This window comes from Cavia porcellus, unplaced genomic scaffold (assembly GCF_034190915.1).
Source record: "Cavia porcellus strain 051 isolate PalLab524CR breed Dunkin Hartley unplaced genomic scaffold, mCavPor4.1 scaffold_35, whole genome shotgun sequence".
NCBI lineage: Eukaryota > Metazoa > Chordata > Mammalia > Rodentia > Caviidae > Cavia > Cavia porcellus.
This window is the reverse complement of record NW_026947518.1, coordinates 11,920,408-12,064,586: the sequence shown is the minus strand read 5'-3', so window position 1 is coordinate 12,064,586 and position 144,179 is coordinate 11,920,408.

Genomic DNA, 144,179 nt, shown 5'->3' with positions numbered 1-144,179 from the left:
AACCTAACCTACATTGCCACTGCGTCTGTCCTGACCTAAACGTGCTGACCACCATGTGGTGCTTTTCTACATCCTACATTGCCACTCACTGCCTATCCGAATTCAGGCCCTCCGATTCAAACCACCCCGTGATGTTTTTCTCACTCCTACTTGTGTATGGCTTGTTAGAAATGCTTATAATGCGCCCCACCCCGTGATGTTTTTCAGAAACTTATCCTACATTGCCACTGCATGTTTCCTGACATCCCCATGTTGCGCACCCCGTGGTGCTTTACTCTATTCTTCATTGCCACTCACTGCCTATTCTAATTCAGGCCCTCCAATTCACACTACGCCATGCTGTTTTTCTCACTCCTACTTGTGAATGGCCTGTTACAATCCCTTACAATGCGCACCACTCCGCAATGTTTTTCAGAAACCTATCCTACATTGCACTTCTTGTTTCCTGACCTCCCCATGCTGACCACCAAGTGGTGATTTTCTCCTTCCTAAATTGCCACTCACTGAGTATCCTAATTTAGGCCCTCATTCACACCACACCGTGATGTTGTTCTCACTCGTATTAATGAATGGCCTGTTAGAAACCCTTACAATGCGTCCCACCCCGCGATATTTATCAGAAACCTATCCTACATTGCCACTGCATCTGTCCTGACCTCCCATGCTGACCACCTTGTGGTGCTTTTCTCCATTCTACATTGCCACTCACTGCCTCTCCGAATTCAGGCCCTCCGATTCACACCAGCCCGTGATGTTGTTCTCACTCCTACTAGTGAATGGCCTGATAGAAAACCTTGCAATGCTCACCACCCCGCGATGTTTTTCATAAACCTATCCTACATTGCCACTGCATGTTTCCTGACCTCCCCAGGCAGACCACCCTGTGGTGCTTTTCTCCAACCTACATTGCGACTCACTGCCTATTCTAATTCAGGCCTACGATTCACACCACCCTGTGATGTTGTTCTCACTCCTTCTAGGGATGGCCTGTTAGAAAACCTTACAATGCGCACCACCCTGCGATGTTTTTCAGAAACGTATCCCACATTGCCACTGCATGTTTCATTACCTCCCCATGCTGACAAACCCGTGGTGCTCTTCTCCATTCTACATTGCCAATCACTGTCTATGCTGATTAAGGCCCACGGATTCACACCACATCATGATGTATTTCTCATTCCTACTAGTGAATGGCCTGTTAGAAACCCTTACTATGCTCACCACCCCGCGATGTTTTTCAGAAACCTATCCTACATTGCCACTGCATGTTTCCTGAGCTTTCCATGCTGACCTCCCCATGGTGCTTTTCTATATCCTACAATGCCACTCACTGCCTATCATGATTCAGGCCATCCGATTCACACCACCCCGTGATGATTTTCTCACTCCTACTAGTGAATGACCTGTTAGAAACCCTTACAATGCTCACCAGCCCGTGATGTTTATCAGAAACCTCTCCTTCATTGCCACTGCATGTTTCCTGACCTCAACGTGCTAACCACCCTGTGGTGCTTTTCTCCTATTTACATTACCACTCACTGCCTACACTGATTCAGGCCCTCCGATTCACACCATATCATGATGTGTTTTTCACTCCTACTAGTGAATGGCCTGTTAGAAATCCTGACAATGCGCACCACCCCGCGATGTTTTTCAGAAACCTATCATACATTGCCACTGCATGTTTCATTACCTCCCCATGCTGACAAACCCATGGTGCTTTTCTCCATCCTACATTGCGACTCACTGCCTATACTGATTCAGGCGCTGCGATTCTCAGCACCCCTGATGTTTTTCTCACTGCTACTATTGAATGCCATGTTAGAAACCCTTACAATGCGCACCGCCTCGCAATGATTTTCAAAACCTATCCTACATTGCCACAGCATGTTTCCTGACCTCCCCATGCTGACCACACTTTGGTGCTTTCCTCCCTCCTAAAATGCCACTCACTGCCTAACCTAATTCAGAACCTCCGATTCACACCACCCCGTGATGTTTTTCCCACTCCTACTAGTGAATGGCCTGTTAGAAACCCTTACAATGCGCACTACCCCGTGATGTTTTTCAGAAACCTATCATACATTGCCACTGCACGTTTCCTGACCTCCCCATCCTGACCTCCCCGTTCTGCTTTTCTCCATTCTACACGGCCACTCACTGTCTATGCTGATTCAGGCCCTCGGATTCACAACACATCATGATGTATTTCTCACTCCTACTAGTGAATGGCCTGTTAGAAACCCTTACAATGCGCACCACACCGCGATGTTTTTCAGAAACCTAACATACATTGCCACTGCGTCTGTCCTGACCTCAACGTGCTGACCACCATGTGGTGCTTTTCTACATCCTACATTGCCACTCACTGCCTATCCGAATTCAGGCCCTCCGATTCACACCACCCCGTGATGTTTTTCTCACTCCTACTTGTGAATGGCTTGTTAGAAATGCTTATAATGCGCCCCACCCCGTGATGTTTTTCAGAAACTTATCCTACATTGCCACTGCATGTTTCCTGAACTCCCCATGTTGCGCACCCCGTGGTGCTTTTCTCTATTCTTCATTGCCACTCACTGCCTATTCTAATTCAGGCCCTCCGATTCACACTACGCCGTGCTGTTGTTCTCACTCGTATTAATGAATGGCCTGTTAGAAACCCTTACAATGCGTCCCACCCCGCGATATTTATCAGAAACCTATCCTACATTGCCACTGCATCTGTCCTGACCTCCCCATGCTGACCACCTTGTGGTGCTTTTCTCCATTCTACATTGCCACTCACTGCCTCTCCGAATTCAGGCCCTCCGATTCACACCAGCCCGTGATGTTGTTCTCACTCCTACTAGTGAATGGCCTGATAGAAAACCTTGCAATGCTCACCACCCCGCGATGTTTTTCATAAACCTATCCTACATTGCCACTGCATGTTTCCTGACCTCCCCAGGCAGACCACCCTGTGGTGCTTTTCTCCAACCTACATTGCGACTCACTGCCTATTCTAATTCAGGCCTACGATTCACACCACCCTGTGATGTTGTTCTCACTCCTTCTAGGGATGGCCTGTTAGAAAACCTTACAATGCGCACCACCCTGCGATGTTTTTCAGAAACGTATCCTACATTGCCACTGCATGTTTCATTACCTCCCCATGCTGACAAACCCGTGGTGCTCTTCTCCATTCTACATTGCCAATCACTGTCTATGCTGATTAAGGCCCACGGATTCACACCACATCATGATGTATTTCTCATTCCTACTAGTGAATGGCCTGTTAGAAACCCTTACTATGCGCACCACCCCGCGATGTTTTTCAGAAACCTATCCTACATTGCCACTGCATGTTTCCTGAGCTTTCCATGCTGACCTCCCCATGGTGCTTTTCTATATCCTACAATGCCACTCACTGCCTATCATGATTCAGGCCATCCGATTCACACCACCCCGTGATGATTTTCTCGCTCCTACTAGTGAATGACCTGTTAGAAACCCTTACAATGGTCACCAGCCCGTGATGTTTATCAGAAACCTCTCCTTCATTGCCACTGCATGTTTCCTGACCTCAACGTGCTAACCACCCTGTGGTGCTTTTCTCCTATTTACATTACCACTCACTGCCTACACTGATTCAGGCCCTCCGATTCACACCATATCATGATGTGTTTTTCACTCCTACTAGTGAATGGCCTGTTAGAAATCCTGACAATGCGCACCACCCCGCGATGTTTTTCAGAAACCTATCATACATTGCCACTGCATGTTTCATTACCTCCCCATGCTGACAAACCCATGGTGCTTTTCTCCATCCTACATTGCGACTCACTGCCTATACTGATTCAGGCGCTGCGATTCTCAGCACCCCTGATGTTTTTCTCACTGCTACTATTGAATGCCATGTTAGAAACCCTTACAATGCGCACCGCCCCGCAATGATTTTCAAAACCTATCCTACATTGCCACAGCATGTTTCCTGACCTCCCCATGCTGACCACCCTTTGGTGCTTTCCTCCCTCCTAAAATGCCACTCACTGCCTAACCTAATTCAGAACCTCCGATTCACACCACCCCGTGATATTTTTCCCACTCCTACTAGTGAATGGCCTGTTAGAAACCCTTACAATGCGCACTACCCCGTGATGTTTTTCAGAAACCTATCATACATTGCCACTGCACGTTTCCTGACCTCCCCATCCTGACCTCCCCATTCTGCTTTTCTCCATTCTACACGGCCACTCACTGTCTATGCTGATTCAGGCCCTCGGATTCACAACACATCATGATGTATTTCTCACTCCTACTAGTGAATGGCCTGTTAGAAACCCTTACAATGCGCACCACACCGCGATGTTTTTCAGAAACCTAACCTACATTGCCACTGCGTCTGTCCTGACCTCAACGTGCTGACCACCATGTGGTGCTTTTCTACATCCTACATTGCCACTGACTGCCTATCCGAATTCAGGCCCTCCGATTCACACCACCCCGTGATGTTTTTCTCACTCCTACTTGTGTATGGCTTGTTAGAAATGCTTATAATGCGCCCCACCCCGTGATGTTTTTCAGAAACTTATCCTACTTTGCCACTGCATGTTTCCTGACCTCCCCATGTTGCGCACCCCGTGGTGCTTTTCTCTATTCTTCATTGCCACTCACTGCCTATTCTAATTCAGGCCCTCCGATTCACACTACGCCGTGCTGTTGTTCTCACTCCTACTAGTGAATGGCCTGTTACAATCCCTTACAATGCGCACCACTCCGCAATGTTTTTCAGAAACCTATCCTACATTGCACTTCTTGTTTCCTGACCTCCCCATGCTGACCACCAAGTGGTGATTTTCTCCTTCCTACATTGCCACTCACTGAGTATCCTAATTTAGGCCCTCATTCACACCACACCGTGATGTTGTTCTCACTCGTATTAATGAATGGCCTGTTAGAAACCCTTACAATGCGTCCCACCCCGCGATATTTATCAGAAACCTATCCTACATTGCCACTGCATCTGTCCTGACCTCCCCATGCTGACCACCTTGTGGTGCTTTTCTCCATTCTACATTGCCACTCACTGCCTCTCCGAATTCAGGCCCTCCGATTCACACCAGCCCGTGATGTTGTTCTCACTCCTACTAGTGAATGGCCTGATAGAAAACCTTGCAATGCTCACCACCCCGCGATGTTTTTCATAAACCTATCCTACATTGCCACTGCATGTTTCCTGACCTCCCCAGGCAGACCACCCTGTGGTGCTTTTCTCCAACCTACATTGCGACTCACTGCCTATTCTAATTCAGGCCTACGATTCACACCACCCTGTGATGTTGTTCTCACTCCTTCTAGGGATGGCCTGTTAGAAAACCTTACAATGCGCACCACCCTGCGATGTTTTTCAGAAACGTATCCTACATTGCCACTGCATGTTTCATTACCTCCCCATGCTGACAAACCCGTGGTGCTCTTCTCCATTCTACATTGCCAATCACTGTCTATGCTGATTAAGGCCCACGGATTCACACCACATCATGATGTATTTCTCATTCCTACTAGTGAATGGCCTGTTAGAAACCCTTACTATGCGCACCACCCCGCGATGTTTTTCAGAAACCTATCCTACATTGCCACTGCATGTTTCCTGAGCTTTCCATGCTGACCTCCCCATGGTGCTTTTCTATATCCTACAATGCCACTCACTGCCTATCATGATTCAGGCCATCCGATTCACACCACCCCGTGATGATTTTCTCGCTCCTACTAGTGAATGACCTGTTAGAAACCCTTACAATGGTCACCAGCCCGTGATGTTTATCAGAAACCTCTCCTTCATTGCCACTGCATGTTTTCTGACCTCAACGTGCTAACCACCCTGTGGTGCTTTTCTCCTATTTACATTACCACTCACTGCCTACACTGATTCAGGCCCTCCGATTCACACCATATCATGATGTGTTTTTCACTCCTACTAGTGAATGGCCTGTTAGAAATCCTGACAATGCGCACCACCCCGCGATGTTTTTCAGAAACCTATCATACATTGCCACTGCATGTTTCATTACCTCCCCATGCTGACAAACCCATGGTGCTTTTCTCCATCCTACATTGCGACTCACTGCCTATACTGATTCAGGCGCTGCGATTCTCAGCACCCCTGATGTTTTTCTCACTGCTACTATTGAATGCCATGTTAGAAACCCTTACAATGCGCACCGCCCCGCAATGATTTTCAAAACCTATCCTACATTGCCACAGCATGTTTCCTGACCTCCCCATGCTGACCACCCTTTGGTGCTTTCCTCCCTCCTAAAATGCCACTCACTGCCTAACCTAATTCAGAACCTCCGATTCACACCACCCCGTGATGTTTTTCCCACTCCTACTAGTGAATGGCCTGTTAGAAACCCTTACAATGCGCACTACCCCGTGATGTTTTTCAGAAACCTATCATACATTGCCACTGCACGTTTCCTGACCTCCCCATCCTGACCTCCCCGTTCTGCTTTTCTCCATTCTACACGGCCACTCACTGTCTATGCTGATTCAGGCCCTCGGATTCACAACACATCATGATGTATTTCTCACTCCTACTAGTGAATGGCCTGTTAGAAACCCTTACAATGCGCACCACACCGCGATGTTTTTCAGAAACCTAACCTACATTGCCACTGCGTCTGTCCTGACCTCAACGTGCTGACCACCATGTGGTGCTTTTCTACATCCTACATTGCCACTCACTGCCTATCCGAATTCAGGCCCTCCGATTCACACCACCCCGTGATGTTTTTCTCACTCCTACTTGTGAATGGCTTGTTAGAAATGCTTATAATGCGCCCCACCCCGTGATGTTTTTCAGAAACTTATCCTACATTGCCACTGCATGTTTCCTGACCTCCCCATGTTGCGCACCCCGTGGTGCTTTTCTCTATTCTTCATTGCCACTCACTGCCTATTCTAATTCAGGCCCTCCGATTCACACTACGCCGTGCTGTTGTTCTCACTCCTACTAGTGAATGGCCTGTTACAATCCCTTACAATGCGCACCACTCCGCAATGTTTTTCAGAAACCTATCCTACATTGCACTTCTTGTTTCCTGACCTCCCCATGCTGACCACCAAGTGGTGATTTTCTCCTTCCTACATTGCCACTCACTGAGTATCCTAATTTAGGCCCTCATTCACACCACACCGTGATGTTGTTCTCACTCGTATTAATGAATGGCCTGTTAGAAACCCTTACAATGCGTCCCACCCCGCGATATTTATCAGAAACCTATCCTACATTGCCACTGCATCTGTCCTGACCTCCCCATGCTGACCACCTTGTGGTGCTTTTCTCCATTCTACATTGCCACTCACTGCCTCTCCGAATTCAGGCCCTCCGATTCACACCAGCCCGTGATGTTGTTCTCACTCCTACTAGTGAATGGCCTGATAGAAAACCTTGCAATGCTCACCACCCCGCGATGTTTTTCATAAACCTATCCTACATTGCCACTGCATGTTTCCTGACCTCCCCAGGCAGACCACCCTGTGGTGCTTTTCTCCAACCTACATTGCGACTCACTGCCTATTCTAATTCAGGCCTACGATTCACACCACCCTGTGATGTTGTTCTCACTCCTTCTAGGGATGGCCTGTTAGAAAACCTTACAATGCGCACCACCCTGCGATGTTTTTCAGAAACGTATCCTACATTGCCACTGCATGTTTCATTACCTCCCCATGCTGACAAACCCGTGGTGCTCTTCTCCATTCTACATTGCCAATCACTGTCTATGCTGATTAAGGCCCACGGATTCACACCACATCATGATGTATTTCTCATTCCTACTAGTGAATGGCCTGTTAGAAACCCTTACTATGCGCACCACCCCGCGATGTTTTTCAGAAACCTATCCTACATTGCCACTGCATGTTTCCTGAGCTTTCCATGCTGACCTCCCCATGGTGCTTTTCTATATCCTACAATGCCACTCACTGCCTATCATGATTCAGGCCATCCGATTCACACCACCCCGTGATGATTTTCTCGCTCCTACTAGTGAATGACCTGTTAGAAACCCTTACAATGGTCACCAGCCCGTGATGTTTATCAGAAACCTCTCCTTCATTGCCACTGCATGTTTCCTGACCTCAACGTGCTAACCACCCTGTGGTGCTTTTCTCCTATTTACATTACCACTCACTGCCTACACTGATTCAGGCCCTCCGATTCACACCATATCATGATGTGTTTTTCACTCCTACTAGTGAATGGCCTGTTAGAAATCCTGACAATGCGCACCACCCCGCGATGTTTTTCAGAAACCTATCATACATTGCCACTGCATGTTTCATTACCTCCCCATGCTGACAAACCCATGGTGCTTTTCTCCATCCTACATTGCGACTCACTGCCTATACTGATTCAGGCGCTGCGATTCTCAGCACCCCTGATGTTTTTCTCACTGCTACTATTGAATGCCATGTTAGAAACCCTTACAATGCGCACCGCCCCGCAATGATTTTCAAAACCTATCCTACATTGCCACAGCATGTTTCCTGACCTCCCCATGCTGACCACCCTTTGGTGCTTTCCTCCCTCCTAAAATGCCACTCACTGCCTAACCTAATTCAGAACCTCCGATTCACACCACCCCGTGATGTTTTTCCCACTCCTACTAGTGAATGGCCTGTTAGAAACCCTTACAATGCGCACTACCCCGTGATGTTTTTCAGAAACCTATCATACATTGCCACTGCACGTTTCCTGACCTCCCCATCCTGACCTCCCCGTTCTGCTTTTCTCCATTCTACACGGCCACTCACTGTCTATGCTGATTCAGGCCCTCGGATTCACAACACATCATGATGTATTTCTCACTCCTACTAGTGAATGGCCTGTTAGAAACCCTTACAATGCGCACCACACCGCGATGTTTTTCAGAAACCTAACCTACATTGCCACTGCGTCTGTCCTGACCTCAACGTGCTGACCACCATGTGGTGCTTTTCTACATCCTACATTGCCACTCACTGCCTATCCGAATTCAGGCCCTCCGATTCACACCACCCCGTGATGTTTTTCTCACTCCTACTTGTGAATGGCTTGTTAGAAATGCTTATAATGCGCCCCACCCCGTGATGTTTTTCAGAAACTTATCCTACATTGCCACTGCATGTTTCCTGACCTCCCCATGTTGCGCACCCCGTGGTGCTTTTCTCTATTCTTCATTGCCACTCACTGCCTATTCTAATTCAGGCCCTCCGATTCACACTACGCCGTGCTGTTGTTCTCACTCCTACTAGTGAATGGCCTGTTACAATCCCTTACAATGCGCACCACTCCGCAATGTTTTTCAGAAACCTATCCTACATTGCACTTCTTGTTTCCTGACCTCCCCATGCTGACCACCAAGTGGTGATTTTCTCCTTCCTACATTGCCACTCACTGAGTATCCTAATTTAGGCCCTCATTCACACCACACCGTGATGTTGTTCTCACTCGTATTAATGAATGGCCTGTTAGAAACCCTTACAATGCGTCCCACCCCGCGATATTTATCAGAAACCTATCCTACATTGCCACTGCATCTGTCCTGACCTCCCCATGCTGACCACCTTGTGGTGCTTTTCTCCATTCTACATTGCCACTCACTGCCTCTCCGAATTCAGGCCCTCCGATTCACACCAGCCCGTGATGTTGTTCTCACTCCTACTAGTGAATGGCCTGATAGAAAACCTTGCAATGCTCACCACCCCGCGATGTTTTTCATAAACCTATCCTACATTGCCACTGCATGTTTCCTGACCTCCCCAGGCAGACCACCCTGTGGTGCTTTTCTCCAACCTACATTGCGACTCACTGCCTATTCTAATTCAGGCCTACGATTCACACCACCCTGTGATGTTGTTCTCACTCCTTCTAGGGATGGCCTGTTAGAAAACCTTACAATGCGCACCACCCTGCGATGTTTTTCAGAAACGTATCCTACATTGCCACTGCATGTTTCATTACCTCCCCATGCTGACAAACCCGTGGTGCTCTTCTCCATTCTACATTGCCAATCACTGTCTATGCTGATTAAGGCCCACGGATTCACACCACATCATGATGTATTTCTCATTCCTACTAGTGAATGGCCTGTTAGAAACCCTTACTATGCGCACCACCCCGCGATGTTTTTCAGAAACCTATCCTACATTGCCACTGCATGTTTCCTGAGCTTTCCATGCTGACCTCCCCATGGTGCTTTTCTATATCCTACAATGCCACTCACTGCCTATCATGATTCAGGCCATCCGATTCACACCACCCCGTGATGATTTTCTCGCTCCTACTAGTGAATGACCTGTTAGAAACCCTTACAATGGTCACCAGCCCGTGATGTTTATCAGAAACCTCTCCTTCATTGCCACTGCATGTTTCCTGACCTCAACGTGCTAACCACCCTGTGGTGCTTTTCTCCTATTTACATTACCACTCACTGCCTACACTGATTCAGGCCCTCCGATTCACACCATATCATGATGTGTTTTTCACTCCTACTAGTGAATGGCCTGTTAGAAATCCTGACAATGCGCACCACCCCGCGATGTTTTTCAGAAACCTATCATACATTGCCACTGCATGTTTCATTACCTCCCCATGCTGACAAACCCATGGTGCTTTTCTCCATCCTACATTGCGACTCACTGCCTATACTGATTCAGGCGCTGCGATTCTCAGCACCCCTGATGTTTTTCTCACTGCTACTATTGAATGCCATGTTAGAAACCCTTACAATGCGCACCGCCCCGCAATGATTTTCAAAACCTATCCTACATTGCCACAGCATGTTTCCTGACCTCCCCATGCTGACCACCCTTTGGTGCTTTCCTCCCTCCTAAAATGCCACTCACTGCCTAACCTAATTCAGAACCTCCGATTCACACCACCCCGTGATGTTTTTCCCACTCCTACTAGTGAATGGCCTGTTAGAAACCCTTACAATGCGCACTACCCCGTGATGTTTTTCAGAAACCTATCATACATTGCCACTGCACGTTTCCTGACCTCCCCATCCTGACCTCCCCGTTCTGCTTTTCTCCATTCTACACGGCCACTCACTGTCTATGCTGATTCAGGCCCTCGGATTCACAACACATCATGATGTATTTCTCACTCCTACTAGTGAATGGCCTGTTAGAAACCCTTACAATGCGCACCACACCGCGATGTTTTTCAGAAACCTAACCTACATTGCCACTGCGTCTGTCCTGACCTCAACGTGCTGACCACCATGTGGTGCTTTTCTACATCCTACATTGCCACTCACTGCCTATCCGAATTCAGGCCCTCCGATTCACACCACCCCGTGATGTTTTTCTCACTCCTACTTGTGAATGGCTTGTTAGAAATGCTTATAATGCGCCCCACCCCGTGATGTTTTTCAGAAACTTATCCTACATTGCCACTGCATGTTTCCTGACCTCCCCATGTTGCGCACCCCGTGGTGCTTTTCTCTATTCTTCATTGCCACTCACTGCCTATTCTATTTCAGGCCCTCCGATTCACACTACGCCGTGCTGTTGTTCTCACTCCTACTAGTGAATGGCCTGTTACAATCCCTTACAATGCGCACCACTCCGCAATGTTTTTCAGAAACCTATCCTACATTGCACTTCTTGTTTCCTGACCTCCCCATGCTGACCACCAAGTGGTGATTTTCTCCTTCCTACATTGCCACTCACTGAGTATCCTAATTTAGGCCCTCATTCACACCACACCGTGATGTTGTTCTCACTCGTATTAATGAATGGCCTGTTAGAAACCCTTACAATGCGTCCCACCCCGCGATATTTATCAGAAACCTATCCTACATTGCCACTGCATCTGTCCTGACCTCCCCATGCTGACCACCTTGTGGTGCTTTTCTCCATTCTACATTGCCACTCACTGCCTCTCCGAATTCAGGCCCTCCGATTCACACCAGCCCGTGATGTTGTTCTCACTCCTACTAGTGAATGGCCTGATAGAAAACCTTGCAATGCTCACCACCCCGCGATGTTTTTCATAAACCTATCCTACATTGCCACTGCATGTTTCCTGACCTCCCCAGGCAGACCACCCTGTGGTGCTTTTCTCCAACCTACATTGCGACTCCCTGCCTATTCTAATTCAGGCCTACGATTCACACCACCCTGTGATGTTGTTCTCACTCCTTCTAGGGATGGCCTGTTAGAAAACCTTACAATGCGCACCACCCTGCGATGTTTTTCAGAAACGTATCCTACATTGCCACTGCATGTTTCATTACCTCCCCATGCTGACAAACCCGTGGTGCTCTTCTCCATTCTACATTGCCAATCACTGTCTATGCTGATTAAGGCCCACGGATTCACACCACATCATGATGTATTTCTCATTCCTACTAGTGAATGGCCTGTTAGAAACCCTTACTATGCGCACCACCCCGCGATGTTTTTCAGAAACCTATCCTACATTGCCACTGCATGTTTCCTGAGCTTTCCATGCTGACCTCCCCATGGTGCTTTTCTATATCCTACAATGCCACTCACTGCCTATCATGATTCAGGCCATCCGATTCACACCACCCCGTGATGATTTTCTCGCTCCTACTAGTGAATGACCTGTTAGAAACCCTTACAATGGTCACCAGCCCGTGATGTTTATCAGAAACCTCTCCTTCATTGCCACTGCATGTTTCCTGACCTCAACGTGCTAACCACCCTGTGGTGCTTTTCTCCTATTTACATTACCACTCACTGCCTACACTGATTCAGGCCCTCCGATTCACACCATATCATGATGTGTTTTTCACTCCTACTAGTGAATGGCCTGTTAGAAATCCTGACAATGCGCACCACCCCGCGATGTTTTTCAGAAACCTATCATACATTGCCACTGCATGTTTCATTACCTCCCCATGCTGACAAACCCATGGTGCTTTTCTCCATCCTACATTGCGACTCACTGCCTATACTGATTCAGGCGCTGCGATTCTCAGCACCCCTGATGTTTTTCTCACTGCTACTATTGAATGCCATGTTAGAAACCCTTACAATGCGCACCGCCCCGCAATGATTTTCAAAACCTATCCTACATTGCCACAGCATGTTTCCTGACCTCCCCATGCTGACCACCCTTTGGTGCTTTCCTCCATCATAAAATGCCACTCACTGCCTAACCTAATTCAGAACCTCCGATTCACACCACCCCGTGATGTTTTTCCCACTCCTACTAGTGAATGGCCTGTTAGAAACCCTTACAATGCGCACTACCCCGTGATGTTTTTCAGAAACCTATCATACATTGCCACTGCACGTTTCCTGACCTCCCCATCCTGACCTCCCCGTTCTGCTTTTCTCCATTCTACACGGCCACTCACTGTCTATGCTGATTCAGGCCCTCGGATTCACAACACATCATGATGTATTTCTCACTCCTACTAGTGAATGGCCTGTTAGAAACCCTTACAATGCGCACCACACCGCGATGTTTTTCAGAAACCTAACCTACATTGCCACTGCGTCTGTCCTGACCTCAACGTGCTGACCACCATGTGGTGCTTTTCTACATCCTACATTGCCACTCACTGCCTATCTGAATTCAGGCCCTCCGATTCACACCACCCCGTGATGTTTTTCTCACTCCTACTTGTGAATGGCTTGTTAGAAATGCTTATAATGCGCCCCACCCCGTGATGTTTTTCAGAAACTTATCCTACTTTGCCACTGCATGTTTCCTGACCTCCCCATGTTGCGCACCCCGTGGTGCTTTTCTCTATTCTTCATTGCCACTCACTGCCTATTCTAATTCAGGCCCTCCGATTCACACTACGCCGTGCTGTTGTTCTCACTCCTACTAGTGAATGGCCTGTTACAATCCCTTACAATGCGCACCACTCCGCAATGTTTTTCAGAAACCTATCCTACATTGCACTTCTTGTTTCCTGACCTCCCCATGCTGACCACCAAGTGGTGATTTTCTCCTTCCTACATTGCCACTCACTGAGTATCCTAATTTAGGCCCTCATTCACACCACACCGTGATGTTGTTCTCACTAGTATTAATGAATGGCCTGTTAGAAACCCTTACAATGCGTCCCACCCCGCGATATTTATCAGAAACCTATCCTACATTGCCACTGCATCTGTCCTGACCTCCCCATGCTGACCACCTTGTGGTGCTTTTCTCCATTCTACATTGCCACTCACTGCCTCTCCGAATTCAGGCCCTCCGATTCACACCAGCCCGTGATGTTGTTCTCACTCCTACTAGTGAATGGCCTGATAGAAAACCTTGCAATGCTCACCACCCCGCGATGTTTTTCATAAACCTATCCTACATTGCCACTGCATGTTTCCTGACCTCCCCAGGCAGACCACCCTGTGGTGCTTTTCTCCAACCTACATTGCGACTCCCTGCCTATTCTAATTCAGGCCTACGATTCACACCACCCTGTGATGTTGTTCTCACTCCTTCTAGGGATGGCCTGTTAGAAAACCTTACAATGCGCACCACCCTGCGATGTTTTTCAGAAACGTATCCTACATTGCCACTGCATGTTTCATTACCTCCCCATGCTGACAAACCCGTGGTGCTCTTCTCCATTCTACATTGCCAATCACTGTCTATGCTGATTAAGGCCCACAGATTCACACCACATCATGATGTATTTCTCATTCCTACTAGTGAATGGCCTGTTAGAAACCCTTACTATGCGCACCACCCCGCGATGTTTTTCAGAAACCTATCCTACATTGCCACTGCATGTTTCCTGAGCTTTCCATGCTGACCTCCCCATGGTGCTTTTCTATATCCTACAATGCCACTCACTGCCTATCATGATTCAGGCCATCCGATTCACACCACCCCGTGATGATTTTCTCGCTCCTACTAGTGAATGACCTGTTAGAAACCCTTACAATGGTCACCAGCCCGTGATGTTTATCAGAAACCTCTCCTTCATTGCCACTGCATGTTTCCTGACCTCAACGTGCTAACCACCCTGTGGTGCTTTTCTCCTATTTACATTACCACTCACTGCCTACACTGATTCAGGCCCTCCGATTCACACCATATCATGATGTGTTTTTCACTCCTACTAGTGAATGGCCTGTTAGAAATCCTGACAATGCGCACCACCCCGCGATGTTTTTCAGAAACCTATCATACATTGCCACTGCATGTTTCATTACCTCCCCATGCTGACAAACCCATGGTGCTTTTCTCCATCCTACATTGCGACTCACTGCCTATACTGATTCAGGCGCTGCGATTCTCAGCACCCCTGATGTTTTTCTCACTGCTACTATTGAATGCCATGTTAGAAACCCTTACAATGCGCACCGCCCCGCAATGATTTTCAAAACCTATCCTACATTGCCACAGCATGTTTCCTGACCTCCCCATGCTGACCACCCTTTGGTGCTTTCCTCCCTCCTAAAATGCCACTCACTGCCTAACCTAATTCAGAACCTCCGATTCACACCACCCCGTGATGTTTTTCCCACTCCTACTAGTGAATGGCCTGTTAGAAACCCTTACAATGCGCACTACCCCGTGATGTTTTTCAGAAACCTATCATACATTGCCACTGCACGTTTCCTGACCTCCCCATCCTGACCTCCCCGTTCTGCTTTTCTCCATTCTACACGGCCACTCACTGTCTATGCTGATTCAGGCCCTCGGATTCACAACACATCATGATGTATTTCTCACTCCTACTAGTGAATGGCCTGTTAGAAACCCTTACAATGCGCACCACACCGCGATGTTTTTCAGAAACCTAACCTACATTGCCACTGCGTCTGTCCTGACCTCAACGTGCTGACCACCATGTGGTGCTTTTCTACATCCTACATTGCCACTCACTGCCTATCCGAATTCAGGCCCTCCGATTCACACCACCCCGTGATGTTTTTCTCACTCCTACTTGTGTATGGCTTGTTAGAAATGCTTATAATGCGCCCCACCCCGTGATGTTTTTCAGAAACTTATCCTACTTTGCCACTGCATGTTTCCTGACCTCCCCATGTTGCGCACGCCGTGGTGCTTTTCTCTATTCTTCGTTGCCACTCACTGCCTATTCTAATTCAGGCCCTCCGATTCACACTACGCCGTGCTGTTGTTCTCACTCCTACTAGTGAATGGCCTGTTACAATCCCTTACAATGCGCACCACTCCGCAATGTTTTTCAGAAACCTATCCTACATTGCACTTCTTGTTTCCTGACCTCCCCATGCTGACCACCAAGTGGTGATTTTCTCCTTCCTACATTGCCACTCACTGAGTATCCTAATTTAGGCCCTCATTCACACCACACCGTGATGTTGTTCTCACTCGTATTAATGAATGGCCTGTTAGAAACCCTTACAATGCGTCCCACCCCGCGATATTTATCAGAAACCTATCCTACATTGCCACTGCATCTGTCCTGACCTCCCCATGCTGACCACCTTGTGGTGCTTTTCTCCATTCTACATTGCCACTCACTGCCTCTCCGAATTCAGGCCCTCCGATTCACACCAGCCCGTGATGTTGTTCTCACTCCTACTAGTGAATGGCCTGATAGAAAACCTTGCAATGCTCACCACCCCGCGATGTTTTTCATAAACCTATCCTACATTGCCACTGCATGTTTCCTGACCTCCCCAGGCAGACCACCCTGTGGTGCTTTTCTCCAACCTACATTGCGACTCACTGCCTATTCTAATTCAGGCCTACGATTCACACCACCCTGTGATGTTGTTCTCACTCCTTCTAGGGATGGCCTGTTAGAAAACCTTACAATGCGCACCACCCTGCGATGTTTTTCAGAAACGTATCCTACATTGCCACTGCATGTTTCATTACCTCCCCATGCTGACAAACCCGTGGTGCTCTTCTCCATTCTACATTGCCAATCACTGTCTATGCTGATTAAGGCCCACGGATTCACACCACATCATGATGTATTTCTCATTCCTACTAGTGAATGGCCTGTTAGAAACCCTTACTATGCGCACCACCCCGCGATGTTTTTCAGAAACCTATCCTACATTGCCACTGCATGTTTCCTGAGCTTTCCATGCTGACCTCCCCATGGTGCTTTTCTATATCCTTCAATGCCACTCACTGCCTATCATGATTCAGGCCATCCGATTCACACCACCCCGTGATGATTTTCTCGCTCCTACTAGTGAATGACCTGTTAGAAACCCTTACAATGGTCACCAGCCCGTGATGTTTATCAGAAACCTCTCCTTCATTGCCACTGCATGTTTCCTGACCTCAACGTGCTAACCACCCTGTGGTGCTTTTCTCCTATTTACATTACCACTCACTGCCTACACTGATTCAGGCCCTCCGATTCACACCATATCATGATGTGTTTTTCACTCCTACTAGTGAATGGCCTGTTAGAAATCCTGACAATGCGCACCACCCCGCGATGTTTTTCAGAAACCTATCATACATTGCCACTGCATGTTTCATTACCTCCCCATGCTGACAAACCCATGGTGCTTTTCTCCATCCTACATTGCGACTCACTGCCTATACTGATTCAGGCGCTGCGATTCTCAGCACCCCTGATGTTTTTCTCACTGCTACTATTGAATGCCATGTTAGAAACCCTTACAATGCGCACCGCCCCGCAATGATTTTCAAAACCTATCCTACATTGCCACAGCATGTTTCCTGACCTCCCCATACTGACCACCCTTTGGTGCTTTCCTCCATCCTAAAATGCCACTCACTGCCTAACCTAATTCAGAACCTCCGATTCACACCACCCCGTGATGTTTTTCCCACTCCTACTAGTGAATGGCCTGTTAGAAACCCTTACAATGCGCACTACCCCGCGATGATTTTCAGAAACCTATCATACATTGCCACTGCATGTTTCCTGACCTCCCCATCCTGACCTCCCCGTTCTGCTTTTCTCCATTCTACATGGCCACTCACTGTCTGGGATGATTCAGGCCCTCGGATTCACAACACATCATGATGTATTTCTCACTCCTATTAGGGAATGCCCTGTTAGAAACCCTTACAATGCGCACCACACCGTGATGTTTTTCAGAAACCTAACCTACATTGCCACTGCGTCTGTCCTGACCTCAACGTGCTGACCACCCTGTGGTGCTTTTCTACATCCTACATTGCCACTCACTGACAATTCGAATTCAGGCCCTCTGATTCACACCACCCCGTGATGTTTTTCTCACTCCTACTTGTAAATGGCTTGTTAGAAATGCTTATAATGCGCCCCACCCTGTGATGTTTTTCAGAAACTTATCCTACATTGCCACTGCATGTTTCCTGACCTCCCAATGTTGCCCACCCCGTGGTGCTTTTCTCTATTCTTCATTGCCACTCACTGCCTATTCTAATTCAGGCCCTCCGATTCACACTATGCCGTGCTGTTGTTCTCACTCCTACTAGTGAATGGCCTGTTACAATCCCTTACAATGCGCACCACTCCGCAATGTTTTTCAGAAACCTATCCTACATTGCACTTCTTGTTTCCTAACCTCCCCATGCTGACCACCAAGTGGTGATTTTCTCCTTCCTACATTGCCACTCACTGTGTATCCTAATTTAGGCCCTCATTCACACCACCCCGTGATGTTGTTCTCACTCGTATTAATGAATTGCCTGTTAGAAACCCTTACAATGCGTCCCACCCCGCGATGTTAATTAGAAACCTATCCTACATTGCCATTGCATCTGTCCTGACCTCCCCATGCTGACCACCTTGTTGTGCTTTTCTCCATTCTACATTGCCACTCACTGCCTATCTGAATTCAGGCCCTCCGATTCACACCAGCCCGTGATGTTGTTCTCACTCCTACTAGTGAATGTAATGTAACACACATCCATACAATGCGCACCACCACGTGATGTTTTTCTCACTCCTACTAGTGAATGTAATGTAACACACACCCATACAATGCGCAACACCCCGTGAAATTTTTCATAAACCTATCCTACATATCCACTGCATGTTTCCTGACCTCCCCATCCTGAACACCCCATTGTGCTTTTCTCAATTCTACATTGCCACTCACTGTCTATGCTGATTCAGGTCCTCCGATTCACACCACATCGTGATGTATTTCTCACTCCTACTAGTGAATCGCCTGTTAGAAAACCTTACAATACGCACCACCCCGCGATGTTTTTCCGAAACCTATCCTACATTGCCACTGCATGTTTCCTGAACTCTCCATGCTGACCTAACCATGGTGCTTTTCTACATCCTACATTGCCACTCACTGCCTATCCTGATTCAGGCCATCCGATTCACACCACCCCGTGATGTTTTTCTCAGTCTTACTTGTGAATGGCTTGTTAGAAACGCTTATAATGCGCACCACCACGGAATGTTTTCAGAAACCTATCCTCCATTGCCACTTCCTGTTTCCTGACCTCTGCATCCTGATCACCCCGTGGTGCTTTTCTCCATTTTACATTGCCACTCGCAGCCTATCCTGATTCAGGCCCTCCGATTCACACCACAAAGTGATGTTTGTTTCACTTCTACAATTTAATGGCCTGTTAGAAACCATTACAATGCGCACCAACCTGCCACGTTTATCAGAAACATATCCTACATTGCCACTGCATGTTTCATTACTTCCCCATGCTGACAAACCCGTGGTTCTTTTCTCTATCCTACATTGCCATTTACTGCCTATCCTAATTCAGGCCCTCCAATTCACACTACCCCGTGATGTTGTTCTCACTCCTACTAGTGAATGGCCTATTAGATACACTTACAATGCACACCACCCTGCCATGTTTATCAGAAACCTATCCTAAATTGCCACTGCCTGTTTCCATACCTCCCCATGCTGACAAACACGTGGTGCTTTTCTCCATCCTACATTGCCACACACTGCCTATCCTAATTCAGGCCCTCTGATTCACACCAGCCCATGATGTTTTTCTCACTCCAACTTGTGAATGGCTTGTTAGAAACGCTTACAATGCACACCACCCCGTGATGTTTTTCAGAAACCTATCCTACATAGCCAATGCATGTTTCCTGACCTCCCCATGTTGCCCACCCCGTGGTGCTTTTCTCCATTCTTCATTGCCACTTACAGCCTATCCAAATTAAGGCCCTCCGTTTCACACCACCCATGCTATTGTTCTCACTCCTACTAGTGAATGGCCTGTTACAAACCCTTACAATGCGCACAACCCCGCGATGTTTTTCAGAAACCTATCCTACATTGCCACTGCATGTTTCCTGACCTCCCCATTCTGACCACCCCATGATGCTTTTCTCCATTTACATTGCCACTCACTGCCTATCCTGACTCTGGCCCTCCGATTCACACCACAGCATGATGTTTTTTTCACTCCTACTAGTGAATGGCCTGTTAGATACCCTTACAATGCGCACCACCCCGTGACGTTTTTCAGAAACCTGTTCTACATTGCCACTGCATGTTTCCTGACCTCCCCATACTGACCACCCCTTGGTGCTTTTCTCCATTTTACATTGCCACACACTGCCTATCCAGATTCAGGTCCTCCAATTCACATCATGCCGTGATGTATTTTTCACTTCTAATAGTCTATGGCCTGTTAGAAACACTTACAATGCACACCAACCCGCGATGTTTTTCAGAAACCTATCCTACATTGCAAAAGCATGTTTCCTGATCCACCCCATGCTGACCACCCCATGGTGCTTCTCTCCATCCTACATTGACAGTCACTGCCAATCCTGATTCAGGCATTCCGATTCACACCATCCCGTGATGATTTTCTCATTCCTACTAGTGAATGGGCTGTTAGAAACCCTTACAATGCTCACCAACCCGCGATGTTTTTCAGAAACCTATCCTACATTGCCACTGCATGTTTCCTTACCTCACCATGCTGACCTGCCCATGGTGCTTTTCTCCATCCTACATTCACACTCACTCCCTATCCTGATTCAGGCCCTCCGATTCACACCACGCCATGATTTTTTTCTCACTCCCACTTGTGAATGTCTTGTTAGAAACGCTTACAATGACACCACGCCGTGATGTTTTTCATAAACCTATCCTACATTGACACTTCATGTTTCCTGACCTCCCCATCCTGACCACCCCGTTGTGCTTTTCTCCATTCTACATTGTCACTCACTGTCTTTGCTGATTCAGGCCCTCGGATTCACACCACATCATGATGTATTTCTCACTCCTACTAGTGAATGGCCTGTTAGAAACCCTTACGATGCGCACCACCCCGCGATGTTTTTCAGAAACCTATCCTACATTGCCACTGCATGTTTCCTGAACTCTCCATGCTGACCTCCCCATGGTGCTTTTCTACATCCTACATTGCCACTCACTGCCTATCCTGATTCAAGCCATCCGATTCACACCACCCCGTGATGTTTTTCTCACTCCTACTAGTGAATGGCCTGTTAGAAACTCTTACAATGCGCACTTCACCACGATGTTTTTCAGAAACCTATCATACATTGCCACTGAATGTTTCCTGACCTCCTCATCCTGACCTCCCCGATCTGCTTATCTCCATTCTACATGGCCACTCACTGTCTGGGATCATTCAGGCCCTCGGATTCACAACACATCATGATGTATTTCTCACTCCTACTAGTGAATGGCCTGTTAGAAACCCTTACAATGCACACCACACCACGATGTTTTTCAGAAACATAACCTACATTGCCACTGCGTCTGTCCTCACCTCAACGTGCTGACCACCCTGTGGTGCTTTTCTACATCCTACATTGCCACTCACTGCCTACCCGATTCAGGCTCTGCGATTCACACCACCCCGTGATGTTTTTCTCAGTCCTACTTGTGAATGGCTTGTTAGAAACGCTTATTATGCGCACCACCACGGAATGTTTTTCAGAAACCTATCCTCCATTGCCACTTCATGTTTCCTGACCTCTGCATGCTGACCACCCCGTGGTGCTTTTCTCCATTTTACATTGCCACTCACAGCCTATCCTGATTCAGGCCCTCTGATTCACACCACTCGGTGATGTTTTTTTCACTCCTACTATTGAATGGCCTGTTAGAAACCATTACAATGGGCACCAACCTGCGATGCTTGTGAGATACCTATCCTACATTGCCACTGCATGTTTCCTTATCTCCCCATGCTGACCACCCCATGGTGCTTTTCTCCATCCTACATTGACACTCACTCCCTATCCTGATTCAGGCCCTCCGATTCACACCACGCCGTGATGTTTTTCTCAGTCCTACTTGTGAATGGCTTGTTAGAAACGCTTATAATGCGCACCACCACGGAATGTTTTTCAGAAACCTATCCTCCATTGCCACTTCATGTTTCCTGACCTCTGCATGCTGACCACCCCGTGGTGCTTTTCTCCATTTTACATTGCCACTCACAGACTATCCTGATTCAGGCCCTCCGATTCACACCACCCGGTGATGTTTTTTTCACTCCTACTATTGAATGGCCTGTTAGAAACCATTACAATGCGCACCAACCTGCGATGCTTGTGAGATACCTATCCTACATTGCCACTGCATGTTTCCTTATCTCCCCATGCTGACCACCCCATGGTGCTTTTCTCCATCCTACATTGACACTCACTCCCTATCCTGATTCAGACCCTCCGATTGACACCACGCCGTGATGTTTTTCTCACTCCCACTTGTGAATGGCTTGTTAGAAACCCTTACGATTACACCACACCGTGATCTTTTTCAGTAACCTATCCTACATTGCCACTGCATGTTTCCTGACCTCCCCATGTTGCCCGTCCTGGTGCTTTTCTCCATTCTCCATTCCCACTCACTGCCTATCCTTATTCAGGTCATCCGTATCACACCAGCTCGTGCTGTTGTTCTCACTCCTACTAGTGCATGGCCTGTTACAAACCCTTACAATGCGCACCACCCCGCGATGTTTTTTACAAACCTATACTACATTGCCACTGCATGTTTCCTGACCTCACCATGCTGACTGCCCGGTGGTGCTTTTCTCCATCCTACATTGCCCCTCACTGCCTATCCTGATTCAGGCCTTCCGATTCACAACACCCCGTGATGTTTTCTCAATTCTACTAGTGAAAGGCCTGTTAGAAACACTTATAATGCGCACCACCCCGTGATGTTTTGCAGAAATCTATCCAACATTGCCACTGCATGTTTCCTGAACTCCCCATGCTGACAACCCATGGTGCTTTTCTCCAAAGTACATTGCCACTCACTGCCTATCCTGATTCAGGCCTTCCGATTCACAACACCCCGTGATGTTTTCTCAATTCTACTAGTGAAAGGCCTGTTAGAAACACTTATAATGCGCACCACCCCGCGATGTTTTTTACAAACCTATCCTACATTGCCACTGCATGTTTCCTGACCTCACCATGCTGACTGCCCCGTGGTGCTTTTCTCCATCCTACATTGACAGTCACTGCCAATCCTGATTCAGGCATTCCGATTCACACCACCCCGTGATGATTTTCTCACTCCAACTAGTGAATGGGCTGTTAAAAACCCTTACAATGCTCACCAACCCGCGATGTGTTTCAGAAACCTATCCTACATTGCCACTGCATGTTTTCTTACCTCCCCATGCTGACCAGCCCATGGTGCTTTTCTCCATCCTACATTCACACTCACTCCCTATCCTGATTCAGGCACTCCGATTCACACCACGCCATGATTTTTTTCTGACTCCCACTTGTGAATGTCTTGTTAGAAACGCTTACAATGACACCACCCCGTGATGTTTTTCATAAACCTATCCTACATTGACACTGCATGTTTCCTGACCTCCCCATCCTGACCACCCCGTTGTGCTTTTCTCCATTCTACATTGTCACTCACTGTCTTTGCTGATTCAGGCCCTCGGATTCACACCACATCATGATGTATTTCTCACTCCTACTAGTGAATGGCCTGTTAGAAACCCTTACGATGCGCACCACCCCGCGATGTTTTTCAGAAACCTATCCTACATTGCCACTGCATGTTTCCTGAACTCTCCATGCTGACCTCCCCATGGTGCTATTCTACATCCTACATTGCCACTCACTGCCTATCCTGATTCAAGCCATCCGATTCACACCACCCCGTGATGTTTTTCTCACTCCTACTAGTGAATGGCCTGTTAGAAACTCTTACAATGCGCACTTCCCCACGATGTTTTTCAGAAACCTATCATACATTGCCACTGAATGTTTCCTGACCTCCTCATCCTGACCTCCCCGATCTGCTTTTCTCCATTCTACATGGCCACTCACTGTCTGGGATGATTCAGGCCCTCGGATTCACAACACATCATGATGTATTTCTCACTCCTACTAGTGAATGGCCTGTTAGAAACCCTTACAATGCGCACCACACCACGATGTTTTTCAGAAACATAACCTACATTGCCACTGCGTCTGTCCTGACCTCAACGTGCTGACCACACTGTGGTGCTTTTCTACATCCTACATTGCCACTCACTGCCTATCCGATTCAGGCCCTCCGATTCACACCACCCCGTGATGTTTTTCTCAGTCCTACTTGTGAATGGCTTTTTAGAAACGCTTATAATGCGCACCACCACGGAATGTTTTTCAGAAACCTATCCTCCATTGCCACTTCATGTTTCCTGACCTCTGCATGCTGACCACCCCGTGGTGCTTTTCTCCATTTTACATTGCCACTCACAGCCTATCCTGATTCAGGCCCTCTGATTCACACCACTCGGTGATGTTTTTTTCACTCCTACTTTTGAATGGCCTGTTAGAAACCATTACAATGGGCACCAACCTGCGATGCTTGTGAGATACATATCCTAACTTGCCACTGCATGTTTCCTTATCTCCCCATGCTGACCACCCCATGGTGCTTTTCTCCATCCTACATTGACACTCACTCCCTATCCTGATTCAGGCCCTCCGATTCACACCACGCCGTGATGTTTTTCTCAGTCCTACTTGTGAATGGCTTGTTAGAAACGCTTATAATGCGCACCACCACGGAATGTTTTTCAGAAACCTATCCCCCATTGCCACTTCATGTTTCCTGACCTCTGCATGCTGACCACCCCGTGGTGCTTTTCTCCATTTTACATTGCCACTCACAGACTATCCTGATTCAGGCCCTCCGATTCACACCACCCGGTGATGTTTTTTTCACTCCTACTATTGAATGGCCTGTTAGAAACCATTACAATGCGCACCAACCTGCGATGCTTGTGAGATACCTATCCTACATTGGCACTGCATGTTTCCTTATCTCCCCATGCTGACCACCCCATGGTGCTTTTCTCCATCCTACATTGACACTCACTCCCTATCCTGATTCAGGCCCTCCGATTGACACCACGCCGTGATGTTTTTCTCACTCCCACTTGTGAATGGCTTGTTAGAAACCCTTACAATGACACCACACCGTGATCTTTTTCAGTAACCTATCCTACATTGCCACTGCATGTTTCCTGACCTCCCCATGTTGCCCATCCCTGGTGCTTTTCTCCATTCTCCATTCCCACTCACTGCCTATCCTTATTCAGGTCATCCGTATCACACCAGCTCGTGCTGTTGTTCTCACTCCTACTAGTGCATGGCCTGTTACAAACCCTTACAATGCGCACCACCCCGCGATGTTTTTTACAAACCTATCCTACATTGCCACTGCATGTTTCCTGACCTCACCATGCTGACTGCCCCGTGGTGCTTTTCTCCATCCTACATTGCCCCTCACTGCCTACCCTGATTCAGGCCTTCCGATTCACAACACCCCGTGATGTTTTCTCAATTCTACTAGTGAAAGGCCTGTTAGAAACACTTATAATGCGCACCACCCCGCGATGTTTTTTACAAACCTATCCTACATTGCCACTGCATGTTTCCTGACCTCACCATGCTGACTGCCCCGTGGTGCTTTTCTCCATCCTACATTGCCACTCACTGCCTATCCTGATTCAGGCCTCCCGATTCACAACATCCCGTGATGTTTTCTCACTCCTACTAGTGAATGGCCTGTTAGAAACCATTACAATGTTCACCACCCTGCAATGTTTATCTGAAACCTATCCTAAATTGCCACTGCATGTTTCATTACCTCCACATGCTGACCACCCCATGGTGCTTTTCTCCTTCCGACATTGCCAATCACTGCCTATCCTAATTTAGGCCCGCCTTCACACCACCCTGTGATATTTTTCTCACTCTTACTAGTGAATGGCCTGTTAGAAAACATTACAATGCACACCACCCAGCGATGTTTTTCAGAAAACTATCCTACATTGCCACTGCATGTTTTCTGACTTCCCATGCTGACCACCCCTTTGTGCTTTTCTCCATCCTACATTGCCAATCCCTGCCTATCCGAATTCAGGCCCTCCGATTCACACCACCCTGTGATGTTTTTATCACTCCTACTAGTGACCGGCCTGTTAGAAACCCTTACAATGCAAACCTCCCCGCTATGTTTTTCAGAAAGCTATTCTACATTGCCACTGCATGTTTCTTGACCTCCCCATGTTGACCACCCCTTGGTGCTTTTTTCTATTTTACATTGCCACTCTCTTCCTATCCTGATTCAGGCCCTCCAATTCACACCACATCGTGAGGTTGTTTTCACTCCTAGTAGTGAATGGACTGTTACATACCTTTACAATGTGCAGCAACCCGCGATGCTTTTCAGAGACCTATCCTACATTGCCACTGCATGTTTCCTGATCTCTCCATGCTGACCACTCCGTGGTGCTTTTCTACATCCTACATTGCCACTCACTGCCTATCCTGATTCAGGCCCTACGATTAACACCACCCCGTGATGTTTTTTTTTCAATCCTACCAGTGAATAGCCTGTTAGAAACCCTTACAATGCGCACCACCCTGCGATTTTTATCAGAAACCTATCCTACATTGCCACTGCATGGTTCTTGACCTCCCCATGCTGACAAACCCGTGGTTCTTTTCTCCACTCTACATTGCCATTCACTGCCTATCCTAAATCAGGCCCTCCGAATCACACCACCCCGTGATGTTTTTCTCAGTCCTACTTGTGAATTGCTTGTTAGAAACGCGTATAATGCGCAACACCCCGTGATGTTTTTCAGAAAATTATCCTACATTGCCACTGCATGTTTACTGACCTCCCCCTGTTGCCCACCCCGTGGAGCTTTTCTCTATTCTTCATTGTCACTCACTGCATATCCTAATTCACGCCCTCCGATTCACACCACCCCGTGCTGTTGCTCTCACTCTTACTAGTGAATGGATTGTTACAAACCCTTACAATGCGCACCACTCTGCGATGGTTTTCAGAAACCTATCCTACATTGCACCTCCTGTTTCCTGACCTACCCATGCTGAACATCAAGTGTTGATTTTCTCCTTCCTACATTACCACTCACTGTGTATCCTAATTTAGGCCCTCATTCACACCATCCCCTGATGTTGTTCTCACTCGTACTAATGAATGGCCTGTTAGAAACCCTTACAATGCACACCACCCCGCGATGTTAATCAGAAATCTATCCTACATTGCCACTGTTTCTATACTGACCTCCCCATGCTGACCACCCTGTGGTGCTTTTCTCCATCCTACATCGCCACTCACTGCCTAACTGAATTCAGGCCCTCCGATTCACACCAGCCCGTGATGTTTTTCTCACTCCTACTAGTGAATGGCCTGATAGCAAACCTTACAATGCTCACCACCACGCGATGTTTTTCAAAAACCTATCCTACATTTCCACTGCATGTTTCATTACCTCCCCATGCTGACAAACACGTGGTTCTCTTCTCCATCCTACATTGCCATTCACTGCCTATCCTAATTCTGGCCCTCCGATTCACACCACCCCGTGATGTTTTTCTCACTCCTACTTGTGAATGATTGTTAGAAACGCTTATAATGTGCACCACCCCGTGATGTTTTTCAGAAACTTATCCTACATTGCCACTGCATGTTTCCTGACCTCCCCATGTTGCCCACCCCGTGGTGCTTTCTCTAATTTTTATTGCCACTCACTGCGTATCCTAATTCAGGCCCTCTGATTCACACCACCCCATGCTGTTGTTCTCACTCCTACTAGTGAATGGCTTGTTACAAACACTTACAATGCGCTTCACTCCGCGATGTTTTTCAGAAACCTATCCTACATTGCACTGCATGTTTCCTGACCTCCCCATGCTGACCGTTAAGTGGTGATTTTCTCCTTCCTACATTGCCACTCACTGTGTATCCTAATTTAAGCCCTCATTCACACCATCCCGTGCTGTTGTTCTCACTCGTACTAGTGAATTCCCTGTTAGAAACCCTTACAATGCGCACCATCCTGCGATGTTTATCAGAAACCTATCCTACATTGTCACTGCATGTTTCCTGCCCTCCCCATCCTGACCACCCTCTGGTGCTTTTCTCCATTCCTACATTGCCACTCACTGCCTATCCTGATTAAGGCCCTCTGATTCACACCACCCCGTGATGTTTTTCTCACTCCTACTAGTGAATGGACTGTGAGAAACCCTTACAATGCGCACCACCCCGGGATGTTTTTCAGAAACCTATACTACATTGACACTGCAAGTTTCCTGACCTCCCCATGCTGACCACCCCGTTGTGCTTTTCTCCATTCTACATTGCCACTCACTGTCTATGCTGATTCAGGTCCTCGGATTCACACCACATCATGATGTAGTTCTCACTCCTACTAGTTAATGGCCTGTTAGAAACCCTTACAATGTGCACCACCCTGCGATGTTTATCAGAAACCTTTCCTACATTGCCACTGCATGTTTCATTACCTCCCCATGCTGACAAACCCGTGGTTCTTTTCTCCATCCTACATTGCCATTCACTCTCTATCCTAATTCAGGCCCTCCGATTCACACCACCCCGTGATGTTTTTCTCACTCCTACTTGTGAATGGCTTGTTAGAAACGCTTATAATACGCACCACCCCGCAATGTTTTTCAGAAACCTATCCTACATTGCCACTGCATGTTTCCTGACCTCCCCATGTTGCCCAGCCCGTGGTGCTTTTCTCTATACTTCATTGCCACTCACTGCCTATCCTGATTCAGGCATTCCTATTCACAGCATTGCATGATGTTTTTCTCAGTCCTACTAGTAATAGGCATGTGAGAAACCATTACAATGCGCCCCACCCCGCGATGATTTTTAGAAACCTATCCTACATTGCCATCGCTTGTTTCCTGCTCTCCCCATGCTGACAACCCTGTGGTGCTTTTCTCCATTCTTCATTCCCACTCTCTGCCTATACTAATTCAGGCCCTCCGATTCACACCAGCCCGTGCTGTTGTTCTCACTCCTACCAGTGAATGGCCTGTTACAAACCCTTACAATGCGCACCACTCCCCGAATTTTTTCACAAACCTATCCTCTATTGCCACTGCATGTTTCCAGACCTCCCCATGCTGACCGCTCCGTGGTGCTTTTCTCCATCCTACATTACCACTCACTGCCTATCCTGATTCAGGCCTTCTGATTCACAACACCCCGTGATGTTTTCACAATCCTACTAGTGAAAGGCCTGTTAGAAACTCTTACAATGCGCACCACACCGCAATGTTTTGCAGAAACCTATCCTACATTGCCACTGCATGTTTCCTGAACTCCCCATGCTGACAGCCCCATGGTGCTTTTCTCCAATGTACATTGCCACTCACTGCCTATTCTAATTCAGGCCCTCTGATTCACATCACCTCGTGATGTTGTTCTCACTCCTACTATTGAATGGCCTGTTAGAAACCCTTACAATGTGCACGACCCTGCGATGTTTATCTTAAACCTATCCTAAATTGCCACTGCATGTTTCATTACCTCCCCATGCTGACCACCCCATGGTGCTTTTCTCCTTCCGACATTGAAAATCACTGCCTATCCTAATTTAGGCCCACGTTCACACCACCCTGTGATGTTTTTCTCACTCTTACTAGTGAATGGCCTGTTAGAAAACATTACAATGCGCACCACCCAGCGATGTTTTTCAGAAACCTATCCTACATTGCCTCTGCATGTTCCCTGACCACCCCATGCTGACCACCCCATTTTGCTTTTCTCCATCCTACATTGCTACTCACTGCCTATACTGATTCAGGCATTCCGATTCACACCATCGTATGATGTTTTTCTCAGTCCTACTAGTGATAGACCTGTGAGAAACCCTTACAATGCGCACCAACCGGCGATGTTTTTTAGAAACCTATCCTACATTGCCATTGCTTGTTTCCTGCTCTCCCCATGCTGACCACCCTGTGGTGCTTTTCTCCATTCTTCATTCCCACTCACTGCCTATCCTAATTCAGGCGCTCTGATTCACACCAGCCCATGCTGTTGTTCTCACTCCTACCAGTGAATGGCCTGTTACAAACCCTTACAATGCGCACCACCCCACGATGTTTTTCAGAAACCTATCCTCTATTGCCACTGCATGTTTCCAGACCTCCCCATGCTGACCGCCCCGTGGTGCCTTTCTCCATCCTACATTGCCACTCACTGCCTATCCTGATTCAGGCCTTCGGATTCACAACACCCCGTGATGTTTTCTCAATCCTACTAGTGAGAGGCCTGTTAGAAACCCTTCAATGCGCACCACACCGCAATTTTTTGCAGAAACCTATCCTACATTGCCACTGCATGTTTCCTGAACTCCCCATGCTGACAGCCCTATGTTGCTTTTCTCCAACGTACATTGCCACTCACTGCCTATTCTAATTCAGGCCCTCTGATTCACACCACCTCGTGATGTTGTTCTCACTCCTACTAGTGAATGGCCTGTTAGAAACCCTTACAATGTGCACGACCCTGCGATGTTTATCTGAAACCTATCCTTAATTGCCACTGCACGTTTCATTACCTCCCCATGCTGACCACCCCGTGGTGCTTTTCTCCATTCTAAATGCCACTCACTGCCTATCCGAATTCAGGCCCTCTGATTCACACCACCCCGTGATGTTTTTCTCACTCCTACTAGTGAATGGCCTGTTAGAAACCCTTACAATGCGCACCTCCCCACGACGTTTTTAAGAAACCTCTTCTACATTGCCACTGCATGGTTCCTGACCTCCCCATGTTGACCACCCCTTGGTGCATTTTTCTATTTTACATTGCCACTCACTGCCTATCCTGATTCAGGCCCTCGAATTCACACCACGCCGTGATGTTTTTTTCACTCCTACTAGTGAATGGCCTGTTAGAAACACTTAAAATGCGCAGCAACCCACAATGTTTTTCAGAAACCTATCCTACATTGCCTCTGCATGTTTCCTGACCTCCCAATGCTGACCACCCCATGGTTCTTTTCTGCATCCTACATTGACACTCACTGCCTATCCTTATTCAGGCATTCCGAATCACACCATCGCATGATGTTTTTCTCAGTCCTACAAGTGAATGGCCTGCTAGAAACACTTACAATGCGCACGAACCCACGATGTGTTTCAGAAACATATCCTACTTTGCCACTGCATGTTTCCTAACCTCCCACTGCTGACCACCCCGTGGTGCTTTTCTACATCCTATATTGCCACTCACTGTCTATGCGAATTTAGCCCCTCCGATTCACCCCACCCCGTGACGTTTTTCTCACTTCTATTAGTGAATGGCCTGTTAGAAACCCTTACAATGCGCACCACCCCACGATGTTTTTCAGAAACCTATCCTGCATTGCCACTGCATGTTTACTGACCTTCCATAAAGACCACCCCGTGGTGCTTTTCTCCACTTTACATTGCCACTCACTGCCTATCCTGATTCAGGCTCTCCGATTCACGCCAGGCCGTGACATTTTTGTCACTTCTACTAGTGAATGGCCTGTTAGAAACCCTAACAATGCGCACCAACACGCGATGTTTTTCAGAAACCTATCCTAGATTGCCACTGCATGTTTCCTGACCTCCCCATGCTGACCACCGCGTGGTGCTTTTCTGCATGCTACATTGCCACTCACTGCCTGTCCTGATTCAGGTCCTCTGATTCACAACACCCCATGATGTTTTTAATCACTCCTACTAGTGAATGGCCTGTTAGAAACACTTACATTGCGCACCACCACGCAATATTTTTCAGAAACCTATCCTACATTGCCACTGCATGTTTCCTGACCTCCCCATGCTGACCGCCCCGTGGAGCTTTTCTCCATCCTACATTGCCACTCACTGCCTATCCTGATTCAGGCCTTCTGATTCACACCACCCCGTGATGTTGTTCTCACTCCTACTAGTGAATGGCCTGTTTGAAACCCTTACAATGCGCAAAACCCAGCGATGTTTTTCAGAAACCTATCCTACATTGCACTTCATGTTTCCTGACCTCCCCATGCTGACCACCAAATTGTGATTTTCTCCGTCTTACATTGCCACTCACTGCCTATCCTAATTTAGGCCCTCATTCACACCACCCCGTGCTGTTGTTCTCACTCGTACTAGTGAATGGCCTGTTAGAAATACTTACAATGTGCACCACCCCACGATGTTTTTCAGAAACCTATCCTGCATTGCCACTGCATGTTTCCTGACCTCCCCATGCTGAACACCCTGTGGTGCTTTTCTACATCCTACATTGCCACTCACTGCCTATCCGAATTCAGGCCCTCCTACTCACCCCACCCCTTGATGGTTTTCTCACTCCTACTAGTCAATGGCCTGTTAGAAACACTTACAATGCTCACCTCCACGCGATGTTTTTCAGAAATCTATCACACATTGCCACTGCATGTTTCCTAACCTCCCCATGCTGACCACCCCGTGGTGCTTATCTCCATTTTAAATTGCCACTCACTGCCTATCCTGATTCAGGCCCTCCTATTCACACCACCCCGTGATGTTTTTCTCACACCTACTAGTGAATGGCCTGTTAGAAACCCTTACAATGCGCACTACCCCGCGATGTTTATCAGAAACCTATCATACATTGCCACTGCATGTTTCCTGACCTCCCCATCCTGACCTCCCCGTTCTGCTTTTCTCCATTCTACATGGCCACTCACTGTCTGGGATGATTCAGGCCCTCAGATTCACAACACATCATGATGTATTTCTCACTCCTACTAGGGAATGGCCTGTTAGAAACCCTTACAGTGCGCACCACACCGCGATGTTTTTCAGAAACCTAACCTACATTACCACTGCGTCTGTCCTGCCCTCAACGTGCTGACCACCCTGTGGTGCTTTTCTACATCCTACATTGCCACTCACTGACAATTCGAATTCAGGCCCTCTGATTCACACCACCCCGTGATGTTTTTCTCACTCCTACTTGTAAATGGCTTGTTAGAAACGCTTATAATGCGCCCCACCCTGTGATGTTTTTCAGAAACTTATCCTACATTGCCACTGCATGTTTCCTGACCTCCCAATGTTGCCCACCCTGTGGTGCTTTTCTCTATTCTTCATTGCCACTCACTGCCTATTCTAATTCAGGCCCTCCGATTCACACTATGCCGTGCTGTTGTTCTCACTCCTACTAGTGAATGGCCTGTTACAATCCATTACAATGCGCACCACTCCGCAATGTTTTTCAGAAACCTATCCTACATTGCACTTCTTGTTTCCTAACCTCCCCATGCTGACCACCAAGTGGTGATTTTCTCCTTCCTACATTGCCACTCACTGAGTATCCTAATTTAGGCCCTCATTCACACCACCCCATGATGTTGTTCTCACTTGTATTAATGAATTGCCTGTTAGAAACCCTTACAATGCGTCCCACCCCACCATGTTTATCAGAAACCTATCCTACATTGCCATTGCATCTGTCTTGACCTCCCCATGCTGACCACCTTGTGATGCTTTTCTCCATTCTACATTGCCACTCACTGCCTATCCGGATTCAGGCCCTCTGATTCACACCAGCCCGTGATGTTGTTCTCACTCCTACTAGTGAATGTAATGTAACACACACCCATACAATGCGCACCACCACGTGATGTTTTTCTCACTCCTACTAGTGAATGTAATGTAACACTCACCCATACAATGCGCACCACCCCGTGAAATTTTACTTAAACCTATCCTACATTGCCACTGCATGTTTCCTGACCTCCCCATCCTGACCACCCCATTGTGCTTTTCTCCATTCTACATTGCCACTCACTGTCTATGCTGATTCAGGTCCTCCGATTCACACCACATCATGATGTATTTCTCACTCCTACTATTGAATCGCATGTTAGAAACCCTTACAATACGCACCACCCCGTGATGTTTTTCCGAAACCTATCCTACATTGTCACTGCATGTTTCCTGAAATCTCCATGCTGATCTAACCATGGTGCTTTTCTACATCCTACATTGCCACTCACTGCCTATCCTGATTCAGGCCATCCGATTCACACCACCCCGTGATGTTTTTCTCAGTCCTACTTGTGAATGGCTTGTTAGAAACGCTTATAATGCGCACCACCACGGAATGTTTTTCAGAAACCTATCCTCCATTGCCACTTCCTGTTTCCTGACCTCTGCATCCTGACCACCCCGTGGTGCTTTTCTCCATTTTACATTGCCACTCACAGCCTATCCTGATTCAGGCCCTCCGATTCACACCACAAAGTGATGTTTGCTTCACTTCTACAATTTAATGGCCTGTTAGAAACCATTACAATGCGCACCAACCTGCCACGTTTATCAGAAACATATCCTACATTGCCACTGCATGTTTCATTACTTTCCCATGCTGACAAACCCGTGGTTCTTTTCTCCATCCTACATTGCCATTTACTGCCTATCCTAATTCAGGCCCTCCAATTCACACCACCCCGTGATGTTGTTCTCACTCCTACTAGTGAATGGCCTATTAGATACCCTTACAATGCGCACCACCCTGCCATGTTTATCAGAAACCTATCCTAAATTGCCACTGCCTGTTTCCATACCTCCCCATGCTGACAAACACGTGGTGCTTTTCTCCATCCTACATTGCCACTCACTGCCTATCCTAATTCAGGCCCTCTGATTCACACCAGCCCGTGATGTTTTTCAGAAACCTGTTCTACATTGCCACTGCATGTTTCCTGACCTCCCCATGCTGACCACCCCTTGGTGCTTTTCTCCATTTTACATTGCCACACACTGCCTATCCTGATTCAGGTCCTCCAATTCACACCATGCCGTGATGTTTTTTTCACTCCTACTAGTCTATGGCCTGTTAGAAACACTTACAATGCACACCAACCCACGTTGTTTTTCTGAAACCTATCCTACATTGCCAAAGCATGTTTCCTGATCCTCCCCATGCTTACCACCCCTTGGTGCTTTTCTCCATTTTACATTGCCACACACTGCCTATCCTGATTCAGGTCCTCCAATTCACACCATGCCGTGATGTTTTTTTCACTCCTACTAGTCTATGGCCTTTTAGAAACACTTACAATGCACACCAACCCGCGTTGTTTTTCTGAAACCTATCCTACATTGCCAAAGCATGTTTCCTGATCCTCAACATGCTGACCACCCCCTGGTGCTTCTCTCCATCCCACATTGACAGTCACTGCCAATCCTGATTCAGGCATTCCAATTCACACCACCCCGTGATGATTTTCTCACTCCTACTAGTGAATGGGATGTTAGAAAGCCTTACAATGCTCACAAACCCGCGATGTTTTTCAGAAACCTATCCTACATTGCCACTGCATGTTTCCTTACCTCCCCATGCTGACCAGCCCATGGTGCTTTTCTCCATCCTACATTCACACTCACTCCCTATCCTGATTCAGGCCCTCCGATTCACACCACGCCGTGATGTATTTCTCACTCCCACTTGTGAATGTCTTGTTAGAAACGCATACAATGACACCACCCCGTGGTGTTTTTCATAAACCTATCCTACATTGACACTGCATGTTTCCTGACCTCCCCATCCTGACCACCCCGTTGTGCTTTTCTCCATTCTACATTGTCACTCACTGTCTTTGCTGATTCAGGCCCTGGGATTCACACCACATCATGATGTATTTCTCACTCCTACTAGTGAATGGCCTGTTAGAAACCCTTACGATGCGCACCACCCCGCGATGTTTTTCAGAAACCTATCCTACATTGCCACTGCATGTTTCCTGAACTCTCCATGCTGACCTCCCCATGGTGCTTTTCTACATCCTACATTTCCACTCACTGCCTATCCTGATTCAAGCCATCCGATTCACACCACCCCGTGATGTTTTTCTCACTCCTACTAGTGAATGGCCTGTTAGAAACTCTTACAATGCGCACTTCCCCATGATGTTTTTCAGAAACCTATCATACATTGCCACTGCATGTTTCCTGACCTCCCCATCCTGACCTCCCCGATCTGCTTTTCTCCATTCTACATGGCCACTCACTGTCTGGGATGATTCAGGCCCTTGGATACACAACACATCATGATGTATTTCTCACTCCTACTAGTGAATGGCCTGTTAGAAACCCTTACAATGCGCACCACACCACGATGTTTTTCAGAAACCTAACCTACATTGCCAGTGCGTATGTCCTGACCTCAACGTGCTAACCACCCTGTGGTGCTTTTCTACATCCTACATTGCCACTCACTGCCTATCCGAATTCAGGCCCTCCGATTCACACCACCCCGTGATGTTTTTCTCAGTCCTACTTGTGAATGGCTTGTTTGAAACGCTTATAATGCGCACCACCACGGAATGTTTTTCAGAAACCTATCCTCCATTGCCACTTCATGTTTCCTGACCTCTGCATGCTGACCACGCCGTGGTGCTTTTCTCCATTTTATATTGCCACTCACAGACTATCCTGATTCAGGCCCTCCGATTCACACCACCCGGTGATGTTTTTTTCACTCCTACTATTGAATGGCCTGTTAGAAACCATTACAATGCGCAACAACCTGCGATGCTTGTGATATACCTATCCTACATTGCCACTGCATGTTTGCTGACCTCCCCATGTTGCCCATCCCGTGGTGCTTTTCTCCATTCTCCATTCCCACTCACTGCCTATTCTAATTCAGGTCATCCATTTCACACCAGCTCGTGCTGTTTTTCTCACTGCTACTAGTGCATGGCCTGCTAAAAACCCTTACAATGCCCACCACCCCGCGATGTTTTTTACAAACCTATCCTACATTGCCACTGCATGTTTCCTGACCTCACCATGCTGACCGCCCCGTGGTGCTTTTCTCCATCCTACATTGCCACTCACTGCCTATCCTGATTCAGGCCTACCGATTCACAACACCCCGTGATGTTTTCTCAATTCTACTAGTGAAAGGCCTGTTAGAAACACTTTTAATGCGCACCACCCCACGATGTTTTGCAGAAATCTATCCAACATTGCCACTGCATGTTTCCTGAACTCCCCATGCTGACAAACCATGGTGCTTTTCTCCAAAGTACATTGCCACTCACTGCCTATTCTAATTCAGGCCCTCCGATTCACAGCACCTCGTGATGTTGTTCTCACTCCTACTAGTGAATGGCCTGTTAGAAACCATTACAATGTGCACCACCCTGCGATGTTTATCTGAAACCTATCCTAAATTGCCACTGCATGTTTCATTACCTCCCCATGCTGACCACCCCATGGTGCTTTTCTCCTTCCGACAATGCCAATCACTGCCTATCCTAATTTAGGCCCGCCTGCACACCACCCTGTGATATTTTTCTCACTCTTACTAGTGAATGGCCTGTTAGAAAACATTACAATGCGCACCACCCAGCGATGTTTTTCAGAAACCTATCCTACATTGCCACTGCATGTTTTCTGACTTCCCATGCTGACCACCCCTTAGTGCTTTTCTCCATCCTACATTGCCACTCCCTGCCTATCCGAATTCAGGCCCTCTGACTCACACCACCCCGTGATGTTTTTATCACTCCTACTAGTGACCGGCCTGTTAGAAACCCTTACAATGCACACCTCCCCGCTATGTTTTTCAGAAAGCTATTCTACATTGCCACTGCATGTTTCTTGACCTCCCCATGTTGACCACCCCTTGGTGCTTTTTTCTATTTTACATTGCCACTCACTTCCTATCCTGATTCAGGCCCTCCAATTCACACCACATCGTGAGGTTGTTTTCACTCCTAGTAGTGAATGGCCTGTTACAAACCCTTACAATATGCAGCAACCCGCGATGCTTTTCAGAGACCTATCCTACATTGCCACTGCATGTTTCCTGATCTCTCCATGCTGACCACTCCGTGGTGCTTTTCTACATCCTACATTGCCACTCACTGCCTATCCTGATTCAGGCCCTACGATTAACACCACCCCGTGATGTTTTTTTTTCAATCCTACCAGTGAGTAGCCTGTTAGAAACCCTTACAATGCGCACCACCCTGAGATTTTTATCAGAAACCTATCCTACATTGCCACTGCATGGTTCTTGACCTCCCCATGCTGACAAATCCGTGGTTCTTTTCTCCACTCTACATTGCCATTCACTGCCTATCCTAAATCAGGCCCTCCGAATCACACCACCCCGTGATGTTTTTCTCAGTCCTACTTGTGAATTGCTTGTTAGATACGCGTATAATGCGCAACACCCCGTGATGTTTTTCAGAAACTTATCCTACATTGCCACTGCATGTTTCCTGACCTCCCCATGTTGCGCACCCCGTGGTGCTTTTCTCTATTCTTCATTGTCAATCACTGCATATCCTAATTCACGCCCTCAGATTCACACCACCCCGTGCTGTTGCTCTCACTCTTACTAGTGAATGGACTGTTACAAACCCTTACAATGCGCACCACTCTGCGATGGTTTTCAGAAACCTATCCTACATTGCACCTCCTGTTTCCTGACCTACACATGCTGACCATCAAGTGTTGATTTTCTCCTTCCTACATTACCACTCACTGTGTATCCTAATTTAGGCCCTCATTCACACCATCCCGTGATGTTGTTCTCACTCGTACTAATGAATGGCCTGTTAGAAACCCTTACAATGCGCACCACCCCACGGTGTTAATCAGAAATCTATCCTACATTGCCACTGTTTCTATACTGACCTCCCCATGCTCACCACCCTGTGGTGCTTTTCTCCGTCCTACATCGCCAATCACTGCCTATCTGAATTCAGGCCCTCCGATTCACACCAGCCCGTGATGTTTTTCTCACTCCTACTAGTGAATGGCCTGTTAGAAACCCTTACAATGCTCACCACCCCGCGATGTTTTTCACAAACCTATCCGACATTTCCACTGCATGTTTCATTACCTCCCCATGCTGACAAACCCGTGGTTCTCTTCTCCATCCTACATTGCCATTTACTGCCTATCCTAATTCTGGCCCTCCGATTCACACCACCCCGTGATGTTTTTCTCACTCCTACTTGTGAATGCTTGTTAGAAACGCTTATAATGTGGCCCACCCCGTGATGTTTTTCAGAAACTTATCCTACATTGCCACTGCATGTTTCCTGACCTCCCCATGTTGCCCACCCCGTGGTGCTTTTCTCTAATTTTTATTGCCATTCACTGCGTATCCTAATTCAGGCCCTCTGATTCACACCACCCCATGCTGTTGTTCTCACTCCTACTAGTGAATGGCTTGTTACAAACACTTACAATGCGCTTCACTCCGCGATGTTTTCAGAAACCTATCCTACATTGCACTTCATGTTTCCTGACCTCCCCATGCTGACCGTTAAGTGGTGATTTTCTCCTTCCTACATTGCCACTCACTGTCTATCCTAATTTAAGCCCTCATTCACACCATCCCGTGCTGTTGTTCTCACTCGTACTAGTGAATTCCCTGTTAGAAACCCTTACAATGCGCACCATCCCGCGATGTTTATCAGAAACCTATCCTACATTGTCACTGCATGTTTCCTGCCCTCCCCATCCTGACCACCCTCTGGTGCTTTTCTCCATTCCTACATTGCCACTCACTGCGTATCCTAATTAAGGCCCTCTGATTCACACCACCCAGTGATGTTTTTCTCACTCCTACTAGTGAATGGACTGTTAGAAACCCTTACAATGCACACCACCCCGCGATGTTTTTCAGAAACCTATACTACATTGACACTGCAAGTTTCCTGACCTCCCCATGCTGACCACCCCGTTGTGCTTTTCTCCATTCTACATTGCCACTCACTGTCTATGCTGATTCAGGTCCTCGGATTCACACCACATCATGATGTAGTTCTCACTCCTACTAGTTAATGGCCTGTTAGAAACCCTTACAATGCGCACAACCCCCGATGTATTTCAGAAACCTATTCTACATTGCCAATGCATCTGTCCTGACCTCCCCATGCTGACCACCCCGTTGTGCTTTTCTCCATTCTACATTGCCACTCACTGTCTATGCTGATTCAGGTCCTCGGATTCACACCACATCATGATGTAGATCTCACTCCTACTAGTTAATGGCCTGTTAGAAACCCTTACAATGCGCACCACCCCCGATGTATTTCAGAAACCTATTCTACATTGCCAATGCATCTGTCCTGACCTCCCCATGCTGACCACCCTGTGGTGCTTTTCTCCATCCTACATTGCCACTCACTGCCTATCCTATTTAAGGACCTCCGATTCACACCAGCCCGTGATGTGTTTTCTCACTCCTACTAGTGAATGGCCTGATAGAAAACCTTACAATGTTCCCTACCCCACGATATTTTGCAGAAACCTATCCTACATTGCCTCTGCATGTTTCCTGACTTCCCCAGGCAAACCACCTCGTTGTGCTTTTCTCCATTTTACATTACCACTCACTGCCTATCCTGATTCAGGCCCTCCGTTTCACACCACGCTGTGATGTTTTTTTCACTCCTACTAGTGAATGGTCTGTTAGAAACACTGACAATGTGTACCAATCCGCGATGCTTTTCAGAAACCTATCCTACATTGCCACGGCATGTTTCCTGAATTCTCCGTCCTGACGACCCCGTGGTGCTTTTGTACACCCTACATTTCCACTCACCGCCTATCCTGTTTCAGGCCATCCGATTCACCCCACCCCGTGATGTTTTTTTCACTCCTAGCAGTGAATAGCCGTTAGAAACCCTTACAATGTGCACCACCCTGCGATGTTTATCAGAAACCTATCCTACATTGCCACTGCATGTTTCATTACCTCCCCATGCTGACAAACCCGTGGTTCTTTTCTCCATCCTACATTGCCATTCACTGTCTATCCTAATTCAGGCCCTCCGATTTACACCATGCCGTGATGTTTTTCTCACTCCTACTTGTGAATGGCTTGTTAGAAACGCTTATAATGCGCACCACCCCGCAATGTTTTTCAGAAACCTATCCTACATTGCCACTGCATGTTTCCTGACCTCCCCATGTTGCCCAGCCCGTGGTGCTTTTCTCTATTCTTCATTGCCACTCACTGCCTATCCTGATTCAGGCATTCCGATTCACACCATCGCATGATGTTTTTCTCAGTCCTACTAGTAATAGGCATGTGAGAAACCATTACAATGCGCACCACCCCGCGATGATTTTTGAAACCTATCCTACATTGCCATCGCTTGTTTCCTGCTCTCCCCATGCTGACAACCCTGTGGTGCTTTTCTCCATTCTTCATTCCCACTCAATGCCTATACTAATTCAGGCCCTCCGATTCACACCAGCCCGTGCCGTTGTTCTCACTCCTACCAGTTAATGGCCTGTTACAAACCCTTACAATGCGCACCACTCCGCGAATTTTTTCACAAACCTATCCTCTATTGCCACTGCATGTTTCCAGACCTCCCCATGCTGACCGCCCCGTGGTGCTTTTCTCCATCCTACATTACCACTCACTGCCTATCCTGATTCAGTACTTCCGATTCACAACACCCCGTGATGTTTTCACAATCCTACTAGTGAAAGGCCTGTTAGAAACACTTACAATGCGCACCACACCGCAATGTTTTGCAGAAACCTATCCTACATTGCCACTGCATGTTTCCTGAACTCCCCATGCTGACAGCCCCATGGTGTTTTTCTGCAATGTACATTGCCACTCACTGCCCATTCTAATTCAGGCCCTCTGATTCACACCACCTCGTGATGTTGTTCTCACTCCTACTAGTGAATGGCCTGTTAGAAACCCTTACAATGTGCATGACCCTGCGATGTTTATCTTAAACCTATCCTAAATTGCCACTGCATGTTTCATTACCTCCCCATGCTGACCACCCCGTGGTGCTTTTCTCCTTCCGACATTGAAAATCACTGCGTATCCTAATTTAGGCCTGCGTTCACACCACCCTGTGATGTTTTTCTCACTCTTACTAGTGAATGGCCTGTTAGATAACATTACAATGCGCACCACCCAGCGATGTTTTTCAGAAACCTATCCTACATTGCCTCTGCATGTACCCTGACCACCCCATGCTGACCACCCCATTTTGCTTTTCTCCATCCTACATTGCTACTCACTGCCTATATTGATTCAGGCATTCCGATTCACACCATCGTATGATGTTTTTCTCAGTCCTACTAGTGATAGGCCTGTGAGAAACCCTTACAATGCGCACCACCCGGTGATATTTTTTAGAAAACTATCCTACATTGCCACTGCATGTTTCCAGACCTCCCCATGCTGACTGCCCCGTGGTGCCTTTCTCCATCCTACATTGCCACTCACTGCCTATCCTGATTCAGGCCTTCCGATTCACAACACCCCGTGATGTTTTCTCAATCCTACTAGTGAGAGGCCTGTTAGAAACCGTTCAATGTGCACCACACCGCAATGTTTTGCAGAAACCTATCCTACATTGCCACTGCATGTTTCCTGAACTCCCCATGCTGACAGCCCTATGTTGCTTTTCTCCAATGTACATTGCCACTCACTGCCTATTCTAATTCAGGCCCTCTGATTCACACCACCTCGTGATGTTGTTCTCACTCCTACTAGTGAATGGCCTGTTAGAAACCCTTACAATGTGCACGACCCTGCGATGTTTATCTGAAACCTATCCTTAATTGCCACTGCACGTTTCATTACCTCCCCATGCTGACCACCCCGTGGTGCTTTTCTCCATCCTAAATGCCACTCACTGCCTATCCGAATTCAGGCCCTCTGATTCACACCACCACGTGATGTTTTTCTCACTCCTACTAGTGAATGGCCTGTTAGAAACCCTTACAATGCGCACCTCCCCACGACGTTTTTAAGAAACCTCTTCTACATTGCCACTGCATGTTTCCTGACCTCCCCATGTTGACCTCCCCTTGGTGCTTTTTTCTATTTTACATTGCCCCTCACTGCCTATCCTGATTCAGGCCCTCGAATTCACACCATGCCGTGATGTTTTTTTCACTCCTACTAGTGAATGGCCTGTTAGAAACACTTAAAATGCGCACCAACCCACAATGTTTTTCAGAAACCTATCGTACGTTGCCTCTGCATGTTTCCTGACCTCCCAATGCTGACCACCACATGGTTCTTTTCTGCATCCTACATTGACACTCACTGCCTATCCTTATTCAGGCATTCCGATTCACACCATCGCATGATGTTTTTCTCAGTCCTACTAGTGAATGGCCTGCTAGAAACACTTACAATGCGCACGAACCCACGATGTGTTTCAGAAACCTATCCTACTTTGCCACTGCATGTTTCCTAACCTCCCACTGCTGACCACCCCGTGGTGCTTTTCTACATCCTATATTGCCACTCACTGTCTATGCGAATTTAGCCCCTCCGATTCACCCCACCCCGTGACGTTTTTCTCACTCCTATTAGTGAATGGCCTGTTAGAAACCCTTACAATGCGCACCACCCCACGATGTTTTTCAGAAACCTATCCTACATTGCCACTGCATGTTTACTGACCTTCCATACAGACCACCCCGTGGTGCTTTTCTCCATCCTACATTGCTACTCTCTGCCTGTCCTAATTCAGGTCCTCCAATTCACACAACCTTGTGATGATTTTCTCACTCCTAGTAGTGATAGGCCTGTGAGAAACCCTTACAATGCGCACCACCCCACGATGTTTTTTAGAAACCTATCCTACATTGCCATCGCTTGTTTCCTGCCCTCCCCATGCTGACCACCCCGTGGTGCTTTTCTCCATCCTACATTGCCACTCACTTCCTATCCTATTTCAGGCCCTCTGATTCACATCAGCCTGTGATGTTTTTCTTACTACTACTTGTGAATGGCCTGTTAGAACCCTTTACAATGCACACCACCTCGCAATGTTTTTCACAAACCTATCCTACATTGCCACTGCATGTTTCCTGAACTCCCCATGCTTACCACGCTGTCTTGCTTTTCTCCATCCTACATTACCACTCACTGCCTTATCTAATGCCGGCCCTCCGATTCACACCAGCCCGTGATGTTATTCTCACTCCTACTATTGAATGGCCTGTTAGAAACCCTTACCAAGCGCACCACCATGTGATGTTTCTCAGAAACCTATCCTACATTGCCACCGCATGTTTACTGACATCCCTATGCTCAATAACCCGTGATGCTTTTCTCCATCCTACATTGCCACTTAGTGCCTACCTAATTCAGGCCCTCCGATTCACACCACCCCGTGATGTTTTTCTCACTCCTACTAGTGAATGGCCTGTTAGAAACCCTTACAATGCGCACCACCGCGCGGTGTTTTTCAGAAACCTATCCTACATTGCCCCCGCGTGTTTCCTGACCTCCCCATGCTGACCACTCCTTGGTGCTTCTCTCCATCCTACATTGCCACTCAGTGCCTATCCGAATTCAGGCCCTCCGATTCACACCCCCCGTGATATTTTTCTCACACCTACTAGTGAATTGCCAGTTACAAACCCTTACAATGCGCACCATCCCGCGATGTATTTCAGAAACCTATCCTACCTTGCCACCGCATGTTTCCTGACCTCCCCATGCTGACCCCCCCCCCCGTGGTGCTTTTCTCCATCCTACATTGCCACTCACTGCCTATCCTAATTCTGGCCCTCAGGTCCACACCACCCATTTATGTTTTTATCATTCCTACTAGTGAATGACGTGTTTGAAACACTTACAATGCGCACCACCCTGCGATGTTTTTCAGGAACATATCCTACATTGCCACCGCATGTTTCCTGACCTCCCCATGATGACGACCTCGTGGTGCTTTTCTCCATCCTCCATTGCCACTCACTGCCTATGCTGATTCAGGCCCTCAGATTCAAACCACCCTGTGATGTTTTTCTCACTCCTACTAGTGAATGGCCTGTTAGAAAACCACACAATGCGCACCACTCCGCGATGTTTTTCCGAAACCTATCCTACATTGCCACCGCATGTTTCCTGACCTCGCCTTGCTAACTACGGGGTGATGATTTTTTCCAGCCTACGTTGCCACTCACTGCCTATGGTAATTCAGGCCCTCTGAGTCACACCACCCCGTGATGTTTTTCTCACTCCTACTATTGAATTGACTGTTAGAAACCCTTACAATGTGCCCCAACCCGTGATGTTTTTCAAAAACGTATACTACATTGACACTGCAAGTTTCATGACCTCACCTTCCTTACGACCTTTTGGTGCTTTTCTCCATCCTCCATTGCAACTCACTGCCTATGCTGATTCAGGCCCACCGATTCACACAACCCCGTGATGTTTTTCTCACTACTACTAATGAATGGTCTGTTAGAAGCCCTTACAATTCGAACCACCCCGTGATGTTTTTCAGAATCCTATCCTACATTGCCACTGCATGTTTACTGCCCTCCCCATGCTGACCACCCCATCTTGCTTTTCTCCATCCTACATTGCCAGTCACTGCCTATCCTTATTCAGGCCCTTCGATTCCCACCACACCATGATGTTTTTCTCACTCCTACTAGTGAACAGCCTTTTATAAACCCTTAAAATGGACACCAACCCGCGATGTTTTTCAGAAACGTATCCTATATTGCCACTGCATGTTTCCTGGTCTCACCATGCTGACCACCCCGTCTTGCTTTTCTCCAACCTAAATTGCCACTATTCTAATTAGAATTAGAATAGGAGGGCACTATTACTGCCCTCCCCATGCTGACCACCCCATCTTGCTTTTCTCCATCCTACATTGCCAGTCACTGCCTATCCTTATTCAAGCCCTCCGAATCACACCACCCCGTGATGTTTTTCTCACTCCTACTAGTGAATCGCCTGTTAGAAATCCTTACAATGCGCATCACCCCGCGATGTTTTTCAGGAACATATCCTACATGGCCACCGCATGTTTCCTGACCTCCCCATGCTGACCACCACGTGTTGCTTTTCTCCATCCTACATTGCTACACTCTGCCTGTCCTAATTCAGCTCCTCCGATTCACACCACCCCGTGATGTTTTTCTCACTCTTACTATTCATAGGCCTGTGAGAAACCCTTTCAATGCGCACCACCCCGCGATGTATTTTAGAAACCTATCTTACATTGCCACCGCTTGTTTCCTGATCTCCACATGCTGACCACCCCGTGGTGTTTTTATCCATCCTACATTGCCACTCACTTCCTATCCTATTTCAGGCCCTCCGATTCACACCACCCCATGATGTTTTTCTCACTCCTACTAGTGAATGGCCTGTTAGAAACCTTTACAATGCGCACCACCCTGCGATGTTTTTCAGAAACCTATCATACATAGCCACTGCATGTTTCCTGATCTCCCCATGCTGACTACTCCGTGCTGCTTTTCTGCATCCTACATAACCACTGCCTGCCTCCTCTTACTCAGGCCCTCCGATTCACACCACCCCGTGATGTTGTTCTCACTCCTACTAGTGAATAGCCTGTTAGAAACCCTGACGATGCGCACCACCCTGCGATGTTTATCAGAAACCTAGCCTTCATGGCCACGGCATGTTTCCTGACCTCCCCATGCTGACCACCCCGTGGTGATTTTCTCCATTCTACATTGCTACTCACTGCCTGTCCTAATTCAGGTCCTCCGATTCACACAACCTTGTGATGATTTTCTCACTCCTAGTAGTGGTAGGCCTGTGAGAAACCCTTACAATGCGCACCAACCCACGATGTTTTTTAGAAACCTATCCTACATTGCCATCGCTTGTTTCCTGCCCTCCCCATGCTGACCACCCCGTGGTGCTTTTCTCCATCATACATTGCCACGCACTGCGTATCCTAATTCAGTTCCTCCGATTCACACCACACCGTGATGTTTTTCTAACTCCTACTAGTGAATGGCCTATTATAAACCCTTACAATTCGCACCACACCGCGATGTTTTTCAGAAACCTGTCCTACATTGCCATCGCATGTTCCTGCCCTCCCCATGCTGACCACCCCATCTTGCTTTTCTCCATCCTACATTGCCAGTCAGTGCCTATCCTTATTCAGGCCCTCCGATTCCCACCACACCATGATGTTTTTCTCACTCCTACTAGTGAACGGCCTGTTATAAACCCTTACAATGACACCAAGCCGCGATGTTATTCAGAAACGTATCCTATATTGCCACTGCATGTTTCCTGATCTCACCATGCTGACCACCCCGTCTTGCTTTTCTCCATCCTAAATTGCCACTCACTGCCTATTCTAATTCAGGCCCTCTGAATCACACCACCCCGTGATGTTTTTCTCACTCCTACTAGTGAATCGCCTGTTAGAAACCCTTACAATGCGCATCACCCCGCGATGTTTTTCAGAAACATATCCTACATGGCCACCGCATGTTTCCTGACCTCCCCATGCTGACCACCCCGTGTTGCTTTTCTCCATCCTACATTGCTACTCTCTGCCTGTCCTAATTCAGCTCCTCCGATTCACACCACCCCGTGATGTTTTTCTCACTCTTACTATTGATAGGCCTGTGAGAAACCCTTTCAATGCGCACCACCCCGCGATGTATTTTAGAAACCTATCTTACATTGCCACCGCTTGTTTCCTGATCTCCACATGCTGACCACCACGTGGTGCTTTTCTCCATCCTACATTGCCACTCACTTCCTATCCTATTTCAGGCCCTCCGATTAACACCACCCCGTGATGTTTTTCTCACTCCTACTAGTGAATGGCCTGTTAGAAACCCTTACAATGCGCACCACCCCGCCATGTTTTTCACAAACCTATCCTACATTGCCACGGCATTTTTCCTGAACTCCCCATGCTTACCATGCTGTCTTGCTTTTCTCCATCCTACATTACCACACACTGCCTTATCTAATGCCGGCCCTCCGATTCACACCACCCCATGATGTTATTCTCACTCCTACTAGTGAATGGCCTGTTAGAAATCCTTACCAAGCGCACCACCATGCGATGTTTTTCAGAAACCTATCCTACATTGCCACCGCATGTTTCCTGACATCCCTATGCTGAATAACCCGTGGTGCTTTTCTCCATCCTACATTGCCACTCAGTGCCTACCTAATTCAGGCCCTCCGATTCACACCACCCTGTGATGTTTGTCTCACTCCTACTAGTGAATGGCCTGTTAGAAACCCTTACAATGCGGACCACCCCGTGATGTTTTTTGGAAACCTATGCTACATTGCCACCACATGTTTCCTGACCTCCTCATGTTGACACCCAATGGTGCTTTTCTCCATCCTACATTTCCACTCACTGCCTATCCGAATTCAGGCCCTCTGATTCACACCACCCCGTGATGTATTTCTCACTCCTACTAGTGAATGCCCTTTTAGAAACCCTTACAATGCGCACCACCCCGCGATGTTTTTTAGAAACCAGTCCTACATTGCCACAGCATGTTTCCGGAACATCCCCATGCTGACCAACCCGTGGTGATTTTTCTCCATCCTCCATTGGACTCAGTGCCTATGCTGATTTAGGCCCTCCAATTCACACCACCCCGTGATGTTTTTCTCACTCTTACTAGTGAAAGGCCTGTTAGAAAACAATACAATGCGCACCACTCCGCGATGTTTACCAGAAACCTATCCTACATTGCCACCGCATGTTTCCTGACCTCGCCTTGCTAACTACGGGGTGATGCTTTTCTCCATCCTACATTGCCACTCACTGCCTATGCTAACTAAGGCCCTCTGATTCACAACACCCCGTGATGTTAATCTCACTCCTCCAAGTGAATGGCCTGATAGAAAACCAGACAATGCGCACCACCCCGCGATGTTTTTCAGAAACCTATCCTACATTGCCACCACGTGTTCCTAACCTCCCAATGCTGACCACACCGTGGTGCTTTTCTCCATCCTACATTGCCACTCACTTCCTATCCTATTTCAGGCCCTCTGATTCACATCACCCCATGATGTTTTTCTCACTCCTACTAGTGAATGACGTGTTTGACACCCTTGCAATGCGCACCACGCCGCGATGTTTTTCAGGAACATATCCTACATTGCCACTGCATGTTTCCTGACCTCCCCATGCTGACAACCCCATGGTGCTTTTCTCCAAAGTACATTGCCACTCACTCCCTATTCTAATTCAGGCCCTCCGATTCACACCATCCCGTGATGTGGTTCTCACTCCTACTAGTAGTGAATGGCTTGTTAGAATCCTTTACAATGCGCACCACCCAGCGATGTTTTTAAGAAACCTATCCTACATTGCACTTCATTTTTCCTGACCTCCCATGCTGACCACCAAATGGTGATTTTCTCCGTCCTACATTGCCACTCACTGCCTATCCTAATTTAGGCCCTCATTCACACCACCCCGTGCTGTTGTTCTCACTCGTACTAGTGAATGGCTTGTTACAAACACTTACAATGTGCACCACCCCGGGATGTTTTTCAGACACCTATCCTACATTGCCACCGCATGTTTCCTGACCTCCCCATGCTGACCAACCTGTGGTGCTTTTCTACATCCTACATTGACTCTCACTGCCTATCCAAATTCAGGCCCTCCGTTTCACACCAGCCTGTGATGCTTTTCTCACTCCTACTAGTGAATGGCCTGTTAGAAACCCTTACAATGCACACCACCACGCGATGTTTTTCAGAAATCTATCCTACATTACCACTGCATGTTTCCTAACCTCCCCATGCTGACCATCCCGTGGTGCTTTTCTCCATTTTACATTGCCACTCACTGCCTATCCTGATTCAGGCACTCCGATTCACACCACGCCGTGATATTTTTTTCACTCCTACTAGTGAATTGTCTGTTTGAAAACCTTACAATGCGCAACAACCCACGATGTTTTTCAGAAACCTATCCTAAATTGCCACTGCATGTTACCTGGACTCCCCATGCTGACCACACCGTGGTGCTTTTCTACATCCTACGTTGCCACTCTCTGCCTATCCTGATTCATGCCCTCAGATTCACACCACCCCATGATGTTTTTCTCACTCCTACTAGTAAATGGCCTGTTAGAAACCCTTACAATTCGCACCACACCGCGATGTTTTTCAGAAACCTGTCCTACATTGCCATCGCATGTTCCTGCCCTCCCCATGCTGACCACCCCATCTTGCTTTTCTCCATCCTACATTGCCAGTCAGTGCCTATCCTTATTCAGGCCCTCCGATTCCCAACACACCATGATGTTTTTCTCACTCCTACTAGTGAACGGCCTGTTATAAACCCTTACAATGGACACCAAGCCGCGATGTTATTCAGAAACGTATCCTATATTGCCACTGCATGTTTCCTGATCTCACCATGCTGACCACCCCGTCTTGCTTTTCTCCATCCTAAATTGCCACTCACTGCCTATTCTAATTCAGGCCCTCTGAATCACACCACCCCGTGATGTTTTTCTCACTCCTACTAGTGAATCGCCTGTTAGAAACCCTTACAATGCGCATCACCCCGCGATGTTTTTCAGAAACATATCCTACATGGCCACCGCATGTTTCCTGACCTCCCCATGCTGACCACCCCGTGTTGCTTTTCTCCATCCTACATTGCTACTCTCTGCCTGTCCTAATTCAGCTCCTCCGATTCACACCACCCCGTGATGATTTTCTCACTCTTACTATTGATAGGCCTGTGAGAAACCCTTTCAATGCGCACCACCCCGCGATGTATTTTAGAAACCTATCTTACATTGCCACCGCTTGTTTCCTGATCTCCACATGCTGACCACCCCGTGGTGCTTTTCTCCATCCTACATTGCCACTCACTTCCTATCCTATTTCAGGCCCTCCGATTCACACCACCCCGTGATGTTTTTCTCACTCCTACTAGTGAATGGCCTGTTAGAAACCCTTACAATGCGCACCACCCCGCCATGTTTTTCACAAACCTATCCTACATTGCCACGGCATTTTTCCTGAACTCCCCATGCTTACCCTGCTGTCTTGCTTTTCTCCATCCTACATTACCACACACTGCCTTATCTAATGCCGGCCCTCCGATTCACACCACCCCATGATGTTATTCTAACTCCTACTAGTGAATGGCCTGTTAGAAATCCTTACCAAGCGCACCACCATGCGATGTTTTTCAGAAACCTATCCTACATTGCCACCGCATGTTTCCTGACATCCCTATGCTGAATAACCCGTGGTGCTTTTCTCCATCCTACATTGCCACTCAATGCCTACCTAATTCAGGCCCTCCGATTCACACCACCCTGTGATGTTTGTCTCACTCCTACTAGTGAATGGCCTGTTAGAAACCGTTACAATGCGGACCACCCCGTGATGTTTTTTGGAAACCTATGCTACATTGCCACCACATGTTTCCTGACCTCCCCATGCTGACACCCAATGGTGCTTTTCTCCATCCTACATTTCCACTCACTGCCTATCCGAATTCAGGCCCTCTGATTCACACCACCCCGTGATGTATTTCTCACTCCTACTAGTGAATGCCCTTTTAGAAACCCTTACAATGCGCACCACCCTGCGATGTTTTTTAGAAACCAGTCCTACATTGCCACAGCATGTTTCCGGAACATCCCCATGCTGACCAACCCGTGGTGATTTTTCTCCATCCTCCATTGGACTCAGTGCCTATGCTGATTTAGGCCCTCCAATTCACACCACCCCGTGATGTTTTTCTCACTCTTACTAGTGAAAGGCCTGTTAGAAAACAATACAATGCGCACCACTCCGCGATGTTTACCAGAAACCTATCCTACATTGCCACCGCATGTTTCCTGACCTCGCCTTGCTAACTACGGGGTGATGCTTTTCTCCATCCTACATTGCCACTCACTGCCTATGCTAACTAAGGCCCTCTGATTCACACCACCCCGTGATGTTAATCTCACTCCTCCAAGTGAATGGCCTGATAGAAAACCAGACAATGCGCACCACCCCGCGATGTTTTTCAGAAACCTGTCCTACATTGCCATCGCATGTTCCTGACCTCCCAATGATGACCACCCCGTGGTGCTTTTCTCCACTTTACATTGCCACTCACTGCCTATCCTGATTCAGGCTTTCCGATTCACGCCAGGCCGTGACATTTTTTTCACTTCTACTAGTGAATGGCCTGTTAGAAACACTTACATTGCGCACCACCCCGCAATATTTTTCAGAAACCTATCCTACATTGCCACTGCATGTTTCCTGACCTCCCCATGCTGACCGCCCCATGGTGCTTTTCTCCATCCTACGTTGCCACTCACTGCCTATCCTGATTCAGGCCTTCTGATTCACACCACCCCGTGATGTTTTCTCAATCCTACTGTGAATGGCCTGTTAGAAACACTTAAAATGCGCACCACCCCGCGATGTTTTTCAGAAACCTATCCTACATTGCCACTGCATGTTTCCTGAACTCCCCATGCTGACAACACCATGGTGCTTTTCTCCAACGTCAATTGCCACTCACTGCCTATTCTAATTCAGGCCCTCCGAATCACACCATCCCTTGATGTTGTTCTCACTCCTACTAGTGAATGGCCTGTTTGAAACCCTTACAATGTGCACCACCCAGCGATGTTTTTCAGATACCTATCCTACATTGCCATTGCTTGTTTGCTGCTCTCCCCATGCTGATCACACTGTGGTGCTTTTCTCCATCATACGTTGCCATCACTGATTATCCTAATACAGGCCCTGCGATTCACACCACCCCATGATGTTTTTCTCTCTCATTGTAGTAAATCGCCTGTAAGAGACCCTTACAATTCGCACCACCCCGCGATGTTTTTCAGAAACCTATCTTACATTGCCACCGCATGTTCCTGTCCTCCCCATGCTGACCACCCCGTGGTGCTTTGCTCCAGCCTACATTGCCACTCACTTCCTATCCTATTTCAGGCCCTCTGTTTCACATCACCCCGTGGTGTTTTTCTCAATCCTACTACCGAATGGCCTGTTAGAAACCCTTACAATGCGCACCACCCCGCGATGTTTTTCACAAAACTATCCTACATTGCCACTGCATGTTTCCTGAACTCCCATTGCTTACCACGCTGTCTTGCTTTTCTCCATCCTACATTACCACTCACTGCCTTATCTAATGCTGGCCCTCCGATTCACACCACCCCGTGATGTTATTCTCACTCCTACTAGTGAATGGCCTGTTAGAAACCCTTACCATGCGCACCACCATGAGATGTTTTTCAGAAACCTATCGTACATTGCCACCGCATGTTTCCTGACATCCCTATGCTGAATAACCCGTGGTGCTTTTCTCCATCCTACATTGCCACTCAGTGGCTACCTAATTCAGGCCTTCCGATTCACACCACCCCTTGAGGTTTTTCTCACTCCTACTAGTGAATGGCCTGTTAGAAACCCTTACAATGCACACCTCCGCACAGTGTTTTTCAGAAACCTTTCCTACATTGCCACCGCATGTTTCCTGACCTCTCCATGCTGACCACCTCGTGGTGCTTTTCTCCATCCTCCATTGCCACTCACTGCCTATTCCAATTTAGGCCCTCAGATTCACACCAACCCGTGATGTTTTTCTCACTCCTACTAGTGAATGGCCGGTTAGAAAATCTTACAATGCCCACCACCCCGCGATGTTTTTCAGAAACCTATCCTACATTCCACCGCATGTTTCCTGACCTCCCAATGCTGACCACTCCTTGGTGCTTTTCTCCATCCTACATTGCCACTCAGTGCCTATCCGAATTCAGGCCCTCCGATTCACACCCCCCAGTGTTGTTTTTCTCACTCCTACTAGTGAATTGCCAGTTAGAAACCCTTACAATGCTCACCATCCCGCGATGTATTTCAGAAACCTATCATACATTGCCACTGCATGTTTCCTGACCTCCCCATGCTGACTACTCCGTGCTGCTTTTCTGCATTCTACATAGCCACTGACTGCCTATTCTTATTCAGGCCCTCCGATTCACACCACCCTGTTATGTTGTTCTCACTCCTACTAGTGAATAGCCTGTTAGAAACCCTTACAATGCGCACCACCCTGCGATGTTTATTAGAAACCTATCGTTCATGGCCACCGCATGTTTCCAGACCGCCCCATGCTGACCACCTCGTGTTCCTTTTCTCCATCCTACATTGCTACTCACTGCCTGTCCTAATTCAGGTCCTCCGATTCACACCACCCTGTGATGTTTTTCTCACTTCTACTATTGTTAGGCCTGTGAGAAACCCTTACAATGCGCACCATCCCGCGATGTTTTTTACAAACCTATCCTACATTGCCACCGCTTGTTTCCTGATTTCCACATGCTGACCACCCCGTGGTGCTTTTCTCCATCATACATTGCCACTCCCTGCCTATCCTAATACAGGCCCTCCGATTCACACCACCCCGTGATGTTTTTCTCACTCATACTAATGAATGGCCTGTTAGAAACCCTTACAGTGTGCACCTCCCCGCGATGTTTTTCACAAACCTATCCTACATTGCCACTGGATGTTTCCTGAACTCCCCATGCTTAATACGCAGTCTTGCTTTTCTCCATCCTACATTACCACTCACTGCCTTATCTAATGCCAGCCCTCCGATTCACATCACCCCGTGATGTTATTCTCACTCCTACTAGTGAATGGCATGTTAGAAACCCTTACCAAGCGCACCACCATGTGATGTTTTTCAGAAACCTATCCTACATTGGCACCGCATGTTTCTTGACATCCCTATGCTGAATAACCCGTGGTGCTCTTTTGCATCTGACATTGCCACTCAGTGGCTGCCTAATTCAGGCCCTCTGATTCACACCACCCCGTAAGGTTTTTCTCACTCCTACTAGTGAATGGCCTGTTAGAAAACCTTACAATGCTCACCACCCCGCGATGTTTTTCAGAAACCTATCCTACTTTGCCACCGCATGTTTCCTGACCTCAAAATGCTGACCAATCCTTGGTGCTTTTCTCCATCCTACATTGCCACTCAGTGCCTATCCGAATTCAGGCCCTCTGATTTACACCCCCCTGTGATGTTTTTCTCACTCCTACTAGTGAATTACCAGTTAGAAACATTTACAATGCGCACCATCCCGCGATGTATTTCAGAAACCTATCCTACCTTGCCACCGCATGTTTCCTGACCTCCCCATGCTGACCACCTCGTGATGCTTTTCTCCATCGTACATTGCGACTCATTGCGTATCCTAATTCAGGCCTTCCAATTCACACCACCCCGTGATGTTTTCTAACTCCTACTAGTGAATGGCCTGTTAGAAACCCTTACAATGCGCAACACCCCGCGATGTTTTCTAGAAACCTATCCTACATTGTCACCACATTTTTCCTGACCTCCCCATGTTGACCACCCTGTGGTGCTTTTCTCCATCCTACATTGCCACTCACTGCCTATCCTAATTCAGGCCCTCAGGTCCACACCACAACGTTATGTTTTTCTCACTCCTACTAGTGAATGACGTGTTTGAAACCCTTACAATGCGCACCACCCCGGGATGTTTTTTAGGAACATATCCTACATTGCCACTGCATGTTTCCTGACCTCCCCATGCTGACAACCCCATGGTGCTTTACTCCAACGTACATTGCCACTCACTGCCTATTCTAATTCAGGTCCTCCGATTCACACCATCCCTTGATGTTGTTCTCACTCCTACTAGTGAATGGCCTGTTAGAAACCCTTACAATGCGCACCACGCAGCGATGTTTTTCAGAAATATATCCTACATTGCACTTCATTTTTCCTGACCTCCCCATGCTGACCACCAAATGGTGATTTTCTCCGTTCTACATTGCCACTCACTTCCTATCCTAATTTAGGCCCTCATTCACACCACCCCGTGCTGTTGTTCTCACTCGTACTAGTGAATGGCCTGTTACAAACACTTACAATGTGCAACACCCCGCGATGTTTTTCAGAAATCTATCCTACATTGCCACTGCATGTTTCCTAACCTCCCCATGCTGACCACCCCGTGTGCTTTTCTCCATTTTACATTGCCACTCACTGCCTATCCGAATTCAGGCCCTCCGATTCACTGCAGCCCGTGATGTTTTTGTCACTCCTACTAGTGAATGGCCTGTTAGAAACCCTTACAATGTTCACTACCACGCGATGTTTTTCAGAAATCTATCCTACATTGCCACTGCATGTTTCCTAACCTCCACATTCTGACCACCACGTGATGCTTTTCTCCATTTTACATTGCCACTCACTGCCTATTCTGATTCAGGCCCTCTGATTCCCACCACGCCGTGATGTTTTTTTCACTCCTACTAGTGAATTGTCTCTTTGAAAACCTTACAAGGTGCAACAACCCACGATGTTTTTCAGAAACCTATCCTACATTGCCACTGCATGTTACCTGGACTCCCCATGCTGACCACACCGTGGTGCTTTTCTACATCCTACATTTCCACTCACTGCCTATCCTGTTTCATGCCCTCAGATTCACACCACCCCGTGATGTTTTTCTCACTCCTACTAGTGAATGGCCTGTTAGAAACCCTTACAATGCGCACCACCCTGCGATGTTTTTCAGAAACCTATCATACATAGGCACTGCATGTTTCCTGACCTCCCCATGCTGACTACTCCGTGCTGCTTTTCTGCATCATACATAGCCACTGCCTGCCTATTCTTATTCAGGCCCTCCGATTCACACCACCCCGTGATGTTGTTCTCACTCCTACTAGTGAATAGCTTGTTAGAAACCCTGACAATGCGCACCACCCTGCGATGTTTATCAGAAACCTAGCCTTCATGGCCACCGCATGTTTCCTGACCTCCCCATGCTGACCACCCCGTGTTGCTTTTCTCCATTCTACATTGCTACTCACTGCCTGTCCTAATTCAGGTCCTCCGATTCACACAACCTTGTGATGATTTTCTCACTCCTAGTAGTGATAGGCCTGTGAGAAACCCTTACAATGCGCACCACCCCACGATGTTTTTTAGAAACCTATCCTACTTGCCATCGCTTTTTTCCGGCCCTCCCCATGCTGACCACCCCGTGGTGCTTTTCTCCATCATACATTGCCACTCACTGCGTATACTAATTCAGTTCCTCCGATTCACACCACACCGTGATGTTTTTCTAACTCCTATTAGTGAATGGCCTGTTATACACCCTTACAATTCGCACCACACCGCGATGTTTTTCAGAAACCTGTCCTACATTGCCACCGCATGTTCCTGACCTCACCATGCTGACCACCCCGTGGTGCTTTTCTCCATCCTACATTGCCACTCACTGCCTATCCTAATTCAGGCCCTCAGGTCCACACCACAACGTTATGTTTTTCTCACTCCTACTAGTGAATGACGTGTTTGAAACCCTTACAATGCGCACCACCCCGCGATGTTTTTTAGGAACATATCCTACATTGCCACTGCATGTTTCCTGACCTCCCCATGCTGACAACCCCATGGTGCTTTACTCCAACGTACATTGCCACTCACTGCCTATTCTAATTCAGGTCCTCCGATTCACACCATCCCTTGATGTTGTTCTCACTCCTACTAGTGAATGGCCTGTTAGAAACCCTTACAATGCGCACCACCCAGCGATGTTTTTCAGAAATATATCCTACATTGCACTTCATTTTTCCTGACCTCCCCATGCTGACCACCAAATGGTGATTTTCTCCGTTCTACATTGCCACTCACTTCCTATCCTAATTTAGGCCCTCATTCACACCACCCCGTGCTGTTGTTCTCACTCGTACTAGTGAATGGCCTGTTACAAACACTTACAATGTGCAACACCCCGCGATGTTTTTCAGAAATCTATCCTACATTGCCACTGCATGTTTCCTAACCTCCCCATGCTGACCACCCCGTGTGCTTTTCTCCATTTTACATTGCCACTCACTGCCTATCCGAATTCAGGCCCTCCGATTCACTGCAGCCCGTGATGTTTTTCTCACTCCTACTAGTGAATGGCCTGTTAGAAACCCTTACAATGTTCACTACCACGCGATGTTTTTCAGAAATCTATCCTACATTGCCACTGCATGTTTCCTAACCTCCACATTCTGACCACCACGTGATGCTTTTCTCCATTTTACATTGCCACTCACTGCCTATTCTGATTCAGGCCCTCTGATTCCCACCACGCCGTGATGTTTTTTTCACTCCTACTAGTGAATTGTCTCTTTGAAAACCTTACAAGGTGCAACAACCCACGATGTTTTTCAGAAACCTATCCTACATTGCCACTGCATGTTACCTGGACTCCCCATGCTGACCACACCGTGGTGCTTTTCTACATCCTACATTTCCACTCACTGCCTATCCTGTTTCATGCCCTCAGATTCACACCACCCCGTGATGTTTTTCTCACTCCTACTAGTGAATGGCCTGTTAGAAACCCTTACAATGCGCACCACCCTGCGATGTTTTTCAGAAACCTATCATACATAGGCACTGCATGTTTCCTGACCTCCCCATGCTGACTACTCCGTGCTGCTTTTCTGCATCATACATAGCCACTGCCTGCCTATTCTTATTCAGGCCCTCCGATTCACACCACCCCGTGATGTTGTTCTCACTCCTACTAGTGAATAGCTTGTTAGAAACCCTGACAATGCGCACCACCCTGCGATGTTTATCAGAAACCTAGCCTTCATGGCCACCGCATGTTTCCTGACCTCCCCATGCTGACCACCCCGTGTTGCTTTTCTCCATTCTACATTGCTACTCACTGCCTGTCCTAATTCAGGTCCTCCGATTCACACAACCTTGTGATGATTTTCTCACTCCTAGTAGTGATAGGCCTGTGAGAAACCCTTACAATGCGCACCACCCCACGATGTTTTTTAGAAACCTATCCTACTTGCCATCGCTTTTTTCCGGCCCTCCCCATGCTGACCACCCCGTGGTGCTTTTCTCCATCATACATTGCCACTCACTGCGTATACTAATTCAGTTCCTCCGATTCACACCACACCGTGATGTTTTTCTAACTCCTACTAGTGAATGGCCTGTTATACACCCTTACAATTCGCACCACACCGCGATGTTTTTCAGAAACCTGTCCTACATTGCCACCGCATGTTCCTGACCTCACCATGCTGACCACCCCGTGGTGCTTTTCTCCATCCTACATTGCCACTCACTTCCTAACCTATTTCAGGCCCTCTGATTCACATCAGCCCGTGATGTTTTTCTCACTCCTACTTGTGAATGGCCTGTTAGAACCCTTTGCAATGCACACCACCCCGCAATGTTTTTCACAAACCTATCCTACATTGCCACTGCATGTTTCCTGAACTCCCCATGCTTACCACGCTGTTTTGCTTTTCACCATCGTACATTACCACTCACTGCCTTATCTAATGCCGGCCCTCCGATTCACACCAGCCCGTGATGATATTCTCACTCCTACTATTGAATGGCCTGTTAGAAACACTTACCAAGCGCACCACCATGTGATGTTTCTCAGAAACCTATCCTACATTGCCACCGCATGTTTCCTGACATCCCTATTCTGAATAACCCGTGATGCTTTTCTCCATCCTACATTGCCACTCAGTGCCTAACTAATTCAGGCCCTCCGATTCACACCACCCCGTGATGTTTTTCTCACTCCTACAAGTGAATGGCCTGTTAGAAACCCTTACAATGCTCACCACCGCGCGGTGTTTTTCAGAAACCTATCCTACATTGCCCCCGCATGTTTCCTTAACTCCCCATGCTGACCACTCCTTGGTGCTTCTCTCCATTCTACATTGCCACTCAGTGCCTATCCGAATTCAGGCCCTCCGATTCACACCCCCCGTGATATTTTTCTCACTCCTACTAGTTAATTGCCAGTTACAAACCCTTACAATGCGCACCATCCCGCGATGTATTTCAGAAACCTATCCTACCTTGCCACCGCATGTTTCCTGACCTCCCCATGCTGACCCCCCCGTGGTGCTTTTCTCCATCCTACATTGCCACTCACTGCCTATCCTAATTCAGGCCCTCAGGTCCACACCACCCATTTATGTTTTTCTCATTCCTACTAGTGAATGACGTGTTTGAAACCCTTACAATGCGCACCACCCCGCGATGTTTTTCAGGAACATATCCTACATTGCCACCGCATGTTTCCTGACCTCGCCTTGCTAACTACGGGGTGATGCTTTTTTCCAGCCTACGTTGCCACTCACTGCCTATGCTAATTCAGCCCCTCTGAGTCACACCACACCGTGATGTTTTTCTCACTCCTACTATTGAATTGACTGTTAGAAACTCTTACAATGCGCCCCAACCCGTGATGTTTTGCAAAAACGTATACTACATTGACACTGCAAGTTTCATGACCTCACCATCCTTACGACGTTGTGGTGCTTTTCTCCATCCTCCATTGAAACTCACTGCCTATGCTTATTCAGGCCCACCGATTCACACCAACCCGTGATGTTTTTCTCACTACTACTAATGAATGGCCTGTTAGAAGCCCTTACAATTCGAACCACCCCGTGATGTTTTTCAGAATCCTATCCTACATTGCCACTGCATGTTTCCTTACCTCCCCATGCTGACCACCCCATCGTGCTTTTCTCCATCCTACATTGCCAGTCAGTGCCTATCCTTATTCAGGCCCTCTGATTCCCACCACACCATGATGTTTTTCTCACTCCTACTAGTGAACGGCCTGTTATAAACCCTTACAAAGGACACCACCCCGCGATGATTTTCAGAAACCTATCCTATATTGCCACTGCATGTTTCCTGATCTCACGATGCTGACCACCCCGTCTTGATTTTCTCCATCCTAAATTGCCACTCATTGCCTATTCTAATTCAGGCCCTCCGAATCACACCACCCTGTGATGTTTTTCACTCCTACTAGTGAATCGCCTGTTAGAAACCCTTACAATGCACATCACCCCGCGATGTTTTTAAGAAACATATCCTACTTTACCACCGCATGTTTCATGAAATCACCATGCTGACCACCCGTATTGCTTTTCGCCATCCTACATTGCCACTCACTGCCTGTCCTATATCAGGACCTCCGATTCACACCACCCCGTGATGTTTTTTGACTCCTACTAGTGAATGGCCTCTTTGAAACCATTAAAATGCGCACCAACTCGAAATGTTTTTCAGAAACCTATCCTACATGGCCACCGCATGTTTCTTGATCTCCCCATGCTGACCACCCCGTGGTGCTTTTCTCCATCCTAAATTGCTACTCACTGCCTGTCCTAATTCAGCTACTCCGATTCACACCACCCCGTGATGTTTTTCTCACTCCTACTAGTTATAGGCCTGTGAGAAACCCTAACAATGCGCACCACCCCAAGATGATTTTTAGAAACGTATCCTACATTGCCACCGCTTGTTTCCTGACCTCCACATGCTGACCACCACGTGGTGCTTTTCTCCATCCTACATTGCCACTCACTGCCTAATCTAATTCCGACCCAACAATTCACACCACCCCGTGTTGTTTTTCTCACTCCTACTAGTGAATGGCCTCTTAGAAACCCTTAAAATGCGCACTACCCAGAAATGTTTTTCAGAAACCTATCCTACATGGCCACCGCATGTTTCCTGACCTCCCCATGCTGACCACCCCGTGTTGCTTTTCTCCATCCTACATTGCTACTCTCTGCCTGTCCTAATTCAGCTCCTCTGACTCACACCACCCCACGATGTTTTTCTCACTCTTACTATTGATAGGCCTGTGAGAAACCCTTACAATGCGCACCACCCCTTGAAGTTTTTTAGAAACCTATCCTAAATTGCCACCGCTTGTTTCCTGATCTCCACATGCTGACCACCCCGTCGGGCTTTTCTGCATCCTACATTGCCACTCACTTCCTATCCTATTTCAGGCCCTCTGATTCACACCACCCCGTGATGTTTTTCACAATCTTACTAGTGAATGGCCTGTTAGAAATCCTTACAATGCGCACCACCCCGCGATATTTTTCACAAACTTATCCTACATTGCCATGGCATTTTTCCTGAACTCCCCATGCTTACCACGCTGTCTTGCTTTTCTCCATCCTACTTTACCACTCACTGCCTTATCCAATGCCGGCCCTCCGATTCACACCACCCCGTGATGTTATTCTCATTCATACTAGTTAATGGCCTGTTAGAAATCCTTACCAAGTGCACCACCATGCGATGTTTTTCAGAAACCTATCCTACATTACCACCGCATGTTTCCTGACATCCCTATGCTGACCAACCTGTGGTGCTTTTCTCCATCCTACATTGCCACTCAGTGCCTACCTAATTCAGGCCCTCCGATTCACACCACCCCGTGATGTTTGTCTCACTCCTTCTAGTGAATGGCCTGTTAGAAACCCTTACAATGCGGACCACCCCGCGAAGTTTTTTACAAACCTATGCTACATTGCCACCACATGTTTCCTGACCTCCACATGCTGACAACCAGTGGGGATTTTCTCCATCCTACATTGCCACTCACTGCCTATCCTAATAGAGGCCCCCGATTCACACCACCCCATGATGTTTTTCTCACTCCTACTAGAGAATGCCCTGTTAGAAACCCTTACAATGCGCACCACCCCGCGATGTTTTTTAGAAAACAATGCTACATTGCCACAGCATGTTTCCTAACCTCCCCATGCTGACCAACCCATGGTGATGTTCTCCATCCTCCATTGGAATCACTGCCTATGCTGATTCAGGCCCTCCAATTCACACCACCCCGTGATGTTTTTCTCACTCTTACTAGTGAATGGCCTGTTAGAAAACAATACAATGCGAACCACTCCGCGATGTTTACCAGAAATCTGTCTTACATTGCCACCGCATGTTTCCTGACCTCCCCATCCTGACCAACCCATTGTGCTTTTCTCCATTCTACATTGCCACTCACTGTCTATGCATATTCAGGCCCTCGGATTCACACCACATCATGATGTATTTCTCACTCCTACTAGTGAATGCCCTGTTAGAAACCCTTAAAATGCGCAACAACCTGCGATGTTTATCAGAAACCTATCCTAAATTGCCACTGCATGTTTCCATACCTCCCCATGCTGATAAACCTGTGGTGCTTTTCTCCATCCTACATTGCCAAACACTGCCTATCCTAATTCAGGCCCTCTGATTCACACCAGCCCGTGATGTTTTTCTCACTCCTACTTGTGAATGCCTTGATAGAAACGCTTACAATGCGCACCACCCCGTGATGTTTCTCAGAAACCTATCCTACATAGCCACTGCATGTTTCCTGACCTCCCATGTTGCCCACCCCATGGTGCTTTTCTCCATTCTTCATTGCCACTCACTGCCTATCCACATTCAGGCCCTCCGTTTCACACCAGCCCATGCTATTGTTCTCACTCCTACTATTGAATGGCCTGTTACAAACCCTTACAATGCGCACCACCCCGCGATGTTTTTCAGAAACCTATCCTACATTGCCACTGCATGTTTCCTGACCTCACCATGCTGACCACCCCGTGGTGCTTTTCTCCAGTTTACATTGCCTCTCACTGCCTATCCTGATTCAGGCCCTCTGATTCACACCACAGCATGATGTTTTTTTTTACTCCTACAAGTGAATGGCCTGTTAGATACCCTTACAATGCGCACCACCCCATGACGTTTTTCAGAAACCTATTCTACATTGCCACTGCATGTTGCCTGACCTCCCCATACTGACCACCTCTTGGTTCTTTTCTCCATTTTACATTGCCACACACTGCCTATCCTGATTCAGGACCCCCAATTCACACCACTCCATGATGTTTTTTTTTCACTCCGACTAGTGTATGGCCTGTTAGAAACACTTAAAATGAGCACCAATCCGCGATGTTTTTCAGAAACTTATCCTACATTGCCAAAGCATCTTTCATGTCGTCCCCTTGCTGACCACCCCATGGTGCTTCTCTCCATCCTACATTGACACTCACTCCCTATCCTGATTCATGCCATCCGATTCACACCACGCCGTGATGTTTTCCTCACTCCCACTTGTGAATGGCTTGTGAGAAACGCTTACAATGACACCACCCCGTGATGTTTTTCAGAAACCTATCCTACATTTCCACTGCGTGTTTCCTCACCTCCCCATGTTGCCCACCCCGTGGTGCTTTTCTCTTTCCGACATTGCCAATCACTGCCTATCCTAATTTAAGTCCGCGTTCACACCACCCTGTGATGTTTTTCTCACTCTTACTAGTGAATGGCCTGTTAGAAAACATTACAATGCGCACCACCCAGCGATGTTTTTTCAGAAACCTATCCTACATTGCCACTGCATGTTTCCTGACCTCCCCATGCTGACCACCCGTGGTGCTTTTCTCCATTATAAATGCCACTCACTGCCTATCCGAATTCAGGCCCTCCGATTCACACCACCCCGTGATGTTTTTCTCACTCCTACTAGTGAATGGCCTGTTAGAAACCCTTACAAGGCGCACCTCCCCGCGATGATTTTCAGAAACCTATTCTACATTGCCACTGCATGTTTCCTGACCTCCACATGTTGACCACCCCTTGGTGCTTTTTTCTATTTTACATTGCCACTCACTGCCTAATCTAATTCAGGCAATCCGATTGACACCACCCAGTGATGTTTTTCTCACTCCTAGTTGTGAATGGCCTGTTAGAAACCCTTACAATGCGCATCACCCGGCGATGTTTTTCAGAAACCTATCCTACATTGCCACTGCATGTTTTCAGACCTCCCCATGCTGACCGCCCCGTGGGGCTTTTCTCCATCCTACATTGCCACTCACTGCCTATCCTGATTCAGGCCTTCCGATTCACAACACCCTGTGATGTTTTCGCAATCCTACTAGTGAAAGGCCTGTTATAAACACTTACAATGCGCACCACCCCGAGATGTTTTTCAGAAACCTATCCTACATTGCGACTGCATGTTTCCTGAACTCCCCATGCTGACAACCCCATGGTGCTTTTCTCCAATGTACATTGCCAATCACTGCCTATTCTAATTCAGGCCCTCCGATTCACACCACCTCGTGATGTTGTTCTCACTCCTACTAGTGAATGGGCTGTTAGAAACCCTTACAATGCTCACCACCCTGCGTTGTTTTTCAGAAACCTATCCTACATTGCCACTTCATGTTTCCTAACCTCCGCATGCTGACCACCCTGTGGTGCTTTTCTCCATTTTACATTGCCACTCACTGCCTATCCTGATTCAGGCGTTCTGATTCACACCACCCCGTGATGTTTTTTTCACTCCTACTAGTGAATGGCCTGTTCGAAACCATTACAATGCGCACAAACCTGCGATGTTTGTCAGAAACCTATCCTACATTGCCACTACATGTTTCCTTACCTCCCCATGCTGAGCACCCCATGGTGCTTTTCTCCATTCTACATTGACACTCACTCCCTATCCTGATTCATGCCATCCGATTCACACCACGCCGTGATGTTTTTCTCACTCCCACTTGTGAATGGCTTGTGAGAAACGCTTACAATGACACCACCCCGTGATGTTTTTCAGAAACCTATCCTACATTTCCACTGCATGTTTCCTCACCTCCCCATGTTGCCCACCCCGTGGTGCTTTTCTCCATTCTTCATTCCCACTCGCTGCCTATCCTAATTCTGGCCCTCCGATTCACACCAGCCAGTGCTGTTGTTCTCACTCCTACTAGTGAATGGCCTGTTACAAACCCTTACAATGCGCACCACCCCGCGATGTTTTTCACAAACCTATCCTACATTGCCACTGCATGTTTTCAGACCTCCCCATGCTGACCGCCCCGTGGTGCTTTTCTCCATCCTACATTGCCACTCACTGCCTATCCTGATTCAGGCCTTCCGATTCACAACACCCTGTGATGTTTTCGCAATCCTACTAGTGAAAGGCCTGTTATAAACACTTACAATGCGCACCACCCCGAGATGTTTTTCAGAAACCTATCCTACATTGCCAATGCATGTTTTCTGAACTCCCCATGCTGACAACCCCATGGTGCTTTTCTCCAACGTACATTGCCACTCACTGCCTATTCTAATTCAGGCCCTCCAATTCACACCACCTCGTGATGTTGTTCTCACTCCTACTAGTGAATGGGCTGTTAGAAACCCTTACAATGCTCACCACCCTTCGTTGTTTTTCAGAAACCTATGCTACATTGCCACTTCATGTTTCCTAACCTCCGCATGCTGACCACCCCGTGGTGCTTTTCTCCATTTTACATTGCCACTCACTGCCTATCCTGATTCAGGCCCTCAGATTCACACCACCCCGTGATGTTTTTTTCACTCCTACTAGTGAATGGCCTGTTCGAAACCATTACGATGCGCACCAACCTGCGATGTTTGTCAGAAACCTATCCTACATTGCACTACATGTTTCCTTACCTCCCCATGCTGAGCAACCCATGGTGCTTTTCTCCATCCTACATTGACACTCACTCCCTATCCTGATTCATGCCATCCGATTCACACCACGCCGTGATGTTTTTCTCACGCCCACTTGTGAATGGCTTGTGAGAAACGCTTACAATGACACCACCCCGTGATGTTTTTCAGAAACCTATCCTACATTTCCACTGCATGTTTCCTCACTTCCCCATGTTGCCCACCCCGTGGTGCTTTTCTCCATTCTTCATTTCCACTCACTGCCTATCCTAATTCAGGCCCTCCGATTAACACCAGCCCGTGCTGTTTTTCTCACTCCTACTAGTGAATGGCCTGTTACAAACCCTTACAATGCGCACCACCCCGCGATGTTTTTCACAAACCTATCCTACATTGCCACTGCATGTTTTCAGACCTCCCCATGCTGACCGCCCCGTGGTGCTTTTCTCCATCCTACATTGCCACTCACTGCCTATCCTGATTCAGGCCATCCGATTCACAACACCCTGTGATGTTTTCGCAATCCTAGTAGTGAAAGGACTGTTATAAACATTTACAATGCGCACCACCCCGCGATGATTTTCAGAAACCTATCCTACATTGCCACTGCATGTTTCCTGAACTCCCCATGCTGACAACCCCATGGTGCTTTTCTCCAACGTACATTGCCACTCACTGCCTATTATAATTCAGGCCCTCCGATTCACACCACCTCGTGATGTTGTTCTCACTCCTACTAGTGAATGGGCTGTTAGAAACCCTTACAATGCTCACCACCCTGCGTTGTTTTTCAGAAACCTATCCTACATTGCCACTTCATGTTTCCTAACCTCCGCATGCTGACCACCCCGTGGTGCTTTTCTCCATTTTACATTGCCACTCACTGCCTATCCTGATTCAGGCCCTCCGATTCACACAACCCCGTGAGGTTTTTTTCAATCCTACTAGTGAATGGTCTGTTCGAAACCATTACAATGCGCACCAGCCTGCGATGTTTGTCAGAAACCTATCCTACATTGCCACTACATGTTTCCTTACCTCCCCGTGCTGAGCACCCCATGGTGCTTTTCTCCATCCTACATTGACACTCACTCCCTATCCTGATTCATGCCATCCGATTCACACCACGCCGTGATGTTTTTCTCAGTCCCACTTGTGAATGGCTTGTGAGAAACGCTTACAATGACACCACCCCGTGATGTTTTTCAGAAACCTATCCTACATTTCCACTGCATGTTTCCTCACCTCCCCATGTTGCCCACCCTGCGGTGCTTTTCTCCATTCTTCATTCCCACTCACTGCCTATCCTAATTCAGGCCCTCCGATTCACACCAGCCAGTGCTGTTGTTCTCACTCCTACTATTGAATGGCCTGTTACACACCCTTACAATGCGCACCACCCCCGATGTTTTTCACAAACCTATCCTACATTGCCACTGCATGTTTCATTAAATCCCCATGCTGACCACCCCATTGTGCTTTTCTCCTTCCGACATTGCCAATCACTGCCTATCCTAATTTAAGTCCGCGTTCACACCACCCTGTGATGTTTTTCTCACTCTTACTAGTGAATGGCCTGTTAGAAAACATTACAATGCGCACCACCCAGCGATGTTTTTTCAGAAACCTATCCTACATTGCCACTGCATGTTTCCTGACCTCCCCATGCTGACCACCCGTGGTGCTTTTCTCCATTATAAATGCCACTCACTGCCTATCCGAATTCAGGCCCTCCGATTCACACCACCCCGTGATGTTTTTCTCACTCCTACTAGTGAATGGCCTGTTAGAAACCCTTACAAGGCGCACCTCCTCGCGATGATTTTCAGAAACCTATTCTACATTGCCACTGCATGTTTCCTGACCTCCCCATGTTGACCACCCCTTGGTGCTTTTTTCTATTTTACATTGCCACTCACTGCCTAATCTAATTCAGGCAATCCGATTGACACCACCCAGTGATGTTTTTCTCACTCCTAGTTGTGAATGGCCTGTTAGAAACCCTTACAATGCGCATCACCCGGCGATGTTTTTCAGAAACCTATCCTACATTCCCACTGCATGTTTTCAGTCCTCCCCATGCTGACCGCCCCGTGGTGCTTTTCTCCATCCTACATTGCCACTCACTGCCTATCCTGATTCAGGCTTTCCGATTCACAACACCCTGTGATGTTTTCGCAATCCTACTAGTGAAAGGCCTGTTATAAACACTTACAATGCGCACCACCCCGAGATGTTTTTCAGAAACCTATCCTACATTGTGACTGCATGTTTCCTGAACTCCCCATGCTGACAACCCCATGGTGCTTTTCTCCAACGTACATTGCCAATCACTGCCTATTCTAATTCAGGCCCTCCGATTCACACCACCTCGTGATGTTGTTCTCACTCCTACTAGTGAATGGGCTGTTAGAAACCCTTACAATGCTCACCACCCTGCGTTGTTTTTCAGAAACCTATCCTACATTGCCACTTCATGTTTCCTAACCTCCGCATGCTGACCATCCCGTGGTGCTTTTCTCCATTTTACCTTGCCACTCACTGCCTATCCTGATTCAGGCGTTCTGATTCACACCACCCCGTGATGTTTTTTTCACTCCTACTAGTGAATGGCCTGTTCGAAACCATTACAATGCGCACAAACCTGCGATGTTTGTCAGAAACCTATCCTACATTGCCACTACATGTTTCCTTACCTCCCCATGCTGAGCACCCCATGGTGCTTTTCTCCATTCTACATTGACACTCACTCCCTATCCTGATCCATGCCATCCGATTCACACCACGCCGTGATGTTTTTCTCACTCCCACTTGTGAATGGCTTGTGAGAAACGCTTACAATGACACCACCCCGTGATGTTTTTCAGAAACCTATCCTACATTTCCACTGCATATTTCCTCACCTCCCCATGTTGCCCACCCCGTGGTACTTTTCTCCATTCTTCATTCCCACTCGCTGCCTATCCTAATTCAGGCCCTCCGATTCACACCAGCCAGTGCTGTTGTTCTCACTCCTACTAGTGAATGGCCTGTTACAAACCCTTACAATGCGCACCACCCCGCGATGTTTTTCACAAACCTATCCTACATTGCCACTGCATGTTTTCAGACCTCCCCATGCTGACCGCCCCGTGGTGCTTTTCTCCATCCTACATTGCCACTCACTGCCTATCCTGATTCAGGCCTTCCGATTCACAACACCCTGTGATGTTTTCGCAATCCTACTAGTGAAAGGCCTGTTATAAACACTTACAATGCGCACCACCCCGAGATGTTTTTCAGAAACCTATCCTACATTGCCAATGCATGTTTCCTGAACTCCCCATGCTGACAACCCCATGGTGCTTTTCTCCAACGTACATTGCCACTCACTGCCTATTCTAATTCAGGCCCTCCGATTCACACCATCTCGTGATGTTGTTCTCACTCCTACTAGTGAATGGGCTGTTAGAAACCCTTACAATGCACACCACCCTGCGTTGTTTTTCAGAAACCTATCCTACATTGCCACTTCATGTTTCCTAACCTCCGCATGCTGACCACCCCGTGGTGCTTTTCTCCATTTTACATTGCCACTCACTGCCTATCCTAATACAGGCCCCCCGATTCACACCACCCCATGATGTTTTTCTCACTCGTACTAGTGAATGCCCTGTTAGAAACCCTTACAAGGCGCACCTCCCCACGATGATTTTCAGAAACCTATTCTACATTGCCACTGCATGTTTCCTGACCTCCCCATGTTGACCACCCCTTGGTGCTTTTTTCTATTTTACATTGCCACTCACTGCCTAATCTAATTCAGGCAATCCGATTGACACCACCCAGTGATGTTTTTCTCACTCCTAGTTGTGAATGGCCTGTTAGAAACCCTTACAATGCGCATCACCCGGCGATGTTTTTCAGAAACCTATCCTACAATGCCACTGCATGTTTCCTGACCTCCCCATGCTCACCACGCCTTCTTTCTTTTCTCCATCTTACATTACCACTCACTGCCTAAACTAATTGAGGCAATCCGATTAACACCACCCTGTGATGTTTTTCTCACTCCTACTATGGAATGGCCTGTTAGAAACCCTTACAATGCGCCCGACCCCACGATGTTTTTCAGAAACCTATCCTACATTACCACCGCATGTTTCATGACCTCCCCATGCTGAATACCCCGTGGTGCTTTTCTCCATCCTACATTGCCACTCACTGCCTAATCTAATTCCGACCCACCGATTCACACCACCCCGTGATGTTTTTCTCACTCCTACTAGGGAATGGCCTCTTAGAAATCCTTAAAATGCGCACTACCCAGAAATGTTTTTCACAAACCTATCCTACATGGCCACCGCATGTTTCCTGACCTCCCCATGCTGACCTCCCCGTGTTGCTTTTCTCAATCCTACATTGCTACTCTCTGCCTGTCCTAATTCAGCTCCTCCGACTCACACCACCCCATGATGTTTTTCTCACTCTTACTATTGATAGGCCTGTGAGAAACCCTTACAATGCGCAACACCCCGCGATGTTTTTTAGAAACCTATCCTACATTGCCACCGCTTGTTTCCTGATCTCCACATGCTGACAACCCCGTGGGGCTTTTCTGCATCCTACATTGCCACTCACTTCCTATACTATTTCACGTTCTCCGATTCACACCACCCCGTGATGTTTGTCTCACTCCTACTAGTGAATGGCCTGTTAGAAACCCTTACAATGCTGACCACCCCGCGATGTTTTTTGGAAACCTATGCTACATTGCCACGACATGTTTCCTGACCTCCCCATGCTGACACCCAATGGTGCTTTTCTCCATCCTCCATTTCCACTCACTGCCTATCCTAATACAGGCCCCCCGATTCACACCACCCCATGATGTTTTTCTCACTCCTACTAGTGAATGCCCTGTTAGAAACCCTTACAAGGCGCACCTCCCCGCGATGATTTTCAGAAACCTATTCTACATTGCCACTGCATGTTTCCTGACCTCCCCATGTTGACCACCCCTTGGTGCTTTTTTCTATTTTACATTGCCACTCACTGCCTAATCTAATTTCAGGCAATCCGATTGACACCACCCAGTGATGTTTTTCTCACTCCTAGTTGTGAATGCCCTGTTAGAAACCCTTACAATGCGCATCACCCGGCGATGTTTTTCAGAAACCTATCCTACAATGCCACTGCATGTTTCCTGACCTCCCCATGCTCACCACGCCTTCTTTCTTTTCTCCATCTTACATTACCACTCACTGCCTAATCTAATTGAGGCAATCCGATTAACACTACCCCGTGATGTTTTTCTCACTCCTACTATGGAATGGCCTGTTAGAAACCCTTACAATGTGCCCGACCCCATGATGTTTTTCAGAAACCTATCCTACATTACCACCGCATGTTTCATTACCTCCCCATGCTGACCACCCCGTGGTGCTTTTCTCCATGCTACATTGCCACTCACTGCCTGTCCTATATCAGGCCCTCCGATTCACACCACCCCGTGATGTTTTTCTCACTCCTACTAGTGAATGGCCTCTTTGAAACCCTTAAAATGCGCACCAACCTGAAATGTTTTTCAGAAACCTATCGTACATGGCCACCGCATGTTTCCTGACCTCCTCATGTTGACCACCCCGTGTTGCTTTTCTCCATCCTAAATTGCTACTCACTACCTGTCCTAATTCAGCTACTATGATTCACACCACCCTGTGATATTTTTCTCACTCTTACTAGTGATAGGCCTGTGAGAAACCTTTACAATGCGCACCACCCCGCGATGTTTTTTAGAAACCTATCCTACATTGCCACCGCTTGTTTCCTCAACTCCACATGCTGACAACCACATGGTGATTTTCTCCAACGTACATTGCCACTCACTGCCTATTCTAATTCAGGCCCTCCGATTCACACCACCTCGTGATGTTTTTCTCACTACTAGTAGTGAATGGCCTGTTAAAACCCCTTACAATGCGAACCACACTATGATGATTTCAGAATCCTATCCTACATTGCCACAGCATGTTTACTGACCTCCCCATGCTGACCAAACCATCTTGCTTTTCTCCATCCTACATTGCCACTCACTGCCTATCCTGATTCAGGCCTTCCGATTCACAACACCCTGTGATGTTTTCGCAATCCTACTAGTGAAAGGCCTGTTATAAACACTTACAATGCGCACCACCCCGCGATGTTTTTCAAAAACCTATCCTACATTGCGACTGCATGTTTCCTGAACTCCACATGCTGACAACCCCATGGTGCTTTTCTCCAACGTACATTGCCAATCACTGCCTATTCTAATTCAGGCCCTCCGATTCACACCACCTCGTGATGTTGTTCTCACTCCTACTAGTGAATGGGCTGTTAGAAACCCTTACAATGCTCACCACCCTGCGTTGTTTTTCAGAAACCTATCCTACATTGCCACTTCATGTTTCCTAACCTCCGCATGCTGACCATCCCGTGGTGCTTTTCTCCATTTTACCTTGCCACTCACTGCCTATCCTGATTCAGGCGTTCTGATTCACACCACCCCGTGATGTTTTTTTCACTCCTACTAGTGAATGGCCTGTTCGAAACCATTACAATGCGCACAAACCTGCGATGTTTGTCAGAAACCTATCCTACATTGCCACTACATGTTTCCTTACCTCCCCATGCTGAGCACCCCATGGTGCTTTTCTCCATTCTACATTGACACTCACTCCCTATCCTGATCCATGCCATCCGATTCACACCACGCCGTGATGTTTTTCTCACTCCCACTTGTGAATGGCTTGTGAGAAACGCTTACAATGACACCACCCCGTGATGTTTTTCAGAAACCTATCCTACATTTCCACTGCATATTTCCTCACCTCCCCATGTTGCCCACCCCGTGGTACTTTTCTCCATTCTTCATTCCCACTCGCTGCCTATCCTAATTCAGGCCCTCCGATTCACACCAGCCAGTGCTGTTGTTCTCACTCCTACTAGTGAATGGCCTGTTACAAACCCTTACAATGCGCACCACCCCGCGATGTTTTTCACAAACCTATCCTACATTGCCACTGCATGTTTTCAGACCTCCCCATGCTGACCGCCCCGTGGTGCTTTTCTCCATCCTACATTGCCACTCACTGCCTATCCTGATTCAGGCCTTCCGATTCACAACACCCTGTGATGTTTTCGCAATCCTACTAGTGAAAGGCCTGTTATAAACACTTACAATGCGCACCACCCCGAGATGTTTTTCAGAAACCTATCCTACATTGCCAATGCATGTTTCCTGAACTCCCCATGCTGACAACCCCATGGTGCTTTTCTCCAACGTACATTGCCACTCACTGCCTATTCTAATTCAGGCCCTCCGATTCACACCATCTCGTGATGTTGTTCTCACTCCTACTAGTGAATGGGCTGTTAGAAACCCTTACAATGCACACCACCCTGCGTTGTTTTTCAGAAACCTATCCTACATTGCCACTTCATGTTTCCTAACCTCCGCATGCTGACCACCCCGTGGTGCTTTTCTCCATTTTACATTGCCACTCACTGCCTATCCTAATACAGGCCCCCCGATTCACACCACCCCATGATGTTTTTCTCACTCGTACTAGTGAATGCCCTGTTAGAAACCCTTACAAGGCGCACCTCCCCACGATGATTTTCAGAAACCTATTCTACATTGCCACTGCATGTTTCCTGACCTCCCCATGTTGACCACCCCTTGGTGCTTTTTTCTATTTTACATTGCCACTCACTGCCTAATCTAATTCAGGCAATCCGATTGACACCACCCAGTGATGTTTTTCTCACTCCTAGTTGTGAATGGCCTGTTAGAAACCCTTACAATGCGCATCACCCGGCGATGTTTTTCAGAAACCTATCCTACAATGCCACTGCATGTTTCCTGACCTCCCCATGCTCACCACGCCTTCTTTCTTTTCTCCATCTTACATTACCACTCACTGCCTAAACTAATTGAGGCAATCCGATTAACACCACCCTGTGATGTTTTTCTCACTCCTACTATGGAATGGCCTGTTAGAAACCCTTACAATGCGCCCGACCCCACGATGTTTTTCAGAAACCTATCCTACATTACCACCGCATGTTTCATGACCTCCCCATGCTGAATACCCCGTGGTGCTTTTCTCCATCCTACATTGCCACTCACTGCCTAATCTAATTCCGACCCACCGATTCACACCACCCCGTGATGTTTTTCTCACTCCTACTAGGGAATGGCCTCTTAGAAATCCTTAAAATGCGCACTACCCAGAAATGTTTTTCACAAACCTATCCTACATGGCCACCGCATGTTTCCTGACCTCCCCATGCTGACCTCCCCGTGTTGCTTTTCTCAATCCTACATTGCTACTCTCTGCCTGTCCTAATTCAGCTCCTCCGACTCACACCACCCCATGATGTTTTTCTCACTCTTACTATTGATAGGCCTGTGAGAAACCCTTACAATGCGCAACACCCCGCGATGTTTTTTAGAAACCTATCCTACATTGCCACCGCTTGTTTCCTGATCTCCACATGCTGACAACCCCGTGGGGCTTTTCTGCATCCTACATTGCCACTCACTTCCTATACTATTTCACGTTCTCCAATTCACACCACCCCGTGATGTTTGTCTCACTCCTACTAGTGAATGGCCTGTTAGAAACCCTTACAATGCTGACCACCCCGCGATGTTTTTTGGAAACCTATGCTACATTGCCACGACATGTTTCCTGACCTCCCCATGCTGACACCCAATGGTGCTTTTCTCCATCCTCCATTTCCACTCACTGCCTATCCTAATACAGGCCCCCCGATTCACACCACCCCATGATGTTTTTCTCACTCCTACTAGTGAATGCCCTGTTAGAAACCCTTACAAGGCGCACCTCCCCGCGATGATTTTCAGAAACCTATTCTACATTGCCACTGCATGTTTCCTGACCTCCCCATGTTGACCACCCCTTGGTGCTTTTTTCTATTTTACATTGCCACTCACTGCCTAATCTAATTTCAGGCAATCCGATTGACACCACCCAGTGATGTTTTTCTCACTCCTAGTTGTGAATGCCCTGTTAGAAACCCTTACAATGCGCATCACCCGGCGATGTTTTTCAGAAACCTATCCTACAATGCCACTGCATGTTTCCTGACCTCCCCATGCTCACCACGCCTTCTTTCTTTTCTCCATCTTACATTACCACTCACTGCCTAATCTAATTGAGGCAATCCGATTAACACTACCCCGTGATGTTTTTCTCACTCCTACTATGGAATGGCCTGTTAGAAACCCTTACAATGTGCCCGACCCCATGATGTTTTTCAGAAACCTATCCTACATTACCACCGCATGTTTCATTACCTCCCCATGCTGACCACCCCGTGGTGCTTTTCTCCATGCTACATTGCCACTCACTGCCTGTCCTATATCAGGCCCTCCGATTCACACCACCCCGTGATGTTTTTCTCACTCCTACTAGTGAATGGCCTCTTTGAAACCCTTAAAATGCGCACCAACCTGAAATGTTTTTCAGAAACCTATCGTACATGGCCACCGCATGTTTCCTGACCTCCTCATGTTGACCACCCCGTGTTGCTTTTCTCCATCCTAAATTGCTACTCACTACCTGTCCTAATTCAGCTACTATGATTCACACCACCCTGTGATATTTTTCTCACTCTTACTAGTGATAGGCCTGTGAGAAACCTTTACAATGCGCACCACCCCGCGATGTTTTTTAGAAACCTATCCTACATTGCCACCGCTTGTTTCCTCAACTCCACATGCTGACAACCCCATGGTGATTTTCTCCAACGTACATTGCCACTCACTGCCTATTCTAATTCAGGCCCTCCGATTCACACCACCTCGTGATGTTTTTCTCACTACTAGTAGTGAATGGCCTGTTAAAACCCCTTACAATGCGAACCACACTATGATGATTTCAGAATCCTATCCTACATTGCCACAGCATGTTTACTGACCTCCCCATGCTGACCAAACCATCTTGCTTTTCTCCATCCTACATTGCCACTCACTGCCTATCCTGATTCAGGCCTTCCGATTCACAACACCCTGTGATGTTTTCGCAATCCTACTAGTGAAAGGCCTGTTATAAACACTTACAATGCGCACCACCCCGCGATGTTTTTCAAAAACCTATCCTACATTGCGACTGCATGTTTCCTGAACTCCACATGCTGACAACCCCATGGTGCTTTTCTCCAAAGTACATTGCCACTCACTGCCTATTCTAATTCAGGCCCTCCGATTCACACCACCTCGTGATGTTGTTCTCACTCCTACTAGTGAATGGCCTGTAAGAAACTCTTACAATGTGCATGACCCTGCGATGTTTATCTGAAACCTATCCTAAATTGCCACTGCATGTTTCATTACCTCCCCATGCTGACCACCCCATGGTACTTTTCTCCTTCCGACATTGCCAATCACTGCCTATCCTAATTTAAGCCCGCGTTCACACCACCCTGTGATGTTTTTCTCACTCTTACTAGTGAATGGCCTGTTAGAAAACATTACAATGCGCACCACCCCACGATGTTTTTTAGAAACCAGTCCTACATTGGAACAGCATGTTTCCTGAACATCCCCATGCTGACCAACCCGTGGTGATTTTCTCCATCCTACATTGCCACTCACTGCCTATCCTAATTCAGGCCCTCTGATTCACACCAGCCCGTGATGTTTTTCTCACTCCTACTTGTGAATGGCTTATTAGAAACGCTTACAATGCGCACCACCCCGTGATGTCTTTCACAAACCTATCCTGCATAGCCACTGCATGTTTCCTGACCTACCCATGTTGCCCACCCGGTGGTGCTTTTCTCCATTCTTCATTGCCACTCACTGCCTATCCTAATTCAGGCCCTCCGTTTCACACCACCCCGTGCTGTTGTTCTCACTCCTACTAGAGAATGGCCTGTTACAAACCGTTACAATGCGCACCACCCCACGATGTTTTTCAGAAACCTATCCTACATTGCCAAAGCATGTTTCATGACCTCCCCATGCTGACCACCCCATGGTGCTTCTCTCCACGCTACATTGACACTCACTGCCAATCCTGATTCAGGCATTCCGATTCACACCACCGCGTGATGTTTTTCTCATTCCTACTAGTGAATGGGCTGTTAGAAACCCTTACAATGCACACCACCCCTCGTTGTTTTTCAGAAACCTATCCTACATTGCCACTTCATGTTTCCTAACCTCCGCATGCTGACCACCCCATGGTGCTTTTCTCCATTTTACATTGCCACTCACTGCCTATCCTGATTCAGGCCCGCCGATTCACCCCACCCCGTGATGTTTTTTTCACTCCTACTAGTGAATGGCCTGTTAGAAACCATTACAATGCGCACCAACCTGCGATGTTTGTCAGAAACCTATCCTACATTGCCACTGCATGTTTCCTTACCCCCCCATGCTTACCACCCCATGGTGCTTTTCTCCATCCTACATTGACATTCACTCCCTATCCTGATTCAGGCCATCCGATTCACACCACACCGTGATGTTTTTCTCACTCCCATTTGTGAATGGCTTGTTAGAAATGCTTACAATGACACCACCCCGCGATGTTTTTCAGAAACCTATCCTATATTTCCACTGCATGTTTCCTCACCTCCCCATGTTGCCCACCCCGTGGTGCTTTTATCCATTCTTCATTCCCACTCACTGCCTATCCTAATTCAGGCCCTCCGATTCACACCACCCTGTGATGTTTTTCTCACTCCTACTAGTGAATGGCCTGTTACAAACCCTTACAATGCGCACCACCCCGCGATGTTTTTCACAGACCTATTCTACATTGCCACTGCATGTTTCCTGACCTCCCCATGTTGACCACCCCGTGGTGCTTTTTTCTATTTTACATTGCCACTCACTGCCTATCCTGATTCAGGCCTTCCGATTGACAACACCCTGTGATGTTTTCGCAATCCTAGTTGTGAATGGCCTGTTAGAAACCCTTACAATGCACATCACCCGGCGATGTTTTTCAGAAACCTATCCTACAATGCCCCTGCATGTTTCCTGACCTCCCCATGCTCACCACGCCTTCTTTCTTTTCTCCATCTTACATTACCGCTCACTGCCTAATCTAATTGAGGCTATCCGATTAACACCACCCCGTGATGTTTTTCTCACCACTACTATGGAATGGCCTGTTAGAAACCCTTACAATGCGCCCCACCCCACGATGTTTTTCAGAAACCTATCCTACATTACCACCGCATGTTTCATGACCTCCCCATGCTGAATACCCCGTGGTGCTTTTCTCCATCCTACATTGCCACTCACTGCCTAATCTAATTCCAACCCAACAATTCACACCACCCCGTGTTGTTTTTCTCACTCCTACTAGTGAATGGCCTCTTAGAAACCCTTAAAATGCGCACTACCCAGAAATGTTTTTCAGAAACCTATCCTACATGGCCACCGCATCTTTCCTGACCTCCCCATGCTGACCACCCCGTGTTGCTTTTCTCCATCCTACATTGCTACTCTCTGCCTGTCCTAATTCAGCTCCTCTGACTCACACCACCCCACGATGTTCTTCTCACTCTTACTATTGATAGGCCTGTGAGAAACCCTTACAATGCGCACCACCCCTTGAAGTTTTTTAGAAACCTATCCTAAATTGCCACCGCTTGTTTCCTGATCTCCACATGCTGACCACCCCGTCGGGCTTTTCTGCATCCTACATTGCCACTCACTTCCTATCCTATTTTAGGCCCTCCGATTCACACCACCCCGTGATGTTTTTCACAATCTTACTAGTGAATGGCCTGTTAGAAATCCTTACAATGTGCACCACCCCACGATGTTTTTCACAAACCTATCCTACATTGCCATGGCATTTTTCCTGAACTCCCCATGCTTACCACGCTGCCTTGCTTTTCTCCATCCTACATTGCCACTCAGTGCCTACCTAATTCAGGCCCTCCGATTCACACCAGCCCGAGATGTTATTCTCACTCCTACTACTGAATGGCCTGTTAGAAACCCTTACCAAGCGCAACACCATGTGATGTTTTTCAGAAACCTATCCTACATTGCCACCGCATGTTTCCTGACATCCCTATGCTGAATAACCCGTGGTGCTTTTCTCCATCCTACATTGCCACTCAGTGCCTACCTAATTCAGGCCCTCCGATTCACACCAGCCCGAGATGTTATTCTCACTCCTACTACTGAATGGCCTGTTAGAAACCCTTACCAAGCGCAACACCATGTGATGTTTTTCAGAAACCTATCCTACATTGCCACCGCATGTTTCCTGACATCCCTATGCTGAATAACCCGTGGTGCTTTTCTCCATCCTACATTGCCACTCAGTGCCTTCCTAATTCAGGCCCCCCGATTCACACCACGCCATGATGTTTTTCTCACTCCTACTAGTGAATGCCCTGTTAGAAACCCTTACAATGCGCACCAACCCGCGATGTTTTTTAGAAACCATTCCTACATTGGAACAGCATGTTTCCTGAACATCCCCATGCTGACCAACCCGTGCTGATTTTCTCCATCCTCCATTGGACTCACTGCCTATGCTGATTCAGGCCCTCCAATTCACACCACCTCGTGATGTTTTTCTCACTCTTACTAGTGAATGGCCTGTTAGAAAACCATAAAATGCCCACCACTCCGCGATGTTTACCAGAAACCTATCCTACATTGCCACAGCATGTTTCCTGACCTCGCCTTGCTAACTACGGGGTGATGCTTTTCTCCATCCTACATTGCCACTCACTGCCTATCCTAATTCAGGCCCTCTGATTCACACCAGCCCGTGATGTTTTTCTCACGCCTACTTGTGAATGGCTTATTAGAAACGCTTACAATGCGCACCACCCCGTGATGTTTTTCACAAACCTATCCTGCATAGCCACTGCATGTTTCCTGACCTCCCCATGTTGCCCACCCGGTGATGCTTTTCTCCATTCTTCATTGCCACTCACTGCCTATCCTAATTCAGGCCCTCCGTTTCACACCACCCCGTGCTGTTGTTCTCACTCCTACTAGAGAATGGCCTGTTACAAACCCTTACAATGCGCACCACCACACGATGTTTTTCAGAAACCTATCCTACATTGCCAAAGCATGTTTCATGACCTCCCCATGCTGACCACCCCATGGTGCTTCTCTCCACCCTACATTGACACTCACTGCCAATCCTGATTCAGGCATTCCGATTCACACCACCGCGTGATGTTTTTCTCATTCCTACTATTGAATGGGCTGTTAGAAACCCTTACAATGCACACCACCCCTCGTTGTTTTTCAGAAACCTATCCTACATTGCCACTTCATGTTTCCTAACCTCCGCATGCTGACCACCCCATGGTGCTTTTCTCCATTTTACATTGCCACTCACTGCCTATCCTGATTCAGGCCCTCCGATTCACACCACCCCGTGATGTTTTTTTCACTCCTACTAGTGAATGGCCTGTTAGAAACCATTGCAATGCGCACCAACCTGCGATGTTTGTCAGAAACCTATCCTACATTGCCACTGCATGTTTCCTTACCCCCCCCATGTTGACCACACCATGGTGCTTTTCTCCATCCTACATTGACATTCACTCCCTATCCTGATTCAGGCCATCCGATTCACACCACACCGTGATGTTTTTCTCACTCCCATTTGTGAATGGCTTGTTAGAAATGCTTACAATGACACCACCCCGCGATGTTTTTCAGAAACCTATCCTATATTTCCACTGCATGTTTCCTCACCTCCCCATGTTGCCCACCCCGTGGTGCTTTTATCCATTCTTCATTCCCACTCACTGCCTATCCTAATTCAGGCCCTCCGATTCACACCACCCAGTGATGTTTTTCTCACTCCTACTAGTGAATGGCCTGTTACAAACCCTTACAATGCGCACCACTCCGCGATGTTTTTCACAGACCTATTCTACATTGCCACTGCATGTTTCCTGACCTCCCCATGTTGACCACCCCGTGGTGCTTTTTTCTATTTTACATTGCCACTCACTGCCTATCCTGATTCAGGCCTTCCGATTGACAACACCCTGTGATGTTTTCGCAATCCTAGTTGTGAATGGCCTGTTAGAAACCCTTACAATGCACATCACCCGGCGATGTTTTTCAGAAACCTATCCTACAATGCCCCTGCATGTTTCCTGACCTCCCCATGCTCACCACGCCTTCTTTCTTTTCTCCATCTTACATTACCATTCACTGCCTAATCTAATTGAGGCAATCCGATTAACACCACCCCGTGATGTTTTTCTCACCACTACTATGGAATGGCCTGTTAGAAACCCTTACAATGCGCCCCACCCCACGGTGTTTTTCAGAAACCTATCCTACATTACCACCGCATGTTTCATGACCTCCCCATGCTGAACAACCCGTGGTGCTTTTCTCCATCCTACATTGCCACTCACTGCCTAATCTAATTCCGACCCAACAATTCACACCACCCCGTGTTGTTTTTCTCACTCCTACTAGTGAATGGCCTCTTAGAAACCCTTAAAATGCGCACTACCCAGAAATGTTTTTCAGAAACCTATCCTACATGGCCACCGCATGTTTCCTGACCTCCCCATGCTGACCACCCCGTGTTGCTTTTCTCCATCCTACATTGCTACTCTCTGCCTGTCCTAATTCAGCTCCTCTGACTCACACCAACCCACGATGTTTTTCTCACTCTTACTATTGATAGGCCTGTGAGAAACCCTTACAATGCGCACCACCACTTGAAGTTTTTTAGAAACCTATCCTAAATTGCCACCGCTTGTTTCCTGATCTCCACATGCTGACCACCCCGTCGGGCTTTTCTGCATCCTACATTGCCACTCACTTCCTATCCTATTTCAGGCCCTCCGATTCACACCTCCCCGTGATGTTTTTCACAATCTTACTAGTGAATGGCCTGTTAGAAATCCTTACAATGCGCACCACCCCGCGATGTTTTTCACAAACCTATCCTACATTGCCATGGCATTTTTCCTGAACTCCCCATGCTTATCACGCTGCCTTGCTTTTCTCCATCCTACATTACCTCTCACTGCCTTATCCAATGCCGGCCCTCCGATTCACACCACCCCGTGATGTTGTTCTCATTCCTACTAGTTAATGGCCTGTTAGAAATCCTTCCCAAGTGCACCACCATGCGATGTTTTTCAGAAACCTATCCTACATTGCCACCGCATGTTTCCTGACATCCCTATGCTGAATAACCCGTGGTGCTTTTCTCCATCCTACATTGCCACTCAGTGCCTACCTAATTCAGGCCCTCCGATTCACACCAGCCCGAGATGTTATTCTCACTCCTACTACTGAATGGCCTGTTAGAAACCCTTACCAAGCGCAACACCATGTGATGTTTTTCAGAAACCTATCCTACATTGCCACCGCATGTTTCCTGACATCCCTATGCTGAATAACCCGTGGTGCTTTTCTCCATTCTTCATTGCCACTCACTGCCTATCCTAATTCAGGCCCTCCATTTCACACCACCCCGTGCTGTTGTTCTCACTCCTACTAGTGAATGGCCTGTTACAAACCCTTACAATGTGCACCACACCGCGATGTTTTTCAGAATCCTATCCTACATTGCCAAAGCATGTTTCATGACCTCCCCATGCTGACCACCCCATGGTGCTTCTCCCCATCCTACATTGACACTCACTGCCAATCCTGATTTAGGCATTCCGATTCACACCACCACGTGATATTTTTCTCACTCCTACTAGTGAATGGGCTGTTAGAAACCCTTACAATGCACACCACCCCGCGTTGTTTTTCAGAAACCTATCCTACATTGCCACTTCATGTTTCCTAACCTCCGCATGCTGACCACCCCATGGTGCTTTTCTCCATTTTACATTGCCACTCACTGCCTATCCTGATTCAGGCCCTCCGATTCACACCACCCCGTGATGTTTTTTTCACTCCTACTAGTGAATGGCCTGTTAGAAACCATTACAATGCGCACCAAGCTGCGATGTTTGTCAGAAACCTATCCTACATTGCCACTGCATGTTTCCTTACCCCCCCATGCTGACCACCCCATGGTGCTTTTCTCCATCCTACATTGACACTCACTCCTTATCCTGAATCAGGCCTTCCGATTCACACCACGCCGTGATGTTTTTCTCACTCCCACTTGTGAATGGCTTGTCAGAAATGCTTACAATGACACCACCCCTTGATGTTTTTCAGAAACCTATCCTACATTTCCACTGCATGTTTCCTCACCTCCCCATGTTGCCCACCCCATGGTGCTTTTATCCATTCTTCATTCCCACTCACTGCCTATCCTAATTCAGGCCCTCCGATTCACACCAGCCCGTGCTGTTGTTCTCACTCCTACTAGTGAATGGCCTGTTACAAACCGTTACAATGCGCACCACCCCGCAATGTTTTTCACAGACCTATCCTACATTGCCACTGCATGTTTTCAGACCTCCCCATGCTGACCGCCCCGTGGTGCTTTTCTCCATCCTACATTGCCACTCACAGCCTATCCTGATTCAGGCCTTCCGATTCACAACACCCTGTGATGTTTTCGCAATCCTAATAGTAAAAGGCCTGTTAGAAACGCTTACAATGCGCACAACCAAGCGATGTTTTTCAGAAACCTATCCTTCATTGCCACTGCATGTTTCCTAAACTCCCCATGCTGACAACCCCATGGTGCTTTTCTCCAACGTACATTGCCACTCACTGCCTATTCTCATTCAGGCCCTCTGATTCACACCACCTAGTGATGTTGTTCTCACTCCTACTAGTGAATGGCCTGTTAGAAACCCTTACAATGTGCACGACCCTGCGATGTTTATCTGAAACCTATCCTAAATTGCCACTGCATGTTTCATTACCTCCCCATGCTGACCACCCCATGGTACTTTTCTCCTTCCGACATTGCCAATCACTGTCTATCCTAATTTAAGCCCAGGTTCACACCACCCTGTGATGTTTTTCTCACTCTTACTAGTGAATGGACTGTTAGAAAACATTACAATGCGCACCACCGAGCAATGTTTTTTCAGAAACCTATCCTACATTGCCACTGCATTTTTCCTGACGTCCCCATGGAGACCACGCCATGTTGCTTTTCTCCATTTTACATTACCATTCACTGGCTATCCTGATTCAGGCCCTCCGATTCACACCAGGCCGTGATGTTTTTTTCACTCTACTAGTGAATGGCCTGTTAAAAACCATTACAATGTGCAACAACCCGCGATGCTTTTCAGAAACCTATCCTGCATAGCCACTGCATGTTTCCTGACCTCCCCATGTTGCCCACCCGGTGGTGCTTTTCTCCATTCTTCATTGCCACTCACTGCCTATCCTGATTCAGGCCCTCTGATTCACACCACCCCGTGATGTTATTTTCACTCATACTACTGAATGGCCTGTTAGAAACCATTACAATGCTCACCACCCCACGATGATTTCAGAATACTATTCTACATTGCCACTGCATGTTTACTGACCTCCCCATGCTGACCACCCCATCTTGCTTTTCTCCATCCTACATTGCCACTCACTGCCTATACTTATTAAGGCCCTCCGATTCCCACCACACCATGATGTTTTTCTCACTCCTACTAGTGAACGGCCTGTTATAACCCCTTAGAATGGACACCGCCCTGCGATGTTTTTCAGAAACCTATCCCATATTGCCACTGCATGTTTCCTGATCTCACCATGCTGACCACTCCTTCTTGATTTTCTCCATCCTAAATTGCCACTCACTGCATATTCTAATTCAGGCCTTCCGAATCACACCACCCCGTGATGTTTTTCTCACTCCTACTAGTGAATGGCCTGTTAGAAACCCTTACAAGGCGCACCTACCCGCGATGTTTTTCAAAAACCTATTCTACATTGCCACTGCATGTTTCCTGACCTCCCCATGTTGACCACCCCTTGGTGCTTTTTTCTATTTTACATTGCCACTCACTGCCTAATCTACTTCAGGAGATCTGATTAACACCACCCGGTTATGTTTTTCTCACTCCTAGTTGTGAATGGCCTGTTAGAAACCCTTACAATGCGCATCACACCGCAATGTTTTTCAGAAACCTATCCTACATTGCCACCGCATGTTTCCTGACCTCCCCATGCTCACCACGCCTTCTTTCTTTTCTCCATCTTACATTACCACTCACAGCCTAATCTAATTCAGGCAATCCGATTAACACCACCCCGTGATGTTTTTCTCCCTCCTACAATGGAATGGCCTGGTAGAATCCCTTACAATGCGCACCACCCCGTGATGTTTTTCAGAAACCTATCCTACATTGCCACCGCATGTTTTCTGACCTCCCCATGCTGAATACCCCGTGGTGCTTTTCTCCATCCTACATTGCCACTCAATGCCTAATCTAATTCCGGCCCACCGATTCACACCACCCCGTGATGTTTTTCTCACTACTAGTAGTGAATGGCCTGTTAAAACCCGTTACAATGCGAACCACACCGCGATGATTTCAGAATCCTATCCTACATTGCCACCGCATGTTTCCTGACCTCCCCATGCTCACCACGCCTTCTTTCTTTTCTCCATCTCACATTACCACTCACAGCCTAATCTAATTCAGGCAATCCGATTAACACCACCCCGTGATGTTTTTCTCACTCCTACAATGGAATGGCCTGGTAGAATCTCTTACAATGCGCACCACCCCGTGATGTTTTTCAGAAACCTATCCTACATTGCCACCGCATGTTTTCTGACTTCCCCATGCTGAATACCCCGTGGTGCTTTTCTCCATCCTACATTGCCACTCACAGCCTAATCTAATTCCGGCCCACCGATTCACACCACCCCGTGATGTTTTTCTCACTACTACTAGTGAATGGCCTGTTAAAACCCCTTACAATGCGAACCACACCGCGATGATTTCAGAATCCTATCCTATATTGCCACTGCATGTTTACTGACCTCCCCATGCTGACCACCCCATCTTGCTTTTCTCCATCCTACATTGCCACTCACTGCCTATACTTATTCAGGCCCTCCGTTTCCCACCACACCGTGATGTTTTTCTCACTCCTAGTAGTGAACGGCCTGTTATAAACCCTTACAATGGACACTGCCCCACGATGTTTTTCAGAAACCTATCCTATATTGCCACTGCATGTTTCCTGATCTCACCATGCTGACCACCCCATCTTGCTTTTCTCCATCCTAAATTGCTACTCACTGCCTGTCCTAATTCAGCTACTATGATTCACACCACCCTGTGATGTTTTTCTCACACTTACTAGTGATAGGCCTCTGAGAAACCCTTACAATGCACACCACCCGGCGATGTTTTTTAGAAACCTATCCTACATTGCCACTGCTTGTTTCCTCAACTCCACATGCTGACCACTCCGTGGTGCTTTTCTCAATCCTACATTGCCGCTCACTTCCTATCCTATTTCAGGCTCTCCGATTCACACCAAACCGTGATGTTTTTCTCACTCCTACTAGTGAATGGCCTGTTAGAAACCCTTACAATGCGCACCAACACGCGATGTTTTTCACAAACCTATCCTACATTGCCACTGCATGTTTGGTGAACTCACCATGCTTACCACGCTGTCTTGCTTTTCTCCACCCTACATTACCACTCACTGCCTAATCTAATTCCGGCCCACCGATTCACACCACCCCGTGATGTTTTTCTCACTACTAGTAGTGAATGGCCTGGTAAAACCCCTTACAATGCGAACCACCCCCGATGATTTCAGAATCCTGTCCTACATTGCCACTGCATGTTTACGGACCTCCCCATGCTGACCACCCCATCTTGCTTTTCTCCATTCTACATTGTCACTCACTGCCTATACTTATTCAAGCCCTCCGTTTCCCACCACACCGTGATGTTTTTCTCACTCCTACTAGTGAATGGCCTCTTATAAACCCTTACAATGGACACCGCCCCGCGATGTTTTTCAGAAACCTATCCTACATTGCCACCACTTGTTTCCTCAACTCCACATGCTGACCACCCCGTGGTGCTTTTCTCCATCCTACATTGCCACTCACATTCTACCCTATTTCAGGCCCTCCGATTCAAAACACCCCGTGATGTATTTCTCACTCCTACGAGTGAATGGCCTGTTAGAAACCCTTACAATGCACACCACCCAGCGATGCTTTTCAGAACCCATCCTACATTGCCACTGCATGTTTCCTGAACTCCCCATGCTTACCACGCTGTCTTGCTTTTCTCCATCCTGCATTACCACTCACTGCCTTATCTAATGCCAGCGCTCTGATTCACACCACCCCTTGATGCTATTCTCACTCCTACTAGTGAATGGCCTGTTAGAAATCCTTACCAAGCGCACCATCATGTGATGATTTTCAGAAACCTATCCTACATTACCACCGCATGTTTCCTGACATCCAATGCTAAATAACCCGTGATGCTTTTCTCCATCCTACATTGCCATTCACTGCCTATGTTAATTCAGGCCCTCCATTTCACACCACCCTGTGATGTTTGTCTCACTCCTACTAGTGAATGGCCTGTTAGAAACCCATACAATGCGGACCACCCCGCGATATTTTTTGGAAACCTATGCTACATTGCCACCACATGTTTCCTGACCTCCCCATGCTGACACCCAATGGTGCTTTTCTCCATCCTACCTTGCCACTCACTGCCTATCCTAATACAGGCCCCCCAATTCACACCACCCCATGATGTTTTTCTCACTCCCACTAGTGAATGCCCTGTTAGAAACCCTTACAATGCACACCACCCCGCGATGTTTTTTAGAAACCAATCCTACATTGCCACAGCATGTTTCCTAACCTCCCCATGCTGACCAACCTGTGGTGATTTTCTCCATCCTCCATTGGACTCACTGCCTATGCTGATTCAGGCCCTCCAACTCACACCACCCCGTGATGGTTTTCTCACTCTTACTAGTGAATGGCCAGTTAGAAAACCATACAATGAGCACCACTCCCCGATGTTTACCAGAAACCTATCCTACTTTGCCACCGCATTATTCCTGACCTCGCCTTGCTAACTACGGGGTGATGCTTTTCTCCATCCTACATTGCCACTCACTGCCTATGCTAACAAAGGCCCTCTGATTCACACCACCCTGTGATGTTAATCTCACTCCTCCTAGTGAATGGCCTCTTAGAAAACCATTCAATGCGCACCACTCCACGATGTTTTTCCGAAACCTATCCTACATTGCCACCGCATGTTTCCGGACCTCCCAATGCTGACAAGCCCTTGGTGCGTTTCTCCATCCTGCATTGCCACTCACAGCCTATCCGAATTCAGGCTCTCCGATTCACACCATTCCGTGATGTTTTTCTCACTCCTACTAGGGAATGGCCTGTTAGAAACACTTACAATGCACACCACCACGCGATGTTTTTCAGAAACCTATCCTACATTGCCACCGCATATTTCCTGACCTCCCCATGCTGAATAACCCGTGGTGCTTTTCTCCATCCTACATTGCGACTCACTGCCTAATCTAATGCCGGCCCTCCGATTCACACCACCCCGTGATGTTTTTCTCTCTCCTACTGATGAATTGCATGTTAGAAACCCTTACAATGCGCACCAACCCGTGATGTTTTTAAGAAACTTATCCTATATTGAAACTGCATGTTTCATGACCTCCCCATCTTTACAACCTGTGGTGCTTTTCTCCATCCTACAATGCCTCTCACTGCCTATGCTCATTCAGGCCCTCTGATTCAAACTACCCTGTGATGTTTTTCTCACTGATACCAGTGAACGGCCTGTTAGAAAACCTTACAATGCACACCACCCCGCGATGTTTTTCAGAAACTTAGCCTACATTGTCACCGCATGTTTCCTGACCTCCCAATGCTGAATAATCCCTGGTGCTTTTCTCCATCCTACATTGCCACTCACTGACTATCCTAATTCAGGCCCTCCAATTCACACCACGGCTTGATGTTTTTCTCACTCCTACTAGTGAATGGCCTGTTAGAAACCCGTACAATGCACATAACCCCGAGATGATTTTCAGAAACCTATCCTACATTACCACTGCATGTTTCCTTACCTCCCCATGCTGACCACACCGTGTTGCTTTTCTCCATCCTACATTGCCACTCAGTGCCTATTCTAATTCAGGCCTTCCGATACACACAACCCCGTGAAGTTTTTCTCACTCATACTAGTGAATCGCCTGTTAGAAACCCTTACAATGCGCACCACCCCGTGATGTATTTCAGAAACCTATCCTACCTTGCCACCACATGTTTCCTGACCTCCCAATGCTGACCACTCATTGGTGCTTTTCTCTATCCTACATTGCCACTCACTGCCTATCCTAATTCAGGCACTCCGATTCACACCACCCCAATTATTTTTTTCTCACTCCTACTAGAAAATTGCCTGTTAGAAACCCTTACAATGCGCACCACCAGACGATGTTTTTCAGAAACCTATCCTACATTGCATACTCATGTTTCCTGACCTCCCCATCCTCACCATGCCTTCTTTCATTTCTCCATCTGACATTACCACTCACTGCCTAATCTAATTCAGGCAATCCGATTGACACCACCCTGTGATGTTTTTCTCACTCCTACTATGGAATGGCCTGTTAGAAACCCTTACAATGCGCACCACCCCGCGATGTATTTCAGAAACCTATCCTACTTTGCCACCGCATGTTTCCTAACCTCCCCATGCTGAATACCCCGTAGTGCTTTTCTCCATCCTACATTGCCACTCACTGCCTAATCTAATGCCAGCCCACCGATTCACACCAACCCGTGATGTTTTTCTCACTACTACTAGTGAATGGCCTGTTAGAACCCCTTACAATGTGAACCACCCCGCGATGTTTTTCAGAATCCTATCCTACATTGCCACTGCATGTTTACAAACCTCCCCATGCTGACCACCCCTTCTTGCTTTTCTCCATCCTACGTTGTCACTCACTGCCTATCGTACTTCAGGCCCTCTGATTCCCACCACACCCTGAAGTTTTTCTCACTCCTACTAGTGAACGGCCTGTTATAAACCCTTACAATGGACAACACCCTGCGATGTTTTTCAGAAACTTATCCTATATTGCCACTGCATGTTTCCTGATCTCACCATGCTGACCACACCGTCTTGCTTTTCTCCATCCTAAATTGCCACTCACTGCCTATTCTAATTCAGGCCCTCTGAATCACACCACCCCGTGATGTTTTTCTCACTCCTACTAGGGAATCGCCTGTTATAAACCCTTACAATGCGCATCACCCCGCAATGTTTTTCAGAAACATATCCTACTTTACCACCGCATGTTTCATGAACTCAGTATGCTGACCTCCCCGTGGTGCTTTTCTCCATCCTACATTGCCACTCACTGCCTCTTCTGTATCAGGCCCTCCGATTCACACCACCCCGTGATGTTTTTTGACTCCTACTAGTGAATGGCCTCTTTGAAACCCTTAAAATGCGCACCAACCCGAAATGTTTTTCAGAAACCTATCCTACATGGCCACCGCATGTTTCCTGACCTCCTCATGCTGACCACCCCGTCGGGCTTCTGCATCCTACATTGCAACTCACTGCCTATCCTAATTCAGGCCCTCAGATTCACACCAGCCCGTGCTGTTGTTCTCACTCCTAGTATGGAATGGCCTGTTAGAAACCCTTACAATGCGCACCACCCTGCGATGTTTTTCCGAAACCTATCCTATATTGCCACCGCATGTTTCCTGACCTCCCCATGCTGAATACCCTGTGATGCTTTTCTCCATCCTACATTGCCACTCACTGCCTAATCTAATGCCGGCCCACCGATTCACACCACCCCGTGACATTTGTCTCACTACTACTAGTGAATGGCCTGTTAGAACCCCTTACATTGCGAACCATCCCGCGACGTTTTTCAGAAACGTATCCTACTTTAGCACCGCATGTTTCATGAACTCACCATGCTGACCACCCCGTGGTGCTTTTCTCCATCCTACATTGCCACTCACTGCCTGTCCTATATCAGGCCCTACGATTCACACCACCCCATGATGTTTTTCTCACTCCTCCTAATGAATGGCCTCTTAGAAACCCTTAAAATGCGCACCACCCCGAAGTGTTTTTCAGAAACCTATCCTACATGGCCACCGCATGTTTCCTGACCTCCCCATGCTGACCACTCCGTGTTGCTTTTCTCCATCCTACATTGCTACTCACTGGCTGTCCTAATTCAGCTCCTCCGATTCACAACACCCCGTGATGTTTTTCTCACTCCTACTATTGATAGGCCTGTGAGAAACCCTTACAATGCGCACCACCCCGCGATGTTTTTAAGAAACCTATCCTACATTGCCACCGCTTGTTTCCTGACCTCCCCATGCTGACCACCCCGTGGTGCTTTTCTCCATCCTACATTGCCACTCACATTCTATCCTATTTCAGGCCCTCCGATTCACACCACCCCGTGATGTATTTCTCACTCCTACGAATGAATGGCCTGTTAGAAACCCTTACAATGCACACCACCCGCGATGCTTTTCAGAACCCATCCTACATTGCCACTGCATGTTTCCTGAACTCCCCATGCTTACCACGCTGTCTTGCTTTTCTCCATCCTGCATTACCACTCACTGCCTTATCTAATGCCAGCGCTCTGATTCACACCACCCCTTGATGCTATTCTCACTCCTACTAGTGAATGGCCTGTTAGAAATCCTTACCAAGCGCACCATCATGTGATGATTTTCAGAAACCTATCCTACATTACCACCGCATGTTTCCTGACATCCAATGCTAAATAACCCGTGATGCTTTTCTCCATCCTACATTGCCATTCACTGCCTATGTTAATTCAGGCCCTCCATTTCACACCACCCTGTGATGTTTGTCTCACTCCTACTAGTGAATGGCCTGTTAGAAACCCATACAATGCGGACCACCCCGCGATATTTTTTGGAAACCTATGCTACATTGCCACCACATGTTTCCTGACCTCCCCATGCTGACACCCAATGGTGCTTTTCTCCATCCTACATTGCCACTCACTGCCTATCCTAATACAGGCCCCCCAATTCACACCACCCCATGATGTTTTTCTCACTCCCACTAGTGAATGCCCTGTTAGAAACCCTTACAATGCACACCACCCCGCGATGGTTTTTAGAAACCAATCCTACATTGCCACAGCATGTTTCCTAACCTCCACATGCTGACCAACCTGTGGTGATTTTCTCCATCCTCCATTGGACTCACTGCCTATGCTGATTCAGGCCCTCCAACTCACACCACCCCGTGATAGTTTTCTCACTCTTACTAGTGAATGGCCAGTTAGAAAACCATACAATGAGCACCACTCCCCGATGTTTACCAGAAACCTATCCTACATTGCCACCGCATTTTTCCTGACCTCGCCTTGCTAACTATGGGGTGATGCTTTTCTCCATCCTACATTGCCACTCACTGCCTATGCTAACTCAGGCCCTCTGATTCACACCACCCTGTGATGTTAATCTCACTCCTCCTAGTGAATGGCCTCTTAGAAAACCATTCAATGCGCACCACTCCACGATGTTTTTCTGAAACCTATCCTACATTGCCACCGCATGTTTCCGGACCTCCCAATGCTGACAAGCCCTTGGTGCGTTTCTCCATCCTGCATTGCCACTCACAGCCTATCCGAATTCAGGCACTCCGATTCACACCATTCCGTGATGTTTTTCTCACTCCTACTAGTGAATGGCCTGTTAGAAACACTTACAATGCACACCACCACGCGATGTTTTTCAGAAACCTATCCTACATTGCCACCGCATATTTCCTGACTTCCCCATGCTGAATAACCCGTGGTGCTTTTCTCCATCCTACATTGCGACTCACTGCCTAATCTAATGCCGGCCCTCCGATTCACACCACCCCGTGATGTTTTTCTCTCTCCTACTGATGAATTGCATGTTAGAAACCCTTACAATGCGCACCAACCCGTGATGTTTTTCAGAAACTTATCCTACATTGAAACTGCATGTTTCATGACCTCCCCATCTTTACAACCTGTGGTGCTTTTCTCCATCCTACAATGCCTCTCACTGCCTATGCTCATTCAGGCCCTCTGATTCAAACTACCCTGTGATGTTTTTCTCACTGATACCAGTGAACGGCCTGTTAGAAAACCTTACAATGCACACCACCCCGCGATGTTTTTCAGAAACTTAGCCTACATTGTCACCGCATGTTTCCTGACCTCCCAATGCTGAATAATCCCTGGTGCTTTTCTCCATCCTACATTGCCACTCACTGACTATCCTAATTCAGGCCCTCCAATTCACACCACGGCTTGATGTTTTTCTCACTCCTACTAGTGAATGGCCTGTTAGAAACCCGTACAATGCACATAACCCCGAGATGATTTTCAGAAACCTATCCTACATTACCACTGCATGTTTCCTTACCTCCCCATGCTGACCACACCGTGTTGCTTTTCTCCATCCTACATTGCCACTCAGTGCCTATTCTAATTCAGGCCTTCCGATACACACAACCCCGTGAAGTTTTTCTCACTCATACTAGTGAATCGCCTGTTAGAAACCCTTACAATGCGCACCACCCCGCGATGTATTTCAGAAACCTATCCTACCTTGCCACCACATGTTTCCTGACCTCCCAATGCTGACCACTCATTGGTGCTTTTCTCTATCCTACATTGCCACTCACTGCCTATCCTAATTCAGGCACTCCGATTCACATCACCCCAATTATTTTTTTTCTCACTCCTACTAGAAAATTGCCTGTTAGAAACCCTTACAATGCGCACCACCAGACGATGTTTTTCAGAAACCTATCCTACATTGCATACTCATGTTTCCTGACCTCCCCATCCTCACCATGCCTTCTTTCATTTCTCCATCTGACATTACCACTCACTGCCTAATCTAATTCAGGCAATCCGATTGACACCACCCCGTGATGTTTTTCTCACTCCTACTATGGAATGGCCTGTTAGAAACCCTTACAATGCGCACCACCCCGCGATGTATTTCAGAAACCTATCCTACTTTGCCACCGCATGTTTCCTAACCTCCCCATGCTGAATACCCCGTAGTGCTTTTCTCCATCCTACATTGCCACTCACTGCCTAATCTAATGCCAGCCCACCGATTCACACCAACCCGTGATGTTTTTCTCACTACTACTAGTGAATGGCCTGTTAGAACCCCTTACAATGTGAACCACCCCGCGATGTTTTTCAGAATCCTATCCTACATTGCCATTGCATGTTTACAAACCTCCCCATGCTGACCACCCCTTCTTGCTTTTCTCCATCCTACGTTGTCACTCACTGCCTATCGTACTTCAGGCCCTCTGATTCCCACCACACCCTGAAGTTTTTCTCACTCCTACTAGTGAACGGCCTGTTATAAACCCTTACAATGGACAACACCCTGCGATGTTTTTCAGAAACTTATCCTATATTGCCACTGCATGTTTCCTGATCTCACCATGCTGACCACACCGTCTTGCTTTTCTCCATCCTAAATTGCCACTCACTGCCTATTCTAATTCAGGCCCTCTGAATCACACCACCCCGTGATGTTTTTCTCACTCCTACTAGGGAATCGCCTGTTATAAACCCTTACAATGCGCATCACCCCGCAATGTTTTTCAGAAACATATCCTACTTTACCACCGCATGTTTCATGAACTCAGTATGCTGACCTCCCCGTGGTGCTTTTCTCCATCCTACATTGCCACTCACTGCCTCTTCTGTATCAGGCCCTCCGATTCACACCACCCCGTGATGTTTTTTGACTCCTACTAGTGAATGGCCTCTTTGAAACCCTTAAAATGCGCACCAACCCGAAATGTTTTTCAGAAACCTATCCTACATGGCCACCGCATGTTTCCTGACCTCCTCATGCTGACCACCCCGTCGGGCTTCTGCATCCTACATTGCAACTCACTGCCTATCCTAATTCAGGACCTCAGATTCACACCAGCCCGTGCTGTTGTTCTCACTCCTAGTATGGAATGGCCTGTTAGAAACCCTTACAATGCGCACCACCCTGCGATGTTTTTCCGAAACCTATCCTATATTGCCACCGCATGTTTCCTGACCTCCCCATGCTGAATACCCTGTGATGCTTTTCTCCATCCTACATTGCCACTCACTGCCTAATCTAATGCCGGCCCACCGATTCACACCACCCCGTGACATTTGTCTCACTACTACTAGTGAATGGCCTGTTAGAACCCCTTACATTGCGAACCATCCCGCGACGTTTTTCAGAAACGTATCCTACTTTAGCACCGCATGTTTCATGAACTCACCATGCTGACCACCCCGTGGTGCTTTTCTCCATCCTACATTGCCACTCACTGCCTGTCCTATATCAGGCCCTACGATTCACACCACCCCATGATGTTTTTCTCACTCCTCCTAATGAATGGCCTCTTAGAAACCCTTAAAATGCGCACCACCCCGAAGTGTTTTTCAGAAACCTATCCTACATGGCCACCGCATGTTTCCTGACCTCCCCATGCTGACCACTCCGTGTTGCTTTTCTCCATCCTACATTGCTACTCACTGGCTGTCCTAATTCAGCTCCTCCGATTCACAACACCCCGTGATGTTTTTCTCACTCCTACTATTGATAGGCCTGTGAGAAACCCTTACAATGCGCACCACCCCGCGATGTTTTTAAGAAACCTATCCTACATTGCCACCGCTTGTTTCCTGACCTCCCCATGCTGACCACCCCGTGGTGCTTTTCTCCATCCTACATTGCCACTCACATTCTATCCTATTTCAGGCCCTCCGATTCACACCACCCCGTGATGTATTTCTCACTCCTACGAGTGAATGGCCTGTTAGAAACCCTTACAATGCACACCACCCCGCGATGCTTTTCAGAACCCATCCTACATTGCCACTGCATGTTTCCTGAACTCCCCATGCTTACCACGCTGTCTTGCTTTTCTCCATCCTGCATTACCACTCACTGCCTTATCTAATGCCAGCGCTCTGATTCACACCACCCCTTGATGCTATTCTCACTCCTACTAGTGAATGGCCTGTTAGAAATCCTTACCAAGCGCACCATCATGTGATGATTTTCAGAAACCTATCCTACATTACCACCGCATGTTTCCTGACATCCAATGCTAAATAACCCGTGATGCTTTTCTCCATCCTACATTGCCATTCACTGCCTATGTTAATTCAGGCCCTCCATTTCACACCACCCTGTGATGTTTGTCTCACTCCTACTAGTGAATGGCCTGTTAGAAACCCATACAATGCGGACCACCCCGCGATATTTTTTGGAAACCTATGCTACATTGCCACCACATGTTTCCTGACCTCCCCATGCTGACACCCAATGGTGCTTTTCTCCATCCTACATTGCCACTCACTGCCTATCCTAATACAGGCCCCCCAATTCACACCACCCCATGATGTTTTTCTCACTCCCACTAGTGAATGCCCTGTTAGAAACCCTTACAATGCACACCACCCCGCGATGGTTTTTAGAAACCAATCCTACATTGCCACAGCATGTTTCCTAACCTCCACATGCTGACCAACCTGTGGTGATTTTCTCCATCCTCCATTGGACTCACTGCCTATGCTGATTCAGGCCCTCCAACTCACACCACCCCGTGATGGTTTTCTCACTCTTACTAGTGAATGGCCAGTTAGAAAACCATACAATGAGCACCACTCCCCGATGTTTACCAGAAACCTATCCTACATTGCCACCGCATTTTTCCTGACCTCGCCTTGCTAACTACGGGGTGATGCTTTTCTCCATCCTACATTGCCACTCACTGCCTATGCTAACAAAGGCCCTCTGATTCACACCACCCTGTGATGTTAATCTCACTCCTCCTAGTGAATGGCCTCTTAGAAAACCATTCAATGCGCACCACTCCACGATGTTTTTCCGAAACCTATCCTACATTGCCACCGCATGTTTCCGGACCTCCCAATGCTGACAAGCCCTTGGTGCGTTTCTCCATCCTGCATTGCCACTCACAGCCTATCCGAATTCAGGCTCTCCGATTCACACCATTCCGTGATGTTTTTCTCACTCCTACTAGGGAATGGCCTGTTAGAAACACTTACAATGCACACCACCACGCGATGTTTTTCAGAAACCTATCCTATATTGCCACCGCATATTTCCTGACCTCCCCATGCTGAATAACCCGTGGTGCTTTTCTCCATCCTACATTGCGACTCACTGCCTAATCTAATGCCGGCCCTCCGATTCACACCACCCCGTGATGTTTTTCTCTCTCCTACTGGTGAATTGCATGTTAGAAACCCTTACAATGCGCACCAACCCGTGATGTTTTTCAGAAACTTATCCTAAATTGAAACTGCATGTTTCATGACCTCCCCATCTTTACAACCTGTGGTGCTTTTCTCCATCCTACAATGCCTCTCACTGCCTATGCTCATTCAGGCCCTCTGATTCAAACTACCCTGTGATGTTTTTCTCACTGATACCAGTGAACGGCCTGTTAGACAACCTTACAATGCACACCACCCCGCGATGTTTTTCAGAAACTTAGCCTACATTGTCGCCGCATGTTTCCTGACCTCCCAATGCTGAATAATCCCTGGTGCTTTTCTCCATCCTACATTGCCACTCACTGACTATCCTAATTCAGGCCCTCCAATTCACACCACGGCGTGATGTTTTTCTCACTCCTACTAGTGAATGGCCTGTTAGAAACCCGTACAATGCACATAACCCCGAGATGATTTTCAGAAACCTATCCTACATTACCACTGCATGTTTCCTTACCTCCCCATGCTGACCACACCGTGTTGCTTTTCTCCATCCTACATTGCCACTCAGTGCCTATTCTAATTCAGGCCTTCCGATACACACAACCCCGTGAAGTTTTTTCTCACTCATACTAGTGAATCGCCTGTTAGAAACCCTTACAATGCGCACCACCCCGCGATGTATTTCAGAAACCTATTCTACCTTGCCACCACATGTTTCCTGACCTCCCAATGCTGACCACTCATTGGTGCTTTTCTCTATCCTACATTGCCACTCACTGCCTATCCTAATTCAGGCACTCCGATTCACACCACCCCATGATTTTTTTCTCACTCCTAGTAGAAAATTAACTGTTAGAAACCCTTACAATGCGCACCACCAGACGATGTTTTTCAGAAACCTATCCTACATTGCAAACGCATGTTTCCTGACCTCCCCATGCTCACCACGCCTTCTTTCTTTTCTCCATCTGACATTACCACTCACTGCCTAATCTAATTCAGGCAATCCAATTAACACCACCCCGTGATGTTTTTCTCACTCCGACTATGGTATGGCCTGTTAGAAACCCTTACAATGCGCACCACCCCGCGATGTTTTTCTGAAACCTATCCTACATTGCGACCACATGTTTCCTGACCTCCTTATAATGAACACCCCGTGGTGCTTTTCTCCATCCTTCATTGCCACTCACTGCCTAATCTAATTCAGGCCCTCCAATTCACAGCACCTGACGATGTTTTTCTCACTCCTACTAGTGAATGGCCTGTTAGAAACCCTTACAATGCGCACCACTACTTGATGTTTTTCCGAAACCTATCCTACATTGCCACCGCATGTTTCCAAAACTCCTCATGCTGAATAACCCGTGGTGCTTTTCTCCATCCTATATTGCCACTCAATGCCTATTCTAATTCAGGCTCTCCGATTCTCAACACCGCGTGATGTTTTGCTCCCTCCTACTAGTGAATGGCCTGTCAGAATCCCTTACAATGCGCACCACCCAGAGATATTTTTCAGAAACGTATCCTACATTGCCACTTCATGTTTCCTGACCTCCAAATTCTCACCGCCTCGTCTTGCTTTGGTAGATCCTACACTGGCACTCTCTGCCTAATCAAATTCAGGCCCTCCGATTCACACCACCCCATCATGTTTTTCTCACTCCTACTGGTGAATGGCCTGTTAGAAACCCTTACAATGCGCACCACCCTTAGACGTTTTTCAGAAACCTATCCTACATGGCCACCGGATATTTCTTGACCTCCCCATGCTGACCACCCTGTGGTGCTTTTCTCTATCCTACATTGCTACTCACTGCCTCTCCCAATTCAGGTCCTCCGATTCACATCAACCCGTTCTGTTTTTCTCACTCCTACTAGTGAATGGCCTCTTTGAAACCCTTACAATGCGCACCAACCTGAAATGTTTTTCAGAAACCTATCGTACATGGCCACCGCATGTTTCCTGACCTCCTCATGTTGACCACCCCGTGTTGCTTTTCTCCATCCTAAATTGCTACTCACTACCTGTCCTAATTCAGCTACTATGATTCACACCACCCTGTGATATTTTTCTCACTCTTACTAGTGATAGGCCTGTGAGAAACCCTTACAATGCACACCACCCCGCGATGTTTTCTAGAAACCTATCCTACATTGCCACCGCTTGTTTACCTCAACTCCACATGCTGACAACCGCATTGTGCTTTTCTCCAACGTACATTGCCACTCACTGCCTATTCTAATTCAGGCCCTCCGATTCACACCAGCTCGTGATGTTGTTCTCACTCCTACTAGTGAATGGCCTGTTAGAAACCCTTACAATTTGCATGACCCTGCCATGTTTATCTGAAACCTATCCTAAATTGCCACTGCATGTTTCATTACCTCCCCATGCTGACCACCCCATGGTGCTTTTCTCCTTCCGACATTGCCAATCACTGCCTAACCTAATTTAAGTCCTCGTTCACACCACCCTGTGATGTTTTTCTCACTCTTACTAGTGAATGGCCTTTGAAAAAACATTACAATGCGCACCAACCAGCGATGTTTTTTCAGAAAACTATCCTACATTGCCACTGCATGTTTCCTGACCTCCCCATTCTGACCACCCCTTGGTGCTTTTCTCCATCCTAAATGCCAATAACTGCCTATCCGAATTCAGGCCCTCCGATTCACAACACCCCGTGATGTTTTTCTCGCTCCTACTAGTGAATGGCCTGTTAGAAACCCTTAAAAGGCTCACCTACCCGCGATGTTTTTCAAAAACCTATTCTAGATTGCCACTGCATGTTTCATGACCTCCCCATGTTGACCACCCCTTGGTGCTTTTTTTCTATTTTACATTGCCACTCACTGCCTAATCTAATTCAGGAGATCTGATTAACACCACCCGGTTATGTTTTTCTCACTCCTAGTTGTGAATGGCCTGTTAGAAACCCTTACAATGCGCATCACACCGCGGTGTTTTTCAGAAACCTATCCTACATTGCCACTGCATGTTTTCTGACCTCCCCATGCTGAATACCCCGTGGTGCTTTTCTCCATCCTACATTGCCACTCACTGCCTAATCTAATTCCGGCCCACCGATTCACACCACCCCGTGATGTTTTTCTCACTACTAGTAGTGAATGGCCTGTTAAAACCCGTTACAATGCGAACCACACCGCGATGATTTCAGAATCCTATCCTACATTGCCACTGCATGTTTACTGACCTCCACATGCTGACCACCCCATCTTGCTTTTCTCCATCCTACATTGCCACTCACTGCCTATACTTATTCAGGCCCTCCGTTTCCCACCACACCGTGATGTTTTTCTCACTCTTACTAGTGATAGGCCTGTGAGAAACTCTTACAATGCGCACAACCCCGCAATGTTTTTTAGAAACCTATCCTACATTGCCACCGCTTGTTTCCTCAACTCCACATGCTGACCACCCCGTGGTGCTTTTCTCCATCCTACATTGCCACTCACTTCCTATCCTATTTCAGGCCCTCCGATTCACAACACCCTGTGATGTTTTTCTCACTCCTACTAGTGAATGGCCTGTTAGAATCCCTTACAATGCGCACCACCCCGCGATCTTTTTCACAAACCTATCCTACATTGGAACTGCATGTTTCGTGAACTCCACATGCTTACCACGCTGTCTTGCTTTTCTCCACCCTACATTAACACTCACTACCTTATCTAATGCTGTCCCTCCGATTCACACGATCACGTGATGTTATTCTCACTCCTACTAGTGAATGGCCTGTTTGAAATCCTTACCAAAAGCACCACCATGCGATGTTTTTCAGAAACCTATCCTACATTGCCACTGTATGTTTCCTGACATCCCTATGCTGAATAACCCGTGGTGCTTTTCTCCATCCTACATTGCCACTCAGTGCCTATCTAATTCAGGCCCTCCGATTCACACCACCCCGTGATGTTTGTCTCACTCCTACTAGTGAATGCCCTGTTAGAAATCCTTACAATGCGCACCACCCCGCAATGTTTTTTAGAAACCAAACATACATTGCCACAGCATGTTTCCTAACCTCCCCATGCTGACCAACCCGTGGTGATTTTCTCCGTCCTCCATTGGACTCACTGCCTATGCTGATTCAGGCCCTCCAATTCACACCACCCCGTGATGTTTTTCTCACTCTTACTAGTGAATGGCCTGGTAGAAAACCAAACAATGCGCACCACTCCGCGATGTTTACCAGAAACCTATCCTACATTGCCACCCCATGTTTCCTGACCTCGCCTTGCTAACTACGGGGTGATGCTTTTCTCAATCCTATATTATCACTCACTGCCTATGCTAACTCAGGCCCTCTGATTCACACCACCCAGTCATGTTAATCACAATCCTCCTAGTGAATGGCTTGTTAGAAAACCATACAATGCGCACCACTCCGTGATGCTTTTCAGAAACCTATCCTACATTGCCACCACATGTTTCCGGACTTCCCAATGCTGACCACACATTGGTGCGTTTCTCCATCCTGCATTGCCACTCACAGCCTATCCGAATTCAGGCTCTCCGATTCACACCATCTCGTGATGTTTTTCTCACTCCAACTAGGGAATGGCCTGTTAGAAACCCTTACAATGCGCACCACCCTTAGACGTTTTTCAGAAACCTATCCTACATGGCCACCGGATATTTCTTGACCTCCCCATGCTGACCACCCTGTGGTGCTTTTCTCCATCCTACATTGCTACTCACTGCCTCTCCCAATTCAGGTCCTCCGATTCACATCAACCCGTTCTGTTTTTCTCACTCCTACTAGTGAATGGGCTGTTAGAAACACTTACAATGCGCACCACCCCGCCATGTTTTTTAGAAACCTATCCTACATTGCCACTTCATGTATCCTGATCTCCCCATGCTCACCGCCTTGTCTTGATTTGCTCGATCCTACATTGCCACTCACTGCCTAATCTTATTCAGGCCCTGCGATTCACACCACCCCATGATGTTTTTCTCACTCCTACTAGTGAATCGCCTTTTAGAAACCCTTACAATGTGCACCACCTCTTGCTGTTTTTCAGAAACATATCCTACATTTACACCGCATGTTTCCTAACCTCCTCATTCTGAATAACCCGTGGTGTTTTCTCCATCCTACATTGCCACTGAATGCCTATTCTAATTCAGGCCCTCCGATTCACACCACCACGTGATGTTTTTCTCACTCCTACTAGTGAATCGCTTGTTAGAAACCCTTACAATGCGCACCACCCCGCGATGTTTTTCAGAAACGTATCCTACTTTACCACGGCATGTTTCCTGAACTCACCAAGCTGACCACCCTGTGGTACTTTTGTAAATCCTACTTTGAAACTCACTCCTATTCCATATCAGGCCCTCGGATTCACACCACCCCGTGATGTTTTTCTCACTCCTACTAGTGAATGGCCTCTTAGAATCCATTACAATGCGCACCACCTTGTGATGCTTTTCAGAAACATATCATACCTGGCCACCGGGTGTTTCCTGACCTCCCCGTGCTGACCATCCCGTGGTGCTTTTCTCCATCCTACATTGCTGCTCACTGCCTATCCTAATTAAGGTAAAGGGATTCACACCACCCCGTGATGTTTTTCTCACGCCTACTAGTGAATGGCCTGTTAGAAACCCTTACAATGTGCACCACCCCGCGATGTTTTTCAGAAACCTATCCTACATTGCCACCGCATGTTTCCTGACCTCCCCATGCTGACCACCCCGTGGTGCTTTTCTCCATTCAATGTTGCCACTCACTGCCTATTCTAATTCAGGCTCTTTGATTCACATCTCCCTGTGATGTTTTTCTCACTCCTACTAGTGAATGGACTGTTAGAAACCCTTACAATGTGACCACCTCGCTATGTTTTTGACAAACGTATGCTACATTGCAAGGCTTGTTTCATGACCTCCCAAGATTGAACATCCCGTGGTGCTTTTCTCCATCCTACATTGCCACTCACTGCCTATCGTAATTCAGGCTCTCTGATTCACACCACCCCGTGATGTTTTTCTCACCCCTACTAGTGAATGGCCTGTTAGAAACACTTACAATGCACACCACCCTGCAATGTTTATCAGAAACCTATCCTACATTGAAACTGCATGTTTCCTGACCTCCCCATGGTAACCACCCTGTTTTGCTTTTCTCCATCCTACATTGCCACTCACTGCCTATCGTAATTCAGGCCCTCCAATTCACACCACTCCGTGATGTTTTTCTCACGCCTACTAGTGAATGGCCTGTTAGAAACCCTTACAATGTCCACCACCCCGCGATGTTTTTCAGAAACCTATCCTACATTGCCACCGCATGTTTCCTGACCTCCCCATGCTGACCACCAAGTGGTGCTTTTCTCCATTCAATCTTGCCACTCACTGCCTATTCTAATTCAGGCTCTCCGATTCACATCACCCTGTGATGTTTTTCTCACTCCTACTAGTGAATGGACTGTTAGAAACCCTTACAATGTGACCACCCCGCTATGTTTTTGACAAACGTATGCTACATTGCCAAGGCATGTTTCCTGACCTCCCCAGATTGACCATCCCGTGGTGCTTTTCTCCATCCTACATTGCCACTCACTGCCTATCGTATTTCAGGCTCTCTGATTCCCACCAACCCGTGATGTTTTTCTCACCCCTACTAGTGAATGGCCTGTTAGAAACCGTTACAATGCACACCACCCCGCAATGTTTTTCAGAAACCTATCCTACATTGAAACTGCATGTTTCCTGACCTCCCCATGCTAACCACCCTGTTTTGCTTTTCTCCATCCTATATTGCCACTCACTGCCTATCGTAATTCAGGCCCTCCGATTCACACCACTCCGTGATGTTTTTCTCACGCCTACTAGTGAATGGCCTGTTAGAAACCCTTACAATGCGCACCACCCCGCCATGTTTTTCAGAAACCTATCCTACATTGCCACCGCATGTTTCCTGACCTCCCCATGCTGACCATCCCGTGGTGCTTTTCTCCATTCTACATTGCCACTCACTGCCTATCATAATTCAATCCATCTGATTCACACCACCCCGTGATGTTTTTATCACTCCTACTAGTGAATGGCCTGTTCGAAAGCCTTACAATGCGCACCACCCCGCGATGTTTTTCTGAAACCTATCCTACATTGCCACCGCATGTTTCCTGACTTCGCCATGCTGACCACCACGTGGTGCTTTTCTCCATCCTACATTGCCACTCACTGCCTATCCTAATTCAGGCCTTCATATTCACATCACTCCGTGATGATTGTCTCACTGCTACTAGTGAATGGCCTGTTAGAAACCGTTACAATGCGCACCACCCCGCCATGTTTTTCAGAAACCTATCTTAAATTGCCACTTAACCTTTCTTGATCTCCTCATGCTCACCGCCCTGTCTTGCTTTGCTAGATCCTACATTGCCACTCACTGCCTAATCTAATTCAGGCCCTGCGATTCACACGACCCCATGATGTTTTTCATACTCGTACTAGTGAATGGCCTGTTAGAATCCCTTACAATGCGCACCACCTCTTGATGTTTTTCAGATACCTATCCTACATTGCCACCGCATGTTTCCAAACCTCCTCATGCTGAATAACTAGTGGTGCTTTTCTCCATCCTACAATGCCACTCAATGCCTATTCTAATTCAGGCCCTCCGATTCACACCATCCCTTGTTGTTTTTCTCACTCCTAATAGTGAATGGCCTGTCAGAAACCCTTACATGCGCAGGACCCAGAGATGTTTTTCAGAAACCTATCCTACATTGACACTTCATGTTTCCTGACCTCCTCATCCTCACCACCCAGTCTTGCTTTGCTAGATCCTACACTGCCACTCACTGCCTAATCAAACTCAAGGCTTCCGATTCACACCACCCCATGATGTTTTTCTCACGCCTTCTAGTGAATGGCCTGTTAGAAACCCTTACAATGCGCACCACCCAGAGATGTTTTTCAGAATCCTATCCTACATGGCCACCGGATATTTCCTGAACTCCCCGTGCTGACCACCCTGTGGTGCTTTTCTCCATCCTACATTGCTACTCACTGCCTATCCTAATTCAGGTCGTCCGATTCACACCACACCGTGATGTTTTTCTCACTTCTACTAGTGAATGGAATGTTAGAACCCCTTATAATGTGAACCACCCCGCAATGTTTTTCAGAATCCTATCCTACATTACCACTGCATGTTTACTGACCTCCCCATGCTGACCACCCCTTCTTGCTTTTCTCCATCCTACGTTGTCACTCACTGCCTATCGTAATTCAGGCCCTCTGATTCCCACCACACCGTGATGTTTTTCTCACTCCTACTAGTGAACGGCCTGTTATAAACCCTTACAATGGAAAACACCCCGCGATGTTTTTCAGAAACCTATCCTATATTGCCACTGCATGTTTACTGACCTCACCATGCTGACCACCCCGTCTTGCTTTTCTCCATCCTAAATTGCCACTCACTGCCTATTCTAATTCAGGCCCTCTGAATCACACCACCCCGTGATGTTTTTCTCACTCCTTCTAGGGAATCGCCTGTTAGAAACCCTTACAATGCGCATCACCCCGCGATGTTTTTCAGAAACATATCCTACTTTACCACCGCATGTTTCATGAACTCAGTATGCTGACCTCCCCGTGGTGCTTTTCTCCATCCTACATTGCCACTCACTGCCTGTTCTGTATTAGGCCCTCCGATTCACACCACCCCGTGATGTTTTTCTCACTCCTACTAGTGAATGGCCTCTTTGAAACCCTTAAAATGCGCACCAACCCGAAATGTTTTTCAGAAACCTATCCTACATGGCCACCGCATGTTTCCTGACCTCCTCATGCTGACCACCCCATCGTGCTTCTCCATCCTACATTGCCACTCACTGCCTATCCTAATTCAGGCCCTCAGATTCACACCACCCCATGATGTTTTTCTCACTCCTATAAGTGAATGTTCTGTTCGAAACCCTTACAATGCGCACAACCCCGCAATGTTTTCTGAAACATATCCTACATTGCCACCGCATGTTTCCTGACCTCCTCATTCTAACCACCCCGTCATGCTTCTCCATCCGACATTGCCACTCACTGCCTATCTTAATTCAGGCCCTCAGATTCACACCACCCCATGATGTTTTTCTCACTCCTATAAGTGAATGTTCTGTTCGAAACCCTTACAATGCGCACCCCCCGCGATGTTTTCTGAAACATATCCTACATTGCCACCGCATGTTTCCTGACCTCCCCATGCTGAACACCCCGTGGTGCTTTTCTCCATCCTTCATTGCCACTCACTGCCTAATCTAATTCAGTCCCTCCGATTCACAGCACCCGACGATGTTTTTCTCACTCCTACTAGTGAATGGCCTGTTAGAAACCCTTACAATGCGCACCACTTCTTGATGTTTTTCAGAAACCTATCCTACATTGCCACCGCATGTTTCCAAAACTCCTCATGCTGAATAACCCGTGGTGCTTTTCTCCATCCTATATTGCCACTCAATGCCTATTCTAATTCAGGCCCTCCGATTCTCAACACCGCGTGATGTTTTGCTCCCTCCTACTAGTGAATGGCCTGTCAGAATCCCTTACAATGCGCACCACCCAGAGATATATTTCAGAAACTTATCCTACATTGCCACTTCATGTTTCCTGACCTCAAAATGCTCACCGCCCCGTCTTGCTGTGGTAAATCCTACACTGCCACTCACTGCCTAATCAAATTCAGGCCCTCCGATTCACACCACCCCATCATGTTTTTCTCACTCCTACTGGTGAATGGACCGTTAGAAACCCTTACAATGCGCACCACCCCGCGATGTTTTTCAGAAACGTATCTTACTTTACCACGGCATGTTTCCTGACCTCCCCATGCTGACCACCAAGTGGTGCTTTTCTCCATTCAATCTTGCCACTCACTGCCTATTCTAATTCAGGCTCTCCGATTCACATCACCCTGTGATGTTTTTCACACTCCTACTAGTGAATGGACTGTTAGAAACCCTTACAATGTGACCACCCCGCTATGTTTTTGACAAACGTATGCTACATTGCCAAGGCATGTTTCCTGACCTCCCCAGATTGACCATCCCGTGGTGCTTTTCTCCATCCTACATTGCCACTCACTGCCTATCGTATTTCAGGCTCTCTGATTCCCACCACCCCGTGATGTTTTTCTCACCCCTACTAGTGAATGGCCTGTTAGAAACCGTTACAATGCACACCACCACGCAATGTTTTTCAGAAACCTATCCTACATTGAAACTGCATGTTTCCTGACCTCCCCATGCTAACCACCCTGTTTTGCTTTTCTCCATCCTACATTGCCACTCACTGCCTATCGTAATTCAGGCCCTCCGATTCACACCACTCCGTGATGTTTTTCTCACGCCTAGTAGTGAATGGCCTGTTAGAAACCCTTACAATGCGCACCACCCCGCCATGTTTTTCAGAAACCTATCCTACATTACCACCGCATGTTTCCTGACCTCCCCATGCTGACCATCCCGTGGTACTTTTCTCCATTCTACATTGCCACTCACTGCCTATCATAATTCAGGCCATCTGATTCACACCACCCCGTGATGTTTTTATCACTCCTACTAGTGAATGGCCTGTTCGAAAGCCTTACAATGCGCACCACCCCGCAATGTTTTTCTGAAACCTATCCTACATTGCCACCGCATGTTTCCTGACTTCGCCAGGCTGACCACCACGTGGTGCTGTTCTCCATCCTACATTGCCACTCACTGCCCATCCTAATTCAGGCCCTCATATTCACATCACTCCGTGATGATTGTCTCACTGCTACTAGTGAATGGCCTGTTAGAAACCGTTACAATGCGCACCACCCCGCCATGTTTTTCAGAAACCTATCTTAAATTGCCACTTAACCTTTCTTGATCTCCTCATGCTCACCGCCCCGTCTTGCTTTGCTAGATCCTACATTGCCACTCACTGCCTAATCGAATTCAGGCCCTGCGATTCACACCACCCCATGATGTTTTTCTCACTCGTACTAGTGAATGCCCTGTTAGAAACCCTTACAATGCACACCACCCCGCGATGTTCTTTAGAAACCAATCCTACATTGCCACAGCATGTTTCCTAACCTCCACATGCTGACCAACCCGTGGTGATTTTCTCCATCCTCCATTAGATTCACTGCCTATGCTGATTCAGGCCCTCCAACTCACACCACCCCATGATGTTTTTCTCACTCTTACTAGTGAATGTCCAGTTAGAAAACCATACAATGCGCACCAATCCACGATGTTTTTCCGAAACCTATCCTACATTGCCACCGCAAGTTTCCGGACCTCCCAATGCTGACAAGCCCTTGGTGCGTTTCTCCATCCTGCATTGCCACTCACATCCTATCCGAATTCAGGCTCTCCGATTCACACCATTCCGTGATGTTTTTCTCACTCCTACTAGAAAATAGCCTGTTAGAAACCCTTACAATGCACACCACCACGCGATGTTTTTTAGAAACCTATCCTACATTGCCACCGCATATTTCCTGACCTCCCCATGCTGAATATCCCGTGGTGCTTTTCTCCATCCTACATTGCGACTCACTGCCTAATCTAATGCCGGCCCTCCAATTCACACCACCCCGTGATGTTTTTCTCACTTCTACTAATGAATTGCATGTTAGAAACCCTTACAATGCGCACCAACCCGCGATGTTTTTCAGAAACTTATCCTACATTGAAACTGCATGTTTCATGACCTCCCCATCTTTACAACCTGTGGTGCTTTTCTCCATCCTACAATGCCTCTCACTGCTTATTCTCATTCAGGCCCTCTGATTCAAACTACCCCGTGATGTTTTTCTCACTCATACCAGTGAATGGCCTGTTAGAAAACCTTACAATGCACACCACCCCGCGTTGTTTTTCAGAAACTTATCCTACATTGTCACCGCATGTTTCCTGACCTCCCAATGCTGAATAATCCCTGGTGCTTTTCTCCATCCTACATTGCCACTCACTGACTATCCTAATTCAGGTCCTCCGATTCACACCACCCAGTGATGTTTTTTTCACTCCTACTAGTGAATGGCCTGTTAGAAAGCCTTACAATGCACATAACCCCAAGATGTTTTTCAGAAACCTATCCTACATTACCACTGCATGTTTCCTTACCTCCCCATGCTGACCACACCGTCTTGCTTTTCTCCATACTACATTGCCACTCAGTGCCTATTCTAATTAGGCCTTCCGATACACACAACCCCGTGATGTTTTTCTCACTCATACTAGTGAATCGCCTGTTAGAAACCCTTACAATGCGCACCACCATGCGATGTATTTCAGAAACCTATCCTACCTTGCCACCACATGTTTCCTGACCTCCCAATGCTGACCACTCATTGGTGCTTTTCTCTATCCTACATTGCCACTCACTGCCTATCCTAATTCAGGCACTCCGATTCACACCACCCCATGATTTTTTTCTCACTCCTACTAGAAAATTGCCTGTTAGAAGCCCTTACAATGCGCACCAGCAGACGATGTTTTTCAGAAACCTATCCTACATTGCAAACGCATGTTTCCTGACCTCCCCATGCTCACCACGCCTTCTTTCTTTTCTCCATCTGACATTACCACTCACTGCCCAATCTAATTCAGGCAATCCGATTAACACCACCCTGTGATGTTTTTCTCACTCCTACTATGGAATGGCCTGTTAGAAATCCTTACAATGCGCACCACCCCGCGATGTATTTCAGAAACCTATCCTACATTGCCACCACATGTTTCCTAACCTCCCCATGCTGAATACCCCGTAGTGCTTTTCTCCATCCTACAATGCCACTCACTGCCTAATCTAATGCCGGCCCACCGATTCACACCACCCCGTGATGTTTTTCTCACTACTACTAGTGAATGGCCTGTTAGAACACCTTACAATGTGAACCACCCCGCGATGCTTTTCAGAATCCTATCCTACATGGCCACCACATGTTTCCTGACCTCCTCATGCTGACCACCCCGTCATGCTTCTCCATCCTACATTGCCACTCACTGCCTATCTTAATTCAGGCCCTCAGATTCACACCACCCCATGATGTTTTTCTCACTCCTATAAGTGAATGTTCTGTTCGAAACCCTTACAATGCACACCCCCCGCGATGTTTTTCTGAAACCTATCCTACATTGCCACTGCATGTTTCCTGACCTCCCCATGCTGAACACCCCGTGGTGCTTTTCTCCATCCTTCATTGCAACTCACTGCCTAATCTAATTCAGGCCCTCCGATTCACAGCACCTGACGATGTTTTTCTCACTCCTACTAGTGAATGGCCTGTTAGAAACCCTTACAATGCGCACCACTTCTTGATGTTTTTCAGAAACCTATCCTACATTGCCACCGCATGTTTCCAAAACTCCTCATGCTGAATAACCCGTGGTGCTTTTCTCCATCCTATATTGCCACTCATTGCCTATTCTAATTCAGGCCCTCCGATTCTCAACAGCGCGTGATGTTTTTCTCCCTCCTACTAGTGAATGGCCTGTCAGAATCCCTTACAATGCGCACCACCCAGAGATATTTTTCAGAAACGTATCCTACAGTGCCACTTCATATTTCCTGACCTCCAAATGCTCACCGCCCCGTCTTGCTCTGGTAGATGCTCCACTGCCACTCACTGCCTAATCAAATTCAGGCCCTCCGATTCACACCACCCCATCATGTTTTGCTCACTCCTACTGGTGAATGGCCTGTTAGAAACCCTTACAATGCGCACCACGCTTAGACGTTTTTCAGAAACCTATCCTACATGGCCACCGGATATTTCCTGACCTGCACATGCTGACCACCCTGTGGTGCTTTTCTCCATCCTACATTGCTACTCACTGCCTCTCCCAATTCAGGTCCTCCGATTCACATCAACCCGTTCTGTTTTTCTCACTCCTACTAGTGAATGGCCTGTTAGAAACACTTACAATGCGCACCACCCCGCCATGTTTTTTAGAAACCTATCCTACATTGCCACTTCATGTATCCTGATCTCCCCATGCTCACCGCATTGTCTTGATTTGCTGGATCCTTCATTGCCACTCACTGCCTAACCTAATCCAGACCCTGCGATTCACACCACCCCATGATGTTTTTCTCACTCCTACTAGTGAATCACCTGTTAGAAACCCTTACAATGCGCACCACCTCTTGCTGTTTTTCAGAAACCTATCCTACATTTACACCGCATGTTTCCTAACCTCCTCATTCTGAATAACCCGTGGTGTTTTCTCCATCCTACATGCCACTCAATGCCTATTCTAATTCAGGCCCTCCTATTCACACCACCACGTGATGTTTTTCTCACTCCTACTAGTGAATCGCCTGTTAGAAACCCTTACAATGCGCACCACCCCGCGATGTTTTTCAGAAACGTATCCTACTTTACCACGGCATGTTTCCTGAACTCACCATGCTGACCACCCTTTGGTGCTTTTCTAAATCCTACTTTGAAACTCACTCTTATTCTATATCAGGCACTCCGATTCACACCAACCCATGATGTTTTTCTCACTCCTACTAGTGAATGGCCTCTTAGAAAACCTTACAATGCGCACCACCTTGAGATGTTTTTCAGAAACATATCATACCTGGCCACCGGATGTTTCCTGACCTCCCCGTGCTGACCATCCCGTGGTGCTTTTCTCCATCCTACATTGCTACTCACTGCCTATCCTAATTCAGGTAAACGGATTCACACCACCCCGTGATGTTTTTCTCACTCCTACTATTGAATGGTCTGTTAGAAACTCTTAAAATACGCACCACCGCTCGATGTTTTTTCGAAACGTATCCTACATTGCCACCGCATGTTTCCTGACCTCCCCATGCTAACCACCCCGTGGTGCTTTTCCACATTCTACATTGCCACTCACTGCCTATTCTAATTCAGGCCCTCCGATTCACACCACACCGTGATGTTTTTCTCACGCCTACTAGTGAATGGCCTGTTAGAAACCCTTACAATGCGCACAACCCCGCGATGTTTTTCAGAAAACGATCCTACATTGCCACCGCATGTTTCCTGACCTCCCCATGCTGACCACCCCGTGGTGCTTTTCTCCATTCCATCTTGCCACTCACTGCCTATTCTAATTCAGGCTCTCCGATTCACATCTCATCGTGATGTTTTTCTCAATCCTACTAGTGAATGCACTGTTAGAAACCCTTACAATGTGACCACCCCGCTATGTTTATGAAAAACATATGCTACATTGCCAAGGCATGTTTCCTGACCTCCCCAGACTGACCATCCCGTGGTGCTTTTCTCAATCCTACATTGCCACTCACTTCCTATCGTAATTCAGGCTCTCTGATTCACACCACCCCGTGAAGTTTTTCTCACCCCTACTAGTGAATGGCCTGTTAGAAACCCTTACAATGCACACCACCCCGCAATGTTTTTTCAGAAACCTATCCTACATTGAAATTGCATGTTTCCTGACCTCCCCATGCTAACCACCCTGTTTTGCTTTTCTCCATCCTACATTGCCACTCACTGCCTATCGTAATTCAGGCCCTCCGATTCACACCACTCCGTGATGTTTTTCTCACGCCTACTAGTGAATGGCCTGTTAGAAACCCTTACAATGCACACCACCACGCGATGTTTTTCAGAAACCTATCCTACATTGCCACCGCATGTTTCCTGACCTCCCCATGCTGACCATCCCATGGTGCTTTTCTCCATTCTACATTGCCACTCACTACCTATCATAATTCAGGCCATCTGATTCACACCACCCCGTGATGTTTTTATCACTCCTACTAGTGAATGGCCTGTTCGAAACCCTTACAATGCGCACCACCCCGCGATGTTTTTCTGAAACCTATCCTACATTGCCACCGCATGTTTCCTGACCTCGCCATGCTGACCACCACGTGGTGCTTTTCTCCATCCTACATTGCCACTCACTGCCTATCCTAATTCAGGCCTTCATATTCACATCACTCCGTGATGATTGTCTCACTGCTACTAGTGAATGGCCTGTTAGAAACCGTTACAATGCGCACCACCCCGCCATGTTTTTCAGAAACCTATCTTAAATTGCCACTTAACCTTTCTTGATCTCCTCATGCTCACCGCCCCGTCTTGCTTTGCTAGATCCTACATTGCCACTCACTGCCTAATCGAATTCAGGCCCTGCGATTCACACCACCCCATGATGTTTTTCTCACTCGTACTAGTGAATGCCCTGTTAGAAACCCTTACAATGCACACCACCCCGCGATGTTTTTTAGAAACCAATCCTACATTGCCACAGCATGTTTCCTAACCTCCACATGCTGACCAACCCGTGGTGATTTTCTCCATCCTCAATTGGATTGACTGCCTATGCTGATTCAGGCCCTCCAACTCACACCACCCCGTGATGTTTTTCTCACTCTTACTAGTGAATGGCCAGTTAGAAAACCATACAATGCGCACCACTCCCCGATGTTTACCAGAAACCTATCCTACATTGCCACCGCATGTTTCCTGACCTCAACTTGCTAACTACAGGGTGATGCTTTTCTCCATCCTACATTGCCACTCACTGCCTATGCTAACTCAGGCCCTCTGATTCACACCACCACGTGATTTTAATCTCACTCCTCTTAGTGAATGGCCTGTTAGAAAACCATACAATGCGCACCACTCCACGATGTTTTTCCGAAACCTATCCTACATTGCCACCGCATGTTTCCGGACCTCCCAATGCTGACAAGCCCTTGGTGCGTTTCTCCATCCTGCATTGCCACTCACAGCCTATCCGAATTCAGGCTCTCCGTTTCACACCATTCCTTGATGTTTTTCTCACTCCTACTAGAAAATGGCCTGTTAGAAACCCTTACAATGCACACCACCACGCGATGTTTTTCAGAAACTTATCCTACATTGCCACCGCATATTTCCTGAAATCCCCATGCTGAATATCCCGTGGTGCTTTTCTCCATCCTACATTGCGACTCACTGCCTAATCTAATGCCGGCCCTCCGATTCACACCACCCCGTGATGTTTTTCTCACTCCTACTAATGAATTGCATGTTAGAAACCCTTACAATGCGCACCAACCCGCGATGTTTTTCAGAAACTTATCCTACATTGAAACTGCATGTTTCATGACCTCCCCATCTTTACAACCTGTGGTGCTTTTCTCCATCCTACAATGCCTCTCACTGCCTATGCTCATTCAGGCCCTCTGATTCAAACTACCCCGTGATGTTTTTCTCACTCATACCAGTGAATGGCCTGTTAGAAAACCTTACAATGCACACCACCCCGCGATGTTTTTCAGAAACTTATCCTACATTGTCACCTCATGTTTCCTGACCTCCCAATGCTGAATAATCCCTGGTGCTTTTCTCCATCCTACATTGCCACTCACTGACTATCCTAATTCAGGCCCTCCGATTCACACCACCCCGTGATGTTTTTCTCACTCCTACTAGTGAATGGCCTGTTAGAAACCCTTACAATGCTCATAACCCCAAGATGTTTTTCAGAAACCTATCCTACATTACCATTGCATGTTTCCTTACCTCCCCATGCTGACCACACCGTCTTGCTTTTCTCCATCCTACATTGACACTCAGTGCCTATTCTAATTCAGGCCTTCCGATACAAACAACCCTGTAATGTTTTTCTCACTCATACTAGTGAATCGCCTGTTAGAAACACTTACAATGCGCACCACCCCGCGATGTATTTCAGAAACCTATCCTACCTTGCACCACATGTTTCCTGACCTCCCAATGCTGACCACTCATTGGTGCTTTTCTCTATCCTACATTGCCACTCACTGCCTATCCTAATTCAGGCACTCCGATTCACACCACCCCATGATTTTTTTCTCACTCCTTCTAGAAAATTGCCTGTTAGAAACCCTTACAATGCGCACCACCAGACGATGTTTTTCAGAAACCTATCCTACATTGCAAACGCATGTTTCCTGACCTCCCCATGCTCACCACGCCTTCTTTCTTTTCTCCATCTGACATTACCACTCACTGCCTAATCTAATTCAGGCAATCCGATTAACACCACCCTGTGATGTTTTTCACACTCCTACTATGGAATGGCCTGTTAGAAATCCTTACAATGCGCACCACCCCGCGATGTATTTCAGAAACCTATCATACATTGCCACCACATGTTTCCTAACCTCCCCATGCTGAATACCCCGTAGTGCTTTTCTCCATCCTACAATGCCACTCACTGCCTAATCTAATGCCGACCCACCGATTCACACCACCCCGTGATGTGTTTCTCACTACTACTAGTGAATGGCCTGTTAGAACCCCTTACAATGTGAACCACCCCGCATGTTTTTCAGAATCCTATCCTACATGGCCACCACATGTTTCCTGACCTCCTCATGCTGACCACCCCGTCATGCTTCTCCATCCTACATTGCCACTCACTGCCTATCTTAATTCAGGCCCTCAGATTCACACCACCCCATGATGTTTTTCTCACTCCTATAAGTGAATGTTCTGTTCGAAACCCTTACAATGCGCACCCCCCGCGATGTTTTTCTGAAACCTATCCTACATTGCCACCGCATGTTTCCTGACCTCCCCATGCTGAACACCCCATGGTGCTTTTCTCCATCCTTCATTGCAACTCACTGCCTAATCTAATGCCGGCCCTCCGATTCACAGCACCTGACGATGTTTTTCTCACTCCTACTAGTGAATGGCCTGTTAGAAACCCTTACAATTCGCACCACTTCTTGATGTTTTTCAGAAACCTCTTCTACATTGCCACCGCATGTTTCCAAAACTCCTCATGCTGAATAACCCGTGGTGCTTTTATCCATCCTATATTGCCACTCAATGCCTATTCTAATTCAGGCCCTCCGATTCTCAACAACGCGTGATGTTTTTCTCCCTCCTACTAGTGAATGGCCTGTCAGAATCCCTTACAATGTGCACCACCCAGAGATATTTTTCAGAAACGTATCCTACATTGCCACTTCATGTTTCCTGACTTCCAAATGCTCACCGCCCCGTCTTGCTCTGGTAGATGCGCCACTGCCACTCACTGCCTAATCAAATTCAGGCCCTCCGATTCACACCACCCCATCATGTTTTTCTCACTCCTACTGGTGAATGGCCTGTTAGAAACCCTTACAATGCGCACCACGCTTAGACGTTTTTCAGAAACCTATCCTACATGGCCACCGGATATTTCCTGACCTCCACATGCTGACCACCCTGTGGTGCTTTTCTCCATCCTACATTGCTACTCACTGCCTCTCCCAATTCAGGTCCTCCGATTCACATCAACCCGTTCTGTTTTTCTCACTCCTACTAGTGAATGGCCTGTTAGAAACACTTACAATGCGCACCACCCCGCCATGTTTTTTAGAAACCTATCCTACATTGCCACTTCATGTATCCTGATCTCCCCATGCTCACCGCATTGTCTTGATTTGCTGGATCCTTCATTGCCACTCACTGCCTAATCTTATTCAGGCCCTGCGATTCACACCACCCCATGATGTTTTTCTCACTCCTACTAGTGAATCACCTGTTAGAAACCCTTACAATGCGCACCACCTCTTGCTGTTTTTCAGAAACCTATCCTACATTTACACCGCATGTTTCCTAACCTCCTCATTCTGAATAACCCGTGGTGTTTTCTCCATCCTACATGCCACTCAATGCCTATTCTAATTCAGGCCCTCCTATTCACACCACCACGTGATGTTTTTCTCACTCCTACTAGTGAATCGCCTGTTAGAAACCCTTACAATGCGCACCACCCCGCGATGTTTTTCAGAAACGTATCCTACTTTACCACGGCATGTTTCCTGAACTCACCATGCTGACCACCCTGTGGTGCTTTTCTAAATCCTACTTTGAAACTCACTCTTATTCTATATCAGGCACTCCAATTCACACCACCCCGTGATGTTTTTCTCACTCCTACTAGTGAATGGCCTCTTAGAAACCCTTACAATGCGCACCACCTTGAGATGTTTTTCAGAAACATATCATACCTGGCCACCGGATGTTTCCTGACCTCCCCGTGCTGACCATCCCGTGGTGCTTTTCTCCATCCTACATTGCTACTCACTGCCTATCCTAATTCAGGTAAACGGATTCACACCACCCCGTGATGTTTTTCTCACTCCTACTAGTGAATGGCCTGTTAGAAACTCTTAACATACGCACCACCGCTCGATGTTTTTTCGAAACGTATCCTACATTGCCACCGCATGTTTCCTGACCTCCCCATGCTACCCACCCCGTGGTGCTTTTCCCCATTCTACATTGCCACTCACTGCCTATTCTAATTCAGGCCCTCCGATTCACACCACCCCGTGATGTTTTTCTCACGCCTACTAGTGAATGGCCTTTTAGAAACCCTTACAATGTGCACAACCCCGCGATGTTTTTCAGAAACCTATCCTACATTGCCACCGCATGTTTCCTGACCTCCCCATGCTGACCACCCCGTGGTGCTTTTCTCCATTCCATCTTGCCACTCACTGCCTATTCTAATTCAGGCTCTCCGATTCACATCGCATCGTGATGTTTTTCTCAATCCTACTAGTGAATGGACTGTTAGAAACCCTTACAATGTGACCACCGCGCTATGTTTATGACAATCGTATGCTACATTGCCAAGGCATGTTTCCTGACCTCCCCATACTGACCATCCCGTGGTGCTTTATTCCATGCTACATTGCCACTCAATGCCTATCGTAATTCAGGCTCTCTGATTCACACCACCCCGAGATGTTTTTCTCACCCCTACTAGTGAAAGGCCTATTAGAAACCCTTACAGTGCACACCACCCCGCAATGTTTTTCAGAAACCTATCCTACATTGAAACTGCATGTTTCCTGACCTCCCCATGGTAACCACCCTGTTTTGCTTTTCTCAATCCTACATTGCCACTCACTGCCTATCGTAATTCAGGCCCTCCGATTCACACCACTCCGTGATGTTTTTCTCACGCCTACTAGTGAATGGCCTGTTAGAAACCCTTACAATGTGCACCACCCCGCGATGTTTTTCAGAAACCTATCCTACATTGCCACCGCATGTTTCCTGACCTCCCCATGCTGACCACCAAGTGGTGCTTTTCTACATTCAATCTTGCCACTCACTGCCTATTGTAATTCAGGCTCTCCGATTCACATCACCCCGTAATGTTTTTCTCACTCCTACTAGTGAATGGACTGTTAGAAACCCTTATAATGTGACCACCCTGCTATGTTTTTGACAAACGTATGCTACATTGCCACCGCATGTTTCCTGACCTCCCCAGACTGACCATCCCGTGGTGCTTTTCTCCATCCTACATTGCCACTCAATGCCTATCGTAATTCAAGCTCTCTGATTCACACCACCCCGTGATGTTTTTCTCACCCCTACTAGTGAATGGCCTGTTAGAAACCCTTACAATGCACACCACCCCGCAATGTTTTTCAGAAACCTATCCTACATTGAAACTGCATGTTTCCTGACCTCCCCATGCTAACCACCCTGTTTTGCTTTTCTCCATCCTACATTGCCACTCAATGCCTATTCTAATTGAAGCCCTCCGATTCACACCACGCCGTGGAGTTGTTCTCACTCCTACTAGTGAATGGCCTATTAGATACCCTTACAATGCGCACTACCTTGGGATGTTTATCAGAAAGCTATGCGAATTTGTCACTGCATGTTTCCGTACCTCCCCATGCTGACAAACCCTTGGTGCTTTTCTCCATCCTACATTGCCACACACTGCATATCCTAATTCAGGCCCTCTGATTCACACCAGCCCGTGATGTTTTTCTCACTCCTACTTGTGAATGGCTTGTTAGAAACGCTTACAATGCGCACCACCCCGTGATGTTTTTCAGAAACCTATCCTATATAGCCACTGCATGTTTCCTGAGCTCCCCAGTCTGACCACCCCGTGGTGCTTTTCTCCAATTTACATTGCCACTCACTGCCTATCCTGATTCAGGCACTCCGTTTCACACCACAGCATTATGTTTTTTTCACTCCTACTAGTGAATGGCCTGTTAGATACCCTTACAATGCGCACCACCCCGTGACGTTTTTCAGAAACCTATTCTACATTGCCACTGCATGTTTCCTGACATCCCCATCTTGACCACACCATGGTGCTTTTCTCCACACGTCATTGCCCCTCACTGCCTATCCTAATTCAGGACCTCCGATTCACACCACCCCGTGATGTTTTTCTCACTCCTACTAGTGAATGGGCTGTTAGAAACCCTTACAATGCTCACCACCCCGCGATGTTTTTCGGAAACCTATCCTACATTACCACCGCATATTCCCTGACCTCCCCATGCTGAATAACCCGTGGTGCTTTTCTCCATCCTACATTGCGACTCACTGCCTAATCTAATGCCGCCCCTCTGATTCACACCACCCCGTGATGTTATTCTCACTCCTACTAATGAATTGCATGTTAGAAACCCTTACAATGCGCACCAATCCGTGATGTTTTTCAGAAACTTATCGTACATTGAAACTGCATGTTTCATGACCTCCCCATCTTTACAACCTGTGGTGCTTTTCTACATCCTAAAATGCCTCTCACTGCCTATGCTCATTCAGGCCCTCTGATTCAAACAACCCCGTGATGTTTTTCTCACTCATACCAGTTTATGGCCTGTTACAAAACCTTACAATGCACACGACCCCGCGATGTTTTTCAGAAACTTATCCTACATTGTCACCGCATGTTTCCTGACCTCCCAATGCTGAATAATCCCTGGTGCTTTTCTCCATCCTACATTGCCACTCACTGACTATCCTAATTCAGGCCCTCCGATTCACGCCACCCCGTTATGTTTTTCTCACTCCTACTAGTGAATGGCCTGTTAGAAACCCTTACAATGCACATAACCCCGAGATGTTTTCAGAAACTTATCCTACATTACCACTGCATGTTTCCTTACCTCCCCATGCTGACCACCCCGTCTTGTTTTCTCCATCCTACATTGCCACTCAGTGCCTATTCTAATTCAGGCCTTCCGATACACACAACCCCATGATGTTTTTCTCACTCCTACTTGTGAATCGCCTGTTAGAAACCCTTACAATGCGCACCACCCAGCGATGTATTTCAGAAACCTATCCTCCCTTGCCACCACATGTTTCCTGACCTCCCAATGCTGACCACTCATTGGTGCTTTTCTCTATCCTACATTGCCACTCACTGCCTATCCTAATTCAGGCACTCCGATTCACACCACCCCATGATTTTTTTCTCACTCCTACTAGAAAATTGCCTCTTAGAAACCCTTACAATGTGCACCACCAGACGATGTATTTCAGAAACCTATCCTACATTGCAAACGCATGTTTCCTGACCTCCACATGCTCATGAAGCCTTCTTTCTTTTCTCCATCTTACATTACCACTCACTGCCTAATCTAATTCAGGCAATCCGATTAACACCACCTCGTGATGTTTTTCTCACTCCTACTATGGAATGGCCTGTTAGAAACCCTTACAATGCGCACCACCCCGCGATGCATTTCAGAAACCTATCCTACATTGCCACCTCATGTTTCCTAACCTCCCCATGCTGAATACCCTGTAGTGCTTTTCTCCATCCTACATTGCCACTCACTGCTTAATCTAATGCCAGCCCACTGATTCACACCACCCCGTGATGTTTTTCTCACTACTACTAGTGAATGGCCTGTTAGAACCCCTTACAATGTGAACCACCCCGCGATATTTTTCAGAATCCAATCCTACATAGCCACTGCATGTTTACTGACCTCCCCATGCTGACCATCCCTTCTTGCTTTTCTTCATCCTATGTTGTCACTCACTGCCTATTGTAATTCAGGCCCTCTGATTCCCACCACACCGTGATGTTTTTCTCACTCCTACTAGTGAACGGCCTGTTATAAACCCTTACAATGGACAACACCCCGCGGTGTTTTTCAGAAACCTATCCTATATTGCCACTGCATGTTTCCTGACCTCCCCATGCTGACCAATCTGTGGTGCTTTTCTCCATCCTACATTGCTACTCACTGCCTATCCTAATTCAGGTCCTTCGATTCACACCACCCCGTGATGTTTTTCTCACTTGTACTAGTGAATTGCCTTTTAGAAAACCTTACAATGCGCACCAAACCGCCATGTTTTTCAGAAACCTATCCTACATTGCCAATTCATGTTTCATGATCTCCCCATGCTCACCGCCCGTTTTTGCTTTGCTAGACCCTTCATTGCCACTCACTGCCTAATCTAATTCAGGCCCTCCAATTCACACCACCCCATGATGTTTTTCTCACTCCTACTAGTGAATGGCCTGTTAGAATCCCTTACAATGTGACCACCCCGCTATGCTTTTCACAAACGTATGCCACATTGCCACCGCATGTTTCCTGACCTCCCATGTTGACCACCCCGTTGTGCTTCTCCATCCTACATTGCCACTCACTGCCTATCCTAATTTAGGCCCTCGGATTCACACCACCCCATGATGTTTTTCTCACTCCTACTAGTGAATGGACTGTTGGAAAGCCTTACAATGCTCAACGCACTGTGATGGTTTTCAGAAACCTATCCTACATTGCCACCGCATGGTTCCTCACCTCCCCATGCTGAACATCCCGTGGTGCTTTTCTCCATCCTACATTGCCACTCACTGCCTATCCTAATTAAGGCCCTCGGATTCACACGACCCCATGATGTTTTTCTCATTCGTACTAGTGAATGGCCTGTTAGAAACCCTTACAATGCGCACCACCTCTTGATGTTTTTCAGATACCTATCCTACATTGCCACAGCATGTTTCCAAACCTCCTCATGCTGAATAACCAGTGGTGCTTTTCTCCATCCTACATTACCACTCAATGCCTATTCTAATTTAGGCCCTCCGATTCACACCACCCCGTGATGTTTTTCTCACTCCTAATAGTGAATGGCCTATCAGAAACCCTTACAATGCGCAGGACCCAGAGATGTTTTTCAGAAACCTATCCTACATTGACACTTCATGTTTCCTGACCTCCACTTCCTCACCGCCCGTCTTGTTTGCTAGATCCTACACTGCCACTCACTGCCTAATCAAATTCAGGCCTTCCGATTCACACCACCCCATGATGTTTTTCTCACTCCTCCTAGTGAATGGCCTGTTAGAAACCCTTACAATGCGCACCACCCAGAGATGTTTTTCAGAATCCTATCCTACATGGCCACCGGATATTTCCTGACCTCCCCATGCTGTCCACCCTGTGGTGCTTTTCTCCATCCTACATTGCGACTCACTGCCTAATCTAATGCCGCCCCTCTGATTCACACCACCCCGTGATGTTATTCTCACTCCTACTAATGAATTGCATGTTAGAAACCCTTACAATGCGCACCAATCCGTGATGTTTTTCAGAAACTTATCGTACATTGAAACTGCATGTTTCATGACCTCCCCATCTTTACAACCTGTGGTGCTTTTCTACATCCTAAAATGCCTCTCACTGCCTATGCTCATTCAGGCCCTCTGATTCAAACAACCCCGTGATGTTTTTCTCACTCATACCAGTTTATGGCCTGTTACAAAACCTTACAATGCACACGACCCCGCGATGTTTTTCAGAAACTTATCCTACATTGTCACCGCATGTTTCCTGACCTCCCAATGCTGAATAATCCCTGGTGCTTTTCTCCATCCTACATTGCCACTCACTGACTATCCTAATTCAGGCCCTCCGATTCATGCCACCCCGTTATGTTTTTCTCACTCCTACTAGTGAATGGCCTGTTAGAAACCCTTACAATGCACATAACCCCGAGATGTTTTCAGAAACTTATCCTACATTACCACTGCATGTTTCCTTACCTCCCCATGCTGACCACCCCGTCTTGTTTTCTCCATCCTACATTGCCACTCAGTGCCTATTCTAATTCAGGCCTTCCGATACACACAACCCCATGATGTTTTTCTCACTCCTACTTGTGAATCGCCTGTTAGAAACCCTTACAATGCGCACCACCCAGCGATGTATTTCAGAAACCTATCCTCCCTTGCCACCACATGTTTCCTGACCTCCCAATGCTGACCACTCATTGGTGCTTTTCTCTATCCTACATTGCCACTCACTGCCTATCCTAATTCAGGCACTCCGATTCACACCACCCCATGATTTTTTTCTCACTCCTACTAGAAAATTGCCTCTTAGAAACCCTTACAATGTGCACCACCAGACGATGTATTTCAGAAACCTATCCTACATTGCAAACGCATGTTTCCTGACCTCCACATGCTCATGAAGCCTTCTTTCTTTTCTCCATCTTACATTACCACTCACTGCCTAATCTAATTCAGGCAATCCGATTAACACCACCTCGTGATGTTTTTCTCACTCCTACTATGGAATGGCCTGTTAGAAACCCTTACAATGCGCACCACCCCGCGATGCATTTCAGAAACCTATCCTACATTGCCACCTCATGTTTCCTAACCTCCCCATGCTGAATACCCTGTAGTGCTTTTCTCCATCCTACATTGCCACTCACTGCTTAATCTAATGCCAGCCCACTGATTCACACCACCCCGTGATGTTTTTCTCACTACTACTAGTGAATGGCCTGTTAGAACCCCTTACAATGTGAACCACCCCGCGATATTTTTCAGAATCCAATCCTACATAGCCACTGCATGTTTACTGACCTCCCCATGCTGACCATCCCTTCTTGCTTTTCTTCATCCTATGTTGTCACTCACTGCCTATTGTAATTCAGGCCCTCTGATTCCCACCACACCGTGATGTTTTTCTCACTCCTACTAGTGAACGGCCTGTTATAAACCCTTACAATGGACAACACCCCGCGGTGTTTTTCAGAAACCTATCCTATATTGCCACTGCATGTTTCCTGACCTCCCCATGCTGACCAATCTGTGGTGCTTTTCTCCATCCTACATTGCTACTCACTGCCTATCCTAATTCAGGTCCTTCGATTCACACCACCCCGTGATGTTTTTCTCACTTGTACTAGTGAATTGCCTTTTAGAAAACCTTACAATGCGCACCAAACCGCCATGTTTTTCAGAAACCTATCCTACATTGCCAATTCATGTTTCATGATCTCCCCATGCTCACCGCCCGTTTTTGCTTTGCTAGACCCTTCATTGCCACTCACTGCCTAATCTAATTCAGGCCCTCCAATTCACACCACCCCATGATGTTTTTCTCACTCCTACTAGTGAATGGCCTGTTAGAATCCCTTACAATGTGACCACCCCGCTATGCTTTTCACAAACGTATGCCACATTGCCACCGCATGTTTCCTGACCTCCCATGTTGACCACCCCGTTGTGCTTCTCCATCCTACATTGCCACTCACTGCCTATCCTAATTTAGGCCCTCGGATTCACACCACCCCATGATGTTTTTCTCACTCCTACTAGTGAATGGACTGTTGGAAAGCCTTACAATGCTCAACGCACTGTGATGGTTTTCAGAAACCTATCCTACATTGCCACCGCATGGTTCCTCACCTCCCCATGCTGAACATCCCGTGGTGCTTTTCTCCATCCTACATTGCCACTCACTGCCTATCCTAATTAAGGCCCTCGGATTCACACGACCCCATGATGTTTTTCTCATTCGTACTAGTGAATGGCCTGTTAGAAACCCTTACAATGCGCACCACCTCTTGATGTTTTTCAGATACCTATCCTACATTGCCACAGCATGTTTCCAAACCTCCTCATGCTGAATAACCAGTGGTGCTTTTCTCCATCCTACATTACCACTCAATGCCTATTCTAATTTAGGCCCTCCGATTCACACCACCCCGTGATGTTTTTCTCACTCCTAATAGTGAATGGCCTATCAGAAACCCTTACAATGCGCAGGACCCAGAGATGTTTTTCAGAAACCTATCCTACATTGACACTTCATGTTTCCTGACCTCCACTTCCTCACCGCCCGTCTTGTTTGCTAGATCCTACACTGCCACTCACTGCCTAATCAAATTCAGGCCTTCCGATTCACACCACCCCATGATGTTTTTCTCACTCCTCCTAGTGAATGGCCTGTTAGAAACCCTTACAATGCGCACCACCCAGAGATGTTTTTCAGAATCCTATCCTACATGGCCACCGGATATTTCCTGACCTCCCCATGCTGTCCACCCTGTGGTGCTTTTCTCCATCCTACATTGCGACTCACTGCCTAATCTAATGCCGCCCCTCTGATTCACACCACCCCGTGATGTTATTCTCACTCCTACTAATGAATTGCATGTTAGAAACCCTTACAATGCGCACCAATCCGTGATGTTTTTCAGAAACTTATCGTACATTGAAACTGCATGTTTCATGACCTCCCCATCTTTACAACCTGTGGTGCTTTTCTACATCCTAAAATGCCTCTCACTGCCTATGCTCATTCAGGCCCTCTGATTCAAACAACCCCGTGATGTTTTTCTCACTCATACCAGTTTATGGCCTGTTACAAAACCTTACAATGCACACGACCCCGCGATGTTTTTCAGAAACTTATCCTACATTGTCACCGCATGTTTCCTGACCTCCCAATGCTGAATAATCCCTGGTGCTTTTCTCCATCCTACATTGCCACTCACTGACTATCCTAATTCAGGCCCTCCGATTCATGCCACCCCGTTATGTTTTTCTCACTCCTACTAGTGAATGGCCTGTTAGAAACCCTTACAATGCACATAACCCCGAGATGTTTTCAGAAACTTATCCTACATTACCACTGCATGTTTCCTTACCTCCCCATGCTGACCACCCCGTCTTGTTTTCTCCATCCTACATTGCCACTCAGTGCCTATTCTAATTCAGGCCTTCCGATACACACAACCCCATGATGTTTTTCTCACTCCTACTTGTGAATCGCCTGTTAGAAACCCTTACAATGCGCACCACCCAGCGATGTATTTCAGAAACCTATCCTCCCTTGCCACCACATGTTTCCTGACCTCCCAATGCTGACCACTCATTGGTGCTTTTCTCTATCCTACATTGCCACTCACTGCCTATCCTAATTCAGGCACTCCGATTCACACCACCCCATGATTTTTTTCTCACTCCTACTAGAAAATTGCCTCTTAGAAACCCTTACAATGTGCACCACCAGACGATGTATTTCAGAAACCTATCCTACATTGCAAACGCATGTTTCCTGACCTCCACATGCTCATGAAGCCTTCTTTCTTTTCTCCATCTTACATTACCACTCACTGCCTAATCTAATTCAGGCAATCCGATTAACACCACCTCGTGATGTTTTTCTCACTCCTACTATGGAATGGCCTGTTAGAAACCCTTACAATGCGCACCACCCCGCGATGCATTTCAGAAACCTATCCTACATTGCCACCTCATGTTTCCTAACCTCCCCATGCTGAATACCCTGTAGTGCTTTTCTCCATCCTACATTGCCACTCACTGCTTAATCTAATGCCAGCCCACTGATTCACACCACCCCGTGATGTTTTTCTCACTACTACTAGTGAATGGCCTGTTAGAACCCCTTACAATGTGAACCACCCCGCGATATTTTTCAGAATCCAATCCTACATAGCCACTGCATGTTTACTGACCTCCCCATGCTGACCATCCCTTCTTGCTTTTCTTCATCCTATGTTGTCACTCACTGCCTATTGTAATTCAGGCCCTCTGATTCCCACCACACCGTGATGTTTTTCTCACTCCTACTAGTGAACGGCCTGTTATAAACCCTTACAATGGACAACACCCCGCGGTGTTTTTCAGAAACCTATCCTATATTGCCACTGCATGTTTCCTGACCTCCCCATGCTGACCAATCTGTGGTGCTTTTCTCCATCCTACATTGCTACTCACTGCCTATCCTAATTCAGGTCCTTCGATTCACACCACCCCGTGATGTTTTTCTCACTTGTACTAGTGAATTGCCTTTTAGAAAACCTTACAATGCGCACCAAACCGCCATGTTTTTCAGAAACCTATCCTACATTGCCAATTCATGTTTCATGATCTCCCCATGCTCACCGCCCGTTTTTGCTTTGCTAGACCCTTCATTGCCACTCACTGCCTAATCTAATTCAGGCCCTCCAATTCACACCACCCCATGATGTTTTTCTCACTCCTACTAGTGAATGGCCTGTTAGAATCCCTTACAATGTGACCACCCCGCTATGCTTTTCACAAACGTATGCCACATTGCCACCGCATGTTTCCTGACCTCCCATGTTGACCACCCCGTTGTGCTTCTCCATCCTACATTGCCACTCACTGCCTATCCTAATTTAGGCCCTCGGATTCACACCACCCCATGATGTTTTTCTCACTCCTACTAGTGAATGGACTGTTGGAAAGCCTTACAATGCTCAACGCACTGTGATGGTTTTCAGAAACCTATCCTACATTGCCACCGCATGGTTCCTCACCTCCCCATGCTGAACATCCCGTGGTGCTTTTCTCCATCCTACATTGCCACTCACTGCCTATCCTAATTAAGGCCCTCGGATTCACACGACCCCATGATGTTTTTCTCATTCGTACTAGTGAATGGCCTGTTAGAAACCCTTACAATGCGCACCACCTCTTGATGTTTTTCAGATACCTATCCTACATTGCCACAGCATGTTTCCAAACCTCCTCATGCTGAATAACCAGTGGTGCTTTTCTCCATCCTACATTACCACTCAATGCCTATTCTAATTTAGGCCCTCCGATTCACACCACCCCGTGATGTTTTTCTCACTCCTAATAGTGAATGGCCTATCAGAAACCCTTACAATGCGCAGGACCCAGAGATGTTTTTCAGAAACCTATCCTACATTGACACTTCATGTTTCCTGACCTCCACTTCCTCACCGCCCGTCTTGTTTGCTAGATCCTACACTGCCACTCACTGCCTAATCAAATTCAGGCCTTCCGATTCACACCACCCCATGATGTTTTTCTCACTCCTCCTAGTGAATGGCCTGTTAGAAACCCTTACAATGCGCACCACCCAGAGATGTTTTTCAGAATCCTATCCTACATGGCCACCGGATATTTCCTGACCTCCCCATGCTGTCCACCCTGTGGTGCTTTTCTCCATCCTACATTGCGACTCACTGCCTAATCTAATGCCGCCCCTCTGATTCACACCACCCCGTGATGTTATTCTCACTCCTACTAATGAATTGCATGTTAGAAACCCTTACAATGCGCACCAATCCGTGATGTTTTTCAGAAACTTATCGTACATTGAAACTGCATGTTTCATGACCTCCCCATCTTTACAACCTGTGGTGCTTTTCTACATCCTAAAATGCCTCTCACTGCCTATGCTCATTCAGGCCCTCTGATTCAAACAACCCCGTGATGTTTTTCTCACTCATACCAGTTTATGGCCTGTTACAAAACCTTACAATGCACATGACCCCGCGATGTTTTTCAGAAACTTATCCTACATTGTCACCGCATGTTTCCTGACCTCCCAATGCTGAATAATCCCTGGTGCTTTTCTCCATCCTACATTGCCACTCACTGACTATCCTAATTCAGGCCCTCCGATTCATGCCACCCCGTTATGTTTTTCTCACTCCTACTAGTGAATGGCCTGTTAGAAACCCTTACAATGCACATAACCCCGAGATGTTTTCAGAAACTTATCCTACATTACCACTGCATGTTTCCTTACCTCCCCATGCTGACCACCCCGTCTTGTTTTCTCCATCCTACATTGCCACTCAGTGCCTATTCTAATTCAGGCCTTCCGATACACACAACCCCATGATGTTTTTCTCACTCCTACTTGTGAATCGCCTGTTAGAAACCCTTACAATGCGCACCACCCAGCGATGTATTTCAGAAACCTATCCTCCCTTGCCACCACATGTTTCCTGACCTCCCAATGCTGACCACTCATTGGTGCTTTTCTCTATCCTACATTGCCACTCACTGCCTATCCTAATTCAGGCACTCCGATTCACACCACCCCATGATTTTTTTCTCACTCCTACTAGAAAATTGCCTCTTAGAAACCCTTACAATGTGCACCACCAGACGATGTATTTCAGAAACCTATCCTACATTGCAAACGCATGTTTCCTGACCTCCACATGCTCATGAAGCCTTCTTTCTTTTCTCCATCTTACATTACCACTCACTGCCTAATCTAATTCAGGCAATCCGATTAACACCACCTCGTGATGTTTTTCTCACTCCTACTATGGAATGGCCTGTTAGAAACCCTTACAATGCGCACCACCCCGCGATGCATTTCAGAAACCTATCCTACATTGCCACCTCATGTTTCCTAACCTCCCCATGCTGAATACCCTGTAGTGCTTTTCTCCATCCTACATTGCCACTCACTGCTTAATCTAATGCCAGCCCACTGATTCACACCACCCCGTGATGTTTTTCTCACTACTACTAGTGAATGGCCTGTTAGAACCCCTTACAATGTGAACCACCCCGCGATATTTTTCAGAATCCAATCCTACATAGCCACTGCATGTTTACTGACCTCCCCATGCTGACCATCCCTTCTTGCTTTTCTTCATCCTATGTTGTCACTCACTGCCTATTGTAATTCAGGCCCTCTGATTCCCACCACACCGTGATGTTTTTCTCACTCCTACTAGTGAACGGCCTGTTATAAACCCTTACAATGGACAACACCCCGCGGTGTTTTTCAGAAACCTATCCTATATTGCCACTGCATGTTTCCTGACCTCCCCATGCTGACCAATCTGTGGTGCTTTTCTCCATCCTACATTGCTACTCACTGCCTATCCTAATTCAGGTCCTTCGATTCACACCACCCCGTGATGTTTTTCTCACTTGTACTAGTGAATTGCCTTTTAGAAAACCTTACAATGCGCACCAAACCGCCATGTTTTTCAGAAACCTATCCTACATTGCCAATTCATGTTTCATGATCTCCCCATGCTCACCGCCCGTTTTTGCTTTGCTAGACCCTTCATTGCCACTCACTGCCTAATCTAATTCAGGCCCTCCAATTCACACCACCCCATGATGTTTTTCTCACTCCTACTAGTGAATGGCCTGTTAGAATCCCTTACAATGTGACCACCCCGCTATGCTTTTCACAAACGTATGCCACATTGCCACCGCATGTTTCCTGACCTCCCATGTTGACCACCCCGTTGTGCTTCTCCATCCTACATTGCCACTCACTGCCTATCCTAATTTAGGCCCTCGGATTCACACCACCCCATGATGTTTTTCTCACTCCTACTAGTGAATGGACTGTTGGAAAGCCTTACAATGCTCAACGCACTGTGATGGTTTTCAGAAACCTATCCTACATTGCCACCGCATGGTTCCTCACCTCCCCATGCTGAACATCCCGTGGTGCTTTTCTCCATCCTACATTGCCACTCACTGCCTATCCTAATTAAGGCCCTCGGATTCACACGACCCCATGATGTTTTTCTCATTCGTACTAGTGAATGGCCTGTTAGAAACCCTTACAATGCGCACCACCTCTTGATGTTTTTCAGATACCTATCCTACATTGCCACAGCATGTTTCCAAACCTCCTCATGCTGAATAACCAGTGGTGCTTTTCTCCATCCTACATTACCACTCAATGCCTATTCTAATTTAGGCCCTCCGATTCACACCACCCCGTGATGTTTTTCTCACTCCTAATAGTGAATGGCCTATCAGAAACCCTTACAATGCGCAGGACCCAGAGATGTTTTTCAGAAACCTATCCTACATTGACACTTCATGTTTCCTGACCTCCACTTCCTCACCGCCCGTCTTGTTTGCTAGATCCTACACTGCCACTCACTGCCTAATCAAATTCAGGCCTTCCGATTCACACCACCCCATGATGTTTTTCTCACTCCTCCTAGTGAATGGCCTGTTAGAAACCCTTACAATGCGCACCACCCAGAGATGTTTTTCAGAATCCTATCCTACATGGCCACCGGATATTTCCTGACCTCCCCATGCTGTCCACCCTGTGGTGCTTTTCTCCATCCTACATTGCGACTCACTGCCTAATCTAATGCCGCCCCTCTGATTCACACCACCCCGTGATGTTATTCTCACTCCTACTAATGAATTGCATGTTAGAAACCCTTACAATGCGCACCAATCCGTGATGTTTTTCAGAAACTTATCGTACATTGAAACTGCATGTTTCATGACCTCCCCATCTTTACAACCTGTGGTGCTTTTCTACATCCTAAAATGCCTCTCACTGCCTATGCTCATTCAGGCCCTCTGATTCAAACAACCCCGTGATGTTTTTCTCACTCATACCAGTTTATGGCCTGTTACAAAACCTTACAATGCACATGACCCCGCGATGTTTTTCAGAAACTTATCCTACATTGTCACCGCATGTTTCCTGACCTCCCAATGCTGAATAATCCCTGGTGCTTTTCTCCATCCTACATTGCCACTCACTGACTATCCTAATTCAGGCCCTCCGATTCATGCCACCCCGTTATGTTTTTCTCACTCCTACTAGTGAATGGCCTGTTAGAAACCCTTACAATGCACATAACCCCGAGATGTTTTCAGAAACTTATCCTACATTACCACTGCATGTTTCCTTACCTCCCCATGCTGACCACCCCGTCTTGTTTTCTCCATCCTACATTGCCACTCAGTGCCTATTCTAATTCAGGCCTTCCGATACACACAACCCCATGATGTTTTTCTCACTCCTACTTGTGAATCGCCTGTTAGAAACCCTTACAATGCGCACCACCCAGCGATGTATTTCAGAAACCTATCCTCCCTTGCCACCACATGTTTCCTGACCTCCCAATGCTGACCACTCATTGGTGCTTTTCTCTATCCTACATTGCCACTCACTGCCTATCCTAATTCAGGCACTCCGATTCACACCACCCCATGATTTTTTTCTCACTCCTACTAGAAAATTGCCTCTTAGAAACCCTTACAATGTGCACCACCAGACGATGTATTTCAGAAACCTATCCTACATTGCAAACGCATGTTTCCTGACCTCCACATGCTCATGAAGCCTTCTTTCTTTTCTCCATCTTACATTACCACTCACTGCCTAATCTAATTCAGGCAATCCGATTAACACCACCTCGTGATGTTTTTCTCACTCCTACTATGGAATGGCCTGTTAGAAACCCTTACAATGCGCACCACCCCGCGATGCATTTCAGAAACCTATCCTACATTGCCACCTCATGTTTCCTAACCTCCCCATGCTGAATACCCTGTAGTGCTTTTCTCCATCCTACATTGCCACTCACTGCTTAATCTAATGCCAGCCCACTGATTCACACCACCCTGTGATGTTTTTCTCACTACTACTAGTGAATGGCCTGTTAGAACCCCTTACAATGTGAACCACCCCGCGATATTTTTCAGAATCCAATCCTACATAGCCACTGCATGTTTACTGACCTCCCCATGCTGACCATCCCTTCTTGCTTTTCTTCATCCTATGTTGTCACTCACTGCCTATTGTAATTCAGGCCCTCTGATTCCCACCACACCGTGATGTTTTTCTCACTCCTACTAGTGAACGGCCTGTTATAAACCCTTACAATGGACAACACCCCACGGTGTTTTTCAGAAACCTATCCTATATTGCCACTGCATGTTTCCTGACCTCCCCATGCTGACCAATCTGTGGTGCTTTTCTCCATCCTACATTGCTACTCACTGCCTATCCTAATTCAGGTCCTTCGATTCACACCACCCCGTGATGTTTTTCTCACTTGTACTAGTGAATTGCCTTTTAGAAAACCTTACAATGCGCACCAAACCGCCATGTTTTTCAGAAACCTATCCTACATTGCCAATTCATGTTTCATGATCTCCCCATGCTCACCGCCCGTTTTTGCTTTGCTAGACCCTTCATTGCCACTCACTGCCTAATCTAATTCAGGCCCTCCAATTCACACCACCCCATGATGTTTTTCTCACTCCTACTAGTGAATGGCCTGTTAGAATCCCTTACAATGTGACCACCCCGCTATGCTTTTCACAAACGTATGCCACATTGCCACCGCATGTTTCCTGACCTCCCATGTTGACCACCCCGTTGTGCTTCTCCATCCTACATTGCCACTCACTGCCTATCCTAATTTAGGCCCTCGGATTCACACCACCCCATGATGTTTTTCTCACTCCTACTAGTGAATGGACTGTTGGAAAGCCTTACAATGCTCAACGCACTGTGATGGTTTTCAGAAACCTATCCTACATTGCCACCGCATGGTTCCTCACCTCCCCATGCTGAACATCCCGTGGTGCTTTTCTCCATCCTACATTGCCACTCACTGCCTATCCTAATTAAGGCCCTCGGATTCACACGACCCCATGATGTTTTTCTCATTCGTACTAGTGAATGGCCTGTTAGAAACCCTTACAATGCGCACCACCTCTTGATGTTTTTCAGATACCTATCCTACATTGCCACAGCATGTTTCCAAACCTCCTCATGCTGAATAACCAGTGGTGCTTTTCTCCATCCTACATTACCACTCAATGCCTATTCTAATTTAGGCCCTCCGATTCACACCACCCCGTGATGTTTTTCTCACTCCTAATAGTGAATGGCCTATCAGAAACCCTTACAATGCGCAGGACCCAGAGATGTTTTTCAGAAACCTATCCTACATTGACACTTCATGTTTCCTGACCTCCACTTCCTCACCGCCCGTCTTGTTTGCTAGATCCTACACTGCCACTCACTGCCTAATCAAATTCAGGCCTTCCGATTCACACCACCCCATGATGTTTTTCTCACTCCTCCTAGTGAATGGCCTGTTAGAAACCCTTACAATGCGCACCACCCAGAGATGTTTTTCAGAATCCTATCCTACATGGCCACCGGATATTTCCTGACCTCCCCATGCTGTCCACCCTGTGGTGCTTTTCTCCATCCTACATTGCTACTCACTGCCTATCCTAATTCAGGTCGTCCGATTCACACCACCCCGTTCTGTTTTTCTCACTCCTACTAGTGAATGGCCTGTTAGAAACCCTTACAATGAGCAACACCCTGCCATGTTTTCCAGAAACCTATCCTACATTGCCACTTCATGTATCCTGACCTCCCCATGCTCACTGCCCCGTCTTGATTTGTTCGATCCTACATTGCCACTCACTGCCGAATCTAATTCAGGCACTGCGATTCACACCACCCCATGATGTTTTTCTCACTCCTACTAGTGAATGGCCTGTTAGAAACCCTTACAATGCGCAACACCTCTTGATGTTTATCAGAAACCTATCCTAAATTGCCACCCCATGTTTCCTAACCTCTTCATTCTGAATAACCCGTGGTGCTTTTCTCCATCCTACATTGACACTCAATGCCTATTCTAATTCAAGCCCTCTGATTCACAACACCCATGATGTTTTTCTCACTCCTACTAGTGAATGGCCTGTTACAAACACTTACAATGCCCACCAACCCGCAATGTTTTTCAGAACCCTATCCTATATTTAAACTGCATGTTTCTTGACCTCCCTATGCTAACAACCCCGTATCGCTTTTCTCCATCATACATTGCCACTCAATGCCTATTCTAATTCAGGCCCTCCGATTCACACCACCATGTGATGTTATTCTCACTCCAACTAGTGAATCGCCTGTAAGAAACCCTTACAATGCGCACCACCCCGCGATGTTTTTCAGAAACATATCCTACTTTACCAACGCATGTTTCCTGACCTAACCATGGTGACCACCCCGTGGTACTTTTCTCCATTCTCCATTGCCACTAACTCCCTATCCTAATTCAGGTTCTCCGATTCACACCACCCCGTGATGTTTTTCTCACTCCTACTAGTGAATGGCCTGTTAGAATACCTTACAATGCGCACCACACCGCGATGTTTTTCAGAAACCTATCCAACTTTGCCACTGCATGTTTCCTGACCTCCACATGCTGACCCCCCCCGTGGTGCTTTTCTCCCCACTACATTGCCACTCACTACCTATCCGAATTCAGTCCGTCCGATTGACACCACCCCGTGATGTTTTTCTCACTCCTACTAGTGAATGGCATGTTAGAAAGCCTTACAATGCGCACCACCCCGCGATGTTTTTCAGAAACCTATCCTACATTGCCACAGCATGTTTCCTGTCCTCACCATGCTGACAACCCCGTGGTGCTTTTCTCCATCCTACATTGCCACTCACTGCCTATCCGAATTCAGGCACTCCGATTCACACCACACCGAGATGTTTTTCTCAAGCCTACAAGTGAATGGCCTGTTAGAAACCCTTACAATGCGCACGACACCGAGATGTTTTTTAGAAAGTTATCCTACATGGCCACCGCATATTTCCTTACCTCCCCATGCTTACCACCCCGTGGTGGTTTTCTGCATCCTACATTGCCCCTCACTGCCTATCGTAATTTGGGCCCTCCGATTCACACAACCCCGTGATGTTTTTCTCACTCCTACTTGTGAATGACCTGTTAGAAACCCTTACAATGCGCACCACCAAGCGATGTTTTTCAGAAACCTATCCTACATTGCCACCGCATGTTTCCCCGCCTCGCCTTGCTAAGTAAGGAGTGATGCTTTCCTCCATCCTACATTGCCACTCACTGCCTATGCTAATTATGGTCCTCTAGTTAACACCACGCCGTGATGTTTTTCTCTCCCTACTAGTGAATGGCCAGTTAGAAAACCATACAATGCGCACCACTCCGCGATGTTTTTCAGAAAGCTATCCTACATTGCCACCGCATGTTTCCTGACCTCCGAATTTTGACCACCCCTTGGTGCATTTCTCCATCCTACATTGCCACTCACTGGCTATTCTAACTCAGGCATTCCGATTCACACCACCCTGTGATGTTTTTCTCACTACTACCTTTGAATGGCCTGTTAGAAACCCTTACAATGTGCACCACCCTGCAATGTTTTTCCGAATCCTATCCTACTTTGCCACCGCATGTTTCCTGAACTCCCCATGCTGAATACCCCGTGGTGCTTTTCTCCATCCTACATTCCCACTCAGAGCCTATCCTAATTCAGGCCCTCCGATTCACACCACCCCGTGATGTATTTCTCACTTCTACTAGTGAATGGCCTGTTAGAAATCCTTACAATGCGCACCACCGTGCAATGTTTTTCAGAAACCTATCCTACATTGCCACCACATGTTTCCTGACCTCGCCTTGCTAAGTATGGGGTGATGCTTTTCTCCATCCTCCATTGCCACTCGCTGCCTATGCTAATTCTGGCCCTCTATTTCACACCACCCCATGATGTTTTTCTCACTCCTACTAGTGAATGGCCTGTTAGAAAACCATACAATGCGCACCACCACGCGATCTTTTTCAGAAACCTATCCTACATTGCCACCGCATGTTTCCTGACCTAACCATGGTGACCACCCCGTGGTACTTTTCTCCATTCTCCATTGCCACTAACTGCCTATCCTAATTCAGGTCCTAAGATTCACACCACCTCGTGATGTTTTTCTAACTCCTACTAGTGAATGGCCTGTTAGAAACCCTTACTATGCGCACCACCCCGAAATGTTTTTCAGAAACCTATCCTACACTGAAACTGCATGTTTCCTGACCTCCCCATGCTAACCACCCCATCTTGCTTTTCTCCATCCTACATTGCCACTTAATGCCTATTCTAATTCACTCCCTCCGATTCATACCACCCCGTGATCTTTTTCTCACTCCTACTAGTGGATGGCCTGTTAGAAACCCTTACAATGCACACCATGTAGCGATGTTTTTCTGGAAAATATCCTACATTGCCACCGCATGTTTCCTTACCTCTCAATGCCGACCACCCCGTAGTGCTTTTCTCCATGGTACATTGCCACTCACTCCTATCCTATATCAGGCCCTCCGACTCAAACCACCCCATGATGTTTTTGTCACTCCTACTAGTGAATTGCCTGATAGAAAACCTTACAATGCACACCACACCGCGATGTTTTTCAAGAACATATCCTACATTGCCACCGCATGTTCCCTGACCTCCCCATGCTGACCACTTCGTGGTGCTTTTCTCTATCCTCCATTGCCACTCACTGCCTATACAGATTCAGGCCCTCTGATTCACACCACCCCGTGATGTTTTTCTCACTCCTACTAGTGAATGGCCTGTTAGAAACCCTTACATGCACACCATGCAGCGATGTTTTTCAGGAAAATATCCTACGTTGCCACCGCATGTTTCCTTACCTCTCAATGCAGACCAACCCGTGGTGCCTTTCTCCATCCTCCATTGCCAATCAAATCCTATGCTAATTCAGGCCGTCTGATTCAACCCACCCCGTGATGTTTTTCTCACTCCTACTAGTGAATGGCCTGTTGGAAAACCTGACAATGCGCACCACACCGCGAAGTTTTTCAGAAACCTATCCTACATTGCCACCGCATGTTTCCTGACCTCGCCTATCTAAGTAAGGGGCGATGCTTTCCTCCATCCTACATTGCCACTCACTGCCTATGCTAATTATGGCCCTCTAGTTCACACCTCCCCGTCATGTTTTTCTCACTCCTACTAGTGAATGGCCAGTTAGAAAACCATACAAAGCGCACCACTCCGCGATGTTTTTCAGAAAGCTATCCTACATTGCCAGCGCATGTTTCCTGACATTCGAATGTTGACTACCCCTTGGTGCTTTTCTCCATCCTACATTGCCACTCACTGGCTATACTAACTCAGGCCCTCCCATTCACACAACCCTGTGATGTTTTTCTCACTCCTACCTTTGAATGGCCTGTTAGAAACCCTTAAAATGCGCACCACCCTGCAATGTTTTTCAGAAACCTATCCTACATTGCCACCGCATGTTTCCTGACCTCCCCATGCTGAATACCCCGTGGTGCTTTTCTCCATCCTACATTCCCACTCAGTACCTATCCTAATTCAGGCCCTCCGATTCACACCACCCCGTGATGTTTTTCTCACTTCTACTAGTGAATGGCCTGTTAGAAACCCTTACAATGCGCACCACCACACAATGTTTTTCAGAAACCTATCCTACATTGCCACCACGTGTTTCCTGACCTCGCCTTGCTAAGTACGGGGTGATGCTTTTCTCCATCCTACATTGCCACTCACTGCCTATGCTAATTCTGGCCCTCTAAATCACACCACCCCGTGATGTTTTTCTCACTCCTACTAGTGAATGGCCTGTTAGAAAACCATACAATGCGCACCACCACGCGATGTTTTTCAGAAACCTATCCTAAATTGCCACCGCATGTTTCCTGACCTAACCATGGTGACCACCCCGTGGTACTTTTCTCCATTCTCCATTGCCACTAACTCCCTATCCTAATTCAGGTTCTCCGATTCACACCACCCCGTGATGTTTTTCTCACTCCTACTAGTGAATGGCCTGTTAGAATACCTTACAATGCACACCACACCGCGATGTTTTTCAGAAACCTATCCAACTTTGCCATTGCATGTTTCCTGACCTCCACATGCTGACCCCCCCCGTGGTGCTTTTCTCCCCACTACATTGCCACTCACTACCTATCCGAATTCAGTCCGTCCGATTGACACCACCCCGTGATGTTTTTCTCACTCCTACTAGTGAATGGCCTGTTAGAAAGCCTTACAATGCGCACCACCCCGCGATGTTTTTCAGAAATCTATCCTACATTGCCACAGCATGTTTCCTGTCCTCACCATGCTGACAACCCCGTGGTGCTTTTCTCCATCCTACATTGCCACTCACTGCCTATCCGAATTCAGGCACTCCGATTCACACCACACCGAGATGTTTTTCTCAAGCCTACAAGTGAATGGTCTGTTAGAAACCCTTACAATGCGCACGAAACCGAGATGTTTTTTAGAAAGTTATCCTACATGGCCACCGCATATTTCCTTACCTCCACATGCTTACCACCCCGTGGTGGTTTTCTGCATCCTACATTGCCCCTCACTGCCTATCGTAATTTGGGCCCTCCGATTCACACAACCCTGTGATGTTTTTCTCACTCCTACTTGTGAATGACCTGTTAGAAACCCTTACAATGCGCACCACCAAGCGATGTTTTTCAGAAACCTATCCTACATTGCCACCGCATGTTTCCCGGCCTCGCCTTGCTAAGTAAGGAGTGATGCTTTCCTCCATCCTACATTGCCACTCACTGCCTATGCTAATTATGGTCCTCTAGTTAACACCACGCCGTGATGTTTTTCTCACCCTACTAGTGAATGGCCAGTTAGAAAACCATACAATGCGCACCACTCCGCGATGTTTTTCAGAAAGCTATCCTACATTGCCACCGCATGTTTCCTGACCTCCGAATTTTGACCACCCCTTGGTGCATTTCTCCATCCTACATTGCCACTCACTGGCTATTCTAACTCAGGCATTCCGATTCACACCACCCTGTGATGTTTTTCTCACTACTACCTTTGAATGGCCTGTTAGAAACCCTTACAATGCACACCACCCTGCAATGTTTTTCCGAATCCTATCCTACTTTGCCACCGCATGTTTCCTGAACTCCCCATGCTGAATACCCCGTAGTGCTTTTCTCCATCCTACATTCCCACTCAGAGCCTATCCTAATTCAGGCCCTCCGATTCACACCACCCCGTGATGTATTTCTCACTTCTACTAGTGAATGGCCTGTTAGAAATCCTTACAATGCGCACCACCATGCAATGTTTTTCAGAAACCTATCCTACATTGCCACCACATGTTTCCTGACCTCGCCTTGCTAAGTATGGGGTGATGCTTTTCTCCATCCTCCATTGCCACTCGCTGCCTATGCTAATTGTGGCCCTCTATTTCACACCACCCCATGATGTTTTTCTCACTCCTACTAGTGAATGGCCTGTTAGAAAACCATACAATGCGCACCGCCACGCGATCTTTTTCAGAAACCTATCCTACATTGCCACCGCATGTTTCCTGACCTAACCATGGTGACCACCCCGTGGTACTTTTCTCCATTCTCCATTGCCACTAACTGCCTATCCTAATTCAGGTCCTAAGATTCACACCACCTCGTGATGTTTTTCTAACTCCTACTAGTGAATGGCCTGTTAGAAACCCTTACAATGCGCACCACCCCGCAATGTTTTTCAGAAAGCTATCATACATTACCACCACATGATTTCTGACCTCCGAATGCTGACCACCCCTTGGTGCTTTTCCCCATCCTACATTGCCCCTCACTGGCTATTCTAACTCAGGCCCTCTGATTCTCACCACCCTGTGATGTTTTTCTCACTCCTAACTTTGAATGGCCAGTTAAAAACCCTTACAATGCGCACCACACTGCGATGTTTTTCAGAAACCTATCCTACATTGCCACTGCATGGTTCCTGACCTCCCATGCTGAATACCCCGTGGTGCTTTTGTACAAACTACATTTCTACTCACAGCCTATCGAATTCAGCCTCTCCGATTCACACAACCCCGTGATGTTTTCCTGACTCTTATTAGTGAATGGCCTGTTAGAAACCCTTACAATGCGCACCACCTCGCAATGTTTTTCAGAAAGTTGTCCTACATGGCCATCGCATATTTCCTTACCTCCCCATGTAACCCTCCTGTGGTTATTTTCTGCACCCTACATTGCCACTCACTGCCTATCCGAATTCAGGCCCTCCAATTCACACCCCCCTGTGATGTTTTTCTCACACTTACTAGTGAATGGCCTGTTACAAACCCTTACAATTGCCACCGCATGTTTCCTGACCTCCTCATGCTGAATAACCCGTTTTGCTTTTCTCCATCCTACATTGCCACTGACTGCCTATCCTAATTCAGGCCCTCCGATTCACACCACACCGTGATATTTTTCTCACTCCTACTAGTGAATGGCCTGTTAGAAACCCTTACAATGCACACCACCCCGCAATGTTTTTGAGAAACCTATCCTACATTGCCACTGCATGTTTCCTTGCCTCCCTATGCTGACTACCCCGTCTTGCTTTTCTGCATCCTAAATTGTCACTCCCTGCCTATTCTAATTCAGGCCTTCTGATTCACACCACCCCATGATGTTTTCCTTACTCCGAATAGTGAATGGCCTGTTAGAAACTGTTACAATGTGCACCACCCCGCGATGTTTTTTAGAAACCTATCCTACATTGCCACGTCATGTTTCCTGACCTCCCCATGCTGACCACCCCGTGGCGCTTTACTGCATCCTACATTGTCACTCACTGCATATCCTAATTCAGGCCTTCATATTCACATCACTCCGTGATGTTTGTCTCACTGCTACTAGTGAATGGCCTGTTAGAAACTCTTACAATGCGCACCACCCTGCGATGTTTTTCAGAAATCTACCCTACGTTGCCAATTCATGTTTCCTGACTTCCCCATGCTCAACGCCCCGTCTTGCTTTGCTAGATCCTACATTAACACTCAATGCCTAATCTATTTCAGGCCTTGCGATACACACCACCCCATGATGTTTTTCTCACTCCTACTAGTGAATGGCCTGTTAGAAAACCATACAATGCGCACCACTCCACGATATTTTTCAGAAAGCTATCCTACATTGCCACCGCATGTTTCCTGAGCTCCGAATGCTGACCACCCCTTGGTGCTTTTCTCCATCCTACATTGCCACTCACTGGGTATTCTAACTCAGGCCCTCCAATTCACACCTCCGTGTGATGTTTTTCTCACTCCTACCTTTGTATGGCCTGTTAGAAACCCTTATATTGCGCACCACCCTCCGATGTTTTTCAGAAACCTATCCTACATTGCCACTGCATGATTTCTGACCTCCCCATGCTCACCACGCCGTCTTGCTTTTTTCCATCCTACATTACCACTCACTGCCTAATCTAATTCAGGCCCTCTGATTCACACCACCCCGGGATATTTTTCTCACTCCTACTAGGTAATGGCCTGTTAGAAACCCTTTAAATGCGCACCCCCACGTGATGTTTTTAAGAATCCTGTCTTACATTGCCACCGCATGTTTCCTGACCTCCCAATGCTGATCACACCTTGATGCTTTTCTCCATCCTACATTGCCACTCAGTGCCTATCCGAATTCAGGCCCTCCGATTCACACCCCCCTGTGATCTTTTTCTCACACTTACTAGTGAATGGCCTGTTACAAACCCTTACAATTGCCACCGCATGTTTCCTGACCTCCTCATGCTGAATAACCAGTTTTGCTTTTCTCCATCCTACATTGCCACTGACTGCCTATCTTAATTGAGGCCCTGCCATTCACACCACCCCATGATGTTTTTCTCAATCCTACTAGTGAATGGCCTGTTAGAAACGCTTAAAATGCACACCACCCCGCGATGTTTTTCAGAAACCTATCCTATATTGCCACTGCATGTTTCCTGACCTCAATATGCTGACTACCCCGTCTTGCTTTTCTATCCCAAATTGTCACTCCCTGCCTATTCTAATTCAGGCCCTCCGATTCACACCACCCCATGATGTTTTCCTCACTCCTACTAGTGAATCGCCTGTTAGAAACCCTTACAATGTGCACCACCCAACGATGTTTTCCAGAAACCTATCCTACTTTACCACCGCATGTCACCTCACCATGCTGACCACCCCATGGTGCTTTTCTCCATCCTACATTGCCACTCACTGCCTATCCTAATTCAGGTCCTCCGATTCACACCACCCCGTGATGTTTTTCTCACTCCTACTAGTGAATGGCCTCTTAGAAACCCTTAGAATGCGCACCACCACGTGATGTTTTTCAGAAACCTATCCTACATTGCCACAGCATGTTCCTGACCTCCCCATGATCACCACCCCATCTTGCTTTTCTTGATCCTACATTGCCACTCACTGCCTAATCTAATTAAGTCTCTCTGATTCACACCACCCCGTGATGTTTGTCTCACTCCTTCTAGTGAATGGCCTGTTAGAAACCCTTACAATGCGAACCACACCGCGATCTTTATTAGAAACCTATGCTACAATGCCACCGCATGTTTCCTGACCTCATCATGCTGACCCTCAATGGTGGTTTTCTCCATCCTACATTGCCACTGTCTGCCTATCCTAATACAGGCCCCCCGATTCCCACCACCCTATGATGTTTTTCTCACTCCTACTAAGGAATGGCCTTTTAGAAACCCCTACAATGCGCACTACCCTGCGATGTTTTTTAGAAACCTTTCCTAGATTGCCACAGCATGTTTACTAACCTCATTCTGACCAACCCGTGGTGATTTTCTCCATCGTACTTTGTCACTCACTGCCTATCGTTATTCAGGCGCTCCGATTCACACCACCCCGTGATGTTTTTCTCACTCCTACTAGTGAATGGCCTGTTAGAAACCCTTACAATGCGCACCACCCAGAGATGTTTTTCAGAAACGTATTCTACATTGCCAATGCATGTTCCCTGAACTGCCCATGTTCATCACTCCGTCTTGCTTTTCTCCAACCTACATTACAACTCACTGCCTAATCTAATGCGGCCCCTCCGATTCACACCATCCCGTGATATTTTTCTCACTTCTACTAGTGAATGGCCTGTTAGAAACCCTTAAAATGCGCACCACCACGCAATGTTTTTCAGAAACCTGTCCTACATTGTCACCGCAGGTATCCTGACCTACCCATTCTGACCT